The 144,179-nt window shown below is 40.2% G+C and overlaps 1 protein-coding gene and 1 non-coding gene across 2 annotated transcripts; both read left to right on the forward strand.

Annotated features, from left to right (window-relative positions):
- The first annotated feature begins 15,124 nt into the window (after positions 1–15,124).
- Positions 15,125–112,867, forward strand: LOC124722104. The gene is made up of 8 exons (XM_047247302.1): positions 15,125–15,262; positions 39,013–39,180; positions 43,872–44,103; positions 59,923–60,162; positions 74,363–74,637; positions 80,142–80,179; positions 95,116–95,390; positions 112,455–112,867. Exons 1-6 carry the CDS (start codon positions 15,202–15,204, stop codon positions 80,162–80,164), a joined length of 999 nt encoding a protein of 332 aa, XP_047103258.1. The 5' UTR covers positions 15,125–15,201; the 3' UTR covers positions 80,165–80,179; positions 95,116–95,390; positions 112,455–112,867.
- Positions 88,128–88,234, forward strand: LOC124723908. Its single transcript, XR_007006569.1, has one exon. It is a non-coding gene; the product is annotated as a U6 spliceosomal RNA (small nuclear RNA).
- Positions 112,868–144,179: the final 31,312 nt, after the last annotated feature.

Raw genomic sequence — 144,179 nt, forward strand, 5'->3', positions numbered from 1 at the left:
TGAGCGTTTGGTTGTTCCGTGTTATGTTGGTACGACATTCCGTTGACACAGTTGGCTTCATGCTGTTGCGAAGCGGGCGGTCCATTATTGCAATTATTCCTCGCACTCGCACACACGTCCTCATAGATCATATCCAAATTATCAAGAACGGAAAGAAAGGCTTCTTAGTCCTCTTCACTCACATTAACTAATTTTTCTCTTATTGACACAGGAAGTTTTGACTTTAAGATCATGATGACATCTTTGTTTGAGATGAACGTATCTCAATACTGAATTTTACGTAGATATTTTTCGAAATAACGCCTCAAACCTCCTACCTTGGTGCTGAAAGGTTCGGCGTGATAGACCTCCTTTCGGAGTCTTTGTTGCATACCAGAACTCCAAAATTTATTCAAAAAATGCCTTTCTAAATCTGCATAGGTGTGACATATGTCTAGTATTTCAGTGCCCCAAATTGATCCTTCGCCGTGTACATATCCTAATATGAACTGTATTCGCTGTCTGTCGTTCCATGATTCTGGAAAAGCACCTGTGAATGAGTTTAGAAATACCATTGGATGTAGATTTTGTTTTTCAGGTATAAAAGGCTGGAAAACTCTGTGTTTCAGCACACATTCATCTCGCATTAGTTCAACGAGTGTCAGTTGATCGGAATGACTTCGTTCAAATTCAAATGGCTCTGAGCACTATGAGACTTAACTTCTGAGGTCATCAGTGACCTAGAACTTAGAACTACTTAAACCTAACTAACCTAAGGACATCACACACATCCATGCCCGAGGCAGGATTCGAACTTGCGACCGTAGCGGTCGCGCGGTTCCAGACTGTAGCGCCTAGAACCACTCGGCCACTCCGGCTGACTGTGACAACGTGACGTTGAAGCTTTGTCACGCGTATTATTTACAGTTGGTGAGAATTGTACCTGATACTCGGGAAATTTTGTACACGGCTGCACGTTCAGAGACCGTGAATAGTTACAATTGAAAGAAAACAGCCCTCGGGCACTATTTTTAACGAATTAACCGGGTTTCAGCACTTCTATGCGTGTCTTCCTTAGCATTTAAGTCAAACAATGGTCTATAACATGGTCACAGAATTATAACTAAAAACTTATGATACAGAGTATAAGTACGGAATCATCGTGAAAGACTGGCAGTAATTATATGTCATTTATAAAATAATAAATATGCCAAAAGGGCATTAGTCACAAAGACATTTAAAATAAAGAAAACTGTGATGGCGAGCCACTAAGGGCTGCTCGTTAGTTGTGTCGTGCAGCTTGCAAAACGGACTGAGGTGCCCACGATTAACAAATGCGGCCAGGTGAACATGGCACTGCAACGAGCGCGCCATCCAGTAGCCGTAGATACAATTAGGCTACTTCACATTGAAATATAGGCAGAAATTATTACAAATAAACAGTATTTGATACATAATGGAAATCAATGTTTGTTTGATAGTAGCATACAACACAACATTTTGTCTACATCAAGGCTTATAACAGTAAGATAAATCATGAAAACACCATTATGAGAATGTAGATAGGACTGAATGACAACTTGTAGAAAGCAATATTGACGTGAAATACAGCCAAGAAACATTTAATAACTGAAAAACATAGGACTACCTTAGAAGGAAAAAAACATTTTGGCAACCTGCACAAGGAGACCCGAAGTCAGATATCGAGTAACGGCTTTATAATACCGTTGAAAAATTTTTTGTTACGTAGCTGTAGCTGTAGCTGTTCGTTAAGGATGAGGCTATCCTTTCGTGCAAAATGCTAGAAAATCTCTAATTCTTCTAGAATATCTAGTCTACGCACTTTCTTTTCGGTGTTCAAAATATTGCTATCGCAGATGGCTTTAGGTGAATGACCTGTAATTAGAAGATGGTTCGCAAAAGACGAATTTTGGGGGCTAGTGCCAATTTTTCTTAGCAAGTGTTCTTTATATCTGGTAGTGAAGGCACGTCCAGTTTGTCCTATATAGTAAGAGGGGCAAGTATCGCAGACAATTTTGTAGACACCAGAATTTACTAAAGGGGAACGAATAGAATGTAACTTATGAATGAGGTTTTTTTCAAATTGTTATTAGTAGAAAAAGCACCGCTGCAATCGTATTTCTTTCGAAGAATGCGTTGGATCTGATAAGAGATAGGCCCCACGAAAGGAATAGAGAAATATTTTTTTGAGTTAGACTCGATAACAGAAGAGCCTAGCGTACTAATTCTTTTAGCAGTTTTCTTTTTAAGGACGTCATCTACTATGTTAGGTTTATATTCGTTGTTGACTGCTATTGTTTTAAGTAAATCGATTTCGTCGTTGAACTTTTCTTTAGAAAGTGGGATGGAAATGGCTCGGTGAACAGCAGAATGAAAGAAGGCTTTTTTATGCGATTGTGGATGAGTAGAAGATGCAGGAACGATCTGGTCGGTATATGTTACTTTACGAAAAATATTGAAAGAAATTTTATTTGTTTCTATAGTAATCGTCAAGTCAAGGAAGTTTAAATGACGGGCCTCATTTTCAAATTCGATAGTGAAAGAAATTTTCTCATGAAGATCATTGAATAGGTTAAAGATACGATCAACACCGTCAGCGGGTCCTTTGTAGATGATTAGAATATCATCAACGTATCTAGAATAAGAAAGAATGCCTAGTGACGCAGCTGGAAAACAATTAAAATTTTTTTTTTCTAGGGAGTTGATGAAAATATCAGCAAGGATACCAGCTAACGGATTTCCCATGGCGAGACCGTCGGATTGCTGGTACAAATGTCCATTAAATTCGTAATAGTTGTACTTGACTACGACTGAGGTGAGATTCATGAAGTCTGTGATTTGTTCATCTGAAATATCTTTTTTGAACCGACGTAAATTTTTTTCTACAATTGTAAGCGTTTCCTGTACGGGGACGTTAGTATAAAGATTTTTGATACGAAAGAGACTAACTGGGTGTCTGAACTGCATTCTAAATCTTTTATTTTTTGGACTAAGGTGTGAGTACTTGCGACGGAAAAACTGTTGACAAAAACGTATGATTTTCTCAGAGTTTCATGTAGAAATTTGGCCAGATTATGGTATGCACTATTCATAGTATTAGATATCGGCCGTATCGGATGATTAGGTTTGTGGATTTTAAACTGAGACCGAAATTTGGGGGCTGAGGGTTCATGTTAATGAGCATTTTCTTCTGAAACGGTTTGAGTAGGAAATTTGCGCTGTTGATGGCTGTCCTGACCTCTTTTGGTAAAACTGGAGTCGGATCTTCGTGCAGTTTCGAAATATTATTTTCGTTAAAGAAATCTAAAGTTCTGGAAATATATTCAGAGTTATAAGCAATAACTAAAGAGCACCCTTTGTCTGGCTTAGTAATTAGGGCTTCTGCTTCTTTAAGTTTATTATAAATGGAAACGACCAATTTTCTATCATTATGCGTAACATTATAAATAGGGGCTGTGTTTTTCAAGAAAATGTTAGCTAAGTTATAAGCAATACTAGTTTGACAAGCATTATCTATTTTTTTTACTATCGAGACCAACTTTAAGATCCACAAGCACTTTCTCAATCACATTTCTATCCGACAAGTTGGGCGAGACATTGTACTTCAGCCCTTTTCCAGTAGGACAGTTTCATTTTGTGTAAAAATAATGTTAGTTTAGTTCAGAATTCTTTTGTAAAAAGTGTGACTGCTTTTTTTAAACGTACTCTGACGACACTTTTCACTAGGAAACAGACAAGAAAGCTTGCACAGTTTCCTTTCATGCTTCTGTATTATGCCTACTTCACATTGATGCGATAGCAATATTTTGCACACCGAAAAGAAAGGGCGTAGACTAGATATTCTAGAAGAATTAGAGATTTTCTAGCATTTTGCTCGAAAGGATAGCCTCATTCTTGACGAACAGCTACAGCTACGTAACAAAAATTTTTTCAACGGTATAAAGCCGTTACTCGATATCTGACTTCGGGTCTCCTTGTGCAGGTTGCTGAAATGTTCTTTTCCTTCTAAGGCAGTCCTATGTTTTTCATTTATCAAATATCTACATTTTTCATAATGATGTTTTCATGTTTTATCTTACTGTTATAAGCTTTGATGTAGACAAAGTGTTATGTTGTATGCTACTTTCAAACAAACATTGCTTTCCATTATGTACCAAATACTGTTCATTTATAATAATTTCTGCCTATATTTCAATATGAAGTAGCCTAATTGTGTCTACGGCTACTAGATGGCGCGCTCGTTGCAGTGCCATGTTCACCTGGCCGCATTTGTTAATCGTGGGCACCTCAGTCCTTTTTGCAACCTGCACCACGCGAGTAACGAGCAGCCCTTAGTGGCTCGCCATCACAGCTTTCTTTATCTTAAATATCTTTGTGATTAATGCCTTTTTGGCATATTTATTATTTTATAAATGACATATAAGTACTGCTAGTCTTTCACGATGATTCATACACGTTTTTAGTCATACACGTTTTTAGTCATAATTCTGTGATTCTGTGACCATGTTATAGACCATTCTTTGACTTAAATTCTAAGGAAGACACTCCTAGCAGTGTTGAAACCCGATTAATTCGTTAAAAATAGCGACCGAGGGCTGTTTTCTTTCAATTGTTTGAATTGATACTCGGGAGATTGACACGTATCTTGTTCTGGCTGTAGCGAATAATCGCTTTGTCACCTTGCAATTCTATAACTTGCCTTTTCAACTGATCTGTGTCATTGGTCAGCCGTTGCTTCCACTTCGGAAGATCGTGGCTGAATGCTCGTCTGATTTCGCCTAATTCACTGGTTAATGTGTCACCAGAAGTACCGGGAGCGGTTAGGATTTCCACCGTGGCGAATTTAACTGCACCTTTTAGATCAGAGTGTGCCTTAGTTTCAATGTACTGTTCCTTGGATTGTATCCAGTCTTCAAATTCCCTATTAAGTGTAGTGCTTATTCCTGTGGTGACATCTTCGATCCTTTTGTCAATATTGACATCGGATATTCTCTGAGCAAGGTTTTCTACTCTCCAGTGTGGTTGACACCTTCTGTCAATTGGCCTACTCTCCTTGAAACATCATTGTAATGTTTCAAAGAGTCACTCGCTGTTGATTTACACACATCGACTTGGGTCTGCAAATCTGTAAACTTTCTACCAATGTTGGTATCGGCGGTTTCCACCATGGAAAGAATACTATCTATTTTTGCATGTACGCTTGCGTTTAGCTCGCTTGCGTAAGCCGTGGTAATGGCTTTAATTTTTTCCTCCATGGTGTGATTCGAACTTCTGAATTGTGTTTAGATGTCAGTAATAACAGAATTTACATTGGTCATTGGCATTTGGTGTCCTCTATCCTCAATTCTAAACTGTTGAACCTGCTGTCTACAGCTCTGTTCCGTTCCTGTAATCTGGCATCAACATCCGCTATTTGGCTTCTAAGATTACCCATGTGAACTTCAATATTGTCACTTTTTTTGTTAACTGTCCCATGTTTGTTTCAAAACTGGTTTTCATATCAGCAAACAATTTTAGTGCATCTGACAACGAGCATTCACGCGGTTGCGATGCGGACTGCGCCGCCGACACCTCGCGTGTCGCTTCATCGTCTGTTGTTCCTTCACTACGAGATAAAAGTTTACTTACACCTTTCTAAGTTGTCTGGGTTGCTTATCTGCCATCTTAAATTTAGCGTAGTTACACCACATGAGACAGAAAAGTTCATTTATAATTATGGTTTTCACTTGTCAGCCGCGCCAATGATTACGCGTCCGGATTTCTCAGATATTGCTTGCGCGTTATGAACAATTGAAATTCTAGCACACGAAGATGCCAATATGGCAACTGGAGAGATAAAATAAATGAAAAACACTTACACAGCACTGAAAGTGGTGTAAATGGCGGCCTTTTTACCCACCAAAATTTACAACAATGGAAATTTTGACTAACCATTTCGCTTAAAATTAAGCAGTTTTCTGCACATACGTCCTGTTTTACTGGGTTTTCTGCTGTGTGCTTCCAAATTTCCTCCAGATCGTAGCATGAAAAATAAAAAGAATAGATTAGTTGTTAGTCGGGTCCCTGTTCAGGTGCCAAATCTGGCGTTAGGATTTGCATATTCTGTATAAGAAATAGTAGTAAATAATAATAGTGATGCTGTCACTGTTGGTTGATAATATTTACTGGCAAAGTGCAACCTAACACTAGATTGCGTACTTACGGCTATCCTGTGTGGCCGTTTTTCAGTATGACTTGAAAAGAGAGAGAGAGATTATTAATTGATCACCGAAGCGTCGGTTCTCGATTGTGTTCAGGAGACATACGGACTGATTACGCGAAGGGGTTTTCTTAATTAACCTTTTGACCCGGACTGCCTTCACGCAATCAGAATCTTCGGTGAAAATACCTAACGGACCTATTTGAATATAAAAATGGAAATGAAAGCAAATTAGTGGAATTTCGTAAGAGAAAAATTAACAGATCGGTAGTTTAACACATTAGTGGTCTCCCAAATACAATCGAGACGCCGCGATAAAGTGCGAACCTGTTACAAAGCTCATATACAATTTGAACATCATTTCTGGTTAGTGAAAGAAAAGAATAAGAAGAAAATTACTGCATCATAAAATATTAATATACTTTACAAAAATTGGCTTTAAACTTCTAGCCATTGACAAATATACAATTGATACATGACTTACATCTGATATTTCTTTTGTACATGGCGCAGTCGAATAATCGCTGCTTTGTAAGTCCGTTCCTTCCTAAAATTAAATGTCCTTGCGTGTGCGGAAGTACATTATATCTTCACCCGAGTTATCGAAACTATTGTTCGTCGTTTCACATAGTTTTACACAAATTAAAAATACAACTTGTAGCAATGCTATGTACTACGTCTTAACATGTCGGCGACCAAAATACAAGGTTTCCCAAGCTGCGACATCGTGACCCGTATAGCGATTTGTTTCATGGTTTTTTAATATTACCCGATACACTATCAACGGTGTTTAATATTTGTGTCATTATCTAGAATATTGGCACTAGAGCACATGTCAACCACTGTTTTTTAACTCTTCCTCTTTTTAACATTATTACTTTTGTTGCGTTCTTCTTTTTATTGCTTTTTATTCCTGTAATGCCTTTTATATGTTATAAGCTTATTACAGACTTCAACTTTTGTATCCCCCTTTATTTTCCCTGTTTCAATTAATAGTTGAAAACTAGTGTATACCGACATTAGCGACATCTGGTGAACTTACAACACAAACATCTTGTGGCTACTGTACGGCAGCTTGTTTTAAACAGTAGTACTACTGACAACGTGACTCGTGCATGTCATGTTATTTATATGTATTTGACGATGCTGGTGCTGATTCCGCATTTAACATTTGACGATACCACTATGGCTGCAGTATATTAGGACTTTGTTTTTATGAAATAGGTATATCCCTTCATATTTAAAGCGCACAAATGTAAATTTTATCAGTACTACTTTTCATTATGGTCTATGTATTGTTCTTAAGCTGTATACAGTTCGCGAGTGTATTTGTTTTTCCCATTTTTGCTGCAGATCTGATGATAGTCATTAAAGACCGAAACCGGTAATCTGTTAACAAAACGTTCGTGACCATAGACGTAAATTAAAGGAAACTTAAAAGTACAAGGATTAATGAAGTCTCTAGAACATTTCTTAACAAATGATAGATTGTTCTTTCTTCTGTTTCTCAGCTTCTTGCTATCAAGCGCTGCGCAACGATTTTAAATATCTACGCCCAGCGGGCCATAGTGTTTATTTAGAGTATTCAAACGCTGACGCGGGTTTTGGTATAGGCGCAAATTAAAAAAAAAATTTCATCTCTTTATACTCGCGCTGTGACGCTTAGCATATTTACAAACTACAGCTCGTTGGCTGTCCTTTTCTTTTATGACAAATATCTCATATGCAAAGTATCTGAAATCCATTAATATTACAGTGTGTGTGTGTGTGTGTGTGTGTGTGTGTGTGTGTGTGTGTGTGTGCGTGGGTGAGTGGGTGGGTGGGCGGCTACGCCTTGTCAGAGGCAGGCGGTTCGGGTTCCGGATATGATCGCCGTCGGAACCACCCGTATAATCAACAGCGCAGAACTACTATGACCGAAGGTAGGCGCCCCGGGTGCTCTCACACTCACTCACTCACTCACTCACAAACACACTCACATCTCGCTGATGATGTGATATCCAACACTGTAATGCTCCGTGAGAATAATTTACAGGGCAAGATCAGAGAAATCGCGTAAACAATACGCATAGTAGACCTGCTCAAGGAAACAAACCAAGTTCTGTGGGTTGCTAACGTATACTGTTACTGTCTCCTATGGTACATCCGAAACATCTACTTATGAAGGCTGGCTCTGAGCACTATGCGACTTAACATCTGAGGTCAACAGTCGCCTAGAACTTAGAACTAATTAAACCTAACTAACCTAAGGACGTCACACACATCCATGCCCGAGGCAGGATTCGAACCTGCGACCGTAGCGGTCGCTCGGCTCCAGACTGTAGCGCCTAGAACCGCTCGGCCACTCCGTCCGGCCTACTTATGAAGGAAATGTAGTGTCGTATATTTCTTAAAGTGCATAATCGAGGCGTCTTTTCGGTATATCCCACAATTTAGCCTCTCCTTAAATTTCAGAGTGATACTATTTGAACAGCTAGTGTTCACACTATTTATTTGATCCATTTACTTCTTAGCTTGGTGAATAGCTTGCTTCGAATAGAATATTTCGTCTTTCCTCTGCTGTAACGAGTTCAGCTCGTCGGTGTTGTCGCGAGGTCGGGCGAATGTGACAGTTTGTCTGACACACTTCAGTACAGCGCTGTGTCTTCGTCTAAGAGTGCACGTTGTACATTGTACGTTGCAGCCAATATTGACTTTCTGAGCTAGGTGGCCACTGCCTGTCGCGCTCTGCCAATATTTGTTAGGGATGTTCTCACAGTTGCTATGTCAGTCTTCCAGCATCACTGCATTCTAATTTCTACATTACGAGATTTTCTGTTTGTTTGCAGTTTTGTTCCTTGACTAGACTTCCCCATAATTTCACCCAGGTGACGTTACCTGTGGCGTTCCAGTTATCTCTCATGCACCCGCGTTTACACCACAATATTGTATAAAGTGATTTAACAATTTCTCAATCGACTGACCGTGAGAATCACTGTAGGATAGTCAGCCGAAATATCCGAATAAGAATCAGTAATACCCTGAAAAGACGCGCGAAAGAAGATGGAATAACGAAACATGAAAGAGTACAGCTACGGCTATGACTGATTTCGGAGTATGAACTGAAAATCGATCAAAGAAAATATTGTCATGGACAAGTACGTCAGTTTTTCTTGACAAAGTTAAAATAGATAAAAAGAAAATACCAGTTTAAATGGTGACGCAAAACAGTTGTAAGATAAATGTTTGCCGTCGCAGTATTCTGCACAACAAAATAGCAAACTGACTTCGAGGATTCCACCTCCGGAACTCACAAAAATAGCGGCCTTCGCTTTTCCTGTTTATACGTTACACGTCTGGAGAAAAGCGCTATATTAGGTTAGAATGTGATACTCGGCTGTTGCTGCGCAGTCTACATGTTGTACTGCGCCGCTGAGGGCATGGGTTCGTTATCAGTATTAAAAAGGAATTTTCCTTTTTGGGATGACCAGAATGGGTTGCACTTTGTCTCGTGAAGACGACTGAGGAGCTTTAGGAAGGATTTTTAGTTCCTCTGTTTGGAAAACTGACTTTAACTCTTCAGCAAAGAGCTATATAGTACACATAGTCCCTGTCATGTTATTTAGCTCCACTTCCGGTGCCATTCAGCACTATTAACCACCGGATTTCATTTAATCACTCTGCAGTTGCTTTGTGTTCGATTTTGTAAGGAAGGTAATTGGTGAACATCATTTTTCTAATCCTACGTCCGCCGGACGCGGTGGCCGAGCGGTTCTAGGCGCTTCAGTCCGGAACCGCGCGACTGCTGCGGTCGCAGGTTCCAATCCTGCCTCGGGCATAGATGTGTGTGATGTCCTTAGGTTAGTTAGGTTTAAATGGTTCTAAGTTTAGAGGACTGATAACCTCAGATGTTAAGTCCCATAGTGCTCAGAGCCATTTGAACCATATAACGCACAGTCAACATAGGTGTAGAAAACATCGTTCTTGTGAAACACAGCTAGCTCTTTATTCACATGAAGTCCTGAGTGCTATTGACAAGGTATTTCAGATCGATTCCGTATTTCTGGATTTCCGGAAGGCTTTTAACGCTGTACCACACAAGCGGCTCGTAGCGAAATTGCGTGCTTATGGAATATCGTCTCAGTTATGTGACTGGATCTGTGATTTTCCGTCAGAAAGGTCACAGTTCGTAGTAATTGACGGAAAGTCATCGAGTAAAACAGAAGTGATTTCTGGCGTTCCCAAAGGTAGTGTTGTAGACCCTTTGCTGTTCCTTATGTATATAAACGATTTGGGAGACAATCTGAGCAGCCGTCTTCGGTTGTTTGCAGATGACGCTGTCGTTTATCGACTAATAAAGTCATCAGAAGATCAAAACAAACTGTAAAACGATTTAGAAGAAATATCTGAATGGTGCGAAAAGTGGCAGTTGACCTTAAATAACAAAAAGTGTGAGGCCATCCACATGAGTGTTAAAAAGAACTCGTTAAACTTCGGTTACACGATAAATCAGTCTAATCTAAAAGCCGTAAATTCAACTAAATACCTAGGTATTACAATTACGAACAACTTAATTTGGAAGGAACACATAGAAAATGTTGTGGGGAAGGCTAACCAAAGACTGCGTTTTATTGGCAGGACACTTAGAAAATGTAACAGACCTACTACGGAGACTGCCTACACTACACTTGTCCGTCCTCTTTTGGAATACTGCTGCGCGGTGTGGGATCCTTACCAGATAGGACTGACGGAGTACATCGAAAAAGTTCAAAGAATGGCAGCACGTTTTGTATTATCGCGAAATATGTTAGAGAGTGTCACAGAAATGATACAGAATTTGGGATGGACATTATTAAAAGAAAGGCGTTTTTCGTTGCGACGGAATCTTCTCATGAAATTCCAATCACCAACTTTCTCCTTCGAATGCGAAAATATTTTGTTGACATCGACTTACATAGGGAGGAAATATCATCACGATAAAATAAGGGAAATCAGAGCTCGTACGGAAAGATATAGGTGTTCATTCTTTCCGCGCGCTAAACGAGATTGGAATAATAGAGAATTGTGAAGGTGGTTCGATGAACCCTCTGCCAGGCACTTAATGTGATTTGCAGAGTAACCATGTAGATGTAGATGAACCCTCTGTAGTGGCGATCTTTACAGTCAAAAGATTGCAATGGCTACGACATGCCATTCGAACGTTACCAAACAGAACGAGCAATGGAGTGATGGAAGATGACGAGAGAGACACTCGTCGAAACGTTTGAGGAATTTCAACGGCAGCCACCTGGATGGAAGCCCGAGAAGATTTCGTCAGCTGTATACGCTGGGAAAATCTACATTAAGGTTATCACTTCCCTAGTCTACTGCGTGAAACAGAATTCACTGTGATTCTGAGAACTATAATATTTGCTAATGCGATTACAATGCGTAGTGCAAAGGTACACAAGAGATTTACGACATTCTTGGGAGGCGTGACATATCGAGTGTCTTTTCGTCCAGTGATGGACCTGATCCCGTTGGTACCGAGCGAGATGGCGCAGTGGTTAGCACACTGGATTCGCATTCGGGAGGACGACGGTTCAATCCCGCGTCCGGCCATTCTGATTTAGGTTTCCCGTGATTTCCCTAAATCACTCCAGGCAAATGCCGGGATGGTTCCTTTGAAAGGGCACGGCCGACTTCCTTCCCCATCCTTCCCTAATCCGAGCTTGTGCTCCGTCTCTAATGACCTCGTTGTCGACGGGACGTTAAACACCAATGCCTCCTCCTCCTCCTCCTGATCCCGTTATACAGCCGCAACAGCAGTTGTTATTGGTCACTGTTACCATAGAAGCTACTTGGATACAAAAGCAAAATTTATCAGTCAGTAAAATCATGTTCCATCAACCAGTAGGCATTGGAGAGTGGAACACATTATTTCAAACGTCTAGTCCTGTAAAACGTAGATGATACGTTGCTGGGACGTGATCTCCCTTTCCCGCTATTGTTGACTGCCTCTGCAAGTAATAAGATTTTGTAAAAATAATGTGGGAAAGGAAAGGAAGGATAGAGTTTAACATCCCGTCCATGACGAGGTCATTAGAGACGAAGAACAAGCTCTGAGTGGTCAAGGATCTGGAAGGAAATATGCCAAGTCGTATTCGCAGGAACAATACCGGAAAATAAACGGGAAAGGAAGATGGAGGAAAGAATATTTGAAATGCGTGTATTTTTTACTGTATGGTTTCTGGATTTAAGAATCCTGTCTGCAGGAGAATTAATACTATAATCAATTCATCATAAGAATAAACCTGATGTAAACAAACACAAACGCTATGATTGGTCGGAAGCCGTAGCACACGTACTCTTGGAACTATGTCCTACTTATGTATTAGATATATTATTACTAGGCTATGTTAAATGAACTTTAAGATATTCAAATGTATTAACAGCCATCAACGTTTTTCTTAATCACGCTTTAGCAACGCAGTTCGAATCCTGCCTCGGGCATGGATGTGTGTGATGTCCTTCGGTTAGTAAGGTTTAAGTAATTCAAAGTTCTAGGGGACTGATGACCTCAGATGTTAAGTCCCATAGTGCTCAGAGCCTTTCGAACCACTGTATGTAAAACAGTTGACACATCAATTTTCGTTGAAAGTGTAGCGCATGGAATGATATCCAAGTACGAATTATGGTTCACTTGTTCGAATATCCCCAGCGTCATTTTTTTCGTTCAATTTGAAATACCTACTTCTCGTAATTATAAAACTCATCATTTTTTTACGAATAATGCACGTTTTCTTGTTTCTAATTACGTACTGGACGCGAAATTCCTGTTTACATTTCAAACACAAATTCTTAATTATCGATGTTTTATGAGAGACTGTTCATAAAAGTTGCTTAAATTAAGAAAACGTGACTATTGAATTTTTAAGGCAGAAATGAAAAACCAAATTCTCTTTATTTGGACTATGTACATCGTTTAATACCACAGAGGTAGATAAGTAGCGTAGAAACATGAAAAACAATCATTTTCACAGTATCGAGTACATCATACAAATGCTGCATTTTTACATTTGCTATTCTACCATTACAATATGAACCCAACAGAACTGATCTGGAGCCAAGCTGCGGGATTTGGCCCCGGAAGGAACAAGACTATTCAGCTGCTAGACGTACTGGAACTAACCCACACAAGTTTTTCACATGTCACTGCCGAACGCTGGTGGGATATAGAACGGCTCATCATAAAAGAAGAGAAAATGCGGTGCCTGGTTGGCTTCGTGGATTCTGTAGTTGATAGACTCGTTATCAACGTAGCAGGTGACACTTCCAGAATTGAAATGTATTTCTCGGATTCGGGTAAGGAAGAAGCTAAGAGATTACCAGGCGACTGACTGTAATTAATACCTCCAGCGGCTTCAGTATTCAACAGTACGGTGAAATCCCTGCAGTATGCTTTTGCATTACACACAGCTCTCTCAGAAAAATTACTCTATGTTTAAGATAGAAATTTTCATCACTCTTGTTTGTAATTAGAATACTATGTCAGGTGAGAACGAGTGCATTCTATGCTTTCCGTCTGGCAACCTAAGACGTGCGCGGTACCGCTGTAGTTTTTCCACATATGATTTCATTCTCTTTAAAAATTAAATGAGATTCGAAGCTATATTGCTTCTTTGCTCGTCTCTTTTTACGTCAGAACTGCAACTGTGCACATCATTGCAAGGTAGCTGGGCCGCTGACATGCCAGTGCTATCCAAGTTTAATGCGCCGGTAAAGCTGCATTTTTACATTTGCTACTGTACCATTACAGTATGAACCCAACATAACTGATCTGGAGCCAAGTTCCGGGATTTGGCCCCAGAAGTAACAAGACAGTTCAGCTGCCAGACGCACAGGAACTAACGCACGCAGTTTTTTCACATGTCACTGCCGAACTTGATTGTACTGGTCACAACTTGGCTTCCGATCCACGTGAAACGAAATCCAATGAGATTCAAGCCAACGCGGAAGAATACATGGCGTAATGTTTACATCAGGTTTATTCCTACGACGAACAGAGTATAGCACTCCATTTCTAGCACTTACGAGCCAGCATATGCATCAGATCACGCAGTCAACAATGCTCTACGTATGTATACGTCTGAAGAACGTCGACATAAATTACAGCCAAGAGTGTTTAGGGGTTGAAAGCAGCTTATTAAATCATGGAAACGGTGTAAAATGCAAAATAAAAGGTGATGTAACTGGGATTCCGACTTTTTATTAGACATATTCAAAGAATAAAAAATATTAAAAAATAAATTAAGAAACTGATATATGTGAGATTCTCGCAGTGATTCGTTTCTGAAGCGCAAAAGACGACACGAGCAAATATTACTCGTAAATTCTACCAAGTTTGGAGGACTCAGAAACATCGGAATCAGTTGCTTGTAGGAGGATACCCGTATTCATTTCAGATCTTAAGATCGTTCACAATTAAGAGTCTTGCGGGCGACCCTCAATAGTTATTGATTTCGAAGGAAGGGCTAACACGAAAATTAGAGAGAACAGACAGTTCACAATGACGGTGTTTTTGTTTGCATGACCACGAAAATTCTGACAGAAACAGTCACCAGCTGGTTATTACGACAGATGACGAGACTCCTACGATAATGCCGTAAAGAAACTAGGATGGCGCTGTTATAAATTTCCCTACCGAGAGAGGTAGCGTGATACGACACTGGACACCCAGCAGGGCCCCTTGCGCAAGAGGGCATCGTAATTCTCGGCCAACCCTTCTCGAGGACGATGAAAATGACCTCAGTGTCGAGTGGACGTCGGCCGCCGACAAAAAGAAAATGGCGAGGGAGGCTGGAGGTGCGGTGTGATAATTCTGCCAGCTAGAGTCGAGAGCGCGTGACTGAGGCATTATCCTATCGCCAGCTGGAGGGTGCAGACAGGAAGTGCAGTCTGCGTCGTTATTCAATTGAAGATCCACGGGCCCGAGACAGTATATCTGCAGCGCGGGAGGCTCCGCCGGCACTTCGCTGTTGACCATGGTCCGAGTTGCAGCCATGATGCTCCTGCTCCTCCAGCTCTGCGCGGTCCTCGTGCACAGTAAGTGTCGCGCTCTACTCTCATCTTACTTTTTAGGATGATATATCTGTCTGACATATTTTTCCACGTTAAGCGGTATGGCATTAGGAATTCGCCCGCTGCGAGTTACATAAACATGAACCATCAACTTAAAAATGCTAAATCTAGTGCCTACAATTTTACTCTATCTAGGTCACTTCTACATGATTTGTAACAGTTATTCGTTCCATTTATCTTTCCTGAAGTTGGACGCTATTGACAGGCAAACACATTACCACTACACATCGTCAAAAGTACTAATATCTGTAACTAATTCTAAGTAAAACTGTGCAATATAAGAAGGTGAGTAGATATCTCCTAAATTTCAGTTTTATAGTTATGCTCTACCAAAACTACGTTTTGATACAATGCATAAATGACGTTAGAATTACCTGTAGTAATGGTAGAATTGGTAGAGAAAGAATGCACATAATGAGAACCGCTTATTGTTCAGTGTTAGTCAGTTGCGTATTCTGTCATTTGAAATATAAATTCTTTTTTATAAATAGTAAAAATTATTTTATAGTGTACCTTCTGCGCTTTTATGCAGCCAAAGCAATTACTTTTGATGCAAATACAGTTTTCATGCACAAACAAAAAATATCTTTTTTTCTTAAATAAACACATCGCCATTTGACGAATGGCGGTGTGTTCACTTAAAAATTATTGATGTCTGTTTCTCAGCAACATCAAAACTTGTTTAAAAAAGTATCTGTATTGTTATCGTTGTTTTTTTTTTATATTCGATAGAATTTTCTTCATCATGACCAAAAGCAAGAGTTTCCTGTTATGTTGATTGTGAAAAACAGAATCATGTTTAACATAAGCTCCCTTGCGGATTTTTTTAAAAAAGAATTACCGCTCTTGAGAAACTGCGTTCTCTAGCGCTGTATAATAAATGTATTTTTTTTTATTTTTACTACTACATCCCTCTGTTGCACGTTACAAATCAACAATTTTCGATTAAAACCTAAATTAAGTATTAACAGTTTCAATTTTGCTATGAATACTGTTTATTTTTAAGTAACAGACAGCAGGATAACTATGTGGAACACAAACATTCCGTAGGTTATTCAGCCTTTTATATATCCTCACTCAGTTTCTAGGCGGTCTACCTCTTCCGGTTTGTAGGGGAATCTAGTAAGATAGTGATCGTATACGCAAACAAAGTGCTCGAAATTAGGTAACACAAGACAGGAATGCAACACACCTAACGTACAGATAACACGGGTACCACCTTAAGTGACCAAAGCTACTAGGAAAACTACTGTAGTTCGCGCTTAATTGTGACAGTTTACGGCAGTCTACGGTAGTTTTACAACTCTACTCAGTCTTAATTTAATTGTGGCATGATTTCTATGTAAAATGCAATTTTTCCCACTTATGCAACTACCACAATAATTCATTGTTCAGATTTGATGTTTTTTCCTTTAGGTACGGCTAAGCTATAACAACTAACTTACTCTATGCGAATTTCTACCACGTATTACAGTTATAATAGCTTTGGAAAACTTGTTCATAAACATGTTGTCGCCTTCAACTATGACTGCCAGTTGTCTGATAATAGCGTTCTTCACTCAATGATGTTTTGGGTATGCAGCCAAATATCTTCAGGTAAGTGTCATGTCAGTCTTGGACGGCTCATCTGAAGCTGTGTGGCAGGTTCCCAGATAAAATATCGTGCGTACCAGTAAACGAATAACGACTACACTACCGAAACGTAACTTCCAAGAAAATTTCGAGATACAAAACGACGTTATTGATCGAAATCTGCGTAAAAATAACAATAAAATCTTTAGAACATTCATGTCTTGTGTTTTCATTTATAAATCACAAATATTTCCGGTTAAAATATAGTTATCTCTGTTTCAATACATGGTACATGGAGAACTGAAACAAGTGGCCGAACCATCCTATAACATATGAAAATACACGTTTATTTTACGTATGTCGTCTATGTGTCCCGCTGAGAGAGGTCTCTGACATGCAGAAAGAAGTCAAAGGTGTACATTTAATTCAAGTGTAATGCAGTAAATAACTTTATGAATGATTATAGTATTATAGTGCTACTGTTAATAGTATTATAACCTGAAACACTAGCTTTTAAAAGGTTATGTGAAGATACTCTTCAATGTACTGGAAGACGCTGCCCAACAGGAAATCCACTACTTCAGTGTTAAACTCGATAACATATCTCGAAAGACTTTTCATGCACTCTGTCTGGCTGTACCCACATATCTGACTCCGTTCTATATGTCAACCTTTGAAGACTTTCGAAAAATAATTTTTGTCCTAGTATTATATTCACAATTTCAACTATGTTTTTAAGAAAGGAGAAATATTGACAACGACGAAGAATATTAATAATTACACTTATTGTGAAACAGTTGTCAGAATAACAAGTTAAATGAAGAAGTCTCTGCATTAAGTTCCAGAACTAATACCGGCTACAATTCTATACTCTTAACATTATTTCTGTAAGTTAAGTCTAGCAGTGGCAGAACATTATTTCCTCTTTCGTATTCAAATATTGGCTGCCAAAACGAGTTAGCTACTGCTCCACAGCAGAATAAGGAATACACTTCGATGGTCGGAAGTGTCTGGATAGTAGTAGTAGTACCGTACGGTGTTTATATTAACAGATTTTCATGCATTATCAAGCAGCCGCTTGTGCGCTGCCTCTCGACTCTGAGGCAGACATTTGAGAAACTGTTGGAGGAAGAAATTGGGTACAGTTCCTGCTCACAAGGGTAAATTTACAAACTTCTGCACAGTGTTTCACGGAGACACTATACTGTTGATGGTAATCTGATGTAACGTTGAGGTCGGAGACCGCAAAGGTGATACTTTAAGATAGCGGGCTATATGCTAGCATCCTTTCTCATCATCGTCATCAACAACAGCAAATTAAATACGACACTTTAGTCCAGGGTCAGCTAACACAGTACCCCTCCGAAAAACAGCTACATTTAAAGACAACTGGCATAAATGCCTTCAACTAGAAAGGCTTTTAGCAGATCATGAGCCGACGGAGAATGGTATCGGCCAGCTCAGATGTCTCTGCTCGCTTAAGAGAGTTGTCTGCAATGGAAAGGATCGCAGGTTCGTACCTGTAAGTCCTTCGGTTTTTTAATGTTCTGTGGTTTCTCATGATGACCACATCGCATAATACAATTAATATTCCTATATAACTTGTGCCAACAGGAATGCTAGAGTTGGCTGCGTTCTGTAGAAAATCCTTGGGTACTTGACGAATAATTGGTAAATATGAAGAACAGTACATAAAGTGTCGACTTGCAAACTGCATAAGACTAGGAGAGATTAGGCACCAGAATTCTTTGTTTGGGCAACTAAGAAATCAATTACTTGTCTACTGGATGTTCAACAAAAGGAAATGAGGGAATCGCCACGACGATAATGATCTACTGGGCACAATCAGATTAACTGAATCACAAAAATTGATCTGAACCTACTCAATTCAAGCTACAGTGTGAACCATGGAACGATTAGAGCCTTGTTACTAATAACGGTTCTTATAAAATGCTTCTATTTTTGGAAGAGCCTGTTGTATTGCCTTTTTTCCTTGGAAGTGTGCCGTGTTCACCCTTCCAGATATAGTGTCTGGTTCGTTCCTACATGCGACAAATTTGCCTACTGGATAAGGACCTGTAGTGATTCCTTAACATTTTCGCTGCGGCTGACGCTTATAAGCGTCAATCTTAAAAATGCACATTTGAAGTAAATATAATTTCAAATGAATCCAGTTTCCTTTTTTTTTTTTTTCCTTGTTAAGAATTTGCGTTTTGAAATCGAAATTTTTCCTGAATGCAGTGGATTTGTTGCTTGTTTGAATTGTATTTTTTGTTACATTATCAACAAATCACGAACATTTGAATGACGCTAGTGACCCTTATAGGTGTCAAGACAGCAAACAGACTTTAAAACGTGACCACAATACAGTCGAGGCTTATTTGAGGTAATGCATCTAAGGTGTCGTCATTAAGTCAGTATAGAACATGATCCTACAGATCTTACAAGGTCTTGACGTCAGCCTGTAGCTCAGGTGTGCTTAGGAGCGTCGGCTCCGAGCGGTACCTGCTGCTTCAGAGTGTTACTGCACGTTGCCGGGCCCCACTGGAGAGTTGCGCGCCTGCACCGATGCAGCAGCGAAAGTGTTAAGTTTGCGGTCTACATGCTAACATCCTTTCTCATCATTATCATCGTCATCAACAACAGCAGCAAATGAAATGCGACACTTTAGTCCAGGGTCAGCTAACACAGTACCCCTTCCAAAAACAGCTACACTTAAAGACAACTGGCATAAATGCCTTCAACTAGAAAGGCTTTTAGCAGATCGTGAGCCGACGGAGAATGGTATCGGCCAGCTCAGATGTCTCTGTTCGCTTAGGAGAGTTGTCTATAATGGAAAGGATCGCAGGTTCGTACCTATCAACTTTTTAAAGACTGTAAGTCCTTCGATTTTGTAATGTTCTGTGGTTCTCATGATGACCACATCACATAATACAAATAATATTCCTATATAACTTTTGCGAACAGGAATGCTAGAGTTGGCTGCGTTCTGTAGAAAATCCTTGGGTACTTGACGAATAATAGGTAAATATGAAGAACAGTACATAGTGTTGACTTGCAAACTGCATAAGCCTAGGAGAAATGGCTTCAAATGGCTCTGAGCACTATGGGACTTAGCTTCTGAGGTCATCAGTCCCCTAGAACTTAGAACTACTTAAACCTAACTAACCTAAGGTCATCACACACATCCATGCCCGAGGCAGGATTCGAACCTGCGACCGTAGCGGTCGCGCAGTTCCAGACTGTAGCGCCTAGAACCGCTCGGCCACCCCGGCCCGCCTAAGCCTAGGAGACATTAGGCACCAGAATTCTTTGTTTAGGCAACTAAGAAATCAATTACTTGTCTACTGGATGTTCAACAAAAGGAAATGAGGCAATCGCCATGATGATAAAGATCTACTGGGCACAATCAGATTAACTGAATCACTACAAAAATTAATCTGAACCTATTCAATTCAAGCTACAGTGTGAACAATGGAACGATTAGAGCCTTGTTACTAATAAAGGCTCTTATAAAATACTTCCTATTTCTGGAAGAGCCTGTTGTATTGCCTTTTTTCCTTGGAAGCGTGCCGTGTTCACCCTTCTAGATATAGTGTTCGGTTTGTTCCTACATGCGACCAATTTGCCTAATGGATAAGGACCTGTAATGATTCCTTAATTTGATAATGTTAACACCTATATGTCACCAGCCGCAATTTGTCGCATGACACCGGAATCCGTGCTTACAGTGCAACCATGCTATCCTCTCCCGCCTTATAATCATATCTTCCCCAAATTAGTGGACAAAGTTCCTTTCTGCGAACCATAATCAAGAAGAATAACTCCTGGACGTAAAATGTGTTGAAACTCGTCGATTTTCATTGTAAAGTCTCTGTTAATATCTGTGGTTCCGTCAACGTGTAAATTAACTTTCACATGTGCATCGTGCCAGTTCAATCATCAATAACAATAATGAGCGTATGGCATTGGTGGCCGGGAGACCGCTCGCGGGGCGGTTCGGCCGCCGCTCCACAACTCCTTCAACGTTACTTCTGCGGCTTGCGAGTGAATGAGGATGAAACGATGATGAAAGACACACAACACCCAGTCATCTCGAGGCAGAGAAAATCCCGGACGCCGCCGGGAATCGAGCCCGGGACCCCGTGCGCGGGAAGCGAGAACGCTACCGCAAGACCACGAGCCGCGGAGAGATCAATCATTAATCACGCACTAACTCTGGCTTTTAGACGTAAAGTGAAGCATACGCGTGCCTTAACATTCCTCAAAGTCACTTTAAAAATGTATTTGTACAACACAATCAACCAGCGATGACGGTAAGAGTCACGAACACGCGTATGTACAATTTGGCTATGAAAGTTTACTAGGATCTAGGAAATCGATGTCTGTTGGCAGTATCTTTCTCCGAAGTCTCTTCAAAGCAGCAACACTAGAGCTTCGAGCAGCGATTTCGTAGTTACGTATGTTATTACTTCACAACACATATGAAATTCTCTCATATAGTCACTGGCGTAGAATCATTATTCCCCTAGCACGTCTCCGAAACCTTTACTGACGGACAAATGAAAACCAGGTAACGAGCTACATACGTTCCACGGTAGCAAAATTCTGTAAAGTCAGAGGTACTGTTTTACATTTCGCGCTCGTAATAACTCGCGCCTGAGAATGTTCGTATTTCCTGTGAGATGTCAGTATGAGAATCTTCTTTTAAAACTTCAGACTGTCCATTCGCCTTGTGAAAATTAACACTTGAAGTCTCTCGAAACGGAACAACAATTTTTCATTATGTCTGCTCAATGCTTCTGACGTCCATCTTCAGTCAGTACGAGGATTTTTTTTTTTTTTAAACGGACTACAGTATCGCCCAACTACCTCTGACGCAGCCATAGCCGGCTGGAACACCTTTTCGTCTCTTATGATGGATATGAAACAGATAAAGCACATACACAATATCAATACAAAAATGGCAATAACATTAACAGTGTAATTACACAAACATATAACAATACATAGTGGAAATGTTATACTTAATGTCTCATGAATGTTTCATTTGTAAACATTACATTAACCTACGGCAACCTGAGTGAGTCTGGAACTGATTTCAGTTACCTACTAGACTCTTATGACAACTGAAGGAATAACCTTTTGTGACCAGTCAGCAAAGCTATCTGTATGTTAGCACTATGAACTTTCCGGACTCTCTTTCGTACAACTGGAATGACCCATACGATGTTTATTCTATTAATGGTACTCATTGTAGTTTTACTTTCTCATTGTCAACTTTATGAGATTAAATATACATACATATTTACATTTTTACACGATTTCAAGAAAATGGCTCTTTGCTACCATTCATAATCATTTTGGTTTGGATGTGCCTATTTTACGATTTATATCGTGTATCGTGTTACAAGTTATGTAGACATTAAAAACATATTTGACTTTCAAAATTTCATACTAAAAGTCTTAAGGCCCCTTGGAAAATACGTTCTTATGATACATTTTTGGATATAATATAGTACACGTATTCGGGCACACTTTCCCTTATATTCGCTATACATTACTTCTGGTTCCTGACTTGGTCGAGAATAAATTCAAGATGTCGTTAACTACTTGCCTGCGTGACTGCTACGCTCGCAGGTTCGAATCCTATCTCGGGCATGGATGTTTGTGATGTCCTTAGGTTAGTTAGGTTTAAGTAGTTCTAAGTTCTAGGGGACTGATGACCTGAAATGTTAAGTCCCATAGTTCTCAGAGCCATTTTTTGAACTACTTGCCTCATCATCCATTATCATATTTCGACATACATAGAAATTATACAGTCAGTACTTAATTATCTGGACTTAAGCTACACAGTTTCTTTTAACGAGAATTACAATTGCTGCGTCGTGAGTAGATTATCGTGGATACCGTATGACAGGCATTTCCAGAGACTATGATGCTCCATCAGATTGCTGCACTCTGACAAACAGTCCCTGGTCCTCTTCTTCTTGTTACCAATATACATACTATAATAATATTATATACTTCTCCCGGTTTGGTTCGTAACCTGTACATTAAACAATAAGTTCAAGGAAGGCGAAATAAAGCCTATCAAATTATTTCCCAGTACAGGAGAGAATACTTAATATCTTTTCCTTAGAAAATATGCAAACATCGTCTACCAGTCCGTTGTTGTGAATGAACGGATTTTTTTTTTGCGACTTAATCCTTCTGTATATGTCCCTTCATCATTTCTTTAAGATCTTTGGCATAAATTACTTTCTCGATATATGTGTAACTGAAAATTGTATTAACCTTAAATCTTATTTCTCGTATAACACTTTTTGATTCGGTCTTTTACAAGACGTTTTGTTGTATAGCTTTTTGCCCCTGGTTTTACCTCCTAATACTTGTTCAGTTTTACCTACTAGAAAATTCTCCAATCTAAACCCTTCTCATATCATGCTGTCTGTGTCAAAACGTATTACTACCAGCCCTAAAGGAGCAGACTGCTCGACTGGCCTCTCTACTTTGTGCATGGGTCAATACAAGGTTCATGTCTCCAAACAGCCCCAGGTACTAAGTACCCACATTAGAGAACACATCCTCTTCAACAAGCAATACTAATCCACCCAAAGGATGCAACAAATATCGTATTCATTTACAACTGACCTTCCCTCATAGTTCATCTCACGTATATTCACACATATACTCCAAAAAGAAACATCTGCCTAATTCACACTTATACTTTATGGAATTATATTTCTTCTCCTTACAACTTATGCATATCAGTTATTACACTGTATTTAATTTACTTAGAAATATGATATTGCTTGGCTCCTTAGTTCACTTACTTAACTTAAACTCTCGACATCTACTCAGTATTGCTTAGGTACCTCTACTGCGCAAGATACTTTCTTATCTTTGATACACTGTACAGAGCTTTAATAACCTTGGATGTCGGTTCCTGAGCTGCTTTAGAATGTGGAGTGACTACCACTTCCCATGGTCCTTGAAATAATTGGAAAAACAATCCCACTTCCTGTCGACTTTTAGAACTTAAGAAATGAATCTACATCGTTTAATTGAAAACATGGCCTCACAGCCATCTCATATTTCTGGAGTCTGTTGTTTGCCCTCTGAGTCTGTCTAGCTTCTATCAAGTCTGACGATACACCTCATTTAAACGGATGCTGTACAGGCCTTTTCAGTAAATTTAAAAAGCGTTCTCTGAATCTTTCCCAATCACCTCCATAGACACCACACCAGTACTCGCATGAGACATTTCGTTTAACAATACTCAAATGCGGGTACCAAGTCTACCCATCTGGCGCCTCGTTCAGCACAGTATGAGCTACAAAGCTTCTCCGTTTTCCGCATAACCCATTCTGTAAGGCTACTTTGTGGATACTATCTTGATGCTAGTATCTGCTTAATGTTAGATTTAGCCATTAATTCTTTAAAATCTTTACTAATGAACTGACTTCCATTACTTCTTAACATTCTCTTAAGTATACCAACATTTACAAAATGTTATTTGAATTCAAGGTGGAGGGGGAAGAAAGGAAAGGAAAGGGAAGGAACTGTTGAGCGGTGGGACTTTATGCGGAATCAACGGCGATGAGTGAAAATGTGTGCCGAACAGGGATTCAGACCTGGGATCTCCTGCTTTATAGGCCGTGGCGTTAACCATTGCGCTATCCAGACAAAGTGCTTATCGCAGTTGCGTGGACTATGTCCTCTTATTTTCCAGAAATAAATCATAAATCTAGTTCACGAATTTAGGGCTGACTGTATATTATCATAGCCTAAAGGTAAACTGGATAATGCATAGGGAACAAGATTCCTAATTCTTTGGATATTCTTGACATTTATGCCGAACTCCTGTAGGAATAAGTCCCATCTCATATGTCTATGGTGTAACAGTTTGCCATTTATAAGTAATGTCGGTAATTTATGATCCGTGTATACTATAGTTTTATTACCAGCTAGTATGTATCTAAATCTCTTGAAGCTCCACATAACCACTGATGCTTCTTCTCCACTACCGTATCATTCCTTTCGTGTTTATTCAATACCCTACAAGCAAAAGCTAAACTGTTCAAATGGCTCTGAGCACTATGGGACTTAACTTCTGAGATCATCAGTTCCCTATAACTTAGAACTACTTAAACCTAACTAACCTAAGGACATCACACACATCCATGCCCGAGGCAGGATTCGAACCTGCGACCGCAGTGGTCGCGCGGTTCCAGACTGTAGCGCTTAGAATCGCTCGGCCACTGCGGCCGGCAGCTAAACTGTGGTGATTACTCATTTCGCCAGGTAAATCTCCCTGTAACACTTCACAGATAATTCCATATTTCGTGGATAACTTAAACACTACCTTAATGTATTGATGGTATAATAATTTGACCTTTATTAAATCTTTTTTTATTCTACCAAATGCTGCACATTCTCCATCGCCACATCTCCAGGTTGACTTTTGTTTTAATAACTACGTAATACCAGGATCATCTACATTTGAATTTCCCCTAGATATTTCATAAGAAATTGACCATGCCTAAAATTACTTAAGCTGCCTCTCATTTATTCCATAAGGACATCCGGCTGTTGCGTTCACTCACTGTTGGTATCGTACTCATGTGGGATCGACAATATGACTCAAAACCTTAACTACCTTCTCACCAAATTTCCAACTTTAATAACTCTACCTCAATGTTTTTCTGTCTAATCTTAACAAATATTTCCTTCAGTAGCTACAGATGATCCGTCGAATGCTTGTATATAATAAACATGTCATATACATAAAGTGACATCTTTTTTAACAGTTCTTCACCTAAGGCCACATCTAAGGCTCTCATAAATACAGACACAGACACATTAAGCCCGAATGGTAGCACGCAAAACTGAAATGATCTACCTTCGAGCAAGAATGCAGTATACTTAAGCGAATCAGAATGGAGACTGACCTGCCAATGTCTGGAGATCAAACCATATTGCTAATATATATCGCTTCATCGAACTTAAATAACACTTCTTCCATGGGTAGTGGACGATATCTCTCCATCTCTATAATCTGATTTAAAGTTTGGACGATATCTCTCCATCTCTATAATCTGATTTAAATGGACAATGGCTCTGAGCACTATGGGACTTAACATCTATGGTCATCAGTCCCCTAGAACTTAGAACTACTTAAACCTAACTAACCTAAGGACATCACACAACACCCAGCCATCACGAGGCAGAGAAAATCCCTGACCCCGCCGGGAATCGAACCCGGGAACCCGGGCGTGGGAAGCGAGAACGCTACCGCACGACCACGAGATGCGGGCTCTGATTTAAAGTTTGCACGTCTAACACTAAGCGTACCCCACCCTGGGGTTTCTTCACCACTAACAAGAGATTGTTTTAAACGCTCTGCGATCCTTCAGTGACTCCTTGCTCAGTTTTCTGTATCACTATGTTAACTGTAGGTTTTGAAGGAAAAGGTATTGTGTAAGCCCTTTAGAAAAAATGTTTTAACTATTTCAATTTTCAGTTTGCACTCATAACAAACCGATAAGACCAGACCGATCAGAGAATACATCTCTATAATCAATTAACAACTTCATTAAATCGTTACGTTCCTCCAAGGCAAGGTAACCGCTCTCATAAGCTTCACCCTCGATTTGTGCAACGCTTGTCTTCTGAACCTAGCTGTCATTTGAATTTCTACAAGTTTCCTTCGGATCTTTCTGCGCAGTTCTCCGCAGAACTAAGTCATCATTAGCTACAGATTCTGTATAGATAACAGATATGTTTAAATATTCCCTCTGCATATTACAAGATAGTTTCTTTGTTTTAAAATTTATTACCACTTCATATTCAGTACACCAATCCAGACCTACTAGTAGGGGAGTATTCATATTTCGCACTACCACCGGAAACAGTGACTAAAGATAAGTTTACTTAACTTAAAGGTTAACAATACTTCCTGCTTGACCTTCTTCCCTCTATTGCCTGTAATACCAACAATCTGTGCTCCCGATACTGATAGTACAGAAAATCGCCCTCTATCCTGAACACTACCAAAATAAGAGAGAGCTGTTACTGAGATTTCACTCCTAGAGTTTATAAAGATATTAGCCTTCTCTCCTTTCACCGTTCCTCGAATAATACGTCTTACCAAGTGCCATATGGTACTTAAGTTCAACTAGTAATTAATCTCGTAACGTTCGTTCTCCCTCTATATCAATAGCATCTATGACTTTGTACCTTTGATTATTGATTACTGGTCCCTGGTAAGGCCCTTCCCGGGAGACCTCCTCCATTTTCCTCCTGTTCAATAGTTACAGTTCCTATATGAAAACCTCTTTCTTCATATTTCCTTCCCCCGTGTACCCTACGTAGTTCCCAATAGTTTCGTCGTTCCTTTTGATAACAGTTATTAACAGAGCGCTTTACCTGGAAATACTGGTTACTACGTACTTCCCCTTCCGTACAAGAATCTCCCATATTCTTTCTGAAATCATCCCTGTTAGATCTGGAAAGCTCTTCTTCATGAGTCTTGTTCAAAATACCCAACTGTTCCAGGAAACGTAAAATTGCATTTACCGTACCCCACTCTCTACCGATTATCTTCTCTCTTACGTATGACGGATGCGGTTAGTTAACAGCTTGGCTGCATAACTTTCACTTATAGACTTATCCAAGAATTTCTGTCTGTTGAGATGCCACTGAAAATATTTGTGAAATCTGCCCCAACTGCGGTTATCATGGCCAGGGTCTAGTAATTCTAAAGTTAACTTTTGTTGTTGTCCTTCCGACCAGTACTTGTCTTTCAATTGTCTACAAAAATCTTCCCAACTATAAAACTGATTAGCGTGGAGCATACCCCACTCTGATGCCTCTTTCTCTAAGTGACCAACTGCAAATTTGATTATCTTGTTATAATCCCATGAGGTGCACAATGCATTTTCAAAATCTCTCTAAGAAATTATAAGATGCGTGTCTCACTCCGGCTTAAATACCGGAAATCTATTTGCGAGATGTCGTCCACTTTCTATACGGAATTCTTCCCACCAATCTCTTGTAAATTGTTCCTTTGTGTTATCTACACAATAATTCCCTTCAGCCTTTTCCCTGGCATTCGATCCGTTATTTAACGTCTTGTCACTACTATTAACCTTACCATTTAGAAGCAAAGTAGGGCACTGTGATGATACCTCTGTATGTATTTGAGGTGCTACCGGACCATTAGAACTTTCTCTAGTGCCTCCTACCTCGATCAGTTGATGGTCGTTATTGTCCCTTCTTTATGGGACAGCTTGTGCTAATGCACTTGAACTGCAAGTGCCTCGCAATCCACCACAGACTACGTTATGCTGTAGTTCAGCGATCTATTGTGCGTCTCATTCGACTTGCTGCCATAATTTTTCGATTTCCTTACGTTCATCCCGTACTTCACTTTTTAGGCTAGTTAAGCTTTCATCCTGTTTATATTTCGGTTCTAATTTCACCTACTTGATTGACTCTATGAATTCTTTTTTTGTAATATCAGCATTTTCATGTACCTTGGTCTCAATATTCCTAGTCTTACTGTCTAGATATGTAAACAATGTAGCCTTAAGGTTAGTTGCATCATCCGTCAGAGTTTAAATATCCTGATGGATTCCTTCTTTTTCCGCTCTTGTTTCTCGGATACTAGTCTCGAGTTGCTCCCCCAAAAGAGTTACCAGCTCCGTAATTTACTGATTTTCATTTTTAATATTAGTTACATCCCTTTTTAGCTATTACCTCACTCTTTACATCTCTATTATCTTTCCTTAACATTCCACTTGTCTTATCTAATTGTTCCTTGAGATCTGCTGCTAGTTGCTCCCTCAGTTCTTTAAGCGTCTGGATTATATCTCATTTTAAATGACTATCCTACTTGAAAGTCTCTTCGGGTTTGCTGCCGAATCTTAAAATCAACTTGACTCGATATTTCGGCGATCCCACTGGTCGCCATCTTAAGGAAAATGCTTCTTCTGCTGATGAGAAATGACGCCAGGCTGCAAATCGACGTCCTATATAGGCCACTGTTCAGTACACGGCGCATGCGCCGCCCATCACGGTTTCTGCCTTCCAAAACAGGGAGGTGGCGCCGCCCTTAGTGAAACACTGCTGGCAACGATATATCGCAATCAAGGCCGCACCGAAGAACGTTCAGTTTTGATGCGAGATAATACAGGATTCCACGTTTTGCTAAGAGGAAACCCATTGTCTCTGTTGATTAAATTATCAGCCAACCTAATTTCAATCGCCTCTTTATAAACACTGTTCCAAAACCGGAAATGTTGGCAACCACTACAGTTTCCTCAAATTTCATTTTGTGTCCCTCATTTAGTCAGTGTTCTGCTACCTCCGATTTTTCCGGCTATTGTAGCCTCGTATGACGGCAATGTTCCACACACCTGTCATGCACTGTGCGAATAGAACGGCCAACGTAAGCCTTCCCACATTGACACAGAATTTTGTAAACCCCGGGTTTCCTAAGCCCCAAATCATCCTTCACAGAGCCGAGCAGAGCCCTAATCTTAGAAGGTGGACGGAACAAACTCTTAATGTTAAAATTCCTTAAAATTCGTCCCATCTTAAACGATAAGCCTCCAGCATAAGGAAGAAAGGCCACAGATCTATGTTCCTCTTCGTACACCTCCGGAGATGGTCCAAACTCCATAGCCCGACGAATCTGCTTCTCGGTGTATCCATTTTCCTTAAAAACAGTCATCAAATGCTCAAGTTCTTGGGTTAAGCTGTCTGCTTCGGAAATGGCACATGCTCTCCGTACCAAAGTCCTAAGGACGCCACTACGTTGGTGTGGTGGATGACAACTCTTAGGATGCAGATACCAATCTGTGTGTGTTGGCTTTCGGTGAACACTGTGTCCCAAAGTTCCATCTGGTTTTTTATAAACCATTACGTCTAAAAATGGAAGCATCCCATCATTTTCAACCTCCATAGTAAATTTGATACGGGGGTGAAGACAGTTGAAGTGGTCCAAAAATCTGTTAAGAGCATCACGTCCATGCGGCCAGATCCGGCAGCAAACCCGAAGAGACTTTCATGACTTATTACGCTGGGAAAGCCTACGTAATCACGACTATCCTACTTATTCTTAAGACAGTTAATTATCTGCTAAATAGGTACAGCAATACTACATTCAAAACAACACACTATTAACTCGTCCATGTTTCCACGACAAACTCGCACATTCACGTATCAGACCACTGCCGCCGCTATGAGAATGACTCATCGGTCAGTGACTTTATTTCTTGCAGACTCGCAGCCGCAGACCGTGACGGTGGCTCGCCCCTAGCCCCTGCACATCTGTTCACCATCGGCTCGGTACTGCAGTCGGCTGGCGGGGAGACAACGGTCTCCCCAGATGCACTTGCAGTCGGGACTAGCAGCCCCCCCCCCCTTTATATAACTGCTATAAAACTTCACCTGTAAAAAGTAATCTGACTGGGGATGCGAGATACCATTCGCCACCCATTGTCGCTGCCGCACTAGGTCCTCCCACGTCATCCACGCATTCCAGAATTTCTCCCTTACTACCTCTGTGCCGTCCTATCGTAACGGTCGAAACGAAAACGTGTTCACCCTTTCAAATTTGCCTGATGGATAAGGACGTGTAATGATTCCTTAACTTGTTAATGTTAATACCACGTTGCTGCCAGCCACTAGTGGTCGTATGACACCGGAACCCGTGCTTTCAGTGCAAACAAGCAATGCTCCCCCACTTCATAATCATACCTTCCTCAAATTAGTGGGCTGCAGTTACTTTTAACGAACCAAAAGTAATAAGGAAAAGTCCCGCACGTAAAGTGCGTGATAAAACTCGTGGATTCCAATTGTGAATTTTTTGATAAACAATGCAAGTTGTTTTTAGTCGATTATAGTCTCCCTGTTAATATCTCTGGTGCCGTCAACATGTAAATTAACTTTCATTTAGGAGTATCGTGACATTTCAACCATTAATCACACGCTAGCACCGCCTTTTAGATGTAAAGTGAAGCGTAAGCCTGCCTTAACACGTCTTTGTCTAGCACAGTCAACCAGCGATGATGTTGTTAATCAAGCACACACAGAAGCGTTTCTCTATAAATAGTTATTAATGATCTTCAAAATTCCTCTGTACGACTTGCTTTTAAATATTTATAAGGATTTGGGAAATCTGGAATCTATTAGCAGTATCTTTTACTGAAGTCTCGTGAAAGTAGGAATTACCTGCCATATTCTCGGCCAACTGGAGTTTCAACTTGTCTCCAACTACATCTTCGCAAATATTCATTTCTCTTCTCCTTATTTAGAGTGGTATGACCTGTGCCCTCCCTAGACAAATCACCTATGTTGATTCAGTCACGCACGACGTCTTGCAAACAGTAGAGGCATTTGCAACAGTGTATTCCTTTTTTTCCTATGTTTTCTAAAGACTTTCCACATTGTACCACAACGTCAAGTAAGAAGTAAGATTAGATTATATAGTGTCTCTTCACAGGTATGTGTTTCGCTCCATGAAGTTTCGACTAATACAGCCCAGTACGTTACACTGGCCTGCGGATGTTCAACAGAAACGAAAGAAACATCGCATGTGTCCCAGGAAGTGTAATAGGACCGCTAATGGTCTCAATGTATATAAACGTGCCCTTTCCAAGAAACCATACTGACATTTACCTGGAGCGATTTAGGTAAATCAAGGGAAACCTAAGCCTCGATGGTCGGAAACGGACTTGAACCGTCGTCCCCCTGAACACGAGTCCAACGGCGTAACCACTGCGCCATCTCTTTCGGTGTCGTGGGCAGACTTGAAAAGAGTATCTGCTTCTGCTTCTTCTTCTTTTGTGCCTTTGTCCCACATCGCCGAAGGGACGACATGGTTATTAACGGATTTGGCTAGGTTTCGTGTAAGGCGTGGCCGGATGACCTACCTGTCGCCTCCACGTTAATTCCTGGACGGAATAGTATCCCAACTGCCTGCGAGCAGTTCGTGGGATAGTCAATGAAAACTTCTTAATTGTTAGTGAATGGTGTAACTGAGGCTTGACTTGAGTACCAGCCCGGTATTTACCCAGTGGGTTGTGGGGAACCGACTAAAACCTACATCCGAGCTGGTCGGCACACCGACCATCGCCGTTGATCCAGCGGGCGGATTCGATCCGGGGCCGACACACCTCCCCTCCCGGGTACGTTGCTTTTTGAAGCACGAGGTCTGGTAGATAATTGTAAGAGTACACCCATAATAAACGTAAATAGCCCGATAGTATCCCATTACTAGATTAATGGTAAACATCATGGGTACGTCACAGCGCTTAAATAGGTAGGGATAATACTATGAAACGAAGTGAAATGGGACGATCATGTAAAATATTTTGTGTGGAAGGTGAATAAAAGACAGGGTTATGAATACAAAATCAAATAGGGGTAATGCACGAGTAGGTTTAATAATGAATAAAAAAAAAAGGAGTGCGGGTAAGCTACTACAAACAACATAGTGAACGCATTATTGTGGCCAAGTTAGACACGAAGCCCAGCCTACTACAGTAGTATAAGTTTATATGCCAACTAGCTCAGCAGATGATGAACAAATTGATGAAATGTATGATGTACTAAAAGGGAGAGAAGGAAACATAGTAGGTGAATACGGATTGGGGGTAAGAAATGAAAGAGGAAGCCGTCTGGTAGAATTTTGCACAGAGCATAACTTAATCATAGCTAACACTTGGTTCAAGAATCATAAAAGAAGGCTGTATACATGGAAGAATCCTGGAGATACTAGAAGGTATCAGATAGATTATATAATGGTAAGACAGAGATTTAGGAACCAGGTTTTAACTTGTAAGACATTTCCAGGGGCAGATGTGGAATCTGACCACAATCTATTGGTTATGAACTGTAGATTAAAACTGAAGAAACTGCAAAAAGGTGGTAATTTAACGAGATGGGACCTATACAAGGGCAATGTTCTTGAGGACAATATTATGGAAATGGAAGAGGATGTAGATGAAGATGAAATGGGAGATATGATACTGCGTGAAGAGTTTGACAGAGCACTGTAAGACCTAAGTTGAAACAAGGCCCCGGGAGTAGACAACATTCCATTAGAACTACTGACGGCCTTGGGAGAGCCAGTCCTGACAAAACTCTACCATCTGGTGAGCAAAATGTATGAGACAGGCGAAATACCCTCAGACTTCAAGAAGAATATAATAATTACAATCCCAAAGAAAGCAGGTGTTGACAGATGTGAAATTTACCGAACTATCAGTTTAATAAGTCACAGCTGCAAAATACACTCCTGGAAATTGAAATAAGAACACCGTGAATTCATTGTCCCAGGAAGGGGAAACTTTATTGACACATTCCTGGGGTCAGATACATCGCATGATCACACTGACAGAACCACAGGCACATAGACACAGGTAACAGAGCATGCACAATGTCGGCACTAGTACAGTGTATATCCACCTTTCGCAGCAATGCAGGCTGCTATTCTCCCATGGAGACGATCGTAGAGATGCTGGATGTACGCATGTGGAACGGCTTGCCATGCCATTTCCACCTGGCGCCTCAGTTGGACCAGCGTTCGTGCTGGACGTGCAGACCGCGTGAGACGACGCTTCATCCAGTCCCAAACATGCTCAATGGGGGACAGATCCGGAGATCTTGCTGGCCAGGGTAGTTGACTTACACCTTCTAGAGCACGTTGGGTGGCACGGGATACATGCGGACGTGCATTGTCCTGTTGGAACAGCAAGTTCCCTTGCCGGTCTAGGAATGGTAGAACGATGGGTTCGATGACGGTTTGGATGTACCGTGCACTATTCAGTGTCCCCTCGACGATCACCAGTGGTGTACGGCCAGTGTAGGAGATCGCTCCCCACACCATGATGCCGGGTGTTGGCCCTGTGTGCCTCGGTCGTATGCAGTCCTGATTGTGGCGCTCACCTGCACGGCGCCAAACACGCATACGACCGTCATTGGCACCAAGGCAGAAGCGACTCTCATCGCTGAAGACGACACGTCTCCATTCGTCCCTCCATTCACGCCTGTCGCGACACCACTGGAGGCGGGCTGCACGATGTTGGGGCGTGAGCGGAAGACGGCCTAACGGTGTGCGGGACCGTAGCCAAGCTTCATGGAGACGGTTGCGAATGGTCCTCGCCGATACCCCAGGAGCAACAGTGTCCCTAATTTGCTGGGAAGTGGCGGTGCGGTCCCCTACGGCACTGCGTAGGATCCTACGGTCTTGGCGTGCATCCGTGCGTCGCTGCGGTCCGGTCCCAGGTCGACGGGCACGTGCACCTTCCGCCGACCACTGGCGACAACACCGATGTACTGTGGAGATCTCACGCCCCACGTGTTGAGCAATTCGGCGGTACGTCCACCCGGCCTCCCGCATGCCCACTATACGCCCTCGCTCAAAGTCCGTCAACTGCACATACGGTTCACGTCCACGCTGTCGCGGCATGCTACCAGTGTTAAAGACTGCGATGGAGCTCCGTATGCCACGGCAAACTGGCTGACACTGACGGCGGCGGTACACAAATGCTGCGCAGCTAGCGCCATTCGACGGCCAACACCGCGGTTCCTGGTGTGTCCGCTGTGCCGTGCGTGTGATCATTGCTTGTACAGCCCTCTCGCAGTGTCCGGAGCAAGTATGGTGGGTCTGACACACCGGTGTCAATGTGTTCTTTTTTCCATTTCCAGGAGTGTACTAACTCGAATTCTTTACAGACGAATGGAAAAAACTGGTAGAAGCCGACCTCGGGGAAGATCAGTTTGGATTCCATAGAAATGTTGGAACTCGTGAGGCAATACTGACCTTACGACTTATCTTAGAAGAAAGAAAGGTGGCAGGGGTAAAATACATGGAGCGAAAGGCTATTTACAGTTTGTACAGAAACCAGATGGCAGTTATAAGAGTCGAGTGGCATGAAAGGGAAGCAGTGGTTGGGAAGGGAGTGAGACAGGGTTGTAGGCTCTGACCGATGTTATTCAATCTGTATATTGAGCAAGCAGTAAAGAAAACAAAAGAAAAATTCGGAGTAGGTATCAAAATCCATGGAGAAGAAATAAAAACTTTGAGGTTCGCCGATGACATTGTAATTCTGTCAGAGACAGCAAAGGACTTGGAAGAGCAGTTGAACGGAATGGACAGTGTCTTGAAAGGAGAATATAAGATGAACATCAACAAAAGCAAAACGAGGATAATGGATTGTAGTCGAATTAAGTCGGGTGATGCTGAGGGAATTATGTTGAAATGAGACACTTCAAGTAGTAAAGGAGTTTTGCTATTTGTGGAGCAAAATAACTGATGATGGTCGAAGTAGAGAGGATATAAAATGTAGACTGGCAATGGCAAGGAAAGCGTTTCTGTAGAAGAGAAATTTGTTAACATCGAGTATAGATTTAAGTGTCAGGAAGTCGTTTCTGAAAGTATTTGTGTGGAGTGTAGCCATGTATGGAAGTGAAACGTGGACGATAAATAGTTTAGACAAGAAAAGAATAGAAGCTTTCGAAATGTGGTGCTACAGAAGAATGCTGAAGATTAGATGGGTAGATCACATAACTAATGAGGAGGTATTGAATAGAATTAGGGAGAAGAGGAGTTTGTGGCACAACTTGACAAGAAGAAGGGACCGGTTGGTAGGACATGTTCTGAGGCATCATGGGATCACAAATTTGGCATTGGAGGGCATCGTGGAAGGTAAAAATCGTAGAGGGAGACCAAGAGATGAATTCACTAAGCAGATTCAGAAGGATGTAGGTTGCAGTAAGTACTGGGAGATGAAGAAGCTTGCACAGGATAGAGTAGCATGGAGAGCTGCATCAAACCAGTCTCAGGACTGAAGACCACAACAACAACAACGATATGTAGGTAGGAATGTGGTGTACATCTGTAAAGGAACTCGCATACGAGTCGTAAGTATGACTAATGCTAGAGAATTCTTGCAGCATTTGGAACCCTTATCTATTAGTGTGTCACAAGTCATCGAACGAATTCAGATACATGCTACCAGGATCGTAGCAGGTCAGTACAGCAGGTATGAAGGTAATTCAATGGGAATCTCAGTAATAAATGAGACGTTGCTCTAGTGAAACTTGATTGGGTAAATTTAGAGAAACTGTATTAGACGAAGGCTCTTCGACAGTTCTACTGTCACCGTCGTAATTTTAACGCAAGTATTATGAGGATAAGATAAGGGAGATTACAGCACACACAGAGGCATTTAGACAGTCACTTTTCCTTCGCTCAGTACGGGAATGCAATTGGGCAGAAAACCGCGTTTTTACGAGATACTGTCCGCCATGCACTGTACGGTAGTTTGCGTAAATTTCAAAGTCTTTGCGTCAAATGTCTAAGGGTGTCAAATCACGTCATGGGGAACAATTTTTGTGAAAGACAAAATGTTTGCCGACGCTTCCCTGTTAGGCGCCGTGTGTATGCAATGCATGTTGCCTATAACCAGTCAGATGCTCCACGTGCAAGGGCGTAGACCGAGCGAAATTATAGTTACTGATTCGCTTCTAAAATATCTTTCTCCGCTTAAAGACGCTCACTGTTAAGGTTTCCGCGTTCAAACTCATTCTATCAAATTACAGGAGTAGGTAGTATGCAGATGCAGACAAATTGTATGTAGACACTGCTAGTTCGGTGCGATCTTGTAGTCCTAGGCCCGGTGAATTCAATAAAAACACGCCTAATGTCGCCGGAAAGCCTCAGCAAACATCTCTCCTAACGTAATATGTCACTCCTTGACATTTGATTCAAAGATTTGGAAACAACCTGTATTTGTTGATCTGCACTCTCGTCTTATTAGCTGCTAAACAGACTCTTGGCCCATGTTAATCACCAGTCTCGGTACTATGTTACGCAAAATATTGTTACCGTCCTTGCAACCCCAAAAACCATTACTATTCTGATTCCAAGTAACGATCGTCATCTTACCCTTACCAAACACGAACGTTCTCTGATATTCATCCATCTTTTCAAATTTAAATACAGCAGCATTTGCTGAAAGGTTGGTTTGAACATCCACGTTGGCATACTTCAGTTGAAGACCGTATCTTCTTAACATACGACGATTTATGAATAAAGTAACTCTGCTAGCTACATAGACAACTAGATTTTGGTTCTGGGCGAGACCTTTCAGTGTGAAAACATCCTTATCACTATCGCTCCAAGGCCCTCCTTCCCCTTCGAGGTGATTATGAGCTGAGGATATTGACCTAAATATTTGCAGTCAGTAAGGAAACGTCTTTATTTCGCCATTAATACCCAATTATTTTCGTTGCTGTAGTGGCCTTCAGTCCAAAGACTGCTTTGATGCGCATCTCCACGCTAGAGTGTTCTGTGCAAGACTCTTCATCTCCAATTTTAACCACCCCCCCCCCCCCCCCACAAAACATCTCGCCATCAGCTAATTAGCTATTCCTCCCTGCATCAAAATTAGCCCTATCAGACAACACCTTCTTTGCCCACTATTTTTAGTAGAGGAATCGTAGTAGTTGCCAAGTTTGTGCTACATCCTTGCCCAAACAATATTGTGTTCCTAAGCTAATGATCTTGAGCCGTCAAGCTATAAACCCCATTCATAATTTTATATACACTACTGGCCATTAAAATTGCTATACCAAGAAGAAATGCAGATGATAAACGGGTATTCATTGGACAAATACATTATACTATAACTGACATGTGATTATATTTTCATGCATTTTGGGTGCATAGATCCTGAGAAATCAGTACACAGACAACCACCTCTGGCCGTAATAACTGCCTTGATACACCTGGGCATTGAGTCAGAGCTTGGATGGCGTGTACAGGTACAGCTGCCCATGCAGCTTCAACACGATACCACAGTTCATCAAGACTAATGACTGGCGTATTGTGACCAGCCAGTTGATCGGCCACCATTGACCAGACGTTTTCAATTGGTGAGAGATCTGGAGAATGTGCTGGCAAGGGCAGCAGTCGAACATTTTCTGTATCCAGAAAGGCCCGTACAAGACTTGCAACATGCAGTCGTGTATTATCCTGCTCAAATGTAGGGTTTCGCAGGGATCGAATCAAGGGTAGAGCCACGGTTCGGAACAGATTTGAAATGTAACGTCCACTGTTCAAAGTGCCGTCAATGCGAACAAGAGGTGACCCAGACGTGTAACAAATAGCACCCCATACCATCACCCCGGGTGATACGTCAGTATGGCGATGACGAATACACGCTTCCAATGTGCGTTCACCGCGATGTCGCCAAACACGGAAGCGACCATCATTATGCTGTAAACAGAACCTGGATTCATCCGAAAAAATGACGTTTTGCCATTCGTGCACCCAGGTTCGTCATTGCGTACACCATCGCAGGCGCTCCTGTCTGTGATGCAGCGTCAAGCGTAACCGCAGCCATGGTCTCCGAGCTGATAGTCCATGCTGCTGCAAACGTCGTCGAACTGTTCGTGCAGATGGTTGTTGTCTTGCAAACGTCCCCATCTGTTGACTCAGGGATCGAGACGTGGCTGCACGATCCGTTACAGCCATGCAGATAAGACGACCGTCATCTCAACTGCTAGTGATACGAGGCCGTTGGGATCCAGCACGGCGTTCCGTATTACCCTTCTCAACCCACCGATTCCATTTTCTGCTAACAGTCATTGGATCTCAACCAATGCGAGCAGCAATGTCGCGATACGATAAACCACAATCGCAATAGGCTACAATCCGACCTTTATCAAAGTCGGAAACGTGATGGTACGCATTTCTCCTCCTTACACGGGGCATCACAACAATGTTTCACCAGGCAACGCCGATCTACTGCTGTTTGTGCATGAGAAATCTGTTGGAAACTTTCCTCATGTCTGCATGTTGTAGGTGTCGCCACCGGCGCCAACCTTGTGTGAATGCTCTGAAAAGCTAATCATTTGCATATCACAGCATCTTCTTCCTGTCAGTTAAATTTCGCGTTTGTAGCACGTTATCTTCGTGGTGTAGCAATTTTAATGGCCAGTAGTGAAGTACACTTTCTCGGAACCCTTGAACAAATTTTAACACCTTCGTTCTTCTCTCTCGCAGCATTTTATACCGACTTGATAATTCGAAAGGAAGTTTAAATGTTTTATCATCTTTTCAGCTGGCTACGCGTTCCCTAATATGACGATGCCCGTATCATCACTGAAGAGAGCGCTGGATGGGGAGGGCCCGGACGCCATACAGCGCCAGGTGGAGATGGCCTGGCAGCCAGTGCCGGACGCTGAGTGGTTGGGACTCTTCGACGTCTCTCCCCCGCAGAAGGCCCAAGGTACCACGCTGCTACTACTACTACTACTACTACTACTAGCTGAAACACACACACACACACACACACACACACACACACCGTTTACATAGGGCTCTCGAAACCGGATCTCGGCCGGCCGCGGTGGTCTCGCGGTTCTAGGCGCTCAGTCCGGAGCCGCGCGACTGCTACGGTCGCAGGTTCGAATCCTGTCTCGGGCATGGATGTGTGTGATGTCCTTAGGTTAGTTAGGTTTAAGTAGTTCTAAGTTCTAGGGGACTGATGACCACAGATGTTAAGTCCCATAGTGCTCAGAGCCATTAAAACCGGATCTCGTAAAGCAATTTCCCAGTACCGCTTCTGGGTGGTCGTGTAAACACTCCAAAATCGAATCTAGAAATCCGTTTCTAACTTCCTGTTTTCCCCTTCCACAATCGATTTTATTCCCGTGTAAACGCACAACCGTTTCTGAGACGGGCTTGGGCTGTCAGGTTACGTCTTAGTTTCAAAATATTCGTCTAACGTGAACGAAAAAATGGTTCAAATGGCTCTGAGCACTATGGGACTTAACATCTGTGGTCATCAGTCCCCTAGAACTTAGAACTACTTAAACCTAACTAACCTAAAGACATCACCCACATCCATGCCCGAGGCTGGATTCGAACCTGCGACCGTAGCTAACGTGAACTGAGTGACTTATTGTGCAATGAGGGAGAAGCAGAAATATTAGTCTGTGCATAAAGCTGTCTATGCTAATTTTTAAGTTAAGAGATGCTGAAGCTGTGGTGACTAAATCAGAAACTAAAATAGCTGTTTTTCAAGCCTCATACTTGACTGGGCAAGAAAATCCGCTTCAGGCCTTAATATGTAAACACGACAGCGAAAAACTGTCTGCGAAATTCGGTTTTCGTCTTTTGGAAGATGTGTCACGTGCAAACAGATACGTGGTACAGTATCAGCAACTTCAAGTGTCAGTAGGGTAATGAATGCTACTGAGTACCAGCTCGTTAATATTATTCATTCTCTCGTAGAAGAATGGAATGAGAAAATAATATTGTTTTTGTATCATAAATCGCCTAAATTCATTCTCTTAACATTACAGTACCACAACGAAACTGTGTGCTTGACGGGAAATGATATGTTTGAGTCCTGGTTGACGACTGTCTCTCAACGTGGTACTGTTCTGTTGTTTAAAAAATTATTGTTTCGTGGACATAACCTTTCTCCAGATCCCCTGCAATGAGTCTTGCGTTGAAAGTGCCACTGTACCTATGTGTAACCACACAAACTGGCTTTGTGACGATTACTGTAAACTTAATTTGCCCATTATTGTTCAAATGGTTCAAATGGCTCTAAGTACTATGGGACTTAACATCTGAGGTCATCAGTCCCCTGGAACTTAGAACTACTTAAACCTAACTAACCTAAGGACACCACAGACATCCATGCCCGAGGCAGGATTCGCCCTTGCGACCGTAGCGGTCGCGCGCTTCCAGACTGAAGCGCTTAGAACCGCTCGGCCACCACGGCCGGCCATTATTGTTCAAACAGTTCGGAGTTAAAAAGAATACTTCAGGAATAATTTAAAGCTATAAGTCACATGCCAGTGTTACCAGCAGTTGTTTCTCAAAAAATAGGAAAAGTCTTTCTACTGTATTTATCCGCTTCATTTTTTAATGAAACTTCCGTGTACAACGTCTACACTGTGTTATTTCCATTGTGACTAGTCTTTCTTTGAACGAAGGCGTATGTAAAAAACAAAAGTTTCCTGGATGAATCTCTAACGTCTCTAGAAACATGGCGGTGATGACAATGTTAACGCGTAAACCATTTAATCTCGCAAATGGTGATAAACTAAATTTTTCCGCACTAATGCAAATTTTGGAAAATCAAAATCTGTTGAACTATCTTGAGCTATTAGAGGTGTGTACGAATACGCAAGCTATTCCTGTCAGAAGCCTTCCGTCCGAATCATTAGAGCATTTGTTACGGAGCGACCCGTAGCTTGAATGTGACTGTATTTCTCTGCTAGTTTTCGAATGTCCGCAGAGAGAACATTAGCGCATTTGGGAGAATGGAAGGAAGGATGTGCTCACATTCTGAAGATCGGCGTAGATCCATTGGGAGTATTTGGATGCCTATAAAGGTAGACCGTAGACAGCAATTGACGAAAATTCGTATCCTCATCCGCTCGACTACGCAGTTTTCATCAGTCATGAAGGTCCGTTACATCGCACACTACACTACAGAGTGAAGCAAGTGCATTGTAACAGAAATATGCTAATAAACAATGGGTGCGGATATTTACATTAAACTAGAAGAAAGTCAATATAAACGTATGTCTGGAACGACTTTCTTTCTGAGTCGTTAACGAAAGGATATTTTCCAAAATTCTCAGATGGGAAACTCACAACAAATGCTCAAAATATCAATTTGCTGCTGTGCACTCAAGCACTCATCGCATCATGGACTGTCTCATCCTTTCAAACGACCCCAGACGGAACTGAATGGTTTCGCAGGCTCGTACGATAAACTGACGAAACATTTGAACATTAGATACATCTGCTGCATAGACCAGTTTTATGTGGCTTGATAGATAATAACGCAAAGGACTGAAGTTGGACGAACGTGCAGGTCATGAAACTATTATTATCTATCCGTCAGGTAGATATCGTCCAGACTATTTGGAACAATGCGACTGAAATTTACTGGAGCCCCAACACGCATAAACGACATGCTTCCTCATATTTGCAGGAGCGCACTGGAAGAATATTTTGAAAAAATTCCGCCGGCCGAAGTGGCCGTGCGGTTAAAGGCGCTGCAGTCTGGAACCGCAAGACCGCTACGGTCGCAGGTTCGAATCCTGCCTCGGGCATGGATGTTTGTGATGTCCTTAGGTTAGTTAGGTTTAACTAGTTCTAAGTTCTAGGGGACTAATGACCTCAGCAGTTGAGTCCCATAGTGCTCAGAGCCATTTGAACCATTTTTTTGAAAAAATTCCTTGTAGATTGTACTTACAAGACTTGCTGGGAGGTCTGTCAGGCAATCACCTGCAATTCCAGTGCACACATTAATCTTAAAATTGCTGCTGATGTCTAGCCTAAACCGTTCCATGAAGATTTTCATCTGACCATAAATACTGTGTGGGTAATTGGAGGACATTACACATTGTTGTGAATTTCTGGTTTGAGAATTTTATTAATTCTTATCGCCGCGAAACCATGCATTCATGCTTGTGTAGTTTTCTTTCATTAATAAATCTAAAACGAAGAATTTTCAAATATACATCTCGATTCACTTTTTTCTGGCTTTCGCGTAAAAAATGTGGCCCCAGAGATTATAAAAGGGTTTCTTAAATGTCCTGTACCTTCTGGGTGCCATATGCTACGCCAGATGAGTAGTTAGCGTAAGAAATCACAGTGGAACGTATGTTTTACGATTTCTACTTTAAAGAAGTAGTCCACATTTTATCGATGGCATTACGGCTGCTAGTACAATGCAGTGTAGTCACAGAAGAAGTCTTTCAACTGACAGGTGTTGATAAAAAATATTGTAGAATTAAAATAATAGTGTTTCGTCTCGGCAGTCAAAGTTATCCAGTAAAAATGTTTTAAATTTCATTAGGATAGGCTGGAAATTAATCTGTATGTATAAGTAATGCTAAGTACTCACAATTAAAATCAGTTCCGCAGATGAGACCTTGCAGAGAGCCTGCGGAACACACTACACGGAGCAAGCAAACAAGTGAAAATCTTCCATCACTACAACAACTGTGTCAGATAAATGATAAATAAGGGAAGCGGAAAATTGCTTATTGGTCTAGCAGTCGAAACATTTAACGATTCAAATGTCGTTTGTAGGTGTTACGCCATTTACTTTTCCTTCGAAGTTCAGACGTACACTTTTGAGTACCAGTTCACTCGTTAAATTCTTAATCGTAGACGAATTGAGTGAAGAAGTTTGGCCATCGCACATGGCATATTTGGACAGGCAACTATATACCACACCCACCTATCTAAATAACGACATTTGAAACCTGTATTCTGGTGCCTGAAAGTATTTTATGCAATAATAGCTCTATTATATTTAAGTGAACATCCATAACGAACCCTCAAATTTACGTAGATAGAAATTTAAGTTCGATGGCAAAATAAAAAGAATAAATCGCATATAGCACACTTAAAATATTGAGTGTATTGTAACTACGACTTACTTTAGACACATAAGATGGCTTGCTTTCAGAAAGCAACAAGTATATAAACCCCAGAAGGTTGAGTATTTTATTTTGTTCTGTGGCTGTTACACATTGGATAAATATTAAGGTGAAGAAGTAAAAACATAGCGTCGCAGAAACGGGTGCGTTCATTTTGTTTTAGATTTTAACTGTGCGAGTATTACTGCTATTTACGTGTTGAGAACTCTCACCATTTACCCTGATTGACTATCACTGTCAGCAAAAACCACAAATTAAGCGCAGTATCATGTTTTTACTCTTCTTAGTAACAATTCTAACAGGTATCGTGGAATAATCTGTTTCATATTCGCATTACAAGTAAGCTGTTTAAAAATGTTATATTTTCGATATCGGCGTAGGAGTGGAGGGAGTCCAGAAGAAAACAAACATACACAATGAATTTTTGTTTCAAGTCTCATAACACGAGAAATATGAAACAGAAAGGGACTAAGTTCCACTTTTGTTAATGATGCAATTTCAGACGCAGCACCGCTTGTCCGCTGGTCCGCTTCGGAACACCCAGGCGGCTGCTTCCGCACAAGTGTCAGTTTCCCTCGCCAGGAGTACCCTAATGGCTGGAACAAGGGATCCGAAGAGGAGCCTGTTGAGGGAGACGCTTGCATGCCCTTCTGGCTTGCCATCTACGACAAAAATGATGAATTACTACACTCTGATTGCATTAAAATTCGTCCTACCTGGATGGCTGATCACAGGTAATGTACATAATTTCTCCGAGTATGCATGAGTGACTGTCTTTCCCAGTAGCAATGTTTCCATGCCACATTTACTTTGGGTGACACTGTACGGAGGATTTATGTAAATTCTATCCTTGTGTCAACGACAAATAGTTGTTGTTGTTGTGGTCTTCAGTCCTGAGACTGGTTTGATGCAGCTCTCCATGCTACTCTATCCTGTGCAAGCTTCTTCATCTCCCAGTACCTACTGCAACCTACACCCTTCTGAATCTGCTTAGTGTATTCCTCTCTTGGTCTCCCTCTACGATTTTTACCCTCCACGCTGCCCTCCAATGCTAAATTTGTGATCCCTTGATGCCTCAAAACATGCCCTACCAACCGATCCCTTCTTCTAGTCAAGTTGTGCCACAAACTTCTCTTCTCCACAATCCTATTCAATATCTCCTCATTAGTTACGTGATCTACCCACCTTATCTTCAGCATTCTTCTGTAGCACCACATATCGAAAGCTTCTATTCTCTTCTTGTCCAAACTAGTTATCGTCCATGTTTCACTTCCATACATGGCTACACTCCATACAAACACTTTCAGTAACGACTTACTGACACTTAAATCTATACTCGATGTTAACAAATTTCTCTTCTTCAGAAACGATTTCCTTGCCATTGCAAGTCTACATTTTATATCCTCTCTGCTTCGAACATCATCAGTTATTTTACTCCCTAAATAGCAAAACTCCTTTACTACTTTAAGTGTCTCATTTCCTAATCTAATTCCCTCAGCATCACCCGATTTAATTTGACTACTTTCCATTATCCTCGTTTTGCTTTTGTTGATATTCATCTTATATCCTCCTTTCAAGACACTGTCCATTCCGTTCAACTGCTCTTCCAAGTCCTTTGCTGTCTCTGACAGAATTACAATGTCATCGGCGAACCTCAAAGTTTTTACTTCTTCTTCATGAATTTTAATACCTACTCCGATTTTTTCTTTTGTTTCCTTTACTGCTTGCTCAATATACAGATTGAATAACATCGGGAAGAAGCTACAACCCTGTATCACTCCTTTCCCAACCACTGCTTCCCTTTCATGCCCCTCGACTCTTATAACTGCCATCTGATTTCTGTACAAATTGTAAATAGCCTTTCGCTCCCTGTATTTTGTACCTGCCACCTTCCATACGCTCACGCAATTCTGTAGCTCCAATCCTAAAAACGAACTGTGTTGTCCACAAGACACCAAATCATTACTTCCCACTCCACGTAATCTATCCCTTAGATTCCCTTATCTTCTGCTACCCACGAGGTCTAGACTAATCACATATACATGTACACGGGTATTGACTAAAAATTTACATTCCTTAACATTTACAAAGCCAATCAAACAACAGTCCCTCTCTGCATTAGTGTCTGCAGTGCTCTGAGGGAACGTTTTCCGATGAACTTAACACCCCCGTTTATGTTTAACGTTTTCCATTGCTTGCTTCCGTTACCCTGCTTCCTAGTCCCACACTCGTTTGCCTTGTGATCAAAACACCCATATCTGTACCATTGCTCCTTCAAATGCCCTTTCTTCCCCCAACGATAACAATTCTTTTTAGAAGTATAAATTCGCTTATCATTGTATACTCGTGTAGCAATATCTATTCCTTGCAAATGTGTGGCAACATGTAGTGCTGTAGCCAAATCCTCTGGATTTTCCATTCGCATTCTTCGTGAAAACTCCCCAGGAATTCCTCTCAAAAACACATCAAAAGTCTGCTTTCTACCTCCTTAAGTATGACGCAATGCACTTCTCACTCATTACTAAGGTGTCAGCAACTGAACTGTATACACATACATTAATGATAATTACGCATGACAAAGAACCTGCTGGTACAGGAATGTTGGTCTGGGTATCTGTATATGACGGCGTGCCACAGAAGAGATTATGTATGGTTGGGTGGCTGCAGAACAATGAAGCCGTAGATGATATGCATTGTTTTATACGAAGAACTTGATTCAAGAATCATGAAAGAAGGTTGTATGCAAGGAAGAAGCCTAGAGATACTGGAAGGTTTCAGACTGATTATATAGTGGTAAGACAGAGATGTAGGAACAAGGTTTTAAATTGTAAGACATTTCCAGGAGCAGATGTGGGCTTTGACCACAATCTAGTGGTTATGAACTGTAGATTAAAACTGAAGAAACTGCAAAAAGGTGGGAATTTAAGGAGATGGGACCTGAATAAACTGACAGAACCAGAGGTTGTAGTAAGTTTCAGGGAGAGCATTATGGAACGATTGACAAGAATGGGGGAAAGAAGTACAGTAGAAGAAGAATGGGTAGCTTTGAGAAATGAAATAGTGAAAGCAACAGAGGATCAAGTAGGTAAACAGACGAGGGCTAATAGAAATCCTTGGGTAACAGAAGAGATATTGAATTTAATTGATAAAAGGAGAAAATACAAAAATGCAGTAAATGAAGCAGGCAGAAAGGAATACAAACGTCTCAAAAATGAGATCGACAGGAAGTGCAAAATGGCTAAGCAGGGATGGCTAGAGGACAAATGTAAGGATGTAGAAGCGTATATCACTAGGGGTAAGATAGATACTGCCTACAAGAAAATTAAAGAGACCTTTGGAGAAAAGAGAACCACTTGCATGAATATCAAGAGCTCAGATGGAAACCCAGTTCTAAGCAAAGAAGGGAAAGCAGAAAGGTGGAATGAGTATATAGAGTGTCTATACAAGGGCAATGTTCTTGAGGACAATATTATGGAAATGGAAGAGGATGTAGATGAAGATGAAATGGGAGATATGACACTGTGTAAGGAGTTTGACAGATCACTGAAAGACCTAAGTTGGAACAAGGCCCAGGGAGTACACAACATTCCATTAGAACTACTGATAGCCTTGGGAGATGTATCTCAGTAGTTCAGCCCTGACAAAACTCTACCATCTGGTGAGCAAGACATATGAGACAGGGGAAATACCCTCAGACTTCAAGAAGAATATTATAATTCCATTCCCAAAGAAAGCAGGTGCTGACAGATGTGAAAATTACTGAACTATCAGTTTAATAAATCATGGCTGAAAATACTAATACTATTTCTTTACAGACGAATGGAAAAACTGGTAGAAGCAGACCTCGGGGAAGATCAGTTTGGATTCCGTAGAAATGTTGGAACATGCGAGGCAATACTGACCTTACGACTTATCTAAGAAGATAGGCAAACCAACGTTTCTAGCATTTGTAGACTTACAGAAAGCTTTTGACAATGTTGACTGGAATACTCTCTCTCGATTACTGAAGGTGGCAGGGGTCAAATACATGGAGCGAAAGGCTATTTACAATTTGTACAGAAACCAGATGGCAGTTATAAGAGTCGAGGGGCATGGAAGGGAAGCAGTGGTTGGGAAGGGAGTGAGACTGGGTTGTAGCCTATCCCCGATGTTATTCAATCTGTATGTTGAGCAAGCAGTAAAGGAAACAAAAGAAAAATTTGGAGTAGGACTTAAAATCCATGGAGAAGAAATAAAAACTTTGAGGTTCGCCGATGACATTGTAATTCTCTCAGAGACAGCAAAGGACCTGGAAGAGCAGCTGAACGGAATGGACAGTATCTTGAAAGGCTATAAGATTAACATCAACAAAAGCAAAACGATGATAATGGAATGTAGTCGAATTAAATAGGGTGATGCTGAGGGAATAAGATTAGGAAATGGGACGCTTAAAGTAGTAAATGAGTTTTGCTATTTGGGGAGCAAAATAACTGATGATGGTCGAAGTAGAGAGGATATAAAATGTAGACTAGCAATGGCAAGGAAAGCGTTTCTGAAGAAGAGAAATTTAACATCGAGTATAGATTTAAGCGTCAGGAAGTCGTTTCTGAAAGTATTTGTATGGAGTGTAGCCATGTATGGAAGTGAAACGTGGACGATAAATAGTTTAGACATGAAGAGAATGGAAGCTTCCTAAATGTGGCGCTACAGAAGATTGCTGAAGATTAGATGGTTAGATCACATAACTAATGAGGAGGTATTGAATAGAATTGGGAAGAAGAGAAATTTGTGGCACAACTTGACTAGAAGAAGGGATCGGTTGGTATGACATATTTTGAGGCATCAAGGGATCACCAATTTAGTATTGGAGGACAGCGTGGAGGGTAAAAATCGTAGAGGGATACCAAGAGATGAATACGCTAAACAGATTCAGAATGATGTAAGTTGCAATAGGTACTGGGAGATGAAGAAGCTTGCACAGGATAGAGTAGCATGGAGAACTGCATCAAACCAGTCTCTGGACTGAAGACCACAACAACAAACAACAACTGACAACACAATACTTCTTCCCTCCTTTATACTGGCGTGTCCTCATCTTGTGGCATCTAATGGTCAATTTCGCATTGCATGGGAGCGTTGCGATACCATCAAGCCACTGTACGGGATACGACTTTCTAGCTATTCCCTGTCCTGTCCCATTCTCTTATCTAATACTCATGATCCCTGCTCCAGGTGTAGGGTGAAAGCAGAAAACTGTTTCACAGTCTACCTGAAGAACTAGTTCTCTACATTTTCCCAGCGTGGTTTTCATGAAGTTTTCTCACCATATCTCTTACACTTTCGTTTGAGATATACCGCCCTTTACAGTCCTAGTAGCTCGTCTGTAGATTCGTGCGACAACTTCTGACAACTCCATACGATCACGCAAAGTACTGGGTCTGTCTTCTCTAACAGATTGCACTTGTGCCTTTTACAAGAGTCTGTTTTACAGGTATACCGTACTTAACCAGAACTCTGCCAAAAAACCTGGTTTGAATTCGACTTAGCTATTTCATGACTTCGGTTCATTAAATATAGTTGCATAGAATAATTTGGAATTATTTATGCGACATGATATGACCCAGAAGTTAAGTGTTTTAGTAGAGTACTCTCAGTATTTTCCTTTCTCTGCCAGTATGGTAAGGGTGCTGTTTTACACTACACCAAGTGCAAGTACTGTCTAACTGACGTGGTACAACGTACAACGGAAGTCACTCGCCCTTCTTAAACGCAGCCAGTTTCCTGAATAGCTTAAAAAGTGCTTAAGAGTATAAACACCAATTTCACCACGACATTATGGGCTGCCTAAGATCCATAAGGAAGGGGTTCCACTTCGCCCCATTGTGAGCAATATGGGAGCCCCAACATGTTACCTAGCAAAACATCTGGCTTCTCTTCTGAGTTCTTTGGTAGGAAAATGTGAACATCACATTAGAAACTCATAAGATATTATATAACGACTGAAGACTTTGCGTCTCGAACCAGCTGATGTGAGGTTTGATGTGACCTTTTGGTTCACACAAGTACCTCTGGTGGATTCATTACAACTTACAGAAGCTAAGTTGGAGGAGGACATTTTACATCTATTCAGACACGCGCTTGCCTCAACTTACTTTTTACTTAGAGAACAAATTTTGGGCAAACTGACGGTGTTGCTATGGGTAGCCCTTTGTCTGCCATAGTAGACTTTTTTATGGAAGAATTCGAGGAAAAACCACTTCAGTCGGCGGTGTTGAAACCTAAATGTTTCTGGAGATATGTGGACGACACATTTGTAGTATGGCCACATGGAGTAGAAACGCTTCCTGCCTTTCTGGAACACTTAAAGTCCCTCCATCCGAGCGTTTGCTTCACCATGGAAGTGGAGAAAAATGCAGACCTCCAGTTCTTAGATGTCTTGGTTCGCAGAAAAGAAGACGGTTCCTTGGGTCACAGTGTGTTTCGTAAACGAACTCACACTGAGCTATATCTACGAGCTACGAGCTGCCATCACCCATCTCAACGCAGTGGCGTATTATGGACTCTCGTTCAGAGGGCTAGAGTTATCTCAGATGTACGGAGCTTATCAGCAGAGCTTAGCTATCTTCGCTCTGGTTTGTACAAAACGGATACGCCGATAAACAGATTCGTAATACATTTCAACCTGGACGCACTGACCCGCAAGACTAGCCAGGAGAAACGGAGACTCCAAGAGGATGGTTTTTGTACCCTATGTTGCTGACGCATCCTTTAAGATCGACAGGCTGTTCAAGACACGTAAAATATAACGTGTCATCCGCCCTCCAGCGCGAGTGCTAACGATGCTGCGTTCTGTTAATGAGAACCTAGGTCTAAGGAGACCAGAGATATGTAAAATACCGTGCCAGTGTGGGAAATCATACACTGGCCAGACGAGTCCCATTGTTAAGGATAGGTGCTCTGAACATACACTTCACACCAGATTGGGTTAACCAGAAAAGCCTCTTGTTACTGATCACTGTCTTGACACGGCACATAGCATGAACTACGGAGAGACAAAGATTCTTTCGTCCGCTTCCACGTACTGTGACTTCATCATTAAACAAGCAGTCGAAATACGTATAAGTAATAACGTGATTAATAGAGACACGGAATTTCAACTCACCAAGGTATGGGCTGTACTAACAAGGGAACCTCCCCATCGCACCCCCCTCAGATTTAGTTATAAGTTGGCACAGTGGATAGGCCTTGAAAAACTGAACACAGATCAATCGAGAAAACAAGAAGAAGTTGTGTGGAACTATAAAAAAATAAACAAAATATACAAACTGATTAGTCCATGCGAACATAGGAAACATCAAGGATAATTTTTGTCGGGAGCGCCATGGTCCCGTGGTTAGCGTGAGCAGCTGCGGAACGAGAGGTCCATGGTTCAAGTCTGTCCATTCATTCATTGACGTCTCTGTTCACTGTAATAAGTTTAGTGTCTGTGTTTTGCGACCGCACCGCAAAACCGTGCGATTAGTAGGCGAAAGGACGTGCCTCTCGAATGGGAACCGAAAACATTTGATCGCAAGGTCATAGGTCAACCGATTCCTCCACAGGAAAACACGTCTGATATATTCTATACGACACTGGTGATGACATGTGCGTCACATGACAGGAATTTGTTGTCGACCCACCTAACTTGTACACTTGGCGAATGGGTAAAAAGATCCTTCTACGTTGCCCGATTTAGGTTTTCTTGTGGATGTCATAATTACTCCCAAAAAAGTGATGAAAACATAAGAGTTTGTCGCATAAACTGCAACAAATGAATCCAAAAGTCTCACAGTCGCACACTTTTCCCTGTGCTCTGTCAAAACATATGTTTTTAACGTTTTCAAACGTAGACCGTATAATCCTGCATATGTCCAAGCAAATCTGAACATGTCCTGGAATTTTGGAGAGCGAAGTTGATTATGTGTGAGTGCCTGAACTTTGATAATTGTCTGAAAATAAAAAATCGAACTGTTCTCGCGAAGGAAGACTTGAACCAAGGACCTCTCGCTCCGCAGCTGCTCGTGCTAACCACGGGACCACGGTGGTCCTGAGTTCTGTCTATCCTTGATGTTGCCTATCTTGCGCATGGACTAATCAGTTTGTATATTTTGCTTATTTTTTCATAGTTCCACACAACTTCTTCCTGTTTTCTCGATTGATCTGTGTTCAGTTTTTCAAGGTCTATCCACTGTGCCAACTTATAACTAAATCTGAGGGGAGGGGGGGGGTGCGATGGGGAGGTTCCCTTGTAAGCATCGCCGCCTGCAGACGAACGAATCGGAGTCCGCACACTTAAAATGGGCGCCAACACTGCACGGCGAGCCCTGTTCCGTTACACATGTAACAACGGCAACTAATCAATAAAGAAGGTTTGGAATCGTGTTACTGACAAATTCTCGAGCTTTCACTCGTCCCAGGATGTAGTGACGTCTGATAATACTATTTTCAAGACGGGTACAGCCTCTGTAATTTATTCTCGCGATGGAAATTAGTTTACCACGATGTATTTCGTTTGTCAGACATTCAAGTTTTCAATAATTTTCTTCATTGTTTCATGTGAATGCAGAAATTTGAAGTCAATCGGCCAAGAACTTTGAAGTAAATCGGTCAAGTAGGTCTCTAACTGTTTGATAACAACATTCCTCCTTATACATACCGGCAAGCCACTGCAGCAACACGTCAGTAAGCACGTGAAGATGCTGAGCAGCTGTCTCGTTGAAATACAGCGCCACTTCCACATCACCCGAAGCGACGCCCGTAGTAGTTCAGCGTTATCTCGCGAGCGACCAACGACAATGCCTTTTTGTATGTGACAGCTTCGTCAGCAAATACTCTGAGAGTGTTGTAAATACTATGAATCGTTTGTGGACACTGAAAATGCGAGCGGCACGCTGCACACACAATGTTACTTATATCTGTGTTGAACGTTCGCTGTCCAGTATGATGTACTGAGATCTTCTAGTCAAAAATGCATCAACACAAGTCAGGTATTTCACGTCCTCCTCCAGTATTTTAGAGAGGGAATTTCCATGTATTTGTGTAGCTGTTAAGGTATTCCGAATTTTGAAGAGGACAGGGTCCACAGCCTTAGTGTAAGTTTTGAGATGCTTTAACATAGATCCCAGTTGTCTGAAACCAAATATATGTGGTGGCGTAAGTCTGCCCGCTGTTTCACACTCCATGTGAGCACGAGCCATGTGGCCGGCATAACACCAGCAGTCAGCTAGCAAAAAATTCAAAAATAGATCCACAGTGCACACCGAAATAAAACGCTCGTCAAGCCACATTTAACTGACACATTCTATTGCATTTCTTTTTACGCTGTGTGAAGATTACAAGTTACAAGTTCGTTTAGACCACTGTTATCTGCCGGCCGCGGTGGTCTAGCGGTTCTGGCGCTGCAGTCCGGAACCGCGGGACTGCTACGGTCGCAGGTTCGAATCCTGCCTCGGGCATGGGTGTGTGTGATGTCCTTAGGTTAGTTAGGTTTAAGTAGTTCTAAGTTCTAGGGGACTTATGACCTAAGATGTTGAGTCCCATAGTGCTCAGAGCCATTTGAACCATTTGAACCACTGTTATCTACAGAACAGTGAATTATCTGAGGAGATACGCCATATAAGCAGTATCTTCGTTATTAATTGACAATGTGAAACAGTTTCTATCGATTTTCCGAACTGTAGGGAGACAAAAACTAGCATTTCACTTGCGTTCAACATTTACAAGGCACTTTGTCTGAAGAAAGCAAGATAGGATCCAAATAAATCATGTTTCCTAAAGTCCTAGTTGTTTAAGAGATTTTTTTTCCTTAAGTAATTTCAGTATTTAGAACTTGGAATATCCTTAAGAATCCTACAGATCGGCCTCACGAATATTAGTCTGCAATTAAATGCATGCGTCCTTTCATTCTTATAAAAACGTGTGACCTATGAAACTTCCTGGCAGATTAAAACTGTGTGCCAGACCGAGACTCGAACTCGGGACTTTTGCCTTTCGCGGGCAAGTGCTCTACCAACTGAGCTACCCAAGCACGACTCACGCCCCGTCCTCACAGCTTTACTTCTGCCAGTACCTCGTCTCCTGCCTTCCAAACTTTACAGAAGCTCTCCTGCGAACCTTGCAGAACTAGCACTCCTGAAAGAAAGGATATTGCAGAGACATGGCTTAGCCACAGCCTCGGGGGTGTTTCCAGACTGAGATTTTCACTCTGCAGCGGAGTGTGCGCTGATACGAAACTTCTTGGCAGATTAAAACTGTGTGCCGGACTGAGACTCGAACTCGGTACGTTTGCCTTTCATGGGCAAGTGCTTTACCAACAACTGAGCTACCCAAGCACGACTCACGCCCCGTCCTCACAGCTTTTCCAGGCGAGCTTCTGTAGAGTTTGGAAGGTAGGAGACGAGGTACTGGTAGAAGTAAAGCTGTGAGGAGGGGGCGTGAGTCGTGCTTGGGTAGCTCAGTTGGTAGAGCACTTGCCCGCGAAAGGCAAAGGTCCCGAGTTCGAGTCCCGGTCCGGCACAGAGTTTTAATCTGCCAGGAAGTTTCGTATCAGCGCACACTCCGCTGCAGAGTGAAAATCTCATTCTGCAGTGTGACCTATGCTCTTTCCGTCACACGGACTATTCGCTGCGTGAAAGATTATCGAATTCCTGAACTTTGTCCACAAAATTTTTTTCGACGCTTACCTTTGTCTTATTGTGCATGGTACCCTTCAAAATACTCTCCTCCACAATTGACACACCGCTCCCAACTCCGTTTCCTCTTCCGGAAGCAGTCTTGATACGCCTGTCGCTGGATGCAATTTCTGTGAATTTTCTTTTATCTCTTCTATCGTTGTAAATCTTCGTCCTTTCGATGGGGTTTTCAACCTTTGAAATAAAAAAACAAAGTCCGCAGGGACCAAGTCTGGCGAGTACGCAACATCTCGTTCTCATTTGTGCCATCCAAATACTCTTCACAGACTGCGAGGCGAAGGTATTTGTGGTTTTGACTCATGAGCCGAACTTGACGGAAACACGGTGCATTACAAGGTGCTGTGTCAGGATTCCATGACGTGATCCAACTGAAATGTTACATTCTTCTGCAATTTCTAGAGGAGTTAGTCTTCCACTGGCTCCTGACATGAGCGTCGTCGGTAGACGTCGAAGGGCGTTCTGAACGAGGGTTATCGTAAACTTCCGTCCGGCCTCTTTTAAACCGTGTGAACCATTTGTAAGACTGAGTACAGCTTAAGCACTCATCACCGTAGGCTTTCCGCATCATTTGGTGTGTCTCTGTAAAGGTATTCTTGAGTTTCACGCAAAATTTAATGCAGACGCGTTGCTCCTCTAACTATTCCATCTCGAAATTCGCAATACAAGACTGAACAATAACTAACAGACATACAATAATGAAACTTTCGGCAAATACACACTAAACACAGCCGTGTGCAGGGATGCCAACCGCATCTCTCTCCAACACACCACTGGCGCGAAATTATTGTGAATATTCTGGAATTTTGTGACATACCTCGTATTTCAGTATCTTTCATTTGTGATTGTTGGCGACGTTCAAACAGTGGAACGGTGATGGGGTATCTGTAAGTAAAGATGAACCTAAGAACTGAAACAACGTAAGCCGCCATTGTATAAGGGGTAGTCAAATGAAAACGACACAGATGGGAAAAAGTAAGTAACCTGTTTATTATTTCAAAAGTAATCGCCATAGCTGTTAATACATTTATCCCACTGTGAAACAGGACGGCCAAAGCTTTCATGGAAAAAAAATTTCGGTGGCCTACGAAACCACAATTGTATCCAGGAGTACACCTCTTCGTCTGAAGAAAATCGAAGACCACGAATGTGTTTCTTCAGGGCTCCATGGAAGTTACATGGGAAGAGATCAGGGCCGTATGGGGGATGTATAAGGGCTTCCCAGCGGAACTTCTAGAGCGTAGTCGAAACAGCTTTGGTAACATGTGGGAGGACAACAGGCACACTTTGCAAAAATTGAAGGGCATGAGGTTCTAAAGGTACTGACAGAGATGTGGCGCCATTTCGCCGTGGCCAGCTGCGCTACGTTTCTCGGTTGAGGATCCGTGGCGCGAATAGCCTGATCGAGGTGGTCCCACAGATTCTCCATTACGTTTAAATCGGGGGAGTATGGTGTCTAGCGGAGAACAGTAAAGTAATCTTGGAATAAAACGAAATAATAAGCAACCAGTTGCGTAAAAGAAATTTAATTTCTTTACTGGTTTCGGGCACATAGTGCCCTTCTTCAGAAGGTTATACCTACCACATTCTTTGGGAGTGTCAACAATAAGATGCATACAGCAAATTGCCATGGTCCTAAAAAATATACAGGAGCAGTGAGTAATATAATACTGAATCCATTAATACTTTAAGCACTCTTAGATGCTTACATTATTTCGTTATATAAGACTAAATTTGCTGAGGACATCTACATCTACATACATACTGCGCAATCCACCATACGGTGCGTGGCGGAGGGTACCTCGTACCACAACTAGCATCTTCTCTCCCTGTTCCACTCCCAAACAGAACGAGGGAAAAATGACTGCCTATGTGCCTCTGTACGAGCCTTAATCTCTCTTATCTTATCTTTGTGGTCTTTCCGCGAAATATAAGTTGGCGGCAGTAAAATTGTACTCTAGTCAGCTTCAAATGCTGGTTCTCTAAATTTCCTCTATAGCGATTCACGAAAAGAACGCCTCCTTTCCTCTAGAGACTCCCACCCGAGTTCCTGAAGCATTTCCGTAACACTCGCGTGATGATCAAACGCACCAGTAAGAAATCTAGCAGCCCGCCTCTGAATTGCTTCTATGTCCTCCCTCAATCCGACCTGATAGGGATCCCGAACGCTCGAGCAGTACTCAAGAATAGGTCGTATTAGTGTTTTATAAGCGATCTCCTTTACAGATGAACCACATCTTCCCAAAATTCTACCAATGAACCGAAGACGACTATCCGCCTTCCCCACAACTGCCATGACATGCTTGTCCCACTTCATATCGCTCTGCAATGTTACGCCCAAATATTTCATTGACGTGACTGTGTCAGGCACTACACTACTAATGGAGTACTCAAACATTGCGGGATTCTTTTTCCTATTCATCTGCATTAATTTACATTTATCTATATTTAGAGTTAGCTGTCATTCTTTACACCAATCACAAATCCTGTCGAAGTCATCTTGTATCCTCCTACAGTCACTCAACGACGACACCTTCCCGTACACCACAGCATCATCAGCAAACAGCCGCACATTGCTATCCACCCTATCCAAAAGATCATTTATGTAGATAGAAAACAATAGCGGACCTACCACACTTCCCTGGGGCACTCCAGATGATACCCTCACCTCCGATGAACACTCACCATCGAGGACAACGTACTGGGTTCTATTACTTAAGAAGTCGGATAAAATACTAAACTCAGGCTGGTTCTCTCTGAACCACGCACATACAATGCGAACTGCGTAACAAGTTGAACTGTCCTGCTGGTAGATACCTTGTTGCTGAGGGAAAACAAACAGATTGTAGCGGTGGACATGGCCCCCAGGGATGTGTACACACTTGTGTTCATCTTTTGTGTCTTGCATAATGACAAGAACACCTAGGGAATGCCCTCCAGCCTGGATGCGGTGATTGTTGCAGGATGTTTGCTTTCGGATGTTTCACACGGTATATGCTAACAACCATCTGGCTGATGGAGCATAAAACGTGACTCATCTGGAAAGACCGCCTGTCGTCACTCAGTGGACGTCCAGTTTCGGTATAGGCGGCTTTATTCCGGCCTCCATCGATGATGAACAGCACTCACCGTGGATGCATGAATCAGACACCTGCTGCAGAGGCCGATATGCAGCAACGTTCGCTTAACTGTCGTTGAGGAGACGCTGTTGGTATCCCATTAGTTCATCTGGACGGTCTGTTGCTTAACAGTTGCACGTCTATTCGCTCATACACATCGGCGCCAGTTTTGGATGGCGCCGTTTTGCCATGCACGGACTACTTCAGCCACGGCGGCATGCGACCGGTTTAAAAACTTAGCCGCTTCGGAATTGCTTCCACCATTGTTCCGCAAGCCAATGATCATGCCCCTTTGGACGTCAAACAAATCACTCTGTATCCAAATTACGACTGCACCGTTTTCCGAGCCCCCGCGACACACTTTCTGTGAACACTACTGCTGGTGTCACCTGCCGTCTGTGAGTGGCTATTGAAAGCTGATGTCGAACATAGGTAGTGGTCACATTAATGTGACTGGACTGTGTATTTTTGCATACGGTGCATATTAGAAATTTCATAACTAACTTCAGGAGAACAAAGTAGCATTAAAATTAAGAGTCTCGAGAATGGCAAGGAATTCTAGAATTTACATTCGACCCAGGATTCTTTCAGTTTGAAGGCCTGCTCACGCGGATAGGTTTGCGGCCTCATCGATAACTTTCCAGCCAGGTAAAGCTGATTAGCACCGGTTGACGTACCCAACGTTTGCAATAAATGGAGTGGCCGTGCGGTTCTAGGCGCTGCAGTCTGGAGCCGAGCGAACGCTACGGTCGCAGGTTCGAATCCTGCCTCGGGCATGGATGTGTGTGATGTCCTTAGGTTAGTTAGGTTTAATTAGTTCTAAGTTCTAGGCGACTGATGACCTCAGAAGTTAAGTCGCATAGTGCTCAGAGTCATTTGAACCATTTTTGCAGTAAATCTGGCAGTTCGTCAGTTCACAGTTAGACTCAGCAAACCACAGGAAGCTGAGTAAGGGTCGACAGGCAGACAAAACGGAAGACACTTTACTACTATTCATGTAGCCATGGCTTGCAGACCAGTGTTTACAATCTTAGTGCCTCGTGAAGTACTGATAGTAGTATATGCATAGTTCGATTTTATATTGAGTGAATGATGAAGTTGTAGGTGTTTGTTTCTATTAACTTCTTGAATGAATTATGCGATACATGTGTCCCTCATATTTTCTAATGTACCGGTAAGATTTTGAAAGGCTATTTTTTGATGTTATCAGTATGATAAAAAATGAACTATTCACTGATTTAAATACTTTGTTATTATTAGTGGAGAGTGTTGTAACTTGGGAACGTTTCAAGAGTTTCTTCTTCACTCAGCTCTGCAATAGAATTTTGTAGCATTCCCCGCTAGTTCCTCTCTTATTTTACGTTAATGTCCATTGGGACTTTTCACGGTCGATTCAAAGAAAACACATCAGTTGATGAGGAGAGAAAAAAAACTGATTTCCAAACCCTAATCAGCAATGTACCACAAACGAACTGATACCCTACCAGTGGTGCCTGACTATTGAACTTCAGACATACCTGCTGGTTCCGCGTGTTCGATGTCCAGCCGCACATCCTCGACTTCTTAACCTTAACTGATCTTACCTGCAGCAGAGCTGCCAGTACGCTACGCTCCCCTATTTGGACTCTGATATTGTATGCTTCTAAGATAACAACATTTTGGGAGAGATTAGTACTCCCGTAAATGAATAGCAGACAAAGCTGGTAAAATATTAATATATTGTTGAGGCACAGTGTCCTCCAACTTCGTCGTTACCAAGTTACAAATTGCTTTTATCAAGATTCTCGGAGATCACGCGACCGTAAGTCCTTCCTCTCGAGACGACACTACCGATATAAATGAAAAAGTTACTCGCGTCAGAAGCTAAAGTCTAAGCTGCCATAGCTCATGTGACATTATTTATGCACTTTGTCACGCGGGACTTCAAATTAGAACGCCAGGATAGCTTAGAATATTGCTGGCAGTTAATAATCCGAAAGCCTCCAAGAGACAAAAATAAACTAACACCGCCGTCGCAACAAAGTGATCATCAGCGACGATGACAATAAAATGTCGTGTGGCGAGGACCTGCTGCCAGGTAGACCCGATCGCTTGGTGCAAGTCTTTTAAGGTGACGCCACTTCGGCGTCTCTGTCTCATTTTCATTCTTTTTCCTGTTTTACCTACAAGAAATGATACAAAAGTATTTTGATTGGGTTTCTATCCTTGTAGCACCTAATTGCTTTTCTGTGCATTTATCTGCAGCATAGCTATTCTTTACATATGATTCATTTCTTACATGCTTACTTCAAACTAATGCTACCTATTCCCAGTTGACATTTTCACATATACCATTTAATCATGGATGCAGTGAATGGTATTGTATTTCCACAGGTAACTGAACTGCTTTGGACCAACAAAACCACTCTACCCAAAAGGGAATATATTGTATATTGTTTTACATAATGTGCTATGTTCTTCAGGTCTTAAATGATCTGTCAGTGAGCTGTCTTATCAGTGTCACAAGGCTGTCTTATCAGTACAATGTATTTCAACAAACTTCAAATTCTGTGGAAGGATGATGTTGCCACTAGTTATAGCCACATTTAATGTGCAAGTGTTGTTATATAAATGTAAAAAATTGACAGTTTCACCAAATAAAAAAAGTATACTATCTTCATCATAATTTATATCCTCTTACCTGGATAAATACTGAAATTCTAGTTTCTGCATATTTTGTTTTAAACAGAGAAGAGCTGGAAAACTTGACCGTTGCTGATTTGTTCATCCCTGGGACAAACGGTTCAGACACTTACAATGGATCAGTTATGGAAAATAAAAGTGAAAGACATGGCTGCTATGTACTCACACAAGATGCTGATGTTTGGGGACAGTTAGTGCATGGAATTCGATACATAGACATTGATGTTCGTGACCACCCTGGCAACAAGACAACTACCTATGCTCCTGCAACACAAGATGATGATGGGTATGTACAGTAATATAAACAAACTAATTAATTAGCTTGATTAATTATCTGCATTTCAGATGCCTGTAGTAAAGGACTTTGAAAAAGCATATGTCATGAAACAAGACTTGTTTGAGTAATAAATTTTACATTCTTTTGTGGATTAGGATTTATTCGTTTCATGATGTACACTTGAAAACCATTTGGTTCATGTAAATTAACCATATCACAAATTTATGCTATATTTGTAGTAATAAATAATAATATGACACAAAAATGAGATTTCTGTGAATAAACATGTAGACCTATATATCCTTAGATAATTAACAAGATTTATCTAGTTTAAATTGTCATTTCATCTTATGTGAGTTCATTCACTGAATATTAAAATTCCTGCATCGGTGCCTCATGTAACTTTATTTTCAGTGGGCATAACTTCATGTGCATTAAAAAATTTTCTTCTAATTAATTATTAATCATCCTTCTCATACACTGTGGAACTGAGCGTCTCTCCTGCAAAGTCTTCCACTGGAGTTTATCTATCATCTCCGTAATGCTTTCGCAATTACTAAATGATCCTGTAACGAAGCGTGCTGCTCTCCATTGGATCTTCTCTATTTCTTCTATCAACCCTATCTGGCACGGATCCCACACTGGTGAGCAATATTCAAGCAGTGGGCAACAAGTGTACTGTAACCTACTTCCTTTGTTTTCGAATTGCATTTCCTTAGAATTCTTCCAATGAATCTGTCTGGCATCTGCTAAACCGACAATCAACTTTATATGATCATTCCATTTTAAATCACTCCTAATGCCTACTCCCAGATAATTTATGGAATTAACTGCTTCCAGTTGCTGACCAGCTACATTGTATCTAAATGATAAAAGATCTTTCTTTCTATGTATTTGCAGCACATTACACTTGTCTACATTGAGATTCAGTTGCCATTCCCTGCACCATGTGTCAATTCGTTGCAGATCCTCCTGCATTTCAGTACAATTTTCCATTGTTACAGCCTCTCAATATACCACAGCATCATCGGCGAAGAGCCTCAGTGAACTTCCGATGTTATCCACAACGTCATTTATGTATATTTTGAATAGCAACGGTCCTACGACACTCCGCTGCGGCACACCTGAAATCACTCTTACTTCGGAAGACTTCTCTCCATTAAGAATGACATGCTGCGTTCTTTTATCTAGGAACTCTTCAATCCAATCGCACAATTGGTCTGATAGTCCATATGCTCTTACTTTGTTCATTAAACGGCTGTGGGGAACTGTATCAAATGCCTTGCAGAAGTCAAGAAACACGACATCTACCTGGGAACCTTTGTCTATGGCCCTCTGAGTCTCGTGGACGAATAGCGCGAGCTGGGTTTCACACGACCGTCTTTTTCGAAACCCATGCTGATTCCTACAAAGTAGATTTCTAGTCTCCAGAAAAGTCAGTATACTTGAACATAATACGTGTTCCAAAATTCTACAATTGATCGACGTTAAAGATATAGGTCTATAGTTCTGCTCATCTGTTTGACATCCCTTCTTGAAAACAAGGATGACCTGTGCCCTTTTCCAATCCTTTGGAACGCTACGCTCTTTTAGAGACCTACAGTACACCGCTGTAAGAAGGGGGGCAAGTTCCTTTGCGTACTCTGTGTAAAATCGAACTGGTATCCAATCAGGTCCAGCTGCCTTTCCTCTTTTGAGCGATTTTAATTGTTTCTCTATCCATCTGTCATCTATTGCGATATCTACCATTTTGTCATCTGTGCGACAATCTAGAGAGGGAACTACAATACAGTCTTCCTTTGTGAAACAGCTTTGGAAAAAGACATTTAGTATTTCGGCCTTTAGTCTGTCATCCTCTGTTTCAGTACCATTTTGGTCACAGAGTGTCTGGACATTTTGTTTTGATCCACCTAGCGCTTTGACATAAGACCAAGGAATTATGTGATGGAGAAATTGTGGCGAATGTTACACCACTTCTACAGCCAATGGACCACTGCAAACGTTAAAACTTATTTACAGAAAACAATTTTTAGAATGCTGACCCAATGTGATAGCAGTCCTTTTGTGGACAAAATAAAAAAGACCAATGTGAAGTATGTTGTTTATTGTGCCACTGAGGGATGGCAGAATATTTCAGAAAATCGTGGAGAAAACTGTGGACATCTCTTGAATTTCAAAACAACCTAGTTGAAAATGAAGAGGAAAATCTACTACAAATGATACAGGCAATCCCTGGATGTGAAGAAGCTAGTGAAGATGAGTGGATGGCAGCAGATTGGGTATGTGTGGAGAACCTTACTGTCACTGATTTAGATGCTGCTGTGACTCAACACCAGGAAGAAGTGGACTGCTGTGACGGAAGTGACAATGAGCCTGAAAGTGACAAAGGAGAGCTGGTGCCACACAGTGAGGCAGTAGAAGCCCTTGACCTCGCGCTATGTTATTTGGACCAACAGCCCACTGCTACACCTGCTGATTCGATGTTTATGAGACAATTGCACAACTATGCCTCATATAACATATTCATTATGCCACAAAACAATGAGTGAGCTTTTGTCATCTAAAAAGTATGGATAAAATGTCCACTGTATTTTAGTAAGTTTGACAGCTTTTCTTTAATAGTTATGCATTGTTTAAACCTAATGTTTTCTTGCCAATTTTTCTAATACAAGTTTACTATACTGTGTAAATTAAAATAGTGTGTATGTACAGCTGTTTACCATACAGTTTTCCATACTTAGACTAACATTTTTCATGTTCGGATTAACCGAAAGTTCAGATTACTGGGGTTCAGATTACCGGGACTCTGCTGTACTCAATTTTTTTCTGCAACTTCAGTATTGTCCTATCTTCCTCAAAAAGCATTACAGTATCTAATTACAGATTCAAAAGAGATTTCCTTGTGTTCACGTCAGTTTCAGTTGAAAATATTCACACTGCAAATACAAAGCTGCTTAGTTTGTTTTCTAGATAATCAGAGTTGTATGTAAACTTAAATGTTTAAGTAAATTGAATCCTAAGAATATGACCGAGTCAATTAATTCTCTACCTTGGTTGCTGTAAATATCTTACTCTGGTCGAACTTTGACTGTTCAGTTCTGACATACATCACTGAGGATTTAGATATGTTCAGATTCAACCCATTTAGCTAAATCAAGTTTCAAGTCTACTGAGAATACCGATCAATGGATAGGAATTTTTTCTGCATCCAGATTTTCAACTAACACAGAAGTAATGTTCACAAACAAAACTGACTGGGAAATAACAGTTACCAGTAAATCTTGAACTTATCCCATTGAAAATAATTACCCATCATTTTCTGTTCGATAAGTAGGGTTTAAATCCTTATGCCATGTTTGCCAAGTCCATAAACAAGAAAGACACAGTTGAAAGGATCAGAAGAGTTTGTGAGGTCACAGAAGAGTCCTCCAACCTCATTGTGCATTCTAATAATCTGTTTATTTTCTCACCAAAACTACATACTGCATCTGTGATGCTTTTGTCCTGTTCAAAATCAATCTGATTGCTTAGGATAAAAACATATTTTACAATATAATTTATGATCTTGGTAAGAGCTGCTTCCTCATTCATCTATTCATTCATCATATTCTGTAGATCCCATGAAGAAAGAGATCCTATAGTGATGCAGTATGAGTCAAGATACACAAATTTGAGACAAACACATTTTAGATACTTAATCTTCACACTGTATTAACAATAAGCTCTCGTTATATTGCTTAATGCAGTTCATGCCTCTGTCATCTAAACATAATCAAGTAAATTAGTAAGAAAGCTGCTACTCTGAAAACAGCTGTTCCCTCCTCAGTTTTATTATATAGCTGCTGTTTACGCACTATTAGTATCCTAATATTCACATGATGACAAAGGTTTTTATCAGGGAACAGATTTTTATGTCAATAAATACTAAGTCCTTTATACACTGAAGAGCCAAGGAAACTGGTATACCTGCCTAATATCGTGTAGGCCCCCTGCGAGCATACGGAGATGCCGCAACACGATACGGCATGGACCTGAGTAATGACTGAAGTAGTGCTGGATGAAACTGACACCATGAAATCTACAGGGCTGTCCATAAATCCATAAGAGTACGAGGGATTGGAGATCTCTTCTGAACAACACGCTGCAAGGCATCCCAGATTTGCTCAATAATGTTCATGTCTGAAGAGTTTGGTGGCCACTGGAAACGTGGGGGTGTCGCATTGTCCTGCTGGAATTGCCCAAGTCCATTGGAATGCACAATGGACATGAATGGATGCAGGTGATCAGACAGGATGCTTATGTACGTGTCACCTGTCAGAGTCATATCTAGACGTATCAGCGGTCTCATATCACTCCAACTGCACACACCACACACCATTACACAACTTCCAACAGCTTGAACATTCCCCTGCTAACATGCAGGGTCCATGAATTCATGAGGTTGTCTCCATACTCGTACACATCCATCTGCTCAATACAATTTGAAACAAGACTCATCCAACCAGGCAACATGTTTCTAGTCATCAACAGTCCAAAGTCAGTGTTGACAGACCCAGGCTAGATGTAAAGCCTTGTGTCATGCAGTCATCAAGAGTACACGAGTGGGCCTTCAGCTCCAAAAGCCCATATCAATGATGTTTTGTTGAATGGTTCCCACACTGACACTTGTTGATGGTGCAGCATTGAAATCTGCAGTAATTTGCGGAAGGGTTGCACTTCTGTCACATTGAATGATTCTCTTCAGTTGTCATTGGTCCCATTCTTGCAGGATATTTTTCCAACCACAGCAGTGTCAGAGATTTGATGTTTTATCAGATTTCTGATAGTTACAGTACACTTGCATGTTGAAACTCACTTAAATCTTTATAACCTGCCATCATAGAAGCAGTAACTGATCTAACAATAGCCTCAGACATTTGTTGTCTTATATAGGTGTTGCCGGCCGTAGTGCCATGTTCTGCCTGTTTACATATCTGTGTATTTGAATATGCTTGTCTATATCAGTTTCTCCGGCACTTCTGCGTATTGCACTATTACTTGTCATACATCTTAATAACAAACACAGCTACATCCCACATAGTTAACAGAAATTTGTAAGAAGAGTGTCAGAGGTATTTCTTTAAAGAGTCTTTTGATGTGGTAGGGATTTCCTGTTTCTTTCTTAATGTTAAGCAGGAGTTGTTGAACATCTTACCACCAGAGTACACAATTCCATTATGAATCCTGTAGAAGTAAATAAGTCTACATGTAAATAGTTTTTGCGTCTTGTATTGTGGCTGTGTACATCACAGTTCAGTTGAAAATGGTTTTCTATTATCAGCAACAAAAACCATCAAGGAGAAAATGTATTGGGAACTAAGTGTAAGAATTCCAAGATCCTTAAAAAGCTTCTACAAGATGTATGATTATCTACTGTGCACAATATTCTTGCAGTTTACTTCTGCCAAACAAACACTTCATTTATACTAAATGTACTGCCATAGAACATAATTCCATGAGACAGGGATTGAAAATATGCAAAATAAGCCAACACTCTTGACTCTAGGTCAGCACAATGGAAAATATTTCTATGGACATAACACACTGAACTGAGCTTGTTGATTAGTTTTTCCATGTGTTGATGCTATTTTAATTTGTTATCCAGCTGAACCCCAAGGAATTTTATACACTGTGCTTCATTCAGTGTATGACCATTATTACTTCTGGTGATGAAAGCTCTTTATTGCTTATATGAAATTGGATAATATGAGTCTTTGTAAGATTAAGCTGTTAGCGGTGAACCACTAGTAGCACTTCTCAACTACCACCTGATCTGTGCCTGCAGAAGTTTGCAACCAGCAAACTTTACAGTTCTAAAACTGTCCTTTAAACTCATGCAAAGACTATTTATGTAGACTATAAATGACAGTTGACTGAGTACTGATCTGTGGGGTTCCAGGTATTATGTTCCCCCATTCTGAGGTTATTTTTGTGGCTGGGAAACAGTCTGTTTTCATATGAATGGGAGGACTGGCATAGAATGATAATTTCACATTACCTTTCTTGACCCCTTGTTGAAAGGTGGTTTAACTTTGCCATATTTCAATACCTCTGGTCAACAGCTCTCTTCAGAATATTGTTTATGTAAATAAGCTAGTAGGCATGCAGCTATGTCGTATGCTACTTTAATAACATTAGTGCGTTTTACATGCCTATCTACAGAGATTTTGTTTTTAATGGTAAAACTGAATTTTCTCATCCTTCTCTGAACTTCTGGAAATTTCATAACGTGCTCAGAACTCTAATCAAGGGTGAAGTCATTTACTTTGTTCTGATTGCTTGCTTCATTGACCCCATATTTTGTTACATTTTTAATTAATTCATTCAAGAACTCTGTTATTTGTTTCCTTCAAGCTTAATTTTGCATGAGGTAATCTATAAAATTGTCATTTGTCCACAACTTATTTAATTAAGATTTAATTTATGTTTTCTTTTTCAGATTTTGTACTGTAATGAACGCATTCATACATCAAACTTTTACATAAACCATTTTCTCCTTTTCAAAGATATAGTGTTACTGCCTAATTTTCATAAGAAAGATTGACACCAGCCGCAATCAACATTGAAATAATTCAGTGGTGAAAGTTGAAAATTTGTACTGGACTGGAACTTGAACTTAGATCTCCCACTTAATGCAAACAGTTGCCATTTCAGCCATCGGGACATGCTTTCTGTCCAACTCAAATTCTCAGCTTGTCACATGCTAGTAGCATCTAACATCCAGTCACCATTTGCTTGTAGCAAGAAATGGGATATTTTGGTTTAACTCCCAGTCTGGTACAAATTTTCCACTTTCACCAACGAATAATTTTGATTCCTGATTGCAGCTGGTGTTGGTCTTTCCTTCAAAATTTGACATTTACAACCATTGTATCAACCAATAGTGTGGTGTCTGTTATGTCGCACATGTCCAACACAACAGATGCCACAAATATATGTATATAGTATTTTCTAAGTAATTGTAATTGTGAGCTTTGAAAGAATTTTGTACCTAGCATTCAACAAGCTCATGCCTCTGTAGTCTGCAATTGATTATCTCTTTTCTTGAAGACTGATTTTTTCCCTTTCTCATTCTTTGTAAAAACTGTCCAGCTCATTTTAAGGCATATACCCATATCTGTCAGAGTGGACCAACCTTCTGTGACTGTGAGTCACTCCATAATATATATGTGGCACGATTTTATATGCTAAATGTGTTACTTATAGTTGTGGGAAGTTAATCCACAGTAGCAAATATTAGTGTAATATCTTGATATCTTAACTTACTCTTTACAGTCCAATTTTCCAATACCATAATGCTCACTCACATAACACTATTGTAGTGCAACATGCTCTACAGTGTATCAACATGTTGTCTTGGCTGGCTCAATCACATGACCTGTCTCCAATTGAGCACGTATAGGAAACCATCGGATGAAAACTTCAGTACCATTCATAACTAACACTAACTATCTCCATGTTGGCCAACTAAGTGCCACAGGCATATAACTCCATTGCATAATCTGACTTTCGACACCTGTGCACTAAAATGCGTGCACATTCTGGTGGTTATGTCAGTTATCACTGTATCAGCATTTAATATTTGCAATGGCTTTTCTCACCCTTGTATGTTGATGGGGGGAAAATCACAATACCAATCAATAATTAATGTAGAGTAATAGAATTTCAGGAATACATTTTTCTAGGAAACATATGTAAGTGATTTAAGTGATTAACATTGCAAAATTACAGGTTGATGTAAGTGTGAGGAAAGCCGTTGCAGAAGTGAAATGCTGGTATGCTAATAATCAGTGTAACTGCCAGAATGCTAAATGTAAGCATGCAGATGTGCATGCATTGTACTGTACAGGTGCAGGATGCCAGTTTGTGGGATGGAGTTCCACACTTGTTGCACTTGGTCAGTCAATGCAGGAGTATATTACAAATTTCTTTAATTTACCAGCACTGAGGAAATCTAGCAACAAATGAATGCCTACTAGGATAAACTTTTCAAAACATTCCAAGTATCATTTTAGTGATAGTTCCTGGCTGTAACTTTGGTTTTACTTTTTGTGACTTCACAACTGTATGTTTTGGCTATTTCATCTACATTTACATCTACATTTACATAGATACTCTGCAATTCACACTTAAGCGTCTGGCAGAGGGTTTATTTAACCACTTTCAGATTATTTCTTTACCATTTGACTTTCGAGCAGCAAATGAGAAATATGAACATTTAAATAATTCCATATGAGCTCTGATTTTTGTTATTTTATTATGGTGATAATTTTTTCTGTGTATGGTGGAATCAAAATACTTTTGCATTCATAGAAGAAAGTTAGTGACAGAAATTGTATGAAAATTTCTGGCCACAACAAAAAACGCCTTTGTTTTTGCAATTTCCACCCCGACTTGGGTATCACATCATGACACTTTCCCCACTATTTCATGATAATACAAAATGAGATTCCCTCCCATGGACATTTTGGATGTCCTCCATCAATCCTATCTGGTAAGGATCCCATACCACACAGCAGCTTGAAGAAACTGATTTGTAATAGTTCATTGTGTCACTGTGGTGCCAACTGCAGATGCGGCATGATTTACCAGTGCCATACACTAAACACAGTGGTGTTCCCTCTTGGTAATGCCACATAGTGGTCCAGCGACTGGTCTTTTTGTGACCACACCTTCCTGTGACTACCGTTGCCAGCAATAATGTACAGTGCCTACATTCCTATCGAGTTTTTCTGCAATATTGAAGAAGGAACATCCAGTTTCTTGTAGCCCCATTACATAACCTTGTTCAATCTCAGTGAGCTACTGATAATGGAATCTTTGTCATATTAAACACCTTAACTTACATCAATCCACTATGTCCACTCTTAAAAGTAACTAATGTTCACAGCTGCTACAGCATCTATGAAAAACAAACCTGATTTGCACCCTCATAGTGACACTACTAGTGCCACTGTTATGTAATTGGCATTAAATTTGAAGAGACATCATCCTTTTTGTGTACTGTTTGCTTTATTTTTCATTAATGCCCATACATACTATAGAGCCATGTGTCCAAGGTGATAGAAAGAAATTTCTCAAAATGTTGTGGAATGGAGAAGTGGACAGAGAGAGGGGGAGAGAGATTCAAAAATCATTCTTTTTCAGGGGCCACATCCGAGCCACTCACTCACTGGAATGAAGTAGCTCATTTTTATGACTCACCGCTCACCTTTCACTTATTAAAATATGTGAAAGGAAGGCATCTTGCCTTTTCTGTTCATGGTAACCATACCAGAATTTTTTTCTCTTTTATCCTGTTTTGAAAGAACATTGAAAGTGCATCAATAATTTTTCATTATGTTCCTTCTAGTTTTAAAATTAGCAAAGTTTCCCACATTTTGCCTTCAGTATTACAACAGGATTCTGAATATTTTTATCAAAGAGGAAAATTATAAAAATAAATCTCTTTCTTGTTACTTTTTGACAATTTTATTGAAAACAAAATACAGTATAAAACTGCAATACAATTAAAACTAGTTTTCCGCTCCCTGAAATTGTATACAGTTGCTTAAGCATGTGTTTTTGAGTGTCCTGATGAGCAGTTGTTTCTTTTTTACGCATAAAATGGAAGCAACAACTCATCATAACATCTGGAAGAACATCATTAATGAATTGTGCCTAGTGAACTTGGAAAAGCACATCTACAATTGTTGTTTACAATCAGCTTTGCAATGTATGTGCCTAAGATGAAGGATCTAATCATTTTTATAATTTTAAACAAAATTAGACCAGTTTTACCAAAAGTGCAGATCTGTCCTCCTTTTGAAAATCTATGCTCACATGGCATCAAAATAGCTGGTATACATAATCTTTCCCTAACCAATTGGTGAAGTGTTGGGTACAACAGCTATCTGGATCCCCACAAGTTTAAAAGGTCACTACTTGTAGGCAAATATGCTTCAGATAAATATTTGTCTAGTTCAACAATTGCTGCAGGTCCTTCCTGGGAGCTGCCTGATTCAATCAATAAATTCCATCCAAACACAAAAAATCCAAAATGTTACAGTGGTAATTAGTTGGTGATTCTTCTCTTTTTAATTTTCTTGTATTTCAGCAACTATGCTTAAGGCAAATCAACTCTTGAAAAATATAACTGCTTCTTTGAGTTCATCAATTGTTTTCTGTATTTAATTTTGTATTGGGTGTTACACAATGCATGGGACATTTGGAAGGTTCAAAAGTATGACAGCTTATTTCACGTCTGAAACATTGTACACTATTAAGGTAGATTTGATATTATACTTGATAATAACAGCCTTTAACCAATTTGAAATATTTTTTGCAATGTGTCTTTCTCCAGGCTGGTAGCGCTCAAGAAAGTACAACTTTGAGTCTTCTCATCTACAAAATGTGCTGGGAGTACATAGAAACTAGTATTATCCATCTTTCATTGCCTTTACAGCAATCAAATTACTTTCTATTTTACCAAATAACTGGGAATAAGAGAGTTTGATAACATTTCTCAAATTTTTAAACTATAATTAATCAAAGCATATTTATGAATTGGTTAAAATATTATGTATCAAATGCCAATAATTTAATTTAAATTATTAGCTTCACAACATTGACAAATTTACTTTTCAGTTCTTGCAAACAGAAATACTCACTTTGACTTCCTGGAAGGAGAACTTCATGTGAAGGGGAAGCAGGTTTCTATGAGAATGATTGATGAAAAACAATTTCTTGAATACCTGTAAATTATCATCAGATGACTGTGATTTTGAACAGGTTCCTGATCCATACCCTTTGAGAAGTATTGTTGTCTGCTTAGACTTTAAGTGTCACTTCATGTGTAATGAAGAGTTAGAAGTACATTATATTATCTGCTGCCAGTAATGGCATTTTTCTTTATTTATCCAGTTCGGTAAAATTATACTGTATATCACTCAAAGTTCTCCTAAGCAGACCGAACGAGGTGGCGCAGTGGTTAGCACACTGGGCTCGCATTCGGGAGGACGACGGTTCAATCCCGTCTCCGGCCATCCTGATTTAGGTTTTCCGTGATTTCCCTAAATCGCTTCAGGCAAATGCCGGGATGGTTCCTTTGAAAGGGCACGGCCGATTTCCTTCCCCATCCTTCCCTCACCCGAGCTTGCGCTCCGTCTCTAATGACCTCGTTGTTGACGGGACGTTAAACACTAATGTCCTCCTCCTCCTCCTCTCCTAAGCAAATGCAGTGTGATTGACTTACATCCTGCAGCATTGAAATTTATGTTGTATCGAAAAACTAAAATAGTGACTATTAAGATGCAGTTTGAAACAGTGAAAAATTAAAATGAGAACAAATATACACATAGTGTATTCAGTAATCTATAGATGCACTAATATATTAATTTAATAATACATATCATTCTTACTGTAGTAAAAATATCCATAACAAGCCAAACTCAGGTGAAGAATAGTGTAAAGAAGAAATTAGGTTGGACTGCAAACTGAATCAGTGAAAGAGCTAAGAGCACAATGAGTGGGGTGCTTCCTGAGTCACCTTGGAATCTACTCTGTGTGGAGTCAGGAGTGACAGACAAGCAGAGAGGGGCTGACAGGGGGCTAGCTCACTCTCTCACCCCATTGGTGCGAAGTCAAGAGCAGCTGAGGCATGGCGAATGGAGATCATTAGTTCTTGTGAGTCAGTTGCTTGGTGCTTTCTCACACCCAGGTGAGCTGCACAGTGCTTCTTGTAAGATGTTTATCAGATCAAGAGCAGAAATAAAAGGAATATAAATAAATAAATAAAAAGAAATAAAAATATTTTTGCTGTGTTAACATAACATTCTGAAGAACTGAGGGTTCTTCACTTTCTATTGTTTTTGTGGTTGGTGAAAGCTGTTCACAACAATAAGGTATGCAAATGAAAAAAATACACATCATGTAAAGTGTATTTTTCTGCAGTTTGAGAGACTTTCTTACTATAATGATCTATGTCTACACCACAGTGATTAATTCAGCATATTGCTTGAGAAACAGTTGCAGTGGCCTGCCCTGCAATCTTTGTTCAGCTCACTGTTGCTGTTGGAGAGACATTTTGGGTCTGAAGAGCTACTGCCACTTTTTTTGATTCACTGATCACTCACTCCATAGAAGAATCTAACTCTTTCAATCAGTTCATAAGCAAATCTCTCATCTCTAGTCCCTGAAACTGAATAACCATATTACAGCAGTCTTCATGAATGAGTGGGCAAACAACACCAATGTTTTCCCTGACAAGTTTTAAATTTGCTGCTATTGGTCTGTGATCCTACTGTTTCAGGTTTTGATAGCAGTAAATTGCCCTAACTGAAATTTAATTTCAGATGTTGTCTAATGTACATTAAGTTTTGTGTGAGAGATCATTGCACCTTGAGACATGTTCTTAGATGTCATTGGCATAAGGATATGCAAAATGTGAACTTTTGTACTGGGTGTGATCAGTCCCTGTGAATGGTGGGATGCTCAGCCTTCTAGATTTTACCTACCCTAACCTTCACAAAGCACACTGCATTCTGTTCCTGAAACTGACTGGGATAAATGACAGAATGTTTTCCATTTTCTTTGAAGATTAGATCAGAAACATAACACAAAATGTTTTGCAAAAGTGCTGCAGTTTTAGAAAAGTTCTATTAGTGGTAGAGGGCCAGTTGTAGACCCTCTTCTGAAACAGGCAGGATTTTCTAACAACCTCAGAAATACAGAATGGTGGTGATATTTTTGGTGTTTACCAGTGGTAGAGTTCAACAAGAATTGTTATCCATAGTGATCAGCAGAATTATTTATTATCTGCAGAATATTACTATGAAAATGCAATTATGTCTTCTTTTACAAGCACAGAGCTTTATTAGCTTTTCAGATTTTGATACATAATTATTTTAATCTAATGTATAAAACTATGGATTTTCAGTTGCAGACTTGCACTAGATAGTGAAGCTGATAGTCTGATGCTGTTTGAAGAAACACACTTGGCAACGTTTGTTAAAATAAATCACACTATGACACTGGAAACTGAAGTGTTTGATTTTGCATGTCTATTTTACTCTCACACTTTTGAATTCATTATCAAAGGTTTTCCTGTGCTTTTGAGTCTATTGCAGGGAACAGTTTCATCATAAAGTAGTAACTGTAAACACTGTATTCCTTCCAGTCCAGGAGATAATCTGAGACCAATCGTATTGTGTAAGTGTTATCATCAGCAAGTTGTTTAACATTTGCTCATGGGTCTAAACTAGACTGGTGACAACTAAAACCTATTTCATGAGTGCTGGAGTGCAATAGTTTTATCATGGCCAATTTTTCTTTAAATTCTAGTGCCAGAGTTATGTTATGTACCTGAATCATTTGTATTTCAAATCATCTGGATCGTGTGAGTGATGGCTAAGTACATTTTTTTTACAGCATGGAGGAAAGGGACCTTTCATGGCATGCCAATGATACTGTAACTCAAAGTGAATGGCAAACTGTTCAACATCTGTGTTTTCTTACATTGATTTATTATTCTGCATTTGTTGTTTTGTAGTGATTTTGCTATTAGCTTCACAGTTAAATATAATCGTTTGATTTAAAAGAAATATATGTATGTTTACTAACTGAGAAGCCAAACTGCTTATTTAATTAAATCTTATATTGATGACTGCAAGGAATATTTTGCTGCCCAAATTTCTGAATCCAATTATAAGCAAATACAAATATATGAAGCAGAAGTAAAACAATTATAACTAATTTTCATTCAATAGACATCACTCTAACCAAAGTTATAAAGTGGAAGTGCAGAGTAAAACAAGTTCAGGGCTACATTATTTGCCTCCAGTCAAATACCAATAAATTCTTTCACTCTTCATCAACATTAGTATTACAACAAGCAGATTGTCACACTCTTCATTTCAGTTGGGAGTATAGGCTCATTGCAGTGTTTCTTCCCCACAAACATACTGGAATTCTATTAAATAATTAAGTTAGACAGAATGAGATAGCAGATATTTCATTTCCCTATGTTCGAACGACCACTGAAAATAAGTTTACATTATTTGGTGGGGAGGTCACAAAAACCATGAAGAAATACTGTACTTAGAGAATAATTGTACTAGCCAACAAATTTTTCTGTAAAGGTAGATATTTTACAAATCTTGTCTTCAATGAAACACCTATATTTGTTTTTCAGATATAGGCAAATAGTTAATGTTGATGCTGTGAGAGATATATTAGAAGAAATTAAAGCTTATCTGAAGAAGGCACATTCTGAGATAATCATCCTTGATATACATGACTTTGAAGGGCCTGCTGGCAATCGCTGCCTGCTTCTTTCAATGGTATATTCAGTACTTGGCCACTTTATGTCACCATTCAACAATGTAAGCTACAATTCAACTCTAGCTGAAGTTTGGAAAACTGGAGTGAACGTGATTGTGACATACAACAATCCTGAGACTATCGAGGGTAAGAAAACATTATTACTTCTTCTGGTTGGAATTTTCCATAATATTTAACTGTACAGCATGATACAATTACATAAATTATTTTACCGAAAAAGGACACAAAACTTCTTTGACTCATCTACACTAACAGGACACTATACTCAAATCTTTGTCTATAAATACCTTCACCAAATTATTTACATACAGTAATTGAGTAAAGCCCTATGGACATCCATTTTTCTTCATCCCCATGATGATCAACTATATAAGTAATTTTGTATGGAACATCCTTTGGCCAATATTAAAGCATTTAATTTTCACGGTGTACTTTTTCTTTGGAAGTAATACTGTAAAGGAAAATTTGTGTCCATAGTCCACAAAATACACTTGATGCAATGGTTTTTTGTGTAATGGAACATTATTATACAAATATAGAAAACATATTCCTAAATTGATACCACAGCATCATAAATATCTGTCTTCATTTTGCTACTTAGCAGAATTCATAGTCTGAGTGCAACAAAATATCACTGCCACCTTAAAACACTCAGGTAAATACCATTCTCCACAAACACACACACACACTCACACACACACACACACACACACACACACACACACACACACACACGCACGCAGGTGCGCACGCACTCACTCACTCACTCACTCATACACACACACACACACACACACACACACACACACACACACACACACACCAGTGTATGAAGGTATTTGGTGATACCACATATAGACATCATGTATTGTTCTGTTATTTACATCACTGCACATAATAGATTCTATCAACAGACTTTACATAATCTTTCACTAAACTTTCTGCCATCCCTGCTCCCCATATCCACCCATTCATTCATTCACCCTGTTCCGTAGATCTCATCAGGAAGGAGAAACTTGAGAAATGTGGAATGGGTCAGGTTATACATAAATGAAAACATGGAAATCACAAATACTTAATAAATATGCATCTACATTTAGACACACACACTCAGGAGGACACCACACAGTGCATGGAAAAGGGTATTTTGTACCACTACTAGTCATTCCATTTCCTGTTACACTTGAATATGGAGTAAGGGAAAACCTGCTGTCTAGACACCTCTTTGTGAGCCCTTATGGTTCTTTCATAAAATGTACATCAATGGTAGTAGGATCATTCAGATGTCAGCTGCAAAGGGTGGTTCTCTAACTTTTCTCAGAAATGTTTCACAAAAAGAATGTCATTATCTCCCCTGGGATTCCTATTTGAGTTCACAAGGTGTCTCCATAATACTTACATGTTGATTACACATACCAGTAACAAATTCGGCAGCATGCCTCTGAATTGCTTTGATGTCTTTCTATAATCTGATCTTGTGGCGATCCCAAACACTCAAACAACTCATAAGATTGTGTTACACTAGTGTTCTATACACAATCTCCTTTATAAGTGAGCTGAACTTTCCTAGAACTCTCCCAATAAGGTGATGTCTAACATGTCTAACATGTCTAATACCAATCTTACGTGCTCATTCCATTGCATGTAGCTTTGCAACATTCAGCTTAGATATTTAATCAACATGACTATATCAAGTAGCACATCACTAACATTGTATTTGAACATTACTGCCTTGCTTTTCCTTCTCATCTGCATTAATTTACATTTTTCCACATTTAGAGAAAGCTGCCATTCTCTTCACCAAATAGAAATTCTAAGTCATTCTGTATCCTCCTACAGTCACTCAATGATGACACTTTTCTGTACACTCAGCATCATCAGCAAACAGCTGCAGACTGCTGCTCACCCTATCATTCAGATCATTTATGTAAAGAGAGAACAAAAGCAGTTCTCCCACACTTCCTTGGGGCATTCCTGACAATATCCTTGTCTATGACGAAAACCACTATATTAACAATAAAACATGATTATACTCCTTTATATTATTCATCTCATGCCAGCTAAATGTAACCAAGTAACTCCTCTTTTACTCTACATTTTATCTGTTCCTGTTCCTTGCCATCTTACTCTGTCTCCCTCATAGTTTGCTCTTCATATTTTATTTCCTCTGATTTAGTACTTTTTCAGTGCATAACAAGATGGTTGCAGGGTTAATGGACAATATCTTATTTGTGGGGAATGTGGTGAATATCCTCTGCAATGTGCTGAATCTTAACATGTACAGTTACCAATATACATTTATTTATTTATTTATTTATTTACGTCCTGAATCTTTGTGGTACATATACCATACCTTAGATGTTGGACAAAATATTACATTAATATACTGTTACATTGGTGTATACATTACATTTATAAATTGTTACATTTTTATATTGCTATATTGTTACATTACATTTTTATATTGTTACAACCAACTTATTTTTCAAGATACTGTGTAACTGAGTAAAAACAGTTTTCCAAGAGATATGATGTTACAGATTTTTTAAAGCTATGGATTTTGTCTATGGCCTTTAGGTTACTTGGCAGCTTATTAAACAAATGTGAACCTGAGTGATATACACCTTTCTTGCACAGTGTGGTATAACAATGATGTCTGTGTATGTCACTGTTTGCCCTTGTATGGTGTTCGTGTACAGATTTATTTTGAATAAATACATTTCCATTTTTTAGCATGCTTTTTTTTAGGAACATTACAACTTCTAGTATATAGATACATGGTAGGGGTAGAATTCCCAGTTCTTTAAAGAATGGTTTGCATGATTTTCGGCTGTTGGCATTTTTCATTACCCTCACAATCTTTTTTTGTTTCCGGAATGTGGTTATGCAATGAGGAGAATTTCCCCAGAATATGATGCCATATCTTAATAGGGAGTGTATGCAAGCGTAATACACTGCTCTAACTGTTTCAGGACTTGTGTTGTTCCATATAATCCTCATCGCATAAGTCATTTTGGATAGTTTAGAATTTAATGAAGTAATGTGGGAATTCCATTTAAGATTGTCTTGTAAGTAGATGCCAAGAAATTTTGCTTCAGTGACACTTTTAATTCTTTGGTTTTCTATTGACATGTTTGGTTTTAAAGGGTTTTTATTTTGTTGTGTATGGAAGTGTAAGACGACTGTTTTTTGAGGGTTTATCAGTAATTTATTCCTTATAAACCACTCTGAGACATTTTCACTTGTGACTTTAGCATTTAAACTTAGAGCCATTTCATTTTCACCTTCAATTAATATGCTTGTGTCATCTGCAAATAGCACTGGTTCGGAGTGTTGAACGTGTAGGGGGAAGTCGTTTATGAAAATTAGGAAGAGAAAGGGACCTAAAATTGAGCCTTGTGGTACACCGTGGGTTAATGTGGAAGGTTTCGATTGATAAGCTTGGAGTTCGTTTTTTCCCATGTGTTTTACCTCTGTTATCTGAGAGCGATTTTCTAGGTAGGATTTCAGCCACTCGTGTGGCAGGCCTCTTACACCATACCACTCTAACTTTCTTAGGAGAATTTCATGGTCTATTAGATCAAATGCTTTTGTTAAATCCAGGAAAATCCCCGAAACATTTTTGTGATTATCCACTGAATTTAAAATACGATTTATGAGGCTAAAAGTGGCTGTTTCAGTACTGCACTGAGGCCTGAAGCCATGCTGACATCCTGAAATCATATTTTTTTGTTAAAGAAATCAGTTAGTTGTAGCAGAACTAGTTTTTCAATGATTTTTGAAAAACCTGATAGGAGTGACACAGGCCTATAGTTGACCATCTGCTGCCGATCGCACTTTTTGTAAAGGGGTACAACTTTTGCAGTTTTTAACTGTTGTGGGAAAATGTCACTTGATAGTGAAGAATTGCATATATCTAGCAGTGGTGCGAGTATCTGTTCAGCTGATACTTTTATAATATAGTCTGGCCCATCGTCGACTCCGGCTGAATATTTATTTTTTAATGACTTTATACTGTTGAACAGTTCTTCCCTACTTATTGGACGGAGGAACATGGATGTATTTGTTACACTATTTCCAGAAATTTCCTGTAATATTTTGTTTGATGTTTTTCCCATTTGTTCCTTCGCTAACTCACGAGCAATATTGGTGTAGTAAGAATTGAAGTGGTTAGCAATTAATTTTGGATCAGTGATCTTGCTGCCCGCCTGTGACAATACAATATTTTTGTGTGTTTCCACATTTCCAGTAAGTCTCTGTACTGTATTCCACATTGTCTTAGCTTTGTTTGATGATTCCATAATAAATTTATCATTTTCCCTTAATTTTGCTTCCCTTATTACACGACTCAGAGTTAACTTGTATTTTTTGAAGTGGTGAGCAAATTCAGGGCTGCTATCTGTTTTTGATAGTGCAAAAAGTTCCCTTTTTCTTCTACATATGTATATATTACCCACCAGACGCAAAAAAACGCCCTTTCAATAAAATCTACCTCTCTGGATAAGATTATCTATTATAATTATTATCTTATGATGATATATTACTCTTGGTAGATTATTTAAGTTACTAACAATATACTCAATACACTTAGTAGACAGAACAGAACTGTCAAATCTACTGTTGAATAAAAAACAGACACCTGTAAATCAACAAAGAACACAAGAGCCCACAGAAAAACAGCAACAACACACACCATTATACACAGCAATCTAGTTAACACAACCAAAATATACTACTGTATAAATATGCACATCACAATGCACTCAGTACGATCAAGAAAACAGCTTCAGAAAATGGTTGTGATGACATACTTACTGGCAATCTCACACAGAAAAAAAACAACTAATAAACCAATAGCTATAAAGAAAATGAAAAAGAAACATTGCTTGCATGCCATTTACATCAAACTTTCCTACATAATAGCAAATATTTTCAAAAAAAAAAAAAAAAAAAAAAAAAAAAAAAAAAAAAAAAAAAAAAAAAAAAAAAAACTGGCATTATTTTCGCAACATATGACAAACTGCAACACACATTTAAGACAAAACCTCATAGACAGATAAATACATACAAGTAGGCATTTACAAACAGTGGGTAATATGTGCAAAGCCTCCAGGTAGGCCAAATTGGTTAACACTTTAAAAAATCCATGAACAGAAACAATTTGCAATAATTACCCACATTAAGGACACTGAGGAGTCATTTCACAATCTTGTGAATGATCTTCATGTATTACCTAAAATGGACAAGGGATATGAAATAGACTTGCATTCAGTACTAGAAAGTTTCATTTATGGCATAGTACATAGTAACAGGCTGCTAAATGATAATCTGGAAAGTAATAACAAAATTTCTTTGAGATTTCTCATTCTGAATGTTTGTTTTATTAATATAAAGAATTACCAGTAAGTGAAAAAACTTAGTCTCTTAATATTATTGGATGACCATGAAGCATCAGACAGTCATATTATTCAGTATGTGCCATGAGACAAATATTTTTATGTAAAAATATTGTATTATCATTGTTGTAGTACCTTAGCAGTTTAAATAATGTCTGTCTTACCATTTATGAGTCTTTGATTGTAAACATCTGAATGGGAAATTTCTAAGTGATGATTGTGTGTTTATTACAGGGCTCCGTGTACCACCCATATAAATTGCCTGCAGAAATGTAAGTAAATACATGCATGAAATGGCTGAATTGCACCACTCATTTAAGTTATACACTAAAAAACATCATTCTGTACAGGGTTAAATTTGGGTACGCATCCTCAGTGGCACATCCAGCAAATAATCCTCACCACACTTCAGATTACTGTACAGTCAACAAAAAGAAAACTGTTTGCATGGAAAATTGCTAAGTCCCACATGAGGCATTCTCAGCATGTACAACCTCCTCACAAATTGTGGCTGCACTTTCTCCCTGTTAATGCCCATGTTAGGTTATAGTGGCAATGTATCATCATACAAGTGATATGTATTATAGATAGCACTGGAAATTAAATAATAGAATTTAGAATTTAACAGTGAGTGCAGAATATGTAGTGATTTGACCAGAAGTGTTACATTCAGTCTGAAGGTGTTAGCATCACTTTGCATGTAGTTCATAGTCAAAATGCCTGGTCATCACTTGCTGAAAAAGAGTTCAGTTCTTCTTCCATCTGGTCAATATTTTTATGTCCCTTTTGTGATAGGTGCCAATTGCCTTTCTGTGGCAGCTTCTCTTTATTTTGAGGACTATAACATTGGAGAATATTATTTCTAGTCCTTAAGAAAACTATTGTAGTATTAGCTAACAAGAAGTGTATCACAAAACTCACAAAATTTCAAGCAAAATTCATCCAAGCTATTTATAGGAGTAAAAGAATTTTATTACTCTGAGGAGTAAGTGATTTTAAATCAATCAAACTTTTAGCAAAATTTTTTGTTTTATGAAAATTGTATTTCAAATGTAAGAGAGAGTAACTGATTGAATAATTATTCAGTTCTTTAGCATGAAAGATACTCGTAAAGATATATTTCTTTTCAAATTATGCACTCAAATTTAAGTGCACAATCACTCTCAATTTCAAAAATAGTTAGGTCCAAATTAATATGCTGCAGGGAAAGTTTTGTCTGTATGCATAATAATGTCCACAGAACTAGCAGGCAGAGTGGGAAAGCAGAAAAAAGTAATTAATATGAAATTGATTAAAACCTCTACCAAAACAAGTGAGGGTAAATACAAATAATTACAAATGTTTTATTCCACCTTTGGGCATATTTATATGCAATTGGTTTCATCAGTGTTAACACAATAATAACAATAGTAATACTATAAACGTGGACAAATGTCATTAACTACAATGTAACAATCCAAGATGGATACAATACATGTTTATGCAAATGTCAATAACAACAAAAAGTTTCCTAACAGATCAATTACAAGATAAATGAATTACATAGTTCAGTGAATGACAAATAAATAATCAAACAGATAATTAACAATAAGTACATGGAACAGTAATGAAATAGTTGCACAATGTGGCATATGTATAGTTTGCATTTAACTTATTGTTCATTCTCATAAGGGAAGTGAGTCATCAGTCACATACTCAAGGAAATCTTGAGCAGAGTAAATTATTTTACTCTTCTTCAACCTTCAAACACTAGTTTTAAATTTATTTATTGGAACTGTGTAAGCATTTTCTGGTAATTTGTTGAAGTAGACAGGACCAAGATATTTGTAACAGTTATGGCATATTAATTGTATATCCACTTCTTATGTTATATATTGGTTAGTATAAGTTGTACCACAATAAATCTACATCTACATCTACATCCATACACTGCAAGCCACCTGATGGTGTGTGGCGGAGGGTACCTTGAGTGCCTCTATCGGTTCTCTCTTCTATTCCAGTTTCGTATTGTTCATGGAAAGAAGGATTGTCGGTAGGCTTCTGCGTGGGCTCTAATCTCTCTGATTTTATCCTCATGGTCTCTTCACGAGATACACATACGAGGGAGCAATATACTGCTTGACTCCTTGGTGAAGGTATGTTCTCGAAATTTCAACAAAAGCCCGTACCAAGCTACTGAGCATCTCTCCTGTGGAGTCTTCCACTGGAGTTTATCTATCATCTCCGTAACGCTTTCGCGATTACTAAATGATCCTGTAACGAAGCGCGCTGCTCTCCGTTGGATCTTCTCTATCTCTTCTATCAACACTATCTGGCATGGATCCCACACTGCTGAGCAGTATTCAAGCAGTGGGCGAACAAGTGTACTGTAACCTACTTCCTTTGTTTTTGGATTGCATTTCCTTAGGATTCTTCCAATGAATCTCAGTCTGGTATCTGCTTTACCGACGATCAACTTTATATGATCATTCCATTTTAAATCACTTCTAATGCGTACTCCCAGATAATTTATGGAATTAACTGCTTCCAGACGCTGACCTGGTGTATTGTAGCTAAATGATAAGGGATATTTTTTTCTATGTATTCGTAGCACATTATGCTTGTCTACATTGAGATTCAATTGCCATTCCCTGCACCATGCATCAATTCACTGCAGATCCTCCTGCATTTCAGTACAATTTTCCATTGTTAAAACCTCTTGATATACCACAGCATCATCCACAAAAAGCCTCAGTGAACTTCCGATGTCGTCCACAAGGTCATTGTGAAGGTGAATAGCAATGGTCCTATGACACTCTCCTGTGGCACACCTGAAATCACTCTTACTTTGGAAGACTTCTCTCCATTGAGAATGACATACTGCATTCTGTTATCCAGAAACTCTTCAATCCAATCACACAATTGGTCTGATAGTCCATATGCTCTTACTTTGTTCATTAAATGACTGTGGGAACTGTATCGAATGCCTTGCAGAAGTCAAGAAACACGGCATCTACCTGGGAACCCATGTCTATGGCCCTCTGAGTCTCGTGGATGAATAGCACGAGCTGGGTTTCACACAATCGTCTTTTTCGAAAACCATGCTGATTCCTACAGAGTAGATTTCTAGTTTCCAGAAAAGTCATTATACTCAAACATAATACATGTTCCAAAATTCTACAACTGATCAACGTTAGAGATATAGGTCTATAGTTCTGCACATCTCTTCGACATCCCTTCTTGAAAACGGGGATGATCTGTGCTCTTTTCCAATCCTTTGGAACGCAACGGTCTTCTAGAGACCTACGGTACACCACTGCAAGAAGGGGGGCAAGTTCCTTCGCATACTCTGTGTAAAATCAAACTGGTATCCCATCAGGTCCAGCGACCATTCCTCTTTTGAACGATTTTAATTGTTTCTCTATCCCTCTGTCGTCTATTTCGATATCTACCATTTTGCCACCTGGGTGGCAATCTAGAGAAGGAACTGCAATGCAGTGTTCCTTCCTCTGTGAAACAGCTTTGGAAAAGACATTTAGTATTTTGGCCTTTAGTCTCTCATTCTCTGTTGCAGTAACATTTTGGTCACTGAGTGTCTGGACATTTTGTTTTGATCCACCTACCGCTTTGACATAAGACCAGAATTTCTTAGGATTTCCTGCAAAGTCAGTACATAGAACTTTACTTTCGAATTCATTGAACGCCTCTCGCATAGCCCTCCTCACACTACATTTCGCTTCGCGTAATTTTTGTTTGTCTGCAAGGCTTTGGCTACATTTATGTTCGCTGTGAAGTTCCCTTTGCTTCCGCAGCAATTTTCTAACTCGGTTGTTGTACCATGGTGGCTCTTTTCCATCTCTTACGATCTTGCTTGGCACATACTCATCTAACGCATATTGTACGATGGTTTTGAACTTTGTCCACTGATCCTCAACACCATCTGTACTTGAGACAAAACTTTTGTGTTGAGCCGTCAGGTACACTGTAATCTGCTTTTTGTCACTTTTGCTAAACAGAAAAATCTTCCTACCTTTTTTAATATTTCTATTTATGGCTGAATCATCAATGCAGTAACCACTTTATGATCGCTGATTCCCTGTTCTGCAATAACTGTTTCAAATAGTTCGGGTCTGTTTGTCACCAGAAGGTCTAATACGTTATCACCATGGGTTGGTTCTCTGTTTAACTGCTCAAGGTAGTTTTCAGACAAAGCACTTTAAAAAATTTCACTGTATTCTTTGTCCCTGCCACCCGTTATGAATGTTTGAGTCTCCCAGTCTATATCCGGCAAATTAAAATCTCCACCCAGAACTATAACATGGTCGTGAAATCTACTGGAAATATTTTCCAAATTATCTTTCAGGTGCTCAGCCACAACAGCTGCTGAGCCAGGGGGCCTATAGAGACATCCAATTACCATGTCTGAGCCTGCTTTAACTGTGACCATCATCCAAATTATTTCACATTTCGGATCTCCGTCAATTTCCTTTGATACTATAGCACTTCTTATCAATAGAAACACGCCTCCGCCTTCACTGTCCAGCCTGTCTCTGCGGTATACATTCCAATCTGAGTTTAGGATTTCATTACTGTTTACGTCTGGTTTCAGCCAACTTTCTGTCCCTAGTACTATATGGGCATTGTGACCGTTTATTAATGAGAGCAGTTCTGGGACCTTTCTATAGACGCTTCTGCAGTTTACTATTAGCACATTAATAATGTTATTCCCTGTTGCATTTTGCCTACTCCTACCTTGCTGCGGCTCAGCAGGCATCTTGTTGGGCCTAGGGAGGGAATTCTCTAACCTAAAAAACCCACATGTGCACTCCACACGTACTCCGCTACCCTTGTAGCCACTTCCGGCATGTAGTGCACGCCTGACCTATTCAGGGGGACCCTACATTTCTCCACCCGATAGCGGAGGTCGAGAAATTTGCACCCCAGACCTCCGCAGAATCGTCTGAGCCTCTGGTTTAAGCCTTTTACTCGGCTCCAAACCAGAGGACCGCGATTGGTTCTGGGAACGATACTACAAATAGTTAGCTCAAATTCCACCCCGCGAGCGAGGCTTTCTACCTTCACCAATTCTGCCAACCGCCTGTACGAACTGAGGATGACCTCTGAACCCAGACAGCAGGAGCCATTGGTGCTGACATGAGCAACAATTTGCAGTCAGGTGCACCCAGTGCTCTCTATCGCCGCCGGCAGGGCCTCCTCCACATCTCAGATGAGGCCGCCCCCGCAAGCAGACAGAGTGAACACTGGCATCCTTCCCTGACCTTTCTGCTATTTCCCTAAGGGGCTCCTTCACCTGCCTAACGTTGGAGCTCCCAATAACTAATAAACCCCTCCCCCCGTGTGCCTGCTCGGACCTTGCTGAAGGAGCAGCCACATGTCCACTCACAGGCAGAGCGGGCGATGCCACATGGCCAGCCTCCACATTGCCCCTCTGCCTCGTGCGCCACGACCGCCGCTAAACCCGCCACTCCCCTTGGGGAGAGGGTGGCCCAACCGCGAAGATGTCTCGACAGCAGGGGCATTGGGTGAAGCATGTAACACCTGGGGTGTACCATGCGATGCACCAGACCCCCCGCTGCCGCCACACTCTGAGGCAGCAGCCTGAAGACGGCTGACCACGGCTATCAACACGTTCAGTTGTTCGCGAACAGTGGCCAGCTCTTCCTGCGTCCGTACACAGCAGTCACACATCCTATCCATCCTAAAAAATCAATTTACTGTAGAGAGTTAATCAACTTTTAACTAGACTGCTAATTCTCTAAAGGTGGCTGATTGTTGACTAAACTGTGGTTGCTAGACACTTCTGGTAGAAAACAATGAAAATAGCACTACCTGTCTCTGGACTGTATTGAAAACAAACACTAGCACTACTGGGACTACAGGGACTCTCTCTGACTGTATTCAAAACAAACATGAAATCTATGGAACACTATTACTAGCACTCGACAATTAAAGCTTCCTAAAAGCAAAAACACATGGAAGAAGAAGTGACATGTAAGAAAAATACAGTTAATACTTAAATTAATGAAGCTTGCTGTACAGCAGATGTGAGGCAGACGGTAGTTATGACAACACTCAATCGTCAGTAATGAACAATTCCAAAGCAGATAATATGTCAGTAGAATCAAGCATTTTTGCTTCAAGTCTAGTGCCTGGAAGGCAACTAACTATATTGTGAGAATGGGTACGAGATGTAGGAGGAGCTTCTTTTGACCACTGGTTGCACTGCTTTTTTCCAAAAAAATATTTGTCAGCAGAAGGCCTAACGCACACTTTTCATCTGATTCTTCACAACTACTTTCTGGTGTGAATTTAGAGGTGGAATCATGATCACTTAGTATAAATTCATCCTCATCTGCTGTGCCCTCCTCATCAGATTGCAAAAATGCAGGATCAGTCATTATTCTTTCCAACTCGACATCTGTTAATGACTTTGATGATGCCATTCTAAAAAATAATGCACACATACATAACCTTAAAAATTGATGTTATCATTGAAATTTTCCTCATTTTGGTGTACTCTAAGACTTCAGTCATGTAAAACACTAATTTAGATAATGAAAAAATACTTACATTAAGACTCTGGTGGGGTATTCTGAAACCTCTTTCTCTTTATCTCACAAAATATTACCAGAAACACCACATCCAACATTCCACGTTAAATGGCATCACTTCACTGAGGACTACCAAGAACACAGGCACCATCTGTTGTTCTGTTCACATTGCCTGGGGTTCTCCAGGACCCCACTAGAGCAGTTAAGGGTTAAATTATTGGTCACTCTAAGTGACGGTTTACAGTTGGGTGCTGACATCTTTGAATTCAGATTCTGTGGAGAGGGTCATAGGGGTGACAATAATGCAGAACTGCTCCATAATCAAGGTTTGTGAAACTCATTAATATGGTGAGGTGTCATGAACTTCCATTAAAGTTTTCTTCTCTCTCCTCTGCAACATATGAGTGTCATGCTTGTGAGAAACTCTCATACTGTTAAATCATCGCTTCCAAATGCTTGTGAGTGCATTCTGCAATTTACAAGCCCCACTTGCAGCTCAGGCATGCAGCTAATGATGGGTCAAGTGGCGAAAACCCCTCTTCTGCCACTGGTGTGCAGTCTTTTGTGGTAATTTTCAAAGTTATTGTTAGGAAGATGTATCAATCCTAGTGTTTTAAATTCTCTTTGCCTTATCGAATCACATTGATGAAAATAGTTACATAATAACGAAAGCGCTGACTTTTTTTATGATATGCACTTCATCCAAAATACACAGGAAAAGACAAATCTTACAATGATACTTTATGTCTAACAAAAAAAATGCTGAACTGACTCTGTGTTGGAGTGTACAACCTAACTGAATCTTGTGAGGAATATTTTGAAAAGGTTACACCTGTTTTCCAATTCCATTATTGTATAGTTCAAGTTTGTTTTTCACTTCTAATCATACCATCATTAATAAACATTAAATAAAGATGCTGATAAGGCCTCAGATGCACCCATTGCTTCTGGCAACTGAATAGTGTGCCTAAAAAGTTAAATGACAGAGTTCACTTTCTCTGTAAAAAGTAAATATATGACACTTGTCTTTATATTTCAGTACAACACTGATGACAGCTATTTTTCTGCAACCCTGTTGAACTTTATCTCTCTTGAAATGAGAACATCGCATAAAATGTCACCAACTAGTTAGTTCCCCAAATTTAAATACATTTCTTTACACATGTCTACCTTTTACCATTCACTGAAGTCCAGATGTTATACTGGGTGCTTTTGACAGCACTCAACAATTAAATTCAACATTGATAATACTAACAAATTTTATGAGTATTTACTTTTACTTAATATGCATTTTCCATGCATGTATTTTGCAACTCTCTTGCCTCCTTTACTCAAGAACATGACACTGGAGTTTCACTCCAAATAAGAACCATATATCTGTAAAATCAAGGTCATTCTTACATTGTTAACATCCAAATACATTCTATTCATACTCTGATTTGGTTCAAGTGCGTTACTGTGACTAAATTTTTACACAATGTACAAACATATAAAACTCCTAATTCACAAATATTTATATCTTGTGACAAATTTTTACTTACATTTCATCAATATTAATGGTACTTCAAACCAAAACACTTACAATTTAGTTTCTTTTTTTTTCTTCAGAGCATCTGCTCATTGCTCTAGACTGCAAATTATAGGTGGCCTACTAATGCCAACACAAATTGTACTCACTTCGGCGGTACATATACTAAAATTGGAACGATACGGAGAAGATTAGCATGGCCCCTGCGCAAGGATGACACGCAAAATCGTGAAGCGTTCCACATATTATTAACATTAGTGTCATGCAATATTTTGTGTAATGTAATATCTTGTACAGACATCTTTTATTAACCTGACACATTCCACATCATTATGAAGTGTCGTATTCATGATCTATGGAACAAGTATTAATCTAATCTAATCTAATCTTATGCCTGTAGAATCTCATTTTGTTGGCTGTACTGAACAAATGAAGGAACACTGTGTGTTCAATACAACAATTTTTAAATTAGATATCAGTAATAGTGTTGTGCTGACATGCTACAGAGCACGTGTGCTTGCCACCTGCCATGAAAATAGCAGACCATGTGGATCAATCACAAGAAAGTGGACTGAGGTAGTGGAGTCTCTCTCCATCATGCACTGCCTTGCATCAGCCTTGGGATTTTGCTGGAGAGAACCATGTGACAAAAAGAGCTCCCTGACGACCCCTTCCCATGCTGATGCTGAATGTCTGACGATCACTCGTGCAAGTTAGTGTTATATATTCTGTTGGTGGGAAGACAGGACTTGCCATGAGGTGCAGTTATGGTATCCTGGACATGTACGGCTGCAGAGAAGACAATATCAGTGAATCTGTACTGCACAGTTCACCTGAATAATGTTCGTGGACACCTGTGCCACATGTTGCCTCATTACAGTGGTCTATCACGAGCTTATTCATAAGTTTTGTTTTTTTGTATTTGCTAGGTATGGTACAACTGTGGATAATTTTTGATATTTATGATTCATTTCTTGCCACTCACTAAACCTTCAGTTTTGTGAGGCTACCATGTGCTATGGGGATTCCTCCCACTGTGTCCATTTTTATCGTTACATAATTTTAGTGTGTTAATTTCCCACGTTAATTTGTATGTAATTGTGTCCTATAGACATTTCCATGTCCTGTTTGCTTTATTTTTTCACTAATGCCCATACGTACTAGTGTACTATCTACATCTACATCTACATCCATACACTGCAAGCCACCTGACAGTGTGTGGTGGAGGGTACCTTGAGTACCTCTATCAGTTCTCCTTTCTAATCCAGTCTCGTATTGTTTGTGGAAAGAAGGATTGTCAGTATGCCTCTGTGTGGGCTCTAATCTTTCTGATTTTATCCTCATGGTCTCTTCGCGAGATATACATAGGAGGGAGCAATATACTGCTTGACTCCTCGGTGAAGGTATGTTCTCAAAATTTCAACAAAAGCCCGTACCAAGCTACTGAGCATCTCTCCTGCAGAGTCTTCCACTGGAGTTTATCTATCATCTCCGTAACGCTTTCGTGATTACTGAATGATCCTGTAACGAAGCGCGCTGCTCTCCATTGGATCTTCTCTATCTCTTCTATCAACACTATTTGGCATGGATCCCACACTGCTGAGCAGTATTCAAGCAGTGGGCGAACAATTTTACTGTAATCTACTTCCTTTGTTTTTGGATTGCATTTCCTTAGGATTCTTCCAATGAATCTCAGTCTGGCATCTGCTTTACCAGCGATCAACTTTATATGATCATTCCATTTTAAATCACTCCTAATGCCTACTCCCAGACAATTTATGGAATTAACTGCTTCCAGACGCTGACCTGCTATATTGTAGCTAAATGATAAGGGATATTTTTTTCTATGTATTCGCAGCACATTAAATTTGTCTACATTGAGATTCAATTGCCATTCCCTGCACCATGCATCAATTCACTGCAGATCCTCCTGCATTTCAGTACAATTTTCCATTGTTAAAACTTCTTGATATACCACAGCATCATCCGCAAAATGCCTCAGTGAACTTCCGATGTCGTCCACAAGGTCATTGTGAAGGTGAATAGCAATGGTCCTATGACACTCTCCTGTGGCACACCTGAAATCACTCTTACTTTGGAAGACTTCTCTCCATTGTGAATGCCATGCTGCATTCTGTTATCTAGGAACTCTTCAATCCAATCACACAATTGGTCTGATAGTCCATACGCTCTTACTTTGTTCATTAAATGACTGTGGGAACTGTATCGAATGCCTTGCGGAAGTCAAGAAACACTGCATCTACCTGGGAACCCATGTCTATGGCCCTCTGAGTCTCGTGGATGAATACCACGAGCTGCGTTTCACACGATCGTCTTTTTCGAAACCCATGCTGATTCCTACAGAGTAGATTTCTAGTTTCCAGAAAAGTCATTATACTCAAACATAATACATGTTCCAAAATTCTACAACTGATCAACGTTAGAGATATAGGTCTATAGTTCTGCACATCTGTTTGACGTCCCTTCTTGAAAACGGGGATGACCTGTGCCCTTTTCCAATCCTTTGGAACGCTACGCTCTTTTAGAGACCTACAGTACACCGCTGCAAGAAGGGGGGCAAGTTCCTTCATGTACTCTGTGTAAAATCAAACTAGTATCCCATCAGCTCCATCTGCCTTTCCTCTTTTGAGCGATTTTAATTGTTTCTCTATCCCTCTGTCGTTTATTTCGATATCTACCATTTTGTCATCTGTGCGACAATCTAGAGAAGGAACAACAGTGCAGTCTTCCTCTGTAAAACAGCTTTGGAAAAAGACATTTAGTGTTTTGGGCTTTAGTCTGTCATCCTCTGTTTCAGTAACATTTTGGTCACAGAGTGTCTGGACATTTTGTTTTGATCCACCTACCGCTTTGACATAAGACCAAAATTTCTTAGGATTTTTCTGCCAAGTCAGTACATAGATTGGTTGGTTGGTTTGGGGAAGGAGACCAGACAGCGTGGTCATCGGTCTCATTGGATTAGGGAAGGAAGTCGGCCGTGCCCTTTCAGAGGAACCATCCCGGCATTTGCCTGGAGTGATTTAGGGAAATCACGGAAAACCTAAATCAGGATGGCCGGACGCGGGATTGAACTGTCGTCCTCCCGAATGCGAGTCCAGTGTCTAACCATCAGTACATAGAACTTTACTTTCAAATTCATTGAATGCATCTTGCATGGCCCTCCTCACATTACATTTCACTTTGCGTAATTTTTGTTTGTCTGCAAGGCGTTGGCTATGTTTATGTTTGCTGTGAAGTTCCCTTTGCTTCCACAGTAGTTTTCTAATGCAGTTGTTGTACCACGGTGGCTCTTTTCCATCTCTTACGATCTTGCCATGTGCTCTAGGTTAGTGAGAAAAAAATTTTCACAGTGTTGTGGAACAGTCAAATGGACAGAGAGAGAGAGAGATGGATAAAACCATTCTTTTCAGGGGCCAGATCAAAGCCTCTCACTCATTGGAATGAAGTAGCTCATTTTCTCAACTTTCACTTATTACAATAAAAGGAAGGCATCTTGCCTTTTCTGTTCATGGTCACCATACCAGAATTTTTTCTATTTTATCCTGTTTTGAAAGAACATGGAAAGGGGATTAATAATTTTCCATCATTTTCCTTCTAGTTTTAAAATTAGCAAAATGTCCCACATTTTACCTACAGTGTCACAATAATATTCTGAATATTTTTATCAAGGAGGAATTTATAAAAAGAAATCTCTTTCTGGTTACTTTTTCACAATTTAATTGAAAACAAAATATAATATGAAACTACAATATAATAAAAATTAATTTTCTACCTCCTGAAATTATATACAGTTGTTTAAGCATGTGTTTCTGAGTGTCCTGCAGAGTGGTTGTTTCTATTTTATGCATAAAATGGAATCAACAACTCATCATAACATTGGAAGAACATCATTACTGAATTACACCAAGAAAACCTGAGATGCCACATCTACAGTTGTTGTTTACAATCATCTTTGCAATATATGTATCTGAGATGAACAATCTGTTCATTGTTATGATTTTAAATTTGACCAGTTTTTCCTCAAAGTGAGTTATTTTATTATGTCAGCGGATATCTGTCCCCCTTTTGAAAATATGTACTCACATGGCACCAAAGTATTTGGTATACAAAACCTTGCTCAAACCAATTGATGAGTTATTGGGTACAGGAGGTATCTGGATTTCCACAAGTCTAAGAGATCACTACTTGTAGGAAAATACACTTCGGATGAATATGTAGTTCAACAATTGCTGCAGGTCCTTACTGGTAGATGACTGGTTGTACCAGTAAATTCCATCCAAACAGAAAAATTCCAAACTGTTACAGTAGTAATTGGTTGGTGATTGTTCTTTTTTTGATTTTATTGTATTTCAGCAATTTGCTTAATGCAAATAGACTCTTCTTGAAAAATATAACTGCTTTTCTGACCTCATCAATTGTTTTCTGTATTGGCTTTTGTACTGGGTGTTACACAAAGTGTGAGATATGTGGAAGGTTCAAAACTATGACAACTGATTTCATATTTGAAACATTGTACACTAGTAAGATAGATTTGATATTATATTAGGTGACAACAGCCTTTAACTAATTTGAAATATTTTCTGCAATGTGTCTTTCTCCAGACTGGAAGCACTCAAGAAAGTACAACTTTGAACCTTCTCATCTACAAAATGTGCTGGGATTGCATAAAAACTAGTATTATTTATAGTTGTCCACCTCTACGGCTGTCGAATTATTTTCTATTTTATCAAATAACTGGGAATAAGAGAATTTGATAACATTTTTCAAATTTTTAAGCTATATCAAATGCCATAATTTAATTTAACATGGTTGGCTTTATAACATTGACAAATTTGCTTACCAGTTGTTGGAAACAAAAATTGATTGGAGATGATGGTGTTACAAAATAAAATAAATTGACATCTAGTTGTGACCCAAATGACAATGGCACAGATACAGATTAATACTCACTTTGAGTTCTCGGAAGGAGAACTTCATGTGAAGGGGAAGCAGATATATGTGAGAATGGTTGGTGAGAAACAATTTCTTGGATATCTGTAAATTATCATCAATTGACTGTGATTTTGATCAGTTTCCTGACCAATACTTTTTCAGAATTACTGTTTGATGCTTAGACTTTAAAAGTCTCTTCATGTTTAACGAGGAGCCAGAAGCTGGGAGTAATGGCATTTTTCTTTATTTATCCAGTTCAGTAAAATGATACCATATATAACTCAAAGTTCTCCTAAATGAAGACAATGTGACTGGCTCACATCCTGCAGCACTGAAATCTATGTTGTATGGAAAAACTCAAATACTGACTATTAAGATGCAGTTTGAAATAGTAAAAAATTAAAATGAGAACAAATATACATGTAGTGTCTTCTGTAATCTACAGATGCACTAATATATTAATTTAATAACACATACCATTCTTATTGTACTGAAAAATATCCATAACAAGCCAAACTCAGATGAAGAATAGTGTCAAGAAGAAATTAGGTTGAACTGCAAACTGACTCAGTGAATGAGCAAAGAGTTCTACAAGCTAAATCAGTGAATGAGCCAAGAACACAATGAGTGGGATGCTTCATGGGTAAGGAGTGGTATACAAGCAGAGAGGGGCTGACAGGGGCTAGCTCACTCCCTCACCCCATTGGTGCAGAGTCAAGACCAGTTGAGGCATGGTGAATGGAGATCACTAATTCTTGCAAGTCAGTTCCTTGTTGCTTGCTCAGAGCAAAGTGAGCTTCACAGTGCTTCTTGCAAGATGTTCATCAGATCGAGAGCAGAAATAAAAGGAATATAAATAAACAAATAAAAAGAAATAAAGTTTTTCTGTGTTAACATAACATCTAAAGAACTGATTTTTCTTCAGTTTCTATTCCTTTCATGGTTGATACAAGCTGCTCACAACAATATGGCATGCAACCAGATAAAGATACATCATCTGGAAACTGAATTGTGTGATTTTGCATGTATATTTCACTCTCACACTTTCAGATTCATGATCAAAGGTTTTCCTGAGCTTTTGAGTTTATTGCAAGGAATCAGTTTCAACATAAAGTGGTAACTGTTAACACTATATTCCTTTCAGTCAAGGAGACAATTTGAGACCAATCAGATTGCTTAAGTGCTATCATCAGCATAGTATTTAATCTAGGGTCATGAGTCCAAACTAAACTGGTGACTACTAAAAACTATTTCACAACTGTTGGAATGCAACAGCTCTTCTTTAAATGTCAGTGTCAGAGTTTATGTTCATGTACCTGAATCGCATGTACTTCAAATCTTCTGGGTTATGAGAGTGATGGCTAAGTGCAATTATTTTTCCTTCTCCCCCCCCCCCCCCTCCCCCCCACAGCAGGGAGGAAAGTTACCTTTCATGGCATGCCAACTATACTGTAACTCACTATGAATCACAAACTATTCAACATGTGTTTCCTTACATAGATTTGTCATTTTGTAGTGATTTTGCTATTAGATATCAGTGTGTCATTCACAGGTTGACTTCACAGTTAAATGTAATTGTTTAATTTAAATGAAGTATATGTATGTTTACTAACTAAGAAGCCAAACTGTTTACTTAATTAAAACTTATATTGATAGCTACAAGGAATATTTTGCTGCCAAAGCTTCTGAAACCAATTTTAATCAAATAAAAATGTATGAAGCAGAAGTAAAACAGTTATAGCTACTTTTCGTTCAAGAGACAGCACTCTAAACAAAATTATGAAGTGAAAATGCAGATTAATACAAGTTTAGGGCTACATTATTTGCCTCCAGTTGAATACCAAATTCTTTCACTATTCATCAACATTAGTATTACAAGAAGCATATTGTTACATTCTTCATTTCAGTTGGGCATATAGGTTCATTACAGTGTTTCTTCCCCACAAAACTATTGGAATTATATTAAATAATGAAGTTTGACAGAATGAGATATCAGATATTTCATTTTCCAGTATCCTAACTACCAAAGAAAATGAGTTTACATTACTGGTGAGGAGATCATGTAAACCATGAAGAAATATTTAATAATGCTCATAGAAAATGATTGTTCTAATTAACAAATGTTATTTTAATGATAGATATTTCACAAATCTTTTTTTTTCTGTTTGTTTTTCAGGCATAGGAAGCTAGTTAATATAGATGCTGAGATAGATACCATATATTAGAAGAAATTAAAGTTTATCTAAAGAAGGCATGTTGATATACATTACTTTGAAGGACATGCTGCCAAAATAAATATATAAATCGCTGCCTGCTTCTTGCATTGCTATATTCAGCACTTGGTGAATTTGTATTGCCACTCAACAGTATAAGCTACAACTATACTCTAGCTGAAGTCTGGAAAAATGGATAGAACCTGACTGACATACAACAATTCTGAAATTGTCAAGGGTAAGCAAACATAATAATACTTCTGCATGGAATTTTCCTCAATTTAATTCTAGACTAACAGTGTAGCATGATACATTCAAGAAGGGTCGTTGAGCAGATGCGCAAAACTATAGACCTATATCTCTAGCGTCGATCTGTTGTAGAATTTTAGAACATGTTTTTTGCTCGAGTATCATGTCATTTTTGGAAACCCAGAATCTACTATGTAGGAATCAACATGGATTCCGGAAACAGCGATCGTGTGAGACCCAACTCGCTTTATTTGTTCATGAGACCCAGAAAATATTAGATACAGGCTCCCAGGTAGATGCCATTTTCCTTGACTTCTGGAAAGCATTCAATACAGTTCCGCACTGTTGCTTGATAAACAAAGTAAGAGCCTACAGAATATCAGACCAGCTGTGTGGCTGGATTGAAGAGTTTTTAGCAAACAGAACACAGCATGTTGTTCTCAATGGAGAGACGTCTACAGATGTTAAAGTAACCTCTGGCGTGCCACAGGGGAGTGTTATGGGACCATTGCTTTTCACAATATATATAAATGACCTAGTAGATAGTGTTGGAAGTCCCATGCGGCTTTTCGCGGATGATGCTGTAGTATACAGAGAAGTTGCAGCATTAGAAAATTGTAGCGAAATGCAGGAAGATCTGCAGCGGATAGGCACTTGGTGCAGGGAGTGGCAACTGACCCTTAACATAGACAAATGTAATGTATTGCGAATACATAGAAAGAAGGATCCTTTATTGTATGAGTATATGATAGCGGAACAAACACTGGTAGCAGTAACTTCTGTAAAATATCTGGGAGTATGCGTGCGGAACGATTTGAAGTGGAATGATCATATAAAATTAATTGTTGGTAAGGTGGGTACCAGGTTGAGATTCATTGGGAGAGTCCTTAGAAAATGTAGTCCATCAACAAAAGAGGTGGCTTACAAAACACTCGTTCGACCTATACTTGAGTATTGCTCATCAGTGTGGGATCCGTACCAGATCGGGTTGACGGAGGAGATAGAGAAGATCCAAAGAAGAGCGGCGCGTTTCATCACAGGGTTATTTGGTAACCGTAATAGCGTTACGGAGATGTTTAACAAACTCAATTGGCAGACTCTGCAAGAGAGGCGCTCTGCATCGTGGTGTAGCATGCTCGCCAGGTTTCGAGAGGGTGCGTTTCTGGATGAGGTATCGAACATATTGCTTCCCCCTACTTATACCTCCCGAGGAGATCACGAATGTAAAATTAGAAAGATTCGAGCGCGCACGGAGGCTTTCAGACAGTTGTTCTTCCCGCAAACCATACGCGACTGGAACAGGAAAGGGAGGTAATGACAGTGGCACGTAAAGTGCCCTCCGCCACACACCGTTGGGTGGCTTGCGGAGAATAAATGTAGATGAATGTAGATGTAGATGTAGATGTACATAAATTATATTACTGACTAAGAACACAAAAGTTCTTTGATTCATTTACAGCAAGAGGATGCTACACTCAATACAGTAATTGAGCACAACCCTATGGGCAACCATTGTTCTTCATCCCCATGATGGCAGCCGCCATATTTAGAACACACTTTGGCTGCTATTAAAGCATTTCATTTTCAGGGTGTCCTTTTTGTTTGAAAGTAATACTGTAAAGGAAAAATTGTGTCCATACTCCACAAAATACACTTTATGCAATGGTCTTTGCCTTGTGTACAGAAACATTATTATGCCAATATAGAAAACATGTTTCCAAATCGCTACCACAGTATCATAAATGTCTGTCTTCATTTTGCTATTTAGCAGAACTCATGGTCTGAGTGCAACCAAAAGGATTACTTCACATCTGTGAAATGTCACTGCTACCTCAAAACACTCACGTAAATACCATTCTCGAAGTATCTACTGTATCCACACACACATACGGGAAAAATATATCTAGAAACAAAGATGATGTAACTTACCAAACGCAAGTGCTGGCATGTTGATAGACACACAAACATACACACAAAATTCAAGCTTTCGCAACCAATGGTTGCTTCATCAGGAAAGAGGGAAGGAGAGGGAAAGACGAAAGGATGTGGGTTTTAAGGGAGAGGGTAAGGAGTCATTCCAATCCCGGGAGCGGAAAGACTTACCTTAGGGGGAAAAAAGGATGAGTATACACTTGCACACACACACATATCCATCCGCACGTACACAGACACAAGCAGACATTATCTCATCATTTCATAAAACCATCTTTTACTGCCCCCAACACTGATACTGTTTCCTGCACTCTAAGCTTCAACACACATACATCCTTCCTACCAGTGGTTCAGGATAGCAGTAAAACCTTGAAAACTTTTCAATATAAGATACTGTCAGTAGCGTCCAAAAAAATCTGAAGAATACCAGAACAGTGACTGTATCTAGTGTGTTCCTGGTGTTTACCCTTCTCAGTACCTTCATTAACAAGGGACCTGGGCAAATATTAATCACAAAAAATCTCTCTTACCAAATGGATGAACTTCTAGGTCCCCTATAAACATGAACTGATCACCACTGAGGGCTTTTTTTTTCTTTTCTAATCTGACAGAAAATTTGCATGATGATTGTAAATTCTTCATGTGTTTTGACTAATCGTAAGTATTGCCTGGTATCACGCAGAGAATATTCAGTGAGATATGAAGGTATTTGTCGATACCATGTATACACATCACATACTGTCCTGTTATTAACATCATTGCACATAATAGATTCTATCAACAGACTTCAACTAATCTTTCATGAAACTTCCTGCTGTCCCTGCTCCCCATACCCATTCATTCATTCATTCATCCTGTTCTGTAGATCTCATCAGGAAGGAGAACCTTGAGAAATGTGGTTCAGGTTATACATTAATGAAAACAAGGAAATCATAAAACCTTAATAAATATACATCTACATCTAGACACACACTCAGGTGGTACCCACACAGTGCATCGCAAAGGATTCTTTGTACCACTACTAGTCATTCCATTTCCTGTTGCACTTTCATATGGAGTAAGGGATGACATGTTGTCTATACCCCTCTGTATGAGCCCTTAGTTATCTTATCTTGTCTCCATGGTCCTTACACAAAATATACACTGGTGGCAGTAAAATCATTCGAATGTCAGCTGCAAAGGGTGGTTCTCTAACTTTTCTCAGAAGTGTTTCACAAAAAGAATGTCATTATCTCCCTTGGGAATCCTATTTAAGTTCACGAGGTGTCTCCATAATACTCACATGTTGATTACACATACCAGTAACAAATTCAGCAGCATGCCTCTGAATTGCTTTGATGTCTTTCTTTAATCTGACCTGGTGGGGATCCCAAACACTCAAACAATTTGTAAGATTGTGTCACACTAATGTTCTACACACAGTCTCCTTTATAAGTGAGCTGCACTTTCCTAGAACACTCCCAATAAAGTGAAGTCTAACATGTGTCTTCTCTAATACCAATCTTATGTGCTCATTCCATTTCATGTAACTTTGCAACATTGATCTTAGATATTTAATCAACATGACTATATTAAGTAGCACTCCACTAACATTGAATTCAAACATTACTGGGTTGATTTTCCTTCTAACCTGCATTAACTTACATTTTTCCACACTTAGAGAAAGCTGCCATTCATTAAACCAAACTGAAATTCTAAGTCAACCTGTATTCTCCTACAGTCACTCAATGACGACACTTTTCTGTTCACTACAGCATCATCAGCAAACAGCTGCAGACTGCTGCTCACCCTATCATATATAAAGAGAGAACAAAAGCAGTTCTCCCACACTTCCTTGGGGCAGTCGTGACATTACCCTTGTCTCTGATGAACACCACTGTACTAACAATAAAACATGACTATACTCCTTCATATTATTCATCTTATGCCAACTAAACGTAACCAAGTAATTCCTCTTTTACTCTAAATTTTCTCTTTTCCTGTTCCTTGCCATCTTATTCTCTCTCCTCATAGTTCTTTCTTCATATTTTATTTCCTGTGATTTAGTACTTTGTCAGTACATAACAAGGTGGTTTTAGTGGTTAAGGAATTATTTCTTATTAAGGGAAATATGGTGAATATCCATTTTCTTTATGTATAAGTGTGTTCATATATATGTATTGTCTGCATGAATCACTTATGGGATATCAATCATACATGTAGTAAATATTACTTAGATTGAATGATGAATCATGGTTAATTTCCATATTGTCCTCATGTGAAAATTTTGTAATTTTTATATCTGTATAATATTTTGACTTGCACTATTCCTACTCAAGATGTCACAGGAGCAAATAAAAATTAAGTAATTAATTAAGAGAGAATAAATGTTTAACAATGATCACATAACTTTTGGAATCAAAGTAAGATTACAAACATGCTGAGAAAAGTAGGCTTGACTATTAAGCATATGAGTCTGAATAAGAACTTTAAATTCTATTAAAGAGTATTTATTAAAATCAGGTTTCACATGCATAATGACCTTAAAGACATACGCAGACACAAAATTGCACAACCTTCCAACAGATAGGACAAATAAAGAATATGGTTTTCCAACATAAATTATGGTTATGATTATTTCCCCCTGCTATTTAAGGAATGCAGAATTCAATATTTTCGATGGTCTGTGGGTACGAAACTACACTCCTGGAAATTGAAATAAGAACACCGTGAATTCATTGTCCCAGGAAGGGGAAACTTTATTGACACATTCCTGGGGTCAGATACATCACATGATCACACTGACAGAACCACAGGCACATAGACACAGGCAACAGAGCATGCACAATGTCGGCACTAGTACAGTGTATAACCACCTTTCGCAGCAATGCAGGCTGCTATTCTCCCATGGAGACGATCGTAGAGATGCTGGATGTAGTCCTGTGGAACGGCTTGCCATGCCATTTCCACCTGGCGCCTCAGTTGGACCAGCGTTCGTGCCGGACGTGCAGACCGCGTGAGACGACGCTTCATCCAGTCCCAAACATGCTCAATGGGGGACAGATCCGGAGATCTTGCTGGCCAGGGTAGTTGACTTACACCTTCTAGAGCACGTTGGGTGGCACGGGATACATGCGGACGTGCATTGTCCTGTTGGAACAGCAAGTTCCCTTGCCGGTCTAGGAATGGTAGAACGATGGGTTTGATGACGGTTTGGATGTACCGTGCACTATTCAGTGTCCCCTCGACGATCACCAGTGGTGTACGGCCAGTGTAGGAGATCGCTCCCTACACCATGATGCCGGGTGTTGGCCCTGTGTGCCTCGGTCGTATGCAGTCCTGATTGTGGCGCTCACCTGCACGGCGCCAAACACGCATACGACCATCATTGGCACCAAGGCAGAAGCGACTCTCATCGCTGAAGACGACACGTCTCCATTCGTCCCTCCATTCACGCCTGTCGCGACACCACTGGAGGCGGGCTGCACGATGTTGGGGCGTGAGCGGAAGACAGCCTAACGGTGTGCGGGACCGTAGACCAGCTTCATGGAGACAGTTGCGAATGGTCCTCGCCGATACCCCAGGAGCAACAGTGTCCCTAATTTGCTGGGAAGTGGCGGTGTGGTCCCCTACGGCACTGCGTAGGATCCTACGATCTTGGCGTGCATCCGTGCGTAGCTGCGGTCCGGTCCCAGGTCGACGGGCACGTGCACCTTCCGCCGACCACTGGCGACAACATCGATGTACTGTGGAGACCTCACGCCCCACGTGTTGAGCAATTCGGCGGTACGTCCACCCGGCCTCCCGCATGCCCACTATACGCCCTCGCTCAAAGTCCGTCAACTGCACATACGGTTCACGTCCACGCTGTCGCGGCATGCTACCAGTGTTAAAGACTGCGATGGAGCTCCGTATGCCACGGCAAACTGGCTGACACTGACGGCGGCGGTGCACAAATGCTGCGCAGCTAGCGCCATTCGACGGCCAACACCGCGGTTCCTGGTGTGTCCGCTGTGCCGTGCGTGTGATCATTGCTTGTACAGCCCTCTCGCAGTGTCCGGAGCAAGTATGGTGGGTCTGACACACCGGTGTCAATGTGTTCTTTTTTCCATTTCCAGGAGTGTATATATGACAGATGAGGGAATGCACTATGCTTTGTCTTACTGCAGTTAGAATTTACTTTAAGAAAAGGGCTATTTATGTTTTGATTTCACTTTTTTTTTAATTTATTGAAATGATATCATCATTACTGAGAATGATTCTGAAAATAAAGGTAAGGTGCCTAATGTGGGAGAATTCACTAAAGTGAGACAGCTGGAGTCTGCCCAAAGTAAGTGCACAGCTCTGTTGAGAAGTATGAGTTCTCACGACATCAGAGTGTAGAGCAATGACAATAAGACCACTATAGGGTTGGACGTGGTCAAGAATGCTTGATTTTAAAAGTGTTGACCTTCAATTTTTTTGTGTGTATGTGTTTGTAGGGCTTTAATACCTGAATTTGAGCATGTGCTGCAATAGTATTACTATTACTTTATTGAAATTTCAGAGTCTCAAACACTGTGTTGCAACCTCCAAGTAACTATACAGAATACTTCTTCACAAAGTACTCTTCCATTCATTTTAAACTGAGCAGCATAACCGTGACGCTAGCTAGGTTTATAGTGCAAGATGGCTTATTTTTAACATGTGATCTATGGGTATCCTCATATGATGCATTATTGCATTTTAGGACACACTATACCATATCATGATAGCTCCAACTTGACACCAAATTGCTGGATTCAGACTCAAATTCTTATTAAGTGATTCGACATTTTTGTGAACTTTGTGAAGCCATTTGGCAATGATTCTATTCTGCTAACTCTTTATGGGCATCATATCACATTTTTGTGACAGACAAAGCAAGAGAAATACATGTCCATATAGTTTTCTTATCACTTCATTCCATGCACAAAATGCAGCCTCTTGTGTGGAGTTGATGGGATCATTTGAAACACATTATCTCCAAGAAATAGAATCCTGGTGGGCAAATAGCCCAGGTCAAGTAGTAACCTCATTTTTGATTGGGAGGTTATTTGGAGAGACCTACTTGAGACCAGTAACAACAGAAAATGCTATAAACAGCCTATTGAAAACAGGACTCTTCCCATGTAACAGACATGTTATATAACAGGAGTCTGACATACAAAATGTAAACAACAGAGTAAATGTGAGTTCAAATGGTATCTGGTGCACTCTCAAAATCAGCAAGCCATAAAAGAGCCACCACCTCTAGTAAAATCAGCACCTTCTGAGTCTGTTAGGAAGCTAACATTACCTCTACATTGACAACATTTGAAACAGTTGAAGGAGAAGAAAGGTGCAGCAGAATCGAAACATACAGGAGCGAAAGTTTTCTCTTTGAAAATAAAACATAGAGAAACACAGGAAACACTTGCAGTGTGATACAGATTTAGTTCAGTAGAGTGATTCAGATGTGCAGTCTGAAAAAGAAAACCCTGAATCCATATTCTGCAATGGTAGGGAAATGGGCACAGTGCACAGAATGCTATCCATGGGTTCCTGAAGAATGTTAAGTTGGAAAACAGCTTTTGGATGCTACCTCTCATGGCCTGCATATGCTGAGGCATCCTGGTAGTAAATGATTGTCATATACCCATCTGTGATGCAGTGTGTTATCATGTTTTACATATCCCAACTATATTCCTATTACACTTATAACACATCAACAAACAATAGAAGATAAAAAAAATGCTAATGAATGTATGCAAAGCATTGAAATTTCAGAGTCTCAAACACTGTGTTGCAATCACCATGTAACTACACAGATTTGTTCTTATTTGTTTATCCAAGACAGAAGCATCTGAGCATTTTGAATAAATAAAAGAAAGTGTTATAATGTGTGTGTACACACACACACACACACACACACACACACACACACACACACACACACACACACACACACACACTAATTACACACAACCACAGAAAATAAAAATGTTCTATAAGTAAAATCATTACAATAAAAAGGGAAAAAGTGTGTTTCATCTGATGCTGTTGCCACATCCAGTGCATACTGCATTACCTCTGATGTTAGCTGTATACAACCAAAGGTATCAAGCTTACCAGAACATGAAAACAGTTTTGTTTTGTCAACTGCACATGTAACTGTAATGCAGCTGATGATGGCAGCATGCTGCTGAAATGCACCGTGCTAACAAATATTATTATCAAGTGACTGTAGCAGCAAAAATTAAATCTCTGTCTAGCTATTCCATTTTATGAAATGCATGTTTTATGTGTATTTTCCAGGAGAGTAGCAATATATTCTTTTTATGTTATTTCAGTGTTTGCTACTAATTTGCAAGCATGGCTCTTTTCCAGTAGTACCTGTATAAAGTCAAGAGATATATGTTGTGTGGGCATTGCCTATTTGCAGTTATGGGTCTTTAATGTTATTTATGAATGGTGATATTGTTTAGCTTTGTCATATTTATGACAAAAGTGTGAAGTTATCATACTGTCAATATATTTTTATGTCAGAGATATAGTCTCTGACTAGGCTTACATTATACAAACCAGAAACATCATCAGGGAAAAAACTAATAAAAATTGGGCACAGTCAGGTAACTAAAAATATATGAACTGATCACTCTCATAGAAACAGTGATATACCCATACCTAGGGAATATTTCTCTAAAAGTAAGTTACACATTTGTTAACAGACTACTATTTTTGTACAGAAAATAAACTACAAATAAACAATAAACCTAATACACAGAATAGACAAAACTCAAAAACTATGACTAGTTAGGAATGTACACAATTAAATGCAGTGACTGTAGGACAAATATTTAGCACAAGATACAAGCAACATACAAACAACCACTCTGCAGTTTAATATAATACTCTTAGAGAAAATTATGCTCAACAATAGACTTGAGGAATAATCTTTCAGTTCTTCATAGAGTGAGAAAAGGGGACCTATATGGACATTATGTTTGGGAGAGATATTTGCACACATTAGACAGAAAATCCAGGTAAATTTTAAATTAACAAACCAAACTTCAGAATAAAAAAATATATGTATAATATCGATGAAATTCTTTTCAGTACACGGGTAATTTAGAACAAAGTCTTACATAAAAATTGACTTTCATAAAAGATAATAGAATTTAATCACAGGCTTTATCTCTGACACAAAAATAGATAAATAGTGTGGCAGTTGCACAGTTACATCATAAACATGTCACAGAAAAATAATTTCATAGTCCATAAATAACATTAAATATTTCATTTGTGAAAATGAACAGCATCCATTGAACTGATAATTTTATATTTACATATATGGTGAGAAAGTATTGTAGACCAGTTCTTACCATCAGAATGCAAAATGTGTAGTGTTTTTGACAGACAAACATAAGTGACAATATTTTCCTAGATTTCAGAACTATTTCATTCCTCAGGCAGGAAACAGGGATAGAAAGCAGGTCACTCAGAGCCCTGGTTGAGAGGCACCAAACCCCTTATCCTCACTGTAGATGGATGACTCTCATACTGGAGTCTGCGTCACCTGCTTTCTATCCCACTCTCCTCCCTGAGGAAGGAATTAATAGCTCTGAAAGATAGTAAATGTAATCACTTTCATTTTTATGTGTGTCTGTTGGCAGTACTACACATTTTACCTCCTGAAGGTGAGCACTGGCCCACAAGTCCTTTCCGTAATTTATTAGTTTTCTCAGTTGCTTTCCTTTGACACTGTTTATATATGCACTGATGAGCTGAAACATTATTCCCACTGCCCACCGTGAGATGTCAGGCATGTGACATGGTAAGGAAGGTGTATAAGTGCAGCAAGACAATCAGGGAATTGTTCCAGTGATGCTACAGACTGCAAATGGGGAAATCCACGGACATAAGCAGCTCTGAGAAATGGCAGACTGTCATGGCTGAGTGCCTGGAAATGATAACCTCACAAATAGTGAAGCTGGTTGGCTGCTTGTGAACTACTGTTGTTATGATTGATATGAACTGGTTGAAGAATAGTGAAACATCGAGTAGCTGATGAGGTGTCAGACATCAGTACCCCTGTTGCAGAACTTGGAGGTCGAAGGCTCTCTCACTCTGTAAAGCTGGATAGGTGACAGTCTGTGGCAGTTTTGATCACAGAGTACAATGCCTGTGCGGTACGAGCATTTTGGAGCACACAATTTGTCATGATCTCATTGAACGTGGGGCTCCGTGGCAGATGATACCTACCAGTTTCTGTACTGACCCGATGACATCGTCATGGGCATGAGATCATCAATATTGGGCTCTTGATTAATGCAAATGTTTTGCCTGGTCAGATGAATCATATTTTTCGAAGTCAATAGTAATGTCTGACTACATTGTTGTGCAGATGAAGTGCTGCCTCAAATGTGCACTGAGTGACAGAACCAGGCTTGTTAGGGCAGTGTTATGTTATGTGGAACATTCACCTGGATGTCCATGGAACGTGGGATACTAATTCAAGGTACTGTGATGGCTGTGGACTATGTAAAAATTATCATGGACAATCTGCATCTCCTCATGCTCAATGTCTTTCCATAGCTTTTGCTATGATGACTGTCCATAACTCAAGGCCAGAATCATGGGACAATGGTTTGAAGAGCATGACAATGAACTGATGTTTATGTCTTGGCCACCAAATTTCCTGATCTGAACCTGATGGAACACATTTGGGACACTATCAGGTGCCATAATTTACTGGAATTATGTGGCCTCTGCCTAGATCTCTGGTGTTGTATACCTATGAAAATCTACCAAAAACTTGTAGAATACATGTCGTGCAAAATTTCTGTTGTATTGCATTCAAAAGGTGAACCAAAATGCTACTAAGTAGATGGTCATAATGTTTTGGCTTGTCAGTGTATGTGTATTTATATTTTATATCTACCTGTATGTGGTACCACTTGAAAATGAGCCATGTTCAAAATCAGTAATGGAAGATTAAAATAGTAAAAAAAACCTGGGCAATATACACATAGTATCAAATATGCATTCCACACATATTATTGAAGTTGTGGAATGGTACAAACAAACAAAAAAAAGCTGTTTCAATTTATGTTTCCCTAAACCACTTATGAAAGTAATGCAATTGTTCCTTAATTAGTCATACAACTAATTCCGACTGCAAAACTTTATCCAGTTAAGCAAGTAATCCATTTCTAATGACAAAAGTTATAATGGGAATGTAAAATTTAGCTTGCTGTCTCTTTTTCCCTGTTGGTGCAGTTGTCTACTTTGGAATTAACGCTATATCTATCTGTTTTTATTAAACTCTGTTTTACTTTTTATTTGCATTGTAATACACATGTGACTATTGAAATTAACTGTACTTTTACTTTAATTCTTTATTCACTGCTTAAATTTCAAGTAGTTAACCAGACTACACTGTTTGTCTCCCTCATCTCACCTTTCTTCTATAAGTGATCTCTGTAGACTGTTTCTGATGATGAGTCCCTTCTAATCCTAGTAGAATATCACTTACACTTGTTCAAAAACTTAAGGAAGTGCATGCAGGTGACGTTTTCATCAACAATTAACATTATGGCAGGTGAACACCTCATTTTTTCAAGGCACTACAGAAACAAGATAATTTTATATAAGGAATTTAATTTCTTTGTACAGAGTGCTTTCTTCCATTGGTGCCTTGAAACTGACAGTGTGCTTTGAGGCACAAGGCAAGGGAATACTGTGCAAGGAATTATAAATTTCTTATACAGCACACACTTGTCGCATTTGTACAGTACAAATGATGGGTGTTCACCTGTCACAATATCAGCAGTTGCTGAAAACATCACTTGGCTGCACTTGTTTGAACATTTTAGACACAATAAGAAACTCAAATTTCACACTTACACTCATCTGCACCATATCCAGACTGCTTCTTTTCCGGTGTTTACTTGATAGTTCTCAAAGAAGCTATTCGTGGTTATTATATATTGTGATTCAGCAATTGAATGTATCTTCATTTGTATCAGAGCCTTTGATTCTTTCTGGTAGTCATGGCTTTTCTATTCTCTGCTTTTATAATGCTAAGTGTTACAGTAAGTGTATTTTGTGATGTATAACCATTTAAGGATTATCCATAGTAAATGTACTTTCTTTTTAAAGAACTTGAGTGGCTGTGGGGTCTCATTCCACACACATTGGCAGAGAGGCAGTTGCCTGAAGATTTAAAAGAATTCCTGCAATGGTGCATTGATGAAACAAAAATATCAAACAAATGTATATTCCTGGTCAGCTACGTCAGCAATAGAACCAATACAATACACATTATATTTGGCGGAGCAAGTAGTCTTCATGAAGTGGCTACAGTGATCAACAGAAACCTTACAAGGTGGTTTCTGGATGACTAGTGTAAATACACTAGCATTGTTACCACAGATTTTTTCCTTGGAAACACTGATTGATATTGCTGTGAAAGCTTGTATCGATAAAGCAAATAATTTGACTCAGGCTCCATTAGATGAATAAAAATGCTAACACCAGTCAGATTACAGTTTTTCATATCCATCTAATGGTTATTAGAAACAGGTGAAACTTAAAATGATTATCTGCTTAAGAAATGTCAGGCTTTGTGCAACCTCCAAGTTCATTGATCAGCAAAGGAAACAGCATCAGTGAAATTTCTGCTACACAACTGACTAATTTTAATATAATTGTTATCTGTATATATAGAAGTTCAAATGGAAAGCTAACTACTTTCATTGAAAATCTTGAGAAGGCACCCAGCAGTATAAAAGTATTTAGTAAAACAACTATCATGTGTGGGGCCTTCAACAGGAACTCAGAAGAGAGATTAAATGCTGAGCCCAAATCATCCAGCAGTACAAAAGATCAGGTACTAATAAACAAAGGTAAATAATTATACAAAACTGGAAATATGAATACAGGTTTCAGTGATCATTATGCACAATTTATTGATTCCCCAATAGAGACCACTGGCAATACTGAACCAGAAATAACAAGAAAAGGTAGAAGTTTTATCAAGCAAAACTTAGAACACCTCAGGCCCTTACTGGAAAAAGAAATGTGGAATGATACATAAAAGTGTGCGGGCACATGTAAAAAATTAGACATTATTTCAATATTTTTTCTCCTGTTAAAAACCAATGGAATCATTAGTTTCAATTGAAGAACCAAATAGTCTAGTAATTACAGACAAAGCTAAGGCAGCAAGAAGAGAATTCCATCAAGTTTAGTTGCAATGCCTCAAGTTACAACTTCAAAAATCACAGCTGAAACACCATGTCAGTACATATCAACTTCCTCTGCACACAACAGGAAAGAACCACAACATTTTTTTTTTTTTTTTTTTTTTTGAAGCATGTAAGGAAGCCATCATCAAAATTTATGCTCCATTGTCAAAATGTGCAGTGCCTATCAAATAAAGTTAATGAGATGGAAATATTGTTATCAGATGAATTAAAAGAAGTGTCAACAACAATGGTCAATCAACAATGGTTAAGGGAAAATATGTTATCATTTACACGGATAGAGGGCTTTACCCTTTCATCATGTTATTGGAGAGAAAGCGTTTCCGAAGAAGAGAAATTTGTTAACATTGAGTATTGATTTTAAGTGTCAGGAAGTCGTTTCTGAAAGTATTTGTATGGAGCGTAGCCATGTATGGAAGTGGAACATGGACAATAAATAGTTTAGACAAGAAGAGAATAGAAGCTTTTGAAATGTGGTGCTACAGAAGAATGCTGAAGATTAGATGGGTAGATCACATAACTAATGTGGAGGTATTGAATAGAATTGGGGAGAAGAGGAGTTTGTGGCACCACTTGACAAGAAGAAGGGATCGGTTGGTAGGACATGTTCTGAGGCATCAAGGGATCACCAATTTAGTACTGGAGGGCAGTGTGAAGGGTAATAATCGTAGAGGGAGACCAAGAGATGAATACACTAAGCAGATTCAGAAGGATGTAGGCTGCAGTAGGTACCGGGAGATGAAGAAGCTTGCACATGATAGAGTAGCATGGAGAGCTGCATCAAACCAGTCTCAGGATTGAAGACCACAACAACAACAACCCTTACTCATCAAGGAACATGCATATATGTTGGAAATGACATCACTGTTGCTTAAAATTCATTGATCAGCAAAGGAAAGAACATGACAGCGAAATTTCTGCTACACAACTGACTAATTTAAATATAATTGTTATTTGTATATATAGACCTTTTCATCATGTTTTTGGAGAGAAATCCTTACTCATCGAGGAACATGCATATATGTTGGAAACGACATCACTGTTGCTTAAAATTCATTGATCAGCAAAGGAAAGAGCATGACAGCGAAATTTCTGCTACACAACTGATTAATTTAAATATAATTTTTATTTGTTATATATAAACCCTTTCATCATGTTTTTGGAGAGAAACCCTTACTCATCGAGGAACATGCATATATGTTGGAAATGGCACCACTGTTGCTTAAAATTCATTGATCAGCAAAGGAAACAGCATCACAGGGAAATTTCTGCTACACAAGTGACTAATTTAAATATAATTGTTATTTGTATATGTAGAAGCTCAGATGGGAACATAACTAATTTCGTTGCAAATCTTGAGAAGGCACTTCACAGTACAAAAGTATTTAGCAAAACAACTATCATGTGTGGGGCCTTCAACAGGAACACAGAAGAGAGATTAAATGCTGATCCCAAATCATCCAGCAGTACAAAAGATCAAGCACTAACAAACACAGGTAAATATTTATGCAAAACTGAAAATATGAATACAGGTTTCAGTGATCATTATGCACAATTTATTTATTTCCAAATAGAGACCACTGGCAATACTGAACCAGAAATAACAAGAAAAGGTAGAAATTTTATCAAGCAAAACTTAGGATACCTCAGGCCCTTATTGGGAAAAGAAACGTGGAATGATATATACAACTGTGTGGGCACATTCCTTTTCCTGTTAAAACCAATAGAATCATCAGTTTCAATTGAAGAACCAAATAGTCTAGTAATTACAGACAAAGCTAAGGCAGGAAGAAGAGGATTTCTATCAAGTTTAGTAGCAATGCCTCAAGTTACAACTTCAAAAATCACAGCTGAAACACCATGTCACTACACATCAGCTTCCCCTGCACACAACAGGAAAGAACCACAACTTTTTTATGGCTAGTGATTCCAGAGAAATTGTAAGTTCATCTTGTAAACTCTTGCTCTGGAAAGAAAACTGCAACAGTAAGGAAGCCATCATCAAAATTTATGCTCCTTTGCCTAAATGTGCAGTGCCTATCAAATGAAGTTGGTGAGATGGAAATATTGTTATCAGATGAATTAAAAGAAGTGTCAACAACAATGGTCAATCAACAATGGTTAAGAGAAAATATGTTATCACTTACACGGATAGAGGGCTTTACCCTTTCATCATGTTATTGGAGAGAAAGTGTTTCTGAAGAAGAGAAATTTGTTAACATTGAGTATTGAAGCCCGAATGAAACATAACTACTTTCGTTGAAAATCTTGAGAAGGCACCTAATAGTATAAAAGCATTTAGTAAAACAATTATCATGTGTGGTGACTTCAACAAGAACTCAGTAGGTGGATTAAATCCTGAGTCATTATTAAACACTTGCAACATACACACAACCATTGAATCCTCTACCAGAGACACGAAATCCTCGAGCAGTAGAAAAGTTCAGGTACTAATAAATACAGATACAAAACAGGAACTATGTATACAAGTTCCAGTGATCATTATGAACAATTTATTGAATTTTCAATTGACACCAGTAGAAACACTGAACCAGAAATAACAAGATAAGGCAGAAATTTTATCAAGCAAAACTTATAATACCTCACAACAGGCATTGAAATATCTTGTGATGAAAGGAGGAGACTATGATATTTCAAAAACACAAAATGTTTCTGAAGAATATCTGGTGTATTTCAAGAATTATAAGAGAGTTCTTCAATATGACATATATACCAACTCCCGATTTCTTCTCCCAACCAATACTGAAGGAATTACACTAGCAATTAATAAGTTAAGAACTGAATTTTCAGCATGTATAGATGAGATTCCAGATTACACATTAAAAATGCAGGTCACCTCATTGAAGTACCATCAGTCCAACTTTTGAACAGTTCATCCACAACTGGAATCTTTCCTTCCCACTTAAAGATAATGAAACTCACGCCACCGTACAAAATGGGTAAGAAAGAAGATGTGTTGCTTTGCTATCTGTATTTTGGAAAATACTAGAAAAAGTTTTCATAAGAGGTTGTAAGATTTTCTAGAAAAGTGCAACATATTATCCACAGCCCAACATGTTTTCCCAAAAGGCCAATCAACAGAAATAGCAATATTAGAAATTCTGAGTGAAGGGCTGCAAAAACCTGGTAGTGTAAAAAACGTAATTGGAATATGCCTTGATCTATCTGAGGCCTTAGACATCATACATTTACCCTATTGTTGCAGAAACTTTATAGCATTGGTATCTGAGGTACACCTAACAACTGGCTTAGATTGTATCTTACTGGTTGCAAACAAGTAGTGGAAACACTATTTCAAGAAGATAATAAATCAATCAGACACTATTCTGATTACAGAGAAGTAAAATATGATGTACCATAGGGCTCAGTACTGGGTCACATCCTATTTTTGATATATGTAACTGACCCAACATTAACGAAACAATGTCATAACACTATCCAGTTTGCAGATGACAGGAATTTTTGTCAGTGGCAAGACAGCAGAAATGTTACAGGTAACACTATCTGAGACATTAACTAGTGTCGTAAACTGGTTCAGCCAAAATTAACTAATAATTAAACAAAAGTAAAACAGTAGTGTTAAATTTTCATAATGACAAGACAAACTGTGAAGAGAATACAAAAATTCAGATACCAGACACAGATATTGCAAGTGTAACTAATACAATATTTCTGGGGATCTGGTTTCAAGATAACCTTAGATGGGATACTCACATTGATAGCATTTTTAACAGACTAAGTACCATGTGCTATTTTTAATGAGAGTGCTTGAAAACTGTTGTCATAAAGACTGTCTAATGACTGTTTATTATGCTAATATACATTGCATTCTAAAGTATGGGATCACTTTCTAGGATAACTCACCAATCTGCCCAGAACTCTTCAGAGAATCATGGCTCATTCCATTTGAAACACCAAAATTCAAGAGCAAACTGAAGGAGTGCCTAATACAAAATTCATTCTGTTTAATTGCTAATTTTTAGTGCAAATGTGCAGATATTTAAACAGCTTCTATTGTATAGATGAGTGAGCCTTTTAATGCAAGCATAAATGTAGACTATTCATAATATAAATAGCTGACAGTGTGTGCATAAAAATTATGGTTTCTGTTGATGTATTACAATGTAACATTAGTTGCTATGATTATTATCATGAAGGTATCATATTGTGCTCTACTTTATTGCACATATTGTGATAATACTCCTTGCTATTGGGATCAATGTAAGTCACAACAAATAAATGAATAAATGACTGGAATAAAAAGGAACAAGCCCTGCAGATCACTATTTAATTCTTCCTCTTCCATGTATTTACATCTTTGAAAGTGCAATGTTTATTAAGTAAAATGCAATAACGAATTCTATCATCTTCCTCAAAAATGAAGATCTGCACCACCAAAACACAAAATAGAAAACTGAATTTCACATGCTCAAAATAAAGACCTGTTTGAGCCAAAAAGGAACATAACACATCATAAAATTATTTACAATAACATTTGCAAAAAAATTAAAGCAATAAATGACCTGACAAAAAATTTAAAGCAGTATTAAAAGAATATATATTAATGCATTGCTTCTATAGCCTCAAAGAGTTTCTCCAAAGCCACAGTCTTAATCACTTACAAAAATATGGAGTAAATATGACTATCTACTTGCAGCACATAAAGACTGTAATCATTAATATTCATTTATTCATCTTTTCAGTTGTAATTTTTGAGCTACAGTAGTTCAGTAGCAAGACAGAATGAAAGAAATGGACATCATGTAAACATGAAGACATCAAATGTCTAATGTAATATATAAACACAGTGTTTACATATTGTTGTTACCTGGACACACAACACAACCAAGTATGTTAGTACACCTTTATTAAATTGTTGCATATAGGCCAATACCGTAACCTTCACTGAACACAATAAGAAAAGGCAGATGTATGTAAGTAATAATAACATAACTGTGCACTCTCATGGATGATGACAGACTGCTAATGTGGGCAGCTTTCAAGTGTGCAAGCATTTCTTCATTCCTCTACCCTTGAGGAGCAGCTTAGATTCATGAGATGTCCATGGCATCTTCCTCCATGAGGCTCTGACTGAGATGATGTGCTGATACTAGTGCATATTGTCAGAAGCACTTTAAACGTGGGCAGCATCGCAGTCCACCTTCTCGTGTCAACTGATATGGTGGATGGGTGATGTTGGCATAAGCTCCATACCCACATCAGGTCCAGGGCCTGATGGTGGTGGTGACCCCACACCTGGCAGCTGAGGTGGAGGAGATGGCTCCGGAGTAGACAGCAGCTGTAGAAATACTGGTAGCGGTATTGGAGAAGCTGTTCCAGATTTGTCCACTGGTGATGGAGGATCCATTGTATGTCATGGCAGGGACCCAGCCACATCGGGTGATCTGTCAAGCAATGCAGATTGGTATGGCAACACTGGTGTACTGGCTGGGGTTGTCCAGTTGTCCACATGCAGGCACAACTGATTGTAATGTAGTGCTCAGAGGCCCTCTCCAGACAGACATTGCAGAGACGGCAGTCACAGCATTGAGGAATAATGATGGGTATCCATTTTGGATGAGGACCAAACCCACATGCCCAGACAACCAACCCAGGCCAGAAACTGGATGAGGGCTGCACAGGTTGGCATCCCTGGATGGGCCACAGGAGATGGAGGAGCATCCAGGGTTGACAACTGTGGAGCAGTTGGGCAGGGCTGTTGTTGACAAATGGCGTAAACTGATACGAAGACAGAAATTGATCCAAGGCAATGTCGGGCAGGGACCAAGTCATGTACTTCTCCATTTGTGCTTTGAATGTTCTAACTAACCTTTCAGCCTCACCACTGGACTGCAGGTGGAAGGGCAAGTCGAAAATGTAGTGAATCCCATGGGCATTGCAGAAGGAAGCAAACTACTGTTATACAAACTGAGAGCCATTATCAGAGACCAACATTGTCAGAAATCCTTCAATGGAAAAAAAATTCTGACAGGGCTGCCACAGTGGCAGAGGTTGAAGTTGATGGGCAACAAACAACATATGGGAACTGAGCCAATGCATCAATAACTATTAGTCAGTATGCATTAAGGAGAGGGCTGGAAAAATCAATTTGGAGAAGGTCCCAGGCCTGCAAAACTTTCGCCAAGGAGACAACATTGCCCACAAGGCAGCTTGCTGTGATGCACATTGAGAACATGCCCTAACCAAATGAGTGATATTGCCATCCAAAGCAGACCAAATTACATGATGGTGGGCTAACATCTTGGTGTATGACACCCCCCGCTGATCAGCATGCAGCAATTGTAGGATCTCAAATGTAGAGGAGCTGAATAGTCTGTATCAAGGAGTAGAACACCATCAATGACAGAAAAATGATGCCAAAACACATAGTAGATACAGAGAGAGTCAGATGCCCATGATGGAGTGCCATTCATCAATGTGGAAACAGATTAATTTTTCTAGAATGGTCAGAAGATGGGAGAGCACATCAGCATTTGCGTGTCTAGCTGGGGAGTGGAAATGAATCTCTTAGTTTTACTGAGAGAGGAACAGAGCCCAATGTTGAAGGTGATGCAGTGCTTTCTCTGGCAATGATGCTGAGGGGTCAAACAGCAAAACTAATGGCTTGTGATCTGTGATTAGACGGAATTTTACACCATACAGGAAAACATGAAACTTCTTTAAGGCATTAACAATGAGGAGGGCTTGTTTCTCTATTTGTGAATATCTAGTCTGAGCCAAATTAAGCAGCAATAGGCTGTTTGGAGCCATCAGAATATTTATGCGCTAACACCAACCCCAGCTGATGCTGGACTGCATCTGTTGCTAACACTAAATGTTGACCTGATTGGTACATTAAGAGTTAAGGTGCAGATTATAACATAGACTTCAGTTTGGAAAATGCCATTACACATGTCTGCGACCAGTGGAAAGACATCCCCTTATGCCGCAAGGCATGTAACGGTTGAGCAACTGATACTGCCCCCAGCGAAAATTGATGGTAATATGCAGTATTACCTAAAACACCTGGAGTTCCTTGCCTGACATAGGACTCAGAAGAGCCACAATAGCAGAGACTTTCTGACAAAGGGGTTTGATACCAGCACTAGAGACCTTGGACCCAAGATAAACAATAGAAGGCTGAAAGAAGTGGCATTTTTCCAAATTTCATTTTAACCCAGCAGTCTGTAACAATGAAAAGAGTGTATGTGACTTGTTTAGATGTTCAGCAGTGGAGGAGCTGGAGAGCACAGTATCACCAAGATATTTGACACATCCAGGCAAAAACCTCGTGAGTTGTTCGAGAAACTGTTGAAAAATCTTCAGGTAGCTTTCCATGCCAAGTAGTAACTACAAGTAATGATACAAGCCAAAAGGCGTGATAATGACCAAGAGCTTTTGAGATGCAGCATCAATATAAAGCTGCAAATATGCCTCAGAGAGGTTGATGTTGGAAAAATACTGACCACCAACGAGCTTAGCAAAATGTTTGTCAGGGTGTGGCATGGCACGTGTGTCAATGATAGACTGAGCATTGACAGAAACCTTGAAATTACTGGAAAGGCATAACCATCTCAATGGCCTCTTGACAATGACTAAGGGGGTAGTCCCTTTGCTGGATACAATTGGTTGGGAAACCCTGGAGGCCATTAGGCGGTTGAGCCACACCTTGACTTGGTCATGAAGCACCATCAGCACTGGGTGAGCCAGAAAGAAGTGGAGTCTGGTTAAAGGTTTCAGGGTGAGGTTGGCTTTGAAATTATTGGCGTGACCTAAGTATACAGAAAACGGGGCAGAAAAATCAGAGCATAAAGAGTCAAGTTGTGTATAAGGCATGTGATCAAAGAAGAGATTAACTTCATCGGAAATAGTAAACCCAAAATGATTAAATGTGTCCAAACTAAACAATTTTTTGGTGCATGCATTGTTCACCACCAGCAAAGTCAGTGAATGGGCACAGTTGCTTTGTTTATTGTAGGTGACTAATGAACATGACACAGGTGCTAAAAAGGGAGAACCCAAATCCATGTACGTTTGCAAGTTGAGTAATGACATGACAGCTCCAGTGTCGACTTGCATGAGCAAAACCTTTTGATAAACATTGACATCAGTAAAAAGCTTATTTGGTGCAAAGGAGATCGCTGATACACAATTGACATCCATGTCAGTGTCTGGAATAGACTGTTGGAATTTTGCATTACAAACAGAAGCAATGTGACCCACTTTGTTGTACTGGTGGCAAACAGCCTACCGCTTAGCACAGCCTGGCTGACACATGAGTGACAAAACATGGAGGACAAGACAGAAGCGTGTAGCACTTCTTGTTGTTCATTACTGGGCTTGCTGTGCTGCTGCTGTGGCCATGGCTGCCACAGTGAGTTGGTCTGGCCACAATGACGTTTTGCTGTAGCATGGACTGCTGCCACCATATCGTTCCCCTGTGAACCGTCTGATTACTTGTGGAGAAGTGAGTTGAACTTCTGCATCCTCACACCACAATTTGAGTATCTGCAGTCTTTGAAACCTCAAATGATTGTGTAATAGTCAGAATATCAGAGAGGGAGGGGTTTTCTTACTGAAGGACTCACTCATGAATCTCACAATTAGGGGTCAACTGAATGTAGCATCATGAACCATTTGGTCAACATACAACTCCATATGAACATCGGTGACAAAGTGACAATGACAGCCTATACTGTGAAGCTCAGCTGTCCAAGTCTTATAGGCATGTTCCGGTTTCTTGCGAGCCTGATAGAACTCACTCGAGCAGCATTGAAGTGCATCTGTTTACAGTAGTATTTTGAAAGAAGGTTGCACATGTTATCAAAAGAGAGTGAAGACAGATCCTGCAGGGTATGGCGGGTGGAGGGGGGGGAGGGAGGGGGGGTGGCAAAGGAATTGATACATGCAAGACAATAACCAAGACAAAAAGAAAGCACAGCATAAGGTAACATCAGTCAATCCAAATGCATGAAAATGCTGCTGCAACTATTTTTCATAGGCTTCCCTTCCTCCAACAGATTCGCAAATGGTGGGGGATAAATGATCGGGGTAACAACAAGCTAAACAGGAGATGCAAAGGGGTATGTGGCAGGAAACATAAATTGATACGGACCCAAACTGCCAAAACAGGGGCAACCATTTGGAATACCTGGGTTTTATTGTGTTGTGCTGTGGTGAACGCCTCCTGCTGTTGACTGAGATGCTGCAATAAGCACCCATTGTTGATCGACCAGCCAGTATAAAGGCTCATCAGTAGCATCATCAGACATTGCAGACGCAACAGAGGACCAACCAGAACTGGAAACCATGCTGGGAACAATCCATTGTAACTTGGACACACAACGCACTCAAGAATATTGGTACAACTCTATTAGACTGTGGCATGTATGTCAATCACCATAACAAAACCTTAACACAAAAAGATAAGGCAAATGTATGCAATCAGTAACAACATGATAACTGAACACCAGCATGTTGTGGCACGATTTAAACAGGCCCTCACCCACGGTGGGCTCTATCGGAAATTCACAGTATTGCTCTTTCGCGGCACACACATGGATGACAAAACACTGCTATTGCAGGTGGCTTTCAAGTTTTTTTTGTGATCGACATGCATCATGTTGTGAGCGATTTACACCCACCAGGACTGCAACATGATGAGTCTCACTCGATGATTCCGCCGAATTCGCCGAATGTTTTTGAGCCTGCAACAATAAGTGAGGTTAGGAGTGCGCATGACTCTGGCTATCAAATGCATTTGTTCCCGCCACATGTGCCCTCCCTCATTGACTTTACAGTTACCTCTTACGGATCTCCGTGCAGTGTGAGACCAATGCCGATTTCTGAAAATGCTTCGTCGGACAACCTACTACCGCCGCAACAATGATTTGCCGCCCCACAATCAGCGCAGTACTACGCAGATACCTGCCACATGGCTGGAACTGCTTTGTTCACACATCTACCTCCTCAACATCCGACCACACCCGCACCTACCTCAGTTCAGCATCAGCACTTGCCTTCCTACTTCGATACCTCGGCCTGCAACAGGAACAATAACTTGTTATCTGTGCCTGACCTCCACCTCCGTCCCACTGCTACGCTTTAGTGTTTTGTGCCATGACATTCACCTTATCTGCACACCATTTTGAGTAGAGTGACTATGAACAGTGAACTTTCACACATTCCGCCCCACGTTGGACATCATTTCCCACACTGTGCTTCTGGACAGCCTGCACCTCTGCAGGCTCCCTGCAACACAGGTGGCCCTGGCTCTGATGATACGTTGAACTTTCTGCAGACTAACACGCATTCTCAAACTCTGAACCTTTTCTCACCTGTCGCCCCCACACCGGCTCCAGTCGAGCTTCTGCTACTATTCTTGGCACATCTCGGTGCCTCATCCGTGTCAGTCTTCAGCAACGCGTCAATCCGAAGATACCCGCAACGTGTTGAGCTTCCGCAACTGAAATCGACACATTGCAGTGTCTCACCCACGTTGGCCTTCCGCATCACAACTGATCGTGCTCAACCACAACATGTCACCTTCACGCTGGCACCCAAACAGCCGTTGTTGCCACATCCCCTGGAGGCACACTCTCCTGGAATACTACAGCAACAACAGCTCGATTCAGGCAGTGCCCCGACGAACTCAACTCACCCTGTTCTTCCGAACATTCTACAATGCTTACCAACGCTGCTGCTGTTTAATCCCGACAGAGCAACAACCTGGTTCCAAATTGTGGACAAAGTGTTCGACCATTACAAACTCGACGAGTAAATCAGGTTTCTGTGCCTCATCACCCTCCTGCACGACCAGGAGGACTTGATTGCTGACCTGTTCGATGCCCCAGACTCATCTACCCGGTACACTCTAGCGAAAAAGACAGTTCTACATCGGCTGGCATGCTCAACTGAGGCAGCAATGCGGCAAGTGCTCCACGTCGAGCAACTAGGCAACGACAAACCTTCCCAGCTCTGGAGACGGCTACGTGCCCTGGTCAGCGCCGATCTATTTTCTGACACAGCTCTCCTCACCATCTGGTCAGATAAACTATCTCCTCACATCCGCTTTGCTCTGGCTCAAAGGTCTCCTGAACCTGTCGAGCAAAGAATGACAATTGCTGACAAGCTACACGATGCATCACTGCTCTATTTCGCCTGCCACTGCCTACTTGACAAGTCTCAGGTTCAGGCACATCACCTTGCGGTACTGTGCCGACCATTCCGCTCGCTCCGGGAAGCAGTAAACAAGCAACTGGGACACCACTGGCTCCGCCCACGGTCGCGCCCCCTCCTGTAACCGAACCTGCTGCAGCCACCGCACCTCAGCCACCGCCACTGGCAATGAACTTTCCGCAGGAAATGCAACCGCACTACCCGTACTGTTACTTCCACACACGGTTTGGTGAGGCAGCACAGAACTGCGGACCACCATGCTACTTCCCAAAGGCCAATCGCAGGTAGGTTCGTGTGTCGCCTCCTGCGCACAACATGACAGGCACCCCCCAGTGCTCCATTATGTCCAGGAATGACTGGATAATTGTGGACGACTTTACATTAAAGACATTTCGTCGGGATACCTTTTCCTAGTGGACACAGGCGCCAATGTTTCACTGCTGCCCACGTCCTTAGCGTCGTCGAACATCCGCCATCATCATACTTCACTGCAAGCCGTGAATTCAACTAAACTACAATGCTCGGGTTCAGCTTCCCACATCGTCTCACTCTCTGCAAACTGCAAACTCGAGTGGACGTTTTTAGTGTGCGAAATTGACAAACATATACTAGGCATTGACTTCTTGCGACACCACAAACTTTCACTGGACCTAGTGCGAAACACCATGTTTCATCATCCGTCCAAGACTCACTTCCCTGTGCTCTGTCGAGCAACCCCCCCCCCCCCCCCCCTCCATGACACATCGGTCAGGTCTCATCTCATCCGTACATGCTCGTCTCTGTCGACGACGTTACAAGAGACCACGCACAAGTGCCTCGTTGAGCTTGAACACGTCACTTGCCTACGCAAGGACAACTTCAAGCTCTCCCTCTGGCTCCACAAAACACAGCTCCAGCTCTCCGATGCAGCAAAGGAATTACAGACACTACAGCAGGGTCAGTAAGTGCGCCGAATCTGCTTGCAATCTAAGCAATCGAGTCTCCGTGTGTTTACTTCCCACTGCCCCTCGCAACTGTGCTATCAAGACTGCCATAACGTGTAATTACAGTTCCACAGGGCCACACCTTCCTAACACGGCAGCGTTTGACACTCGGCCGGACACAAGTATGCATGCGCAACGAGCGTCACATGTTCCCGAACTGACGGCTCCTACCCCGCCCCTCGCGGACAGCACCTCAAACTATGCAACTTCGGCTCCTGCGCGCCGCAGTGTGACCGCCACTAACAACACAAACAGTGCACTCGAGCCAAACGTTTCGCCCGCGATCGTGCTGCCACAGGCCGCGCCCTCGGACAATGGACTCACTAACGGCTCACGAACTCACCCAAGATCACCCAACCACGGTGCCACTGCTTCAGGCCGGCGGCCATATTGTCGCGTTGACTCCTGTGACACTTTGCCGCCTCGGCTTCCGGCTGACCCGCCGAGTGGCTCCAGACACCACGACCACCCCTCGCCTGCCCCGCCCGCCACACATTGTAAACAAACCGCCTCCCGCGCCGCTGGCAACATTTCCGTCGTCACCAATGGCACGGTTCACAAGTTTCGCCTCACGCCAGGTCCCCCAATCTTCAATAAACCACGTCAACTTGTCCCGAGCGCCTCTCCGACCTTAAAAATCAGGTTTATGAACTACTAAGCTCTAGCGTCATTGACCCCTCTGCCAGTAGCTGGTCTACGCCCATACATATGACACCCAAAAAAGACGGGTCCTGGCGCATGTGCGGAGACTACCATCGACTAAACGCACGAACAATTATGGACACCTACCCCATATCCAATATTGCCGACTTTACCAGTTCCCTCGCAGGTGCGACCATGATCTCTGTCAATGACTGCAAACGGGCCTACCATCAGATCCCCATGGCACCTGAAGACATCGAGAAGGCAGCAATCACCACCCCGATCGGTTTATTTCAGTTTCGATTCATGCCCTTCCGTCTGAAAAACGCAACCCAGACCTGGCAACGCTTCGTCAACAAAGTGCTAATTCGACCTAAAATTCTGCTTTGCATATCTTGATAACATTCTTGTGTTCAGCTTCTCCGTCGAGGACAACATCCGACATGTGCAAACTGTTATGAACGCTCTCACGGCAGCAGGAATCGAGACCAACCAGGACAAATTGCAGCTACATCAACCCGCTGTCACTTTTCTTGGTTTTCGTGTCTCTGCCGATGGCATTTCACCGCCCCCTGAGAAAGTACAAACAATACTAAACCTACCCAGACCTTCGTCATTCAAAGAGCTCCATCACTTTCTGGGGACGGTTAATTATTATTGTCAACATCTACCTCAGGCTGCGGAGGTTCAGGCTCCACTGACAGATGCCTTGGCAGGCACCAACACTTCTGGATTTCGACCCGTTCCATGGACCCCTGCTATGACTGACTCTTTCACTGCCCTCAAAAATCTTTCCAAGGCCTGCTCCATCGCACATCCTCATCCCAATGCGCAGCTTTTCATCACCACAGATGCGAGCGATACTGCCATCGGCGCTGTCCTTAGCCAGACAATCGACGGCCAAACTTCGCCTCTGCAGTTCTTCTCGCGCAAGCTCACCAATGCACAACGGAAATATTCCGCATTTGACAGGGAGTTGCTCGCGGTCTACGAAGCGATCAAGCATTTTAAGACTGACATTGAGGGACGTCCTTTCTATGTTTTAACAGACCACAAACCCCTAGCTGCGGCCATTACAAACCCGCCAGCTGACCCGACTCCTCACCGCTTCAGATACATGGACTTCATATCTCAGTTCACCACCGATGTCAGACACATAAAGGGTGCTGGCAATATAGTTTCTGATTTCCTTTCACGAGTCGATGCCGTCCATTCGCTGTTAGACCTCTCTGAACTGCCTAACCTCCAACCCGCCGACGAGGAAACACAAAACCCGATTTCAGACTCTACTTCTTCACTAAACTTTGTCTGCAACACCTTCCCTGGCATTTCTGGTGAGATCTGGTGCGACGACAGTACGGGCACGTTATGCCCCCTCATCCAAACCGCGCTCCGTCGAGCTGTCTTCAACTCATTGCATAATTTAGCCCACCCTGGTGTTCGTGCGTCCGCCTGCCTCGTATAGGAGCGCTTTGTGTGGAGAAATGTCAACAAGGACTGCCAGCAATGGGCACGCACGCTCCTGCGTCGCGTGCCAGCGCTGCAAAGTACACAAGCACACTTCACCCCCTTCAGCTCCTTTTCGATCCATCCTGGGCGTTTCCATCATATTCATATTGACATTGTCGGCCCTCTCTCCCCCTCTAACGGCTTTCGTGATGTTCTCTCGTCTTACGACCGAACAACTTGCTGGGTCAAGGCTGTTCCCCTCCCCAATATTACGGCAGAAACTGTTGCTCGAGCTGTCGTTGAGTCATGGGTATCACGTTTCGGATGTCCAGCTATCATCACGACTGACCAGGGCAGACAATTTGAGTTGGCCCAGTTCAACGAGATTTGTAACATTTGCGGCATCCGGCACATCCATACCACAGCATATCACCCGCAAAGTAATGGGCTAGTCGAGCACTGGCACCGCACTTTCAAGGCGGCTCTTCGATGCCATGACTTTCTATGGACGGAGGCCCTTTCCCTTGTCCTACTCAGCATTCATGTGATCTATAAGGAAGACCTCAAAGGCACAATAGCCGAGTTCGTATACGGCCAGAACATTGTCCTCCCTGGCGAACTTGTGAGCCCTTCTGCTTCTCTCCCTCAGTCTAAGTTACCTTCCTTCGTGGACTACGCCAGACGCTACTTCATCAACCTCCATATCCCTCTGCCCACCAGCCATTACCGCCCTAAGATTCACGCCCCAAAATCTCTGGACAATTTTGTGTACGTCATACTCCGAGATGACACTGTCCGTGCTCCCCTACAACCTCCATATACCGGCCCGTACTGAGTTCTCCAGCGCTCAGCCAACACCTACGACATCCAGATGAAAGATTTAGCTGTTACAGTCTCTCTCAACAGACTTAAGCCTGCTCATGTTGCACCTTCTTCTACCCTCCTTCAGGCCACGACCGCGCCACTCACTGTCGTGGCTCACAACCCTCCGACCACTCCCTCCACGTCGGACTCACACACTGAATTCAGTGACTTCCAGCTCCAATCGTCGAGCTCTCCTCCGACCTCGCCCTCTACTCCGGTCTCACGCACTCCGTCGAGTGACCACATGCTCCCCACGTTGAGCTTACCTACAATTATGCCCTTGCCACCAGGACCTTCGCCGGTCCCTTCGACCTCTCCATCGTCGCCTGCCTCGCCCTGTCGAGGTTTCTCATGCCCCCCATCTTGAACATGCCCTCGCTCGAGATGTTTGTGCCTGTCCCCCCAGACATAATCCAAATCTCAATAATACTGTGCGATTATACACTGTTCGTCATGTGTTTCTCTTCATCCAGTGCTCATGACACAACCTCCACCATTCCCTGCCACCCTGTAAAATGTGTTCCCCTCCCGCCCGATGTCGACCTGGACATGCTTCGTGTGTTTGCCATGCCCACCGGAGACATTGTCGTCATCACTCTGTTCCACCCGCAAACCGCCAGCCTACCTATCGCCGCAAGACCAGCACTCCCGGTACGATGCCCAGCTCACTTCAACGACTTCCAGGTTCGGTGGCTGAACCTTCCTTCATGACATCTACCCACACAGCTCCCCGACAATACTGTCGAGCCGACCGTGGTCTGGCTCTGGTGGACCACCCCTGCCTACGCCTTAGTTGTCCCACCCCTCCTCTCAAAAGTACTCCGTACTGCGGGGGGGGGCTATGAGTTGTGCTGTGGTGAACGCCTCCTGCTGTTGACTGAGATGCTGCAATGCTGAAATAAGAACCCATTGTTGATCGACCAGCCAGCATAAAGGCTCATCAGTAGCATCATCAGACATTGCAGACACAACAGAGGACTAACCAGAGACTGGAAACCGTGCTGAGAACAATCCATTGTAACTTGGACACACAACTCACTCAAGAATATTGTTACAACTCTATTAGACTGAGGCATGTATGCCAATCACCATAACAAAACCTTAACACAATAAGGCAAATGTATGCAATCAGTAACAACATGATAACTGAACACCAGCATGGTGTGGCACGATTTAAACAGGCCCTCACCCATGGTGGGCTCTATTGGAAGTTCACAGTATTGCTTCTTCACGGCACACTCACATGGATGACAAAACACTGCTATTGCAGGTGGCTTTCAAGTGTGTGAGTGTTACTTCACATACAATATTGTTTTTCTTTTCTTTTTTTTATTTACACATTGGTAAACCAATACTGTATGTACAGAGAATTAATGAAACAGATGTAACCAGTGTGTAATATTAAAAGTATGTAAAACAATGGAAAAATAAATGAATTACATGAACAAGATGGGTTTCATAACATTTTACGATATTTTCAAAATATTTTGCAACATATTTATAAGGTACACAATGAGTAATATTTCCTAAATACATACTGTTACATAAACAAAATTTATGGCCTACAACACTGAAGATCTTTTGAAAAATAATCATGAAGACTGTTACATAGCTGCTGTAAAGTCATCTTGTTCAATTGGATGTAACTTTTGCAAATTCTCCTCACTCTTGCTATGCAAATTCTACCATAGTTTCATTTTAAGTTTTTAGCAAATACTTTTAAAGAACCTATTTAGTTGAAAATGTAACAGATAGTTTTATTGTTAATTTCATTGTCATACAAAATATTACTGATCCACTTTCACCATGACAAAATATTTTGTGTGTTCAATGGACTACCATTTTCAGATCGCTTTTGATAAAAAGTGTGCAAACTTTGTGGCTTAGTAGCTCAGTGGTAAAGAGTCAGACAATGGATCCAATAGTTTGAGATTTCACCTCTTGCAGTGTCACTAATGTCAAAATTTCGAGTTGATCTGTGGTGCAAAATCCACTTTAAATTGTAGGTTCCTTCATAACTGGCTGGGCAAGTCACTTCAAAAGTCAGAGCATCAAAATACTGCCTTTACACCAATTACAATCTCTCAGTCTATGAATTCATTCGTGCATGATGGAGTAGGCTATGTCCACTGTTGCATTAATTCTCTAAACAGGTATCTGTAAACGTCTCTCCCATTTAGAGACATATGATATCTGACCAAAGAACATGCACCAATACCTGATAATGTTTGTTATTTGAGCTAAGTATTCACTCATTAGTGTCTTTCCTGAGTTAAGTAGTAGTTTGTTAATTATTTTATTTATATTTTTGTTTCAGTAATCTGCAGAGTTTCTTTTAGTTGTATTTTATATCTTCACCTTTTGTCACTAATATGAATTTGTTAATTGTTGTGCATGAGGTATTTTTTTTATTCAATTATATTGTGACAAATATGTGCTTCTTGCTACATATAAACCTGACATCACAGCTGAAAATGTAATGATATGGACTGTTTGTCACAGCTAGACACTTCGTGTGGGTGTTGCGATTGGTCATGAACTCTTCAGGTACATGTCGCAAATGTTGTGTCCATTCACCTAGCATCTTCTATAGCTGTGTCTCTTTCACAGAAGATATTGCTCCAGTGATGACACTCACCTTAACATCCAGAAGAACGTTATTGACAAGTAATGGCTGCATAATTTTCAGGGCTGCCATAACATTTTTTATTAATTCCCATTCTGCTATGTGTACCACATTTCATCACAAACAGAGTAACACAAACCAAAAAAATAAATAAATAAAATAAAACACACTCTTTTACTATGTACATCTTTTCTCATCCATCATCACCGAAAGACTGATCAGTCTCCCAAAAATAGTTAATCACACATTACAAACTGCAGTCTTCCTTATCGGGGCCTCCTGTACATATGTGGTGCCCATGAGTTCGACACCAGCATCGATATGCGTTCGTCTTTGGCCTCTGAGCATCGTCTTTGGACTCTGAGCATTGTCTTTGGGCTGTTCCGCCATGTTCAGTTCTTTGTGAGCCTTGCATGTGTTTAGGTGGATAAATGAACTACTGCTAAAATGGGTGTTGTTTGGTGTAACCAACCCAAACTTCTCCCTCACATATATGAGCATCACATAACACAGGGTTAGGTAACTTACAGATGAAACATTACAGTCTAGCTTCTTATCCATGCAGAACTAATATGGGGAAGCAGTTGCTGCATATATTATGACAAAATACAAGTTCAAAATATTGAGACACATAGATTTTGCAGTGATCAGCACATAGAAGTGTGTGCTTATGAATTAACACTGACAATTAGTTCACTTTTAATTGTAACTATATGTAGATTGCCACTGGGAAATTTTGAACTGTTTATGAGGGATCTGGATTCCTTAGGACTACTATGCTACCTGTCAGACAGCAGCAAGCAGTTAATAGTCTGTGGTGACTTTAATGTCGATTTTCTAAAGGATTCTGATAGGAAAAACGAGCTGGAAATCTTACAATTTGATTTCAGTAATTAACTTTTCAGCATGGGTGGATAAAGACTGTAGGATCCTAACTAATGGAGTTTTCTTTAGTGAAGCTAAAAATATATATATAGATCTTGTCCCAGTAACAAATGCTCTCCCTGATCATGATCCACAGATATTTATGATAAAGAAGATAGTGTCTTACATTATGATAATAATAATAATAATAATAATTTCATTGTCTTTAAGCCATTACAGCAATAGACAAAGTCATACATATAATACAATACAGTACAGTACATGCTATAGAAGGACAGAATTGTTAAAAACTTTACAGTTTAATATCACAGGTCATGAAATCCTTTACATTGTAGAATGGGTTTATAACTAACCAGTCATAAAGTGTTTGTTTGTATTGTTGCTCTGGTAAATTTTGTATACCTTGTGGAAGTTTGTTAAATAATTTGCGGCCCATAAGTTCATAACTGTTGACTGATTTTGACAGTCTGTGGTAGGGCATATAGATAGAGCTGTTTGTCCTAGTGCTGTAACAATGTATATTTGCCCTGCGTTTTACTTTAGGTAAGTTCTTTTTTGTGTAGATTAAAACATAATAAATATATAGGTTTATTACTGTCATGATTTTTTGTTGAGTAAACAAAGGTTTACAATGAGCCTTGTATGGTGAGCCTGTAATTATCCTAATAGCTTTCTTTTGCAGCAGTAGTATATCATGCACACAAGTGGAGTTTCCCCATAAAATAATGCCATAGGATATGATGCTTTGGAAAAATGAGTAGTAAGATACTCTAACATAATTTTTAGGTACACAGTGCATTAATCGCCTTAACAAATAGATTACCCTAGACAATTTACAGCTAATATACTTAATATGTGGATTCCAAGAAAGTTTATCATCCAAATATACCCCCAAAAATTTAACACAACTAGGATCATCTGATGGAAACTTGTCTTTTAAACTAAATACCATCTGCTGGGTTTTGCTTTCATTAAGCAAGAACCCATTTGCTTTAAACCAGAGTGAAGCTTGCTCAATTGTCTCTGTAACACATGTTTTAAGGCTATTAAGATCATTACTGCTGTTCAGAAATGTTGTATCATCAGCATAGAGTACTGTTCTGGATTTGATAAATGATGGCAGGTCATTTATCATTATTAGGAAAAGGAAAGGGCCCAGCACGGATCCCTGCGGAACACCTACCTCAACTTGTTCTATACTGGACATTTCTTTCCCAACACAGACGGCTTGCTTACGGTTTTGTAAATATGATCTTAATAGCTTAAGGCTGTTACCTTTAACACCGTAAAAGTCCATTTTTTCGAGTAGCAATGTATGTTCTACACAGTCAAAGGCTTTGCCTAGGTCACAAAAAGTCACCTGGGCAAAGCATTTATCTTCAAATACTTGATGGATGTATTTAACAACATTGTCTATGGCATCAATGGTTGACAGGTTTTTCTTAAAACCATACTGTGATCCACTTATTAATCCTATGTTATCAAAGTAAACAGATAATTGTTGGTAAATTATGCATTCTAGAACTTTTGAGAAAACTGGGACTATGGATATTGGCCTGTAACTAGAGACACAATTTTTATCTCCTTTTTTTATGTACTGGAACTACCCTAGACAGTTTAAGCTCATCAGGGAAAAAACCCTCCAGTATACACTTGTTTATACAATACGTTAGGGGGTACACTATACAGTCTATTACTTTCTTAAGCATGTTACAAGACAGGTCGTATATGTCTACACTGTCTGATGATTTTAACTGCTTCACTATTCTTAACACAAAACCAGGTGAGACCTCAGAAAAATTGAAGGTACTTGTGTTTGTTGTTGACCTAGCAATATTTTTTGACAGTAACTGTGATGAGCTGATTTCAGGTTTAATTATAGCACTTCCTACTTCCTTAACTGATTTAATAAAAAAGTCATTAAATTCCTGGGGAGAGATACTAATTTTGTCACTTCTTTTATCTTTGGCGACACTATTTATTAGAGTCCATGCTCCTTTGCACTTATTGGTGGATTTCTCAATACTTCTGAGATTGTGTGCTTGTTTGGCTTCCACAATTGCTTTTTTGTACTCATTCCTAGATCTAACATAGGCTAGTTTAGCATGGTTGGTTTTCAGATTTTTATAAATATTGTACAACAACATAACTTGATTTTTCATAGTAGACAGCTGTTTTGTGTACCATGTATTTTGTCTATTTGGAACTTTTGCTTTTAGGACTCTGTCAGTTACTTTGCATTTCTTTATTGGTATGCAGTCATTAAAGTGTCCAAAAAATGCTTTGAGAAACCTATCAAATAGTACCTTTGCTGGCAGATAATTGCTTAGAGTATAATGTGTCTCATCATAACACAGGCCAAACCAATCTCTGTTAGAAAGGGACGTACGAAACCTGTCAATTTTCTCATCTGTGACTGGTCTAGTGACCACAACTTCTGGGACAAACTTATTTACATAACTCTTATCAAGAGGAAACCTACTTGTATAATTTAAAGATACTGAATCATGATCAGAATACGGAAATACTGTCACAAAACATGATTCTTCTGTTGTTTTAAAATTTACAAAAATATTGTCAAGACATGCATGTTCTCTTGTAGGCTTGTTATTGACTGAATGTAAGTTGCACTGTCTTAGTAGGTTTTGGAGTTCAGTGACAGTACGTTTTTGTGTTGTGACATCGAATTCAGCATTCACATCTCCACCTATCACAATATCATAATGTATCCATCTAGTATCTGTAAGTACATGTAACAGCAGGTCCAGTTTTTCTAAAAATACATTGGTTATACCCTTAGGTGACCTGTACAGGGAAATTACAACTAACTTAAAACTGTCTATTACTATACCAGCAGCTTCAAAGTTCTGTTCATCACACAGAAAATCTAGATCTAATCTATTGAATGTACCGCTAAATGACTTGTTAACATATATTACCACACCACCTCTTAAATGCAATTTTCTGCAGTAGCTACTGGCTAGAATATAATCATCAAATTTAATAAATGTAAGTTCAATCTCACTAGCCCAGTGTTCACTTAAACAAAAGATATCAAACCTATTTTCTAATCCAAAGTCATTGACAATAAATTCTTTATCCCTTACTCCTTCAATGTTAAGATAACAGATTATAAAATCAAACCTGTCTTTCTTTACAGATGCACTATTTTGCTGAGAGGCTATTATATCTCTGGCACTATTTATACTACTCAGTGGGAAGCAGTGTCTTCCAGTACAGATACTACTCAGTGGAAAGCAGTTAGAATAATCAATCACTCCAGGACAAATATTTTTAAGAATAGCTTACAAGAGATGATGTGGGATGAAATTTATTATAAACCAAATCTTAACATAAAATTTAATATATTCCATGATACATTCACATCATTATTTGAAAATAACTTTTTGTAAAAGCTAATTAGAATGAACACTAAACAGCTATGTAAAAAACCATGGACCACTAGAGGGACTGACAAAAGCTATTCAAAAATACTAAGAAAAGTTATTAAAAAATCAAGGAAGATACACATAATATCAGAAATATGTCATTCTAAAAGCTGACTTAAGGCTATACAGAACATAATGAAACAAGTGAAAGGACAACCAACTGCAGAAGAGGATAACATCACTACTGAACTAAATGAAAGGGCTGTAAATGATGAGGCACAAGTAGGAAATATATTTAATAGCCATTTATTAAGTATAGCAGCAAGTAGATGAACAAATAGTTCAAGAGAAGAATCATAGTAGTATGTTGGAAAAGCAACTATCATGAAATTCAATCACATGATTGTATTACCAACTTCTTCTGAAATTAAGAAAAATATGTATTCTCTCAAAAATATAAGCTCATCTGGTTTTGATGGTGTTTGCAATAGAGTATTAAAGGTTTGTTCCCATACAATAAGCCCTGTCTTATCTTAAATATGTTATGCATCACTAACTCAAGGGATTCATAGAGACTGAAATGTGCAACTGTCAAACCTCTCTTTAAGAAAGGTGATAGGAGAGATGCCAGTAACTACCAACCTCTTTCACTGCTGATGTCATTTTCCAAAACATTTGAGGTGATATATTCTTGAACAATATCCCAACTGAGCAAAAACAAAATCCTCAGCAAATCACATATTCAACTTTCGTAAACCTATCATCCTCAGTTGTGTGTAATATTATGGCATGTTGATAATGTAGAACTACATTCACAGAACCTGTAAGTAGAATTTTTAATTATTATTATTTCATAGAAAAGCCAACCACCAGAAGTATTTATAACCTATATATACATTGTCTCAAAATGTAAACTAAATAGAATAAATAAAAATATGTACATGTTCCAGACCTCTGGAGATGCCTGACAATCAATAAATGCAAAACACACATGGCATGAAAATTGGACAGAAACTGCAGATAGATGGCACTAGATGGGAATGTGGATCAACTGGGCAGTGTGCTGAGGCAGTCTGTACATTTACAATAAACACTGTGTCCAGGTGGTGCAGTGGGTAATGCAACTGCCTAGCAATCAGAAGATCTCAGGTTCAAGTCCTGGCCTGGCACACATTTTCACCCATTGCTGCTAACTCTCCACCAAGTCCTGACACAGCTGATATCATTAATTGCTTCCCTTCCCTTTCATTTCTCCCCTCTACCCCTTTAATTTACATAAATTGACACATAATCTTTACATGCCTTAAATAAATTAAAAGATTGTAAAATTCTCTACACCAATATCACATCTCTTGAAGTACATTATTCTACAATGCTCTTATCACTGCAGACCCCACTTGGATCATCATGACAATCAACATTCCTTCATACTATGTTGCACTTGGCATGCCCATTAAACCTTGTTATGTGCCACAATAAGCACAGGGTTGCTATAATTAAACCTTCACTACTTCAGCCAATGTAGATGGGAAATTATCTACTATATGGGTATATAACTTATAGGAAAGTTGTTCAGACTGTGTGCTGCAGGATTGCATTGTTAGTAGTGTTATTGTCATGACTTGCCATTAGGTGCCGGTATTGGTACGGTGACATAGAGTTGAAGCACAAGCAGTAATGTGAACTGCAGTTGCAGAGAGTCGCCATGGGTCTGGATATGATGAGCTGGACTGTACTGATTAAGCTGTTTTATCAAAACAACAGCAATAGGGCTGCTGCTCTTTGTGAGTACTGATACATTAAAGGAATACGAAGAGGTTCTCTTTCCGCACTGGGGTTGAAGAAAATGATCAAGAAGTTCTAATTAACTACTGATTAAGGAACTGCTCTTGGGAGAGGCTTGTAGCCAGTTGTGCCACAAATTGTTGAAGAAGTTATAGTTACCATGGGTGAGAATGCTGGACTGCTGGACACAATGTGTGATTTTCAAGCAGTGCCTGAGCTGTGTCATGACAGCTGAACATTCCATGGTCTGCAATCAAAACGTGCTGTGAACAATTGTGAAATGGTGTCTCTAGTGCAGTGTCTGACTGTTATTGATGTAGATGGTTGCCAGGTGGAGCAACATTTGCAATCTGCAATGTAAACATTGTACACAATGAATGTTATCCTCTCCTGTGAAAATTAAAATGTGTTTCCCTCAATGGCTCAATTGTTATTTCTCTTCTGTATGTCCTTACAAATGTTTCTCCAGAGTTTCATTGACATACACTCCTGGAAATGGAAAAAAGAACACATTGACACCGGTGTGTCAGACCCACCATACTTGCTCCGGACACTGCGAGAGGGCTGTACAAGCAATGATCACACGCACAGCACAGCGGACACACCAGGAACCGCGGTGTTGGCCGTCGAATGGCGCTAGCTGCGCAGCATTTGTGCACCGCCGCCGTCAGTGTCAGCTAGTTTGCCGTGGCATACGGAGCTCCATCGCAGTCTTTAACACTGGTAGCATGCCGCGACAGCATGGACGTGAACCGTATGTGCAGTTGACGGACTTTGAGCGAGGGCGTATAGTGGGCATGCGGGAGGCCGGGTGGACGTACCGCCGAATTGCTCAACACGTGCGGCGTGAGGTCTCCACAGTACATCGATGTTGTCGCCAGTGGTCGGCGGAAGGTGCACGTGCCCGTCGACCTGGGACCGGACCGCAGCTACGCACGGATGCACGCCAAGACCGTAGGATCCTACGCAGTGCCGTAGGGGACCGCACCGCCACTTCCCAGCAAATTAGGGACACTGTTGCTCCTGGGGTATCGGCGAGGACCATTCGCAACCGTCTCCATGAAGCTGGTCTACGGTCCCGCACACCGTTAGGCCGTCTTCCGCTCACGCCCCAACATCGTGCAGCCCGCCTCCAGTGGTGTCGCGACAGGCGTGAATGGAGGGACGAATGGAGACGTGTCGTCTTCAGCGATGAGAGTCGCTTCTGCCTTGGTGCCAATGATGGTCGTATTGCATGTTTGGCGCCGTGCAGGTGAGCACCACAATCAGGACTGCATACGACCGAGGCACACAGGGCCCACACCCGGCATCATGGTGTAGGGAGCGATCTCCTACACTGGCCGTACACCACTGGTGATCGTCGAGGGGACACTGAATAGTGCACGGTACATCCAAACCGTCATCGAACCCATCGTTCTACCATTCCTAGACCGGCAAGGGAACTTGCTGTTCCAACAGGACAATGCACGTCCGCATGTATCCCGTGCCACCCAACGTGCTCTAGAAGGTGTAAGTCAACTACCCTGGCCAGCAAGATCTCCGGATCTGCCCCCCATTGAGCATGTTTGGGACTGGATGAAGTGTCGTCTCACGCGGTCTGCACGTCCAGCACGAACGCTGGTCCAACTGAGGCGCCAGGTGGAAATGGCATGGCAAGCCGTTCCACAGGACTACATCCAGCATCTCTACGATCGTCTCCATGGGAGAATAGCAGCCTGCATTGCTGCGAAAGGTGGATATACACTGTACTAGTGCCGACATTGTGCATGCTCTGTTGCCTGTGTCTATGTGCCTGTGGTTCTGTCAGTGTGATCATGTGATGTATCTGACCCCAGGAATGTGTCAATAAAGTTTCCCCTTCCTGGGACAATGAATTCACGGTGTTCTTATTTCCATTTCCAGGAGTGTATGATCACTCGCTTTTTATGGGAGCCCTGTCAAGTAGCAAAAGTTTAATTATAACCACCCTGTATTTATTTTTTCAATTTAGGCCACAGAAAGATTTTAGAAGTTGAATCCCAAATTCCTAGTGGTTTTAAGCTAAGAACATATTAAGGAAGACAGATGAAGCTCAGACTGCTTAAAGATGGAGATTTGGAAAAAAAATCATTTTCACTTCTCAGTAACAAGGGCATTTGGTGATCATTAGTCACATGACCTTGCAAAATTCAAGATCCCTGCAGTTATAAGATTGTTTACCATGATATTTCTTCACATTCACTATCTTATAGACTACTTTGTTTGATTAAATCTGATAATCATGATTACCCTTGCACTGGGATGCAGAATTCTGGTCATTTTATATGACGTTTCATATAGTTCATAAAATTTCTTCATTTCTGTATTGATTTTAGATGATTTGTGTCTAGTCTTGACCAATACTAAGTCACCTACAGGGACTGGATAAAAATATGCAAACACCATGAGAAATGCATGCTTAAACACAAATACACATGCTAGCCAAGTCTACAGGTTGTACAGTTGTATTTGACCATGAATGGCAGCTGTACAAAGTCTTCAGTGTGTTGAAAGTGTCAGTAATTGTCAGAACAGCATTCTGTGTAGTTGTGCTGCACTGTTTCAAGGTTAAATGAATTCCAATATGGGCAAATTGTTGGTAGTCTGATAGTGGGTTCTGCCACAACTCAGACAGTCAAAGTGATTGATCTTTCAAGAGGCACCATTTCAAATAACGTCATCCACTGAGTCACAATATGGATAGGTATAGGCTGGGTAATGGCGATAAGTAGTCACTGAAGAGTTTTGTGATGAAAAATAAGATGATGAAACCTGCAAAAGTCACTGCAGAACTGAATGCTGCACTCACAAAACATGTCAGCATCAAAACAAGAAGAAGGGAGCTATATAAGCAGAGAATTGCACATGGATCTAGAATTCCAAAACCACTCATCACTAAGACAAATGCCCATAACACAAAAAATGATGCTGAAGCTATAAAACCTGAACTAAGGAGCAACGGAAGAAATGTTATGTCTGTTTCTAGCTACTGGATGAGTTTGCGTCCCAAGAGTGAAACATGGGGAGCATTTGATAATAATTTGGGCACCCATATCATGGTACAGTATACCATGAACTGCATGGTTACTCTGCAAGGTCGCATTACTACCATGGATCATGTGACCATTTTGGATGATCAGGACCTTCCCATGGTACAATGTTTGTTCCCTAGTGTTGATTCTGCATTCTAAGATGACATGGCCCATTTTCACACAGCTCAAATCGTCCAGGACTGTGAATGTGAGGATGAAGATTTCTTTCATAACCACACAGGGCCTGTATTTACCCATTTCAATTGATTGATCAATTTTTATTTGGTCCTGAAAAATTATATTTTGTACAAAGATTGTACTATAATTCAGGACAAGTAAATGAATACAACATTATATGGTCAAAAAGAGCAGAAAAGCAAACAATACCATAACAGATATATACATAATATACAATATTACACTCAAGATTTCAAGAAAAACATCAGTACTGAAGACAATATATGTACAAGTTATATAATATTACATACACTGATATTCAGATTACATCATTGATAATATAACACACCCTTTAAAAAAGTTACAGCTCTAAAAATTTATTTAAATTATGTACAGTTTCCTCTTGAATACATTATGGTTGTCATTGTCCTTTTTTTGTACTCACAAGGGAACCTCCCCATCGCACCCCCCTCAGATTTAGTTATAAGTTGGCACAGTGGCTAGGCCTTGAAAAACTGAACACAGATCAATTGAGAAAACAGGAAGAAGTTGTGTGGAACTGTGAAAAAATAAGCAAAATATACAAACTGAGTAGTTCATGGGAACATATGCAACATCTAGGACAATAGTATTGCAGGAGCGCCATGGTCTCGTGGTAACGTGAGCAGCTGCGGAACGCAAGGTCCTTGGTTCGAATCTTCCATTGAGTGAAAATTTTTATTTTTTATTTTCAGTTTATGTGACAAACTCTTATGTTTTCATCACTTTTTTGGGAGTGATTATCACATCCACAAGAAAACCTAAATTTGGCAAGGTAGAAGAATCGCCAAGTGTACAAGTTAGGTGGGTCGACAACATACTCCTGTCATGTGGTGCACATGCCATCACCAGTGTCGTATAGAATATATCAGATGTGTTTTCCTGTGGAGGAATCGGTTGACCTATGACCTTGCGATCAAATGTTTTCGGTTCCCATTGGAGAGGCACGTCCTTTTGTCTACTAATCGCACGGTTTTGCGATGCGGTCGCAAAACACAGACACTAAACTTATTACAGTGAACAGAGACGTCAATGAACGAACGGACAGATAATAACTATGCAAAAATAAATAAAGTAAAATTTTCACACCAGGGAAGACTTGAACCAAGGACCTCTCACACTGCAGATCAACCTCACGGTTTGTTTCTGCATTTTAAAAACTTTTTACACTTTCGCAGCATTTCCCCATAATATTATACTATACAAGATAAGAGAATGGAAATATCTGAAATATGACAGAATTATTGTTCACTTGTCAACATAGGGACAAATAGCTTTTAGTGCAAAACATTCCGAGCTTAGTTTATTAAGCAGATAAGCAATATGTTCATTCCATCTTAATTAATTATCGATTTGTATTCATAGAAATCTTATATGTGAAATTTCATTTGTTTTCTGACCACTGATTATTTCAAGGGTCTGAAGCTTGTTATTTGCTGCTGGCAAAGCTAATGGTTGGTTTTTCATACCAGAGTGTGTGAGTTTTTGTGCTGATGTGTAATGTTTCACACAATCAAAAGCTTTGGCTAGATCACAGAATATCCCTATGGGGTGCCTTCTATAGCTAGTTTATCTATAATCTCTTTAGTGAGACTGATTGTTGCCCCCTCTGTTGACAGCCCTTTGAGAAAGCCAAACTGGCAGGATGCCAGTGAGTCATTTTGTGTTAGGTGTTCATACAGCCTGTTGTATGTTCCCTTCTTAAATATTTTTGAAAGAACTGGCAGCAGACAGATAAGTTAATAGTTAGATATTTTATGTCCCTCATCACTTTTGTGTGCTGACATCACTGTACAATGTTTTAATCTATTATGACATACCTTCTTTTTCATAGACTGGCTGCATAAATAGCACAATATGTTGGTGATTTAAGTTACCAGATAATTTTAGAGCCCTGTCTGACATTTGATTGTGCCCAGAAGAGCTGGTGCTGTTTAGGGATCTGGTGATTTTCATCATTTCAAAGGGTGTTGCGGATTTGAAATGCAGTGTCATCATTAGTGTATGTTAGGTAAGATTAAGTAGCTTTATGGCTTCTGAGGGAGGCTGAGTGTCTTATGTTCCTACATTTTTGGCTAAAGGGGGGAAAAATTTATTGAATACTGAAGCTGCCCTTTTCAATTTATTGTGGTCTGTCCCATTTTCTGTGATCTGTGTTATCCCTGATTCTTACAATACTTTGTCTTTTTTTTGTTTCTGATATTATGATTTTCCATGTTGTTCTTGTTTTATTGTATATCTTAATTTGCCATGAATAATGCATAGTTTAGGCCTGCTGGGTTATACAGTTTAAGATTTTACAATATCCCTTATAATGTATTTTCACTGCTTTCTGTGCACTATTCCTCTGTACTAGATAAAGTTCCCAAATAGTGATGTAGAAGAGATCTTTTGGCAGTTAGAACAACTTCTGAATAAACAATCAACAAACAAAAAACAGGTAATCATAACAGGAGATGTAAACATAGACTCTTTAAACTAGACTGGTAGTGTAAATTATCTTAGATATTCTGACTTATTGCATTGCTATAACTATAACAAAATAAATGATGAACCAACCAGAATAACACCTAACTCACAATCTTGTATTGATCATGTTCTTTCAAATCTAGATAGGAAACATACAGTGGTAAGAGCTGTTGAAACATATCTCTCAGACCATACAGCTCTATCCATAGAAATTAATACAGACCACAAAATAGTTCAGAATAGTGACCTACACACTTATAAAAGGAAGATTAATCATAACTTACTTAGGAAGGAGCTTGCTGAGAGAGAGTGGGATAAGGTATATAGATCACAAGGTATTAATGAAAAGTGGGGCCTTATCCATGAAATATTTAACCATAGCTTTAACCAGGCATATAGAATAGTAAAAACAGAATTAAAGAAACCAGATCCCACAAAGAAACTTAAAATTCCCCCAGAAATACATAAAGGAAAATATGAAGGACCATTATGCGCTGTTCTGAGAAACAAAATTACAGTACTTCCTAACAAAGTAAAAATGCACCAGAAAGACATACAAGGAATCACTGAAGAGTCTAGAAGCACTTCATTATGCCGAACAGATAAGAAAAACTAGTAACATTAGCAAAACAGCCTGACATATTGTAAACAAAGAATGTGAACATAGAGAAAAACCACACTGCAGCAACATTGCATTAGAAGAAAATGGAATACTGTTGAATGAACCAAAGTCTGTATGTGAGGCCTTTGTTAAACATTTTAGTAAGGCATGCAGAGAAGAAAAAGATGACTCAGCCCTGAAAATAAACACAGTTAAAATGAGTAATTCATTTTTCCTAAGGAGTGTAACAGAGTTTGAGGTCAGAAAATATAATCTCAATACTCGAAGTAAAATCATCTATTGGCTGAAATGACATATCGTCCACACTACTTAAAGAATGAGAAAATGAGTTCATAAAACCAATAACACATCTAATTAACAGTTCAATTGGCCAGGGGACCTTTCCAGAGCTTTTAAAAATCAATGAAATATACCAGTGTATAAAAAGGGGGCTATCACAGACATAAATAACTACCGGCCAATCTCTTTGACTTCAACACTTGGCAAGCTGCTTGAAAGAATAATTCTAGATCAAATGGAATCCTTCTCTGTAAATACAAATTATTAAACAAAACTCAACATGGGTTTCGAAAAGGACGATCTACAATAACAACATTAGCAACTTTTTTCCATGAACTACTGAACAGGCTGGATGAAGGAAACGAAGTTATAGGGACTTTCCTAGATCTGTCTAAGGCACTCGATTCTGTGAATCATGCAGTACTGTTATCCAAGTTAGAAAATTACGGGATAAGAGGAATAGCTCTAAACTTACTAAGTCCTTATCTCTGTGACAGAAGACAGTGCACAAAACTAAATTATAAGAATGAAAGTAAGATCCAAACAGTAAAGTCAGCATACAGAACTCTCAATTGTGGAGTTCCCCAAGGAAGTATACTTGGACCATTTTTGTTTATAGTATATATTAATGATATAACACAGCCACAAAACTCCAAACTAGTGAACTATGCTGATGAAAAATCTTTTATTAGCTGGGGCTGTACAGAGCAGGCAGCATTCCAAAGCAACAAAGAGAACTTTGAAATGATCACAGAATATCTAACAGTGGATAAGCTTACACTGAATAAAGACAAGACTGTAGTAGTAAAGTTCTTGCTACATTTTAATAATATACTCAGTCACTTTCTACTGTTGAAACATCTGACAAACATTAGTTTTTAGGCATATTGCTTGATGAATATCTCACTTGGAAGGAGCATATTGGCTCCACCTGTAAAAAGGTTTCTAGAAATATTTACTTACTAAAATGTCTAGCAAATATAATAGCTCCCCTTGTCCTTAAACAAGTGTATTATGGGTTAATACACTCACATCTGCAATATGGGATTGAGGGCTGGGGTGGGGCACCCGCTGTCTATATGGATCGCATTTTCAGGCTTCAAAAGAGAGCAGTTGGGATAGTTGCTATTATAAGCAAACGCCAGTCCTGTAGGAACTATCTCAAAAATTATAAATTACTGATTGTATACTCATTGTATGTATTTAAGACCATAATGTTTGTAAAAGGGAACGAGGAAAATAGTGTAAAGAACAGTGACACCCATAATTACAATACTCGAGCCAAAAGTGACTATCATAGGATACGGACTAACAAGAAAGCTACAGACCACAGTCCATATGTAACTGGGAGACAACTCTATAATAAGTTGCCAAAAAATATAAAGCAACTCCAAGGCAATCTTATCAAGGGCAAGTTGAAAAATTTGTTAATAGAAAGATGTTTATACCCATTAAAAGAATTCTGAGCTGCAGTACTGTAGTTTATTCTTTTACATAGTGCAGTATATTAGTGGTTGTATTGTTATAACTGGCTGATTGATGTATATAATCATTATACGTATGGAGTGATATATAATGTGCTAATGTGTTTATAACATTACTACGTGGAATGATATACAATGTGCTACTTGATGTATATATTCATTCTTTGACTGACATGATATTGATATAATTGTACAAAAAATAATGATGTCCAAGACTGTAAAGTTAACATGGACAAATAAACATTATTATTATTATTATTATTATTATTCTGAGACATGCTAATCTAATCCTAGATGTTTTACATTCTTTGTGGCTACTTGCATTTGATTTAGTTTTGATTTGTCTTTGGGAGAAGCTGGGTTCAAATTGTTTGAGGAAAAGGCTTAAAATGAATTAAATTTCTTATCCATATTGTCTTCATGGTAGACTTCTTCCCATAGTGCCTGTTGCAGGCTAATTGTAAACATATCGGTGGATTATCAGCAATGCAGGAAAAGATAGATTGCTACATACCATAAAGATGACACATTAAATTGCAGCCAGGCACAATTAAAAGAGACTTACACAAAGCTTTTGGCCACAGCCTCCATCAGCAAAAGAGAAACACACACTATTCATGCACACAAGCAAGCACAAATTATGCATGCATAACCACAAGCTCCAGCACACAGGACACAATGCAGCTATCACGTGGGATAGAAGCAGCAATCTGGAGGGGGGCAGGGATGAAGAAGGGATAATAGTGTACAGGAGAGGAGAGAGAAATGCTGACTGGTGGAGTTTGCATTGATTAGAATGCCAACAGTTGCTACGTCAGGAGGTTGTGAGGTGGAGAGTCGGGGAAAAAAGGATGAAGAAGGAGAGGAGCAGGGAAAGATAGGTGGGTGCATTGGCAGAGAGAGGCAAACAAAGAGGGTGAGAGACAAAAATGGGGAGGAGATGATAGGACAGTGGGGATGGAAACTGTGGGGTGGAAGGTGAGGGGACAGTATGTTACCATAAACTGAGGCCAGGATAATTATGAGAATGGACAACATGTTCCAAGGATAACTCCCATCCACATAGTTCAGAAAAGCTGGTGATGGAGGGGATGGTCCAGATGGCTCAGGTAGTGAAGCAGCCATTGAAATTGAGCATGTTATGTTCAGCTGTATGTTGTGTCACAGGGTGGTCTTCTTTGCTCTAGGCCACAGTTTGGTGGTGGCCATTCATCCTGGTGGACAGTTTGTTGATAGTCATACCAATACAAAAAGCTGTGTAATAATTGTAGCAGAGCTAGAAAATGACATGGTTGCTTTCACAGGTGCTGCAGCCACTGATGGGGTAGGATAAACCTGTGATAGGTCTGGAATAGGAAGTGCAGGGTGGGTGGAATGAGCTGCTATTACACCTGGTTTTTCCACAGGGATATGTTTCTTGTGGCAAGAGGTTGGGTTTGGGGGTGGCATAGGGATGGACTCGGATGTTGTAGATGTTGGGTGGGCAGTGGAACATCACTTTAGGAGGGGTCAGAAGGATCTCATGTAGGATGCCCCGCGATTCAGTGGATGATCGTAAGTAATCAGAGTCTGGCAAAGGATGTGGTTCAGTTGTTTCAGACCAGGGTGGAACTAAGTAGTTAAGAGGACACACCTTCATGGCTGGGTCTTGAGGATGGTGGAAGGACTGCGGGATGAGAGGGGAAATGGCATGGGAGATCTGTTTGCAGACTTGATCTGGGGGATAGTGCCTGCCTTGGTGAGACCCTCAGCATATTGGGCAACGGATTTCTTGTCACTGTAGATAGGCCATCCTTGGGTTTCCAGGCTGTACAAAAGGGATTTTTTGGTGTGAAAGGGATGACAGCTACCAAAATGCAGGTAATCTTGGTAATTGGTGGGTTTAATGTGGACAGAGGTGTGGATGGAGCCATCAGAGAGGAGCAGGTCTATATTTAGATGAAGGATTGATGAGGACCAGGTGAAGTGGATCGGAGAGAAGGTGTTGAGGCTGTAAAGGAATGGAGATAGGAGTCCAGATCATGAATATATCATCAATGAATCTGAACCAGACTAGGGTTTGGTGTTTTGGGCAGCCAAGAAGGTCTCCTCTAGATGGTCCACAAACAAGTTGGCATAGGAAGGTGCATTGTGGGTGCCCATGAACGTACCACAGATTTGTTTGTATACCTTCCCTTAAAAGGAGAAGTAGTTGTGGGTCAGGACAAAGTTAGTATGAGGAATGAGGTAGTGGGTTTGGAATCTGAAGGACATTGGGAAAAGTAGTATTCAATAGTGGTAAGACGATGGGCATGAGGGATCTCGGTGTATATGGAGAAGATGTCAACAGTGATGAGTAGAGATCCATGGGTAAAGGGGTGGGGATGGTGTGGAATTGAGAAGAAAGTGGTTGGTATCTCTGATGCAGGAGGCTAGATTACTGGCAATTGGTTGAAGGTGTTGGTCAGTGAGGGCGAAAATTCTTTCAGTGAAAGCACAATAACCAGCCACAATGTGGGGTCAAGGATCATTGGGTTTGTGGATTTTGGGGAGCAGGTTGAAGGTGGCAATGGTGGAGTGCCATTTGGGTGAGAAGAGAAATGGATTCAGGGGAGAGGTTCTGGGAAGGACTTAATGGCTTAAGCACCAGTTCAGAGTTGTGATGTTCTGGGATGGGATCGATGTGGTAGAGTACATAGGTGAACGAGCAAGACAACTGGCAGAGGCCTTCTGCCAGGTAGTCACTGTGATTCATAACAATGGTGGTGCAACCTTTGTCTCCCGGTAGGATGATTAGGTCAGGATTTGTTTTGAGGTTGGTTGTGACTGTTCTTTCTCCTGCTGAAAGGCTGGTGTTCTGAGGAAGAGGCGTGTGGAAGGATAATGGGGCTAAGTTAGAGGTAAGGAATTCCTGGAAAGTGACCAGTGGGTGGTTAGATGGCAGGAGGGGAGGATTATGATTGGATGGTGCTGTGAACTGGGAGGCAGGGTTCAATGTCAGAGTTATGTTGGTTTTGGTTGGAGGGTTTTGTGGAAAACAAGTACTTCCATTGCAGGGATCGTGAGAAGGAGACTAGATCTTTGAGAAGTCCACCATAGTTAAAGTTGGGTGTAACGCTAAAGGTGAGGTCTTTGGTTGTGACTGAAACTTCTGTGGAGATGAAGCTTTTGGTGGAAAGGTTAACAACAGTGCTACTGGAATGTCTCAGATCTGGATTTGGTGGAGTGTAAATACACGCAGAAACACGCACAGTTACGCAAAAAATAGCACAGATACGTAAAAATACACACATAAATGTAAAACGACGCAAAAATTCATGAAAATTCGTAAACAATGTACATATACACACAATGAGGTACCCAGGATTGTTGGGTTTTTGGATTTTGCGGAGCATGTAGAAGGTGATTTTTCCGTGTTACCTTCTCTCTAGCATTACGCTTCTCAGTGTCTGTTCTTTCTCTACTGTCCTGTGTTTATTCACAACCTTCGAAACGGCATCTTCTTCCACTCTGCACTGTCAACGATCCTTTACGCCCAACATAGGCTTTGTGACTGCACGAATTGTTGATGCAGCATCCGATTCATCAAAATCTTTCCTCAGATAGTTGGAATTATATTTATTCCTACTGATCACATTTCATCCCTCACCCTGACGTTCTTTTTTCCTCCCCAAGATAT

The sequence above is a fragment of the Schistocerca piceifrons genome, chromosome X (genome assembly GCF_021461385.2).
Source record: "Schistocerca piceifrons isolate TAMUIC-IGC-003096 chromosome X, iqSchPice1.1, whole genome shotgun sequence".
Lineage (NCBI taxonomy): Eukaryota > Metazoa > Arthropoda > Insecta > Orthoptera > Acrididae > Schistocerca > Schistocerca piceifrons.

Bases quoted from the DNA above. Each gene is read 5' to 3' on its own strand.
- LOC124722104 (XM_047247302.1), top strand. From the start codon at position 15,202: ATGGTCCGAGTTGCAGCCATGATGCTCCTGCTCCTCCAGCTCTGCGCG. The intron at 39,181-43,871 runs GTACCACGCTGC...ATGCAATTTCAG, and splicing joins TCCCCCGCAGAAGGCCCAAG to ACGCAGCACCGCTTGTCCGC. The intron at 74,638-80,141 runs GTAAGAAAACAT...TGTTTATTACAG, and splicing joins CAATCCTGAGACTATCGAGG to GGCTCCGTGTACCACCCATA.